The sequence below is a fragment of the Protopterus annectens genome, chromosome 6.part1, assembly GCF_019279795.1.
Source record: "Protopterus annectens isolate FY-2018-M chromosome 6.part1, PAN1.0, whole genome shotgun sequence".
Taxonomy (NCBI): Eukaryota; Metazoa; Chordata; order Ceratodontiformes; family Protopteridae; genus Protopterus; species Protopterus annectens.
In genome coordinates, this window is record NC_056738.1 from 174271213 (window position 1) to 174415391 (window position 144179).

A 144179-nucleotide genomic window follows, 5' to 3' on the forward strand; every position below is an offset into this window, starting at 1 on the left:
TCATGTACACATCAAGACACCACCTGGTGAGGAGGATAGAATCTACGTCAACCACAAGGGGTACGACTCCATTAACTGCCAGGTCATGTGCAATACCATGGGAATTATCATGAATGTGTGTGTTGGCAGCCCTGGCAGTTATCCTGACTTCCAGATCTGGCACACATAGGTTCATAGGCAGGTACTAGGCTATCTGCCTGAAGGCATTTATAAGCCTAGCTAGAATGTGTTGGCTTTTGCCGCCCCCTTAGATTAGTTCCCTGTGCCTCTGTCCAGCAGAGCCACTGAAGTGATCCCCGGGGTAAACTTTCTGTTTCCCATCCACTCGTCAAGGTTTCTCTTGAAGAGTGTTAGAGAGGAGCTGTGCCTAATGTAGATTGGAATTTTGTACCAAAGCATGGGAAGCCTCTGGGATAGGAATCTATCTCTCCAGCATGTCCTATTTATTGTTGTGGTGAGGTTTAGATCCCTAGACCATGTGGCTTGAGGGGATAAGGTTTTCTTTAGCTGGAGCATGTCCATCAATTGTGGGTTAGACATGGCCTTGTATGTCAGGCAGAGATCACCTCTGAGTAGGCGGTATGCAACTGAGTACAGCTGGAGTTTCTTCAGTTGAGCTGCATAGGGCATCTGTTTGAGGCCAGTGAGCCTCTTGGTGAGGTACTTCTGTGGTCTTTCCAGTTGTTGCAGGTGTCTTGTAAGGTACATCCCAAATGGGGCATTGTACTCTATGATTGGTCTGATGAGTGTTGAGTAGAGGGGCACAGTGACCTCTTTTGATCTGGATGTGAACGCTTTTGTAATTAGGTGGCCCACATAGAAGGATTTTCTAACCACTTTGGCAATGTGATTATCAAAGGAGAGATTACCATCTACTTTGGTCCCCAGATCCCTTATTACATTCTCTGTATTTAGGGGACTACCACCTATGTGGTAGTTTGTGGGTACTTTGTTTTTTCCAAAGGGAATGACTATGCACTTTTTGGCATTTAGCTTGAGGCCATGATTTTGACACCAGGTATCTGTCCCAGTGAGGCCCTTTTGGAGGATGCCAGTGTCAGCTGGAGAGTCAATTATAGCCCCTAGTTTGCAGTCTTCTGTGAACTTGGTCACCCATAGTCCTCCTGTGCTTGCCTGTACCTCTGAGAAGTATATGCCAAACAGGAGGGGTCCTAGGACTGAGCCCTGGGGAACACCACTTGTAACCGGTTTAGAATCGGACCTAGCTCCCACAACTCTCACCATGTGGGTTCTGTCCGTGAGCCAGTTCGCAACCCATCTTGTGACATAGGGGTTTATGTTCAGGCTGGTGAGCTTGTCTATAATACCAGAATGGGGAATGGTGTCAAAGGCCTTTGTGAGGTCTACATAAGCTGTGTGTACCACATTTCCCTTGTCTATAGCCTTGGTAACTGTCTCAATGAAGTCCACCAGGTTTAGGAGGCATGATCTTCCCTTAACAAAGCCAAACTTGGTAGGGTCCAGTATTTGGAGTTTCCCAATGTCTCTGTTAATGAGTTCCATGATGATGCGCTCCATAGCCTTGCTGACCAAGCTAGTCAGGCTTATAGGGTGATAGTTCCCTGGGTCTGTTGTGCCTCCACCTTTGTGGAGTGGAATAACCATTGCTGTGTGCCACTCTATGGATACGTAGCCTGTGGAGAGGCTGAGTTTGAACAGTGTGTTTAGGTGAGGGGTTAGTTCGTCTTTGAGCTCATTTAGGATGTAGCCTGCAGCACCATCCAGTCCCATTGATGCTGTGTTTCTGGCTTTGGAGAGGGCTGTTTTAACCTGAGTGTCTTTGATTTCAGGGGCTCTACATTTGTCTGATATGGCTATGGGCCCTTTTGGGGGTGAGGGGGGGTTGAAGTTTGCACTGAATCTGTCCGCCAGGATGTTGGAGATATCAGTCAGGTCAGTGTATTTTGTGCCATTCTGCACTAACTCTGAGCAGATCTGAGCATTGCCACTTAGATTTTTGACATAGCTAAAGAATGCCTTGTGGTTATCTTTGGAGTCCTTGGCAATTTTTCTTTCGAAGCTCGCCTTGGATGATTTTATGAGGGACTGTAGTTTCTTGCTGATACTGATCAGGGATGTCTTCCCTTCTTGGGATTTTACTCTTTTCTGTACTAGTTTCCTCCTTCTATTGTATAGCTTGTTTATGGCAGGGGTCCACCAGACTGGTTTCCTTTTTTTGGAGGAGTGAGTCTTGTTTTTGCTTGGGATAGCATGATCCATGCATTCTTATAGGTGTCTGTAGAATGCATTAGTAAAGGATTTTGCAGCTTGGACAGTGTTATCCTTTAGCATGGGGGCTTTGAAACTTTCCACCTTAGTCTTAAGTAATGTGAAGTTTGCTTTTGAAAAGTTTTTCATGGTGGTTTCCTTGTCCAGGGGTGGGGGCGGAATGTGGATATCCAAAGTGATTTGTTTATGGTCAGATCTAACCAGCGAGGGGTTGACCTCCGGTGTGGAACATCGGTCGCTCATGTTGGCGATGACCAGGTCCAATATGTTGTCATCTCTGGTGGGGGTGTTGACCAGTTGATCCAGGGTGTTTGAGTTTATAAATGCTATGAAATATTGGGCAAGGGAGTACGTGAGTAGTTCTCCCAGTTAATGTTTGGGTAATTAAAATCACCCAATATTAGGGTGTTTGGTAGGACCTTTATGTTTCCCAGTGTTTCCAGAAATATGGAATGGGGGTCCTGGGACATGGTGGGTGATCTGTAGCAAGCTACAATTTGAGTTGCCATTTTGCCCATTGTTAGTTGCACGTGGATGATCTCTGAAGCATCGTGCTGTGCCACTAACTTGAAGGTGTGGAGGATACACCCCCGCCTTTTGTATTTTGGTCTGGGTTCTGTGTCCGAAATGTATGGTATGAGTTGTAATCTGGTAGTGCTGGGTGCTCTCTGGAGCCTTAAACCAGGTTTCTGTTACTGCACATATATCAATTTTTTTCCATACTGAGGGGTGCCTCGAGTGCATGCATTTTGAGGTTTAGACTTCTGGCATTGAGTAGCATTACCCTCAGTTTTTTGTTACTTGTGTTATTTATAGCAGTGGGTTTGTCTTTTCACATCACAGATGTACCAGATGTTTGCTAGAGGGGACATCCCACATGGCCATTTACTGGATGATGCTGGCTACACACTGGAACCGTGGATAATGACACTCATCAGAAATGCACACCCACCGACCAAAGAACTCCGTAATGAGGCACATATACAAACTAGGAACATCATAGAGTATGTGCTTGGGCTGCTGAGATCACAGTTCCAGTGCCTCAATGTGTCTGGTGGAGCTCTGCTGTATTGTCCCGCCACATGTTCACACATCTTCACAGTATGTGCCATGCTATACAATATGATCCTGTGGAAACAGCTGCAGCAGGATCAGCAAAGGGAAGGGATACACAGCCCTCCACCAGTGCCTAGGTTATCACAGCCACACCCACAGGGGGACTCTGAGGAGGAAACCCCTGAGGTTTTCTCTGTAGGCAGACATAGGCATGCCCAGTATGCCCTGGCTTTGGCCAATCTGATTGACAGCCCACACAAGGTCTGTTCACAATGTTGCTCACTGTTCCCAGTTGTGCCTAACTCTGGACAGCAAGATCTGATGGTGGTGTCTCAGTCCATCAAGTATAATGTCATTCTCTGCAGTTGAGAAGAGTGTGTGTCTCTTGTGGTACATAGTTCTTGAAAGACAACAAGAGGGGAACACATTACAGGACCAGATATGGGGACTTCCACTATGTACAGATTCAGCATACTCATATTGGCCTGCACTATCCACTGTTCCCTCACACGTCATACCCCACAGTCTGGCAACACACTATGTGTGTGGTTATCACCAAAATAGTAGCAATACTGGGGTATGCCCCTGTGTGCCGTGACAGATTCAGCTGTATGTTCTTACACCCATCACTGCAGTCTACTGTGGTGTGTCCCCTATGGGCAAACTCCCACTAATATGTCATGCAGCTACTGTTGGACAAATAGCAGTATGCTATTACAACGACTATATGGGGACACAAAGCAACACCAGTGTGCCACAATACCAGAAAGTAATGCAAACCTGCTGTAGTATATGTTCCCTGTAGGCATCATACCTCTCATCTATATAGATGTTTGCAGACTGTCAAGATGTTTGCCCATAGTTATGGTCATTTTCACACAAACTTGTGGATTTCTGACAAATGATTGGCCAATCATTGATGGATTATATCAGAAAATAAAGACAGACACCTGAGTTTCACATGTCATACCCTTCAGAACACAGTTATGCTACAGTAATATCAGTTTAGTCGGGTCTATATTAGATCACCGAACACTTAGGTAAGCGAACGGTGATTAATTGACCCCATGTAAGCAAAAGCGTACAAAACTGAATTGTCAGAACAACGGAAAAAAATCTCTGTTCCAACAAAAAAAGAAAAAAACGAAAAAAAAACCATGAGATTAAGTGGGGGGCTTCACCACCCATACCCCCCGACATGGGGGGCTGTGTCCCCCACACACCCCTACTTATATATACCAACTCTGAGACCACACTACAGTGCCAAAAACAGCAAAGTACCAAAGCAGCCAAGCAAATTCTTTCCCAGGGAAAGAATTCGCTTACATGCCACTTCGATATTTTGCAGTTTTGGTTTTGTCAGTTCAACCAAGATGCATTCAAAAACATGCGTCTTCGGTCTGCTGATAGGAACCCATTTAGTCTATTCACGTTCTTACTTTGTACCAGGGTTGCCAGATTTCCGACTGGCCAGGTAGGGACTAAAAAAAAAAAAAAAAAAAAAAAAAAGGTCTTCCACGTCTTTAATGCGGAACATCAGAGTTCCACATTAAACAGTAAGTAGCTCTGTGTGTTTATTTTTTATTTGATTAGCCTGGGCCAATCAGAAATAAATAAACACAGAGCTACTTCTGTTTAATGCAAAACATCACAGTTCCGCATTAGACAGAAGTAGCTCTGTTTTGCGATGTTTTGATTGGCCCATATACCGGTATACGGGCCAATCAAAAATTGCTAAACACGGAGCTACTTCTGTTTAATGCGGAACATCGCAGTTTCGCATTAAACAGAAGTAGCTCTGTTTTGCGATGTTTTGATTGGCCTGTATACCGGCATATGGGCCAATCAAAAATCTTCCGCATTAAACACAAGAAGCTCCATGTTTAATGATTTTTGATTGGCCCATATGCCGGTATACGGGCCAATCAAAAAAAAAAAAAAAACAAAGCAGAGGCTGCCCGGGATTTAAACCAGCAGTGCGGGACTTGGGATCAAGCTGCTGATCTCGGGACAGTCCCGCCCAAATAGGGACGTCTGGCAACCCTGCTTTGTACAGGCAACACATAAACAATGTTGCTGAGTTTATGCCTTCGTCCCCCCCCCCATTAATTATGGCTTTGTCCTGAGTTCTTCTGTAGGAGGATGACAGGTATGTTAGACATAGCTCTCAACCAAACAGGGACAAATGTCAACAGAAACAGGGACTTAACCAGAGTACAATCAGAGACATTCAGGGACAGTTTTGCAATGTTAGAACTAATTATGTGAGACATGGACAGAATGACAGGAGGAAAATTACAGTACATCATTTGGCATTACAGGGGTGTACACCCTCCCTTATTGTCACTATGTACTATGTGTAATCCACTAGCTTTCCTACAACAGCTGGCCATTGTAGGTGGGACTGACAGGGACAGAGCTGAGATGTGATTGAAATCAGGGACAGTTGAGAGGCATGCCTGTAGATGTAGGACAGCAGAGTATCAATGACATGTCATTACTATAGATCTATGATAGGTTTACTGCTGCAATCACTATTCACCATACCTCCATCCTCCCATCTGCATCCTGTTATATGGAGAAATCTATTACATACCTGGTGAAGTGCAGTACTCCTTTGTTGAACTTTGCCTCCGGTAATCTTTTGATAATACACTCTCTATGTGTGTTAAGTCTCATACAGATCTGTTCTCCATAACCAGCTGCTTGCCTTTTTAAGGTACTGCTCATTAACAGGTAATTGCCTCTGCACCAGTCTGTGGCTCATAATTGCTCCAATATCCTACACCTGGTCATTAGCAACATGGGAAATCGATGCTCCACACCTATGGTCACACACTAGTTGGTCAGGTCTGATCATAAGCTAATCACCATTGACATCCAAATCCCACCCCCACCCTCCAGTAAGGAAAGCTCTGTAAAAAAACTTCTCCAAAGCCAACTTCATGCTACTCAAGTCAGAAGTGACAAACGTCATGACACCCATGCAGGTGGGAACTGAAAGTTTGACTGCTGAATCCTACACTAAGGCACTGTACGAGCACATCCACTTGTGCATGAATTGTGCCATCCCCAATGAAACCAAGACGCTCTCCTCCAAAAAAGGGAGGCCAATCTGGTGGTCCTTTGCCATAAACAAACTTTACAACAAAAGGAAGAAACTGTTGCAGTAAAGAGGAAAATCCCAAGATGCAAAAAACTCCCTTACTAGCCTCAGTAAGAAGCTGAGATCCCTCATAAAATCCTCCAAAGCTAGTTACAAAAATAAAATTGCCAAAGATTCCAAAGACAACCACAAGGCATTCTATAGCTATGTCAAGAATCTAAATAGCAATGTCAGATCTGCTCTGATCTACAACAGAATGGCGTTAAATATATTGATCCCAAGGATATGGCCAATATCCTGGCAGATCGAGTCAGTGCAAACTTCATCCCCCTCTCACCCCCTATAGAGCCCATCTCAATATCAAAAGATTGCCAAATTCCAGTAATAGCAGCCACACAAGTATAAAATGCACTCTCCAAAGCTAAGAATACAGCATCCATGGGACCAGATGACATCCCAGGCTATGTACTACATGAACTACAAAGTGAACTGGCACCTCACCTAAGTGTCATGTTTAATCATAGCCTCACCTCAGGCTTTGTGCCCACTGAGTGGGACACAGCTACAGTTATCCCACTCCACAAGGGGGGATCCACCTTGGATCCCAGGAACTACTGCCCCATAAGTCTGACGAGCCTGATCTGCAAGGCCATGGAACGTATCAATGGAACTTATAAACAAAGACATTGGCAACCTTCAAACACTGGACCCCATGCAGTTTGGGTTCGTGAAGGGCCGATCTTGTCTCCTGAACCTGATTGACTTCTTCAAATAAAGTCTAAAGAGGTGTGGACAAGGGTAAGGTGGTCCACACAGCCTATCTGCCCTCACCAAGGCCTTCGACACCATCCCCCATTCTGGAATCATAGATAAACTTACTAAGCTGGGCATTAATCCCTATGCCACTCAATGGGTTGCCAACAGGCTTACTGACAGAACCCACACTGTAAAAGTAGCCAACTCCAAATCTAGCTCCAGACAAGTGACAAGTGGAGTATCTCAGGGTTCAGTCCTGGGACCGCTCTTGTTTGGCATCTACTTCTCTGAAGTACAGGCCAACAGTAAGGGACTCTGGCTAACAAAGTTTGCAGATGACTGCAAACTGGGAGCCATTATTGAATCCCCAAATTATGTGGATATTCTACAAAAGGGCCTTACAGAAATAGATGCTTAGTGCCAGAGCCATGGGCTCAAGCTCAATGCCAACAAATGTATAGTTATCACCTTTGGGAAAAAAACATGTACCCGTGAATTACCACATAGGTGGCAGTACACTAAACACTGAAAGTGTGATAAGAGACTTAGGGAGACTGGTGGACAATGATCTCACCTTCGATAACCACATTGCCACAACAGTCAGGAAATCCTTCTATGTGGCACACTTCATCACTAAGGGCTTTTCATCCAGAAAAAAGGAAGTCATTGTCCCACTGTACTCATCTCTCTTTAGACCCATTATAGACTACAATGTCCCATTTGGTATGTACCTCTCAAGACATCTGCAACAACTGGAAAGACCACAGAAATAACTCACTAAAAGAATCACAGGCCTAAAGCAGATGCCCTATACTGACTATCTAAAAAAACTCCACCTATACTCCATCACATATAGTCTACTTAGAAGTGATCTCTGCTTAACATACAAAGCAATGTCAAACCCAGAGCTGTTGGACATGCTACACTTAAAGAAATCCCAATCCCTCAGAGACACACACTCCAGGGATCTAAACTTTGTCATCACAATGAACAAAACATGCTGGAGGGATAGGTTCCTGACCCAGAGACTCCCCAGACTCTGGAATAGACTGCCCATACATGTCAAGCAGAGTGCCTCTTTGACCCTCTTCAAAAGGAACCTTGATGATTGGATGGGAGATAGGAAATTCACCCTGGGGAAAACGTTAGTCACCCTGCTAGACAGGGGTCCAGGGAAGTAAATATTGTGGGAAGAAATAGCCAGGGAATTGTTATGGCTAGGCTTGTATAGGCCCTAGGGCTGATAGCCTAGTACCAACCTATGAACCTAATTACAGCTAAAACAGCTGTATTGCACTATCATTAGCCAATGACATGCCACCATAGTGCAATATATAAAGCTTTCATGTGAGCCTTGGCACCTTTCCTAATTTTTGAGATGGACATTACTGAGGTGTGGAGACTACAGCATCACAGATGGTAGGTACAAACACTGTCCACTGTAGAGATTTATGAAGTATATTCACAGTTTTGCCTCATATGTGTGGTTAGTGTCCCATGACAATATGGTCATCTGGCAGTGCACTGGCAATCATTGTAGGCTGAGGTCAGTAAGGGAAGAGACACATGTGTGTCACACTTTATATCCTTCAGACTATGCATGCTACTGCAATCACTTTTATTATATCAACTTACTATCTTTGTAGGGGAAAACTGTTAAACATGTTCCTATCTCTGGGCCTTTACCCCACTCCTCCATTACATATGGCTGTGTCCGGATCCCTTGTTCTAGGGGGTTGGGAGGTATGGTAGATCTGTAACAGCTACCTTTACATACAGCTGTGTATGCTACAGGCTGCAGCTACTGCTGCAGCCTGCAACACATGGGGGGTATGAACACTTTGGTGGACAGAAAACTGTAGGTGTAACTGTGTCAGTGCGTCAGGCCTATCATTATGGCAGAGCCAGCATAAGGGTATTCTATACAGTGCAATTGGGCCATGTGCATAAGGTACGTCTGTTATGCAACAGTGTGACTAACAGAATAGTAGGTGACATATAGTTAGGCTATATGGATATGTGCATTGTGTTTCTGCCTGCAGGCCTTTGTTTTGCAAAACTGGATAGCAGTTAATTAAGTAGCAGTAACCTGTAGAGAGTAAGAATGCATGACTCAGTCATTACTTGCTGTCTTCACAATAATGTAATTGAAGTGTGATACAAAACTGGATTTGAACCTCAGACTGTGTGTGGCAAAATGTACTGCATGCAAGGCATTTAACAGGCTGAGCTACTGAGACACTGCACAAACATGTGTATTTGCAAGATATATGTGCACATATATAGGCTGTGAGAAACATTTCTACATCCATGAGTATGTGCATGGCTTTATATGGTTGTATTTCTCACCAGAGTCCCAGTTGTACATGTACTTTGCAATTGCTGTCTTAGCAGGTGTCTTTCCACAAGTTGCTGATAAAAGGGCACATATACCTGCTGGCACAGGTCTCACTCACATCCATTAGTGTGTCTTCATTATTATTTATTATTGCACCAGAGTCCAGGGTACACTCCCAGTTTTCACATTAGTTTTTTTTATTTCACTTATATACATAATGACTACAAGCAGTATACTTTGCTGGAGACATCAATTTAACATAAGCCTGTGTAGCTTGGTGGGTTAATGCAGTATACTATAGTTGAGACGGGCCTGGGTTTGATAGGTGGCAGAGGTATTTATTTTCTACATGTGAGTAACAATGTAATAGACACATATAGTCATTAAAGTTCTTTAAAGCTCATTGAAGCTGAACTAAGCAAAGCGGCGTGGCATGCCACTCTGTGTAAAATTGCACAAACCCGTGCTAAAAAATATAAAGAAAATAAAATGGGGGTGATAGGAAAGTGGTGAAATGGGGGCAAGTAGGGGGAAAACAATGTGAAAAGCAGGTAGGAATGTGCAGAATGGGTGTAGGAAAGAACCATAGCTATCCATTTCTTATACAGCAATAACTGTGCATTTTGACAGGTTTTGTAGATAAATTTGGACTCTCAAACCCTAGATAGAGGGGTGAGGACCACATAAACATGTTGTCAAGCCAACTGGACCAAATTAATTGTGTCCCATAGACATGTGTGTAAAATGGAAAGCTATGTAGGGTGATATTTTTTTTTGTGGGACAGGTGCCCATTTTTTTTTTAAAAAGAGAGTGGAATGTTGGGGAAGGGACATAGGTACATGTGGGGAGCTACATTGGGTAGGAGAGGATGCAATAGCAGACAGACAAGACAGTAGACAAGGGCGGTGTGACACATGAGGGGGTAAACACCTTGGATAGGGAGGGTGTTGTGGAATCAGAGTTGCATGTTATTCTAGATGGCAGCAGCATGACTGATATCTCCACCCATGGGCAGGTGACACTGCTCTTTTACTGCCCCTAAGGTTGCTGTGCTGGAGGCTGGATGCCAGGGCCAGCCTGCTCCACCAGGTTGGCCAATGTGCCCTTAATATGGTGCAGGTGACATTCATAGGTCCATTGAATGATCCTGCATGCCATGACTGGCAGTTGCTGTTGGGTGACTGCAGCCCCTCCGCCACCACTCCCAGGGGAGGCCAAGTCCTGTCCCCTGAGGTGGTTCCACCCAACACCATAGGTGGTACAGGAGCAGCGGCAGGAGCACTACCGGCCTGGGTCCCAGACATGCTAGGACCCAGTGTCATAGCCAGTTGAGGCAAGGTAGGTGGATCACTGGGAACTGGCCTACCCTGATGTGCTGTGGTGATGCAGGTATAACAATAAGTATAGATTAGTTATGAACAAAGCATAGTTAGTAATAACAGCATGCTAGAAATAACCCAGTTACACATCACTGCATATTATGTGAAACACAACAATAAACAATAGAACAGTCAGTATGTTAACAGCATGCCAGTAACACAACATAAGGCCAACAAAACAAGTAATTCAACAAGATATGTTAATATGCAACCACTGTAATACATAATAATAATAGTGCACATGGCCCAAAACAGAGTTAATTTAACAACCTATGTTAATAGTAAACCATAACCAATGGATAACAGTAATAAATAAATGAAGACAAGGGGTGGGGAGACAGAGAAAAACAGTCAATTAGTACCATTATAAGATATTTACTTGACAACAGTACTGCTATTTACTATACAAGTCTGTCTTTTATGTGTACAAGTCCCCTGTAGCTGCTGTAACATGTACATACCTCTCAAGCTATTAGCATGGCACAGTATGGGCTAAGTAGTAACAACTATGAGTACACAACTACACAGAACACTTGCACATCAGGTGGACTTATATAACTACCAAGGTGTACTGTGGGCTGATGTAGTGATACTTTGCAATTTAGGTAATCATTCCGATGGTCATTACTAAAATGGGCGACTGTTGGTCTACACCAATAGTCATCTCCTCCCTGGTTAGATCCGACCACAAACTAATCACCTTGGAAATTCACATCCCTTGCACCCCCCCCCCCCCACAAAGGTAACCACAATGAAAAACTTCTCCAAAGCTAACTTTGGGCTCCTAAAAACAGAGGTGGCTAACTTCACAGCACCCATGCAAATGGAGGAATAATTGCATGACCACCGAATCATACACCAATGCACTGTACGGACATGTACACAAATGCATGGATCTCGCCATACCCAATAGAACCAAGATGCTCACCTACAAAAAAAAAGGAAGCCAATCTGGTATTCCCCTGTCATGAACAAACTCTACAACAGAAGGAGGAATCTGATGTGGAATAAGATAAAGTCCCAAGACTGGAAAAACTCCCTTAAAAGCCTCAACAAAAAGTTGAAATCCCTCATCAAATCCTCTAAAGCTAGCTATGAAAACAGAATTGCAGCAGATAGTAAAGACAAGCACGAGGCCTTCTATAGTTATGTAAAGAGTCTCCACAGCAATACCCAGATTTGCTCTGAGCTATTGCACAATAGTACCTCCTATATCGAACCAACAGATATTGCCAATAAACTGGCCAAAAGATTCAGTGCCAACTTTACCTCTCCCACCAAAGGACCCATCACAATACCAGTAGATTGCCATGCACCCAGTATTACTGCTGCACAGGTTAAAACAGCTCTGTCTAAGGCCAAGAATAGGTAATAGGTTCATAGGTTTATACTAGGCTATCTGCCCTAAGGCATTTATAAGCCTAGCCCAAAGTTTTGTGGCTTACACCACCCCTTATGTTAAAAAATACTGTGCCCATTAGTTTGTTGTGCCTCTGTCCAGCAGTGACAGAGAGATGATTCCCGGGGTAAACCTACAATCTCCCATCCACCGGTCAAGATTTCTCTTGAACAGAGCCAGCGAGGTGCTCTGCCTCACATGGACCAGGATTTTATTCCACAGCATAGGGAGTCTCTGGGTGACAAATCTATCCCTCCAGCATGTCCTATTTTTATCCGTGCTAAGGTTTAAGTTGCTTGCTCTAGTGGATCTGGTAGATTTGGATTTTTTGAGGTGGAGCATGTCCATTAATTCCGGGTTGGACATGGCCTTGTATGTCAGGCACAGGTCACCTCTGAGCAGATGGTATGCGACTGAATAGAGCTGGAGTTTCTTCAGTCTGGCAGCATATGACAGATTTTGGAGTCCCTTTATCCTTTTGGTGAGGAACTTTTGGAGTCTCTCCAATTGCTGTAGGTGTTGGGTGAGATACATCCCAAATGGGGCATTGTACTCGATCATTGGTCTGATAAGTGAAGAGTACAGGGGAACAATGACCTCACTTGATCTGGATGTGAATCCCTTCATGATCAGGTGGGCAATGTAGAGGGTCTTTCTAACCACTTTAGCAATGTGAGTGTCAAAAGAAAGGCCACTGTCAACCTGGGTCCCCAGGTCCCTGATAACCTCTTCTGTGCTTAGTGGATTGCCACCTATATGGTAGCTTGGGGTTACCTTGTTTTTCCCGAAGGGTATGACTATACATTTTTTGGCATTTAACGTCAGGCCATGGCTCTGGCATCAGCTATCAGTTTCCATGAGACCCCTCTGAAGGATATCTGTGTCCGATGTACTTTCCACTATGGTGCCCAGTTTGCAGTCATCTGCAAACTTTGTCAGCCATAATCCTCCTATGTTTGCCTGTACTTCTGAGAAGTAGATGCCAAACAACAGGGGACCAAGGACTGAGCCCTGTGGGACACCACTTGTGACTGGCTTGGAGTCTGACATGGCGCCAGCAACTCTAACCCTGTGGGTTCTGTCCTTTAGCCAGTTTGCAACCCATCTTGTGACATATGGGTTTACATTTAAGCTGGTAAGTTTCTCTATAATACCCGAGTGGGATATTGTGTTGAAAGTTTTTGCAAGGTCAAGGTAGGCTGTATGGACTGCTTTTCCCTCATCAATGGCCTTGGTGACTGTTTCGAAGAAGTCGACCAAGTTCAAAAGGCATGATCTGCCCTTGACAAAGCCAAACTGGGTTGGGTCCAATGTCTGCAAGTCCCCTATGTCTTTGTTTATGAGTTCCATTATGATCCTCTCCATAGCTTTGCAGACCAGGCTTGTTAAGCTTATGGGGCGGTAATTACCAGGGTCCATAGAGGCACCACCTTTGTGGAGTGGGACCACAGTTGCCGTACGCCACTCCTTGGGCACGTATCCTGTGGTAAGACTAAGATTAAACAGCTGCCTTATGTGCGGGTTTAGTTCCTCATTGAGTTCGTGTAGCACACAGCCAGGGACACCATCCAGTCCCATTGATGCTGTGTTTTTAGCTTTAGACAGAGCAGCTTTCACCTGCGCATTTGAGATGTCTGTGAGGCTACACTCCGCTGGGATAGTTATCTCTCCTTTTGGGGGGGAGAGGGAGGTGAAGTTTGCACTGAACCTGTCTGCCAGTATGTTGGCAATGTCTGTGGGTTCAGTGATTTTTGTATAATTTTGGACTAATTCTGAGCATATCTGGGAGTTTCCACCCAGGTTTCTAACATAGCTGAAGAAGGCCTTATGATTGTCTTTTGAATCTATGGCAATTTTTCTCTCAAAGTTGGCCTTGGATGATTTTATGAGTGCTCGTATTTTTTTACTAATAATGATCAAGGGTGTCTTCTCTTTTATGGATTTTGCTCTATCATGTAACAGCTTTCTCCTCTTATTGTAAAGTTTGTTTATGGCTGGGGTCCACCAGACTGGACGTTTGCCCTTGGTGGAAAGAGTCTTGGTTTTATTAGGGATTGCCTGATCCATGCAGTCCTGGAGGTGTTCGTAGAAGGCATTTGTAAGGGCTTCCGCAGCTTGGGTTGTGGTTTCCACTGGCTCGGGGGCCTTGAAGGATACCACACCAGTCTTGAGTTGTGTGAAGTTTGCTTTAGAGAAGTTCTTCACTGTGGTCTTTTTTGTTTGGGGTGGGGGCGGGATGTGGATTTACAGTGAGATTAGTTTATGATCTGATCTCACCAATGAGGGATATACTTCCGGTGTGGAACATTTTGTCCCCATATTTGTGATGATGAGATCTAGTATATTTTCTCTTCTTGTGGGAACGGTGACTAGTTGTTCCATGGCATTTGAATTTATGAACTCCAGGAACCTTTGGGCTAGAAAGTTGGGGCTTGAGTAATGTTCCCAGTCTATATTCGGGTAGTTGAAGTCACCCAATATAATGGTGTTTGGAGATACATTTATACCCTCCAGTGTCTTCAGGAAGGCTGTGTGGGGTTCCTGAGTTTGAGAGGGTGGCCTGTAGCATGCTACAAATTGTAGAGCAGTTTTGCCTATGGTTAATTGCACCTGGATGGTTTCCGATGCTTCGTGCATTGCCACCAACCTGGAGGTGTGGGTATCCTTGATGAATATGGATACACCCCCTCCTTTTGTGGCACAAAAGAATACAGCTTCTATGGGACCTGACAATATCCCTGGCTGTGTTCTACATGAACTACAGAGTGAAATGGCACCTCACCTGTGTGCCCTGTTCAATCACAGCCTCATCTCAGGCTTTGTCCCTACCAAATGGCACAATGCTACAGTCATCCCTCTCCACAAAGGAGGAGTGACTATAGACCCTGGGAACTATTGCCCCATTAGCCTGACAAGTCTATGGAATGCCTAATCATGGACCTAATAAACAAGGATACAGGGAATCTCCAAACTCTGGATCCTGCACAGTTTGGTTTTGTGAAGGGTAGATCATGCCTGCTCAATGTGGTCGACTTCTTTGAGTCAGTCACCAGAGTTGTGGATGAAGGCAAGGTGGTTCATACAGCCAACCTTGATCTGACCAAGGCCTTTGATACCATTCCCTACTCAGGAATCATAGAAAAACTCATTAAGCTAGGCATCAATCCCTATATCACTAGGTGGGTTGCAAACTGTCTCACATATAGAACCCAAAGTGTGAAAGTAGCTGACTTCAAGTCAGACTGCTGACTAGTCACAAGTGGAGTCCTACAGGGCTTGATCCTGGGTCCTCTCCTGTTTGGTATCTATTTCTCTGAAGTCCAGGCCAACACAAAGGGACTCTAGCTGACAAAGTTCACAGATGATTGCAAGTTGGGAGCTATTATCAACTCCCCAAGTGATGTTGACATCCTACAGAATGGCCTCACTGAGACCGACTGGTGTCAGAACCATGGCCTTAAGCTCAATGTCAAAAAATATGTCATCATCCCCTTTGGGAAAAACCCGGTTCCCATGAATTACCACATTGAAGGTAGCCCACTGAACATATAAGCTGTTATAAGAGATCTGGGGACACAGGTTGACAGCAACCTCTCTTTTGATCTCCACATTGCCACTGTGGTCAGAAAGTCCTTCTATGTGGCATATCTCATTACTAAGGGTTTTGCATCCAGGAAGAAAGAGGTCATTGTCTCACTGTACTCTTCCCTCATTAGGCTAATCATTGAGTACAATGCCCCATTTGGCTTGTACCTCACTAGACACCTGCAACAACTGGAGAGGCCACAAAAGTACATCACAAAGAAGATCCTAGGCCTTAAACACTTGTCTTATATGGACATACTCAAAAAACTCTCTGTCTCATATTGCCTACTTAGAGGTGATCTCTGCTTAACTTACAAAGCCATGTCTGACCCAGCTCTGCTAGAAATGCTACATCTAAAGAAATCCTAATTCCTCCACACCACATGCTCCAGAAACCTCAACCTCATTACCACAATCAACAAAATGTACTGGAGGGACAGGTTCATAACCCAGAGACTGCCCATGCTGTGGAATAGACTTCCCCATACATGTCAAGCAGAGCACCTCACTGACCCTCTTAAAGAGAAATCTTGAAAGTGGATGGGAAATAGAAAATTCACCCTGGAGATAACTCCAGTGGCTCTGTGTGACAGAGGCACTGTGATCTAAGGTCGGGTGGCACAATGCCAGGGTAATCCTATGGCTAGGCTTGTATAGGCCCCAGGGCCATCAGCCTAGTACACACTTATGAACCTATGAACCTATGGTAATCCCGTGACAGACGGATTACACACTACTAATTACATTACATGACAACGTGACACTTAAGAGGCATTTATTTGTATAGTACAGAAACTAAACAACTATCATGCCTTGCTTGGCAGGCATGGGGATAGAACCCAACAGCAGTGACTGCAGAGGGCATCTGCATGGAATCTATGAATTGGCTGGAGCAAGTTTGAACAGACACTCCAGGCATACAGCCATACCGAGATTACACATTTTATTTATTTAATTTTATTTTATTATTATCATTATATTTATTTTCTTTATGTTATGCTGTATTTTCACATTCTTGCTAATGAGTTTAACAGTCTGTGACATATAAACACACAATTATTTACTCATAATATGGGCTACCTCACCCATTTACCTGTAGTTCCTGTGGAGAGAGAATCTGTAAACATTACATGACTGATGCTGTAATATTTAATGCTACATAGCACTGGATTCGAACCCTGGCCTGTGTATGGCAAAATGTACTACATACAGAGCATTTAGCAAACTGAGCTACTGAGTCACTGCTGATTGCTGACTGACTGATATTTGTCTAGAACTCAGTTGGAACCAATATATGACCTGGTAGTAGTACTACAGTTTTATTCTAGACTGCAATGACAATAGAACACACATGCATGAAATACAAGCATAACAGTGATAATAGGTAATCTATACATTAGTATATAGAATGCAGGTGTGCACAATATATTGTTATTGGTTTGAAAACAATATCAGATCATGAAGTGGGGTACCTCACCCGTATACCTTGCTTACCTGCTGTTTGTGGATGACCGAGCATTATGTGAACAATATTAGCCTAAAAAAACCTTGAACGGTACTGTATGTGTTAAATAATGCATTTGGCAGCCATTATATTTGCATTCTACAGCTATTACAGTGTTATACTTGACTACAGCACCTTACTTTACAGCCTGAATGCCTACAGTTGTGCTGCAATGGTTAAAACAAGACAATCCTTATGTACACAATTTACCTTGGTGTTATTGGTATTGGTTCATGTCTTATTGCAAAGCAGTTAGCATTATTAATTTCTTGAAAAACAGCTCTAATTCCACACTTATTGGACTACAGACTTTATTGTATATACTTTATTGCAGTTTCTGGTATTGCTTTGAGTTTTTATTGGACAACAGTTGTTATTATTCAGATCTTGCAATACAGAGCTACTTCCACAGTTATTGCACTACAGACTTTATTATGTATACTTTAATGCAGGTAAGGGTATTGCTTTATGTTTTTATTGCACTACAGTTGGCATTATTCATTTATTGCACTACAACTCTAAGTCCACATTTATTGTAAAACAAACTTTATTGTATATACTTTATTGCAGTTAATGCTTTACTCTTTCTTGCTTATTTCACTACATTTAGCATAATACATCCGTACTCACAACACTTATGGTGTAACCTGGCCAAGCGCCTGACCTGTGCCTCAGTGTTGTGAGCAATCTCCTCTGCAGTTGCTGGGAGAGAAACACACCATTATACATACCAGTTTAGCAGACATTCAGATTAGATATTGGTTAAACAGAGGTCAAAGTACTTACATACTTGTGGGGCATTTCCTGCCCAAGCTTCTTGGACCCAGGTGTCCAAGAGATCCTCCTTTCATCTCTTCAGATCATCATGGTGATGATGTGACAGTGCTCACCTGTACAGGGGGATACCAGTAGCACTGGTGAGTTCCCTTGCCAGCCAATCCCAAGCTTCTGCCTAGCACTCTGAGCCCTGGAAACCTCCCTGCAGCAGCTGGTCTATATGTTTTTTACCATGACCTTGACTCCAGAATGCCCCAACGCTGCACCTGAAAGTGCGAACCTTCACCAACGCCTGCCATAGTATCCTTCAGAGACAGAACTCCAACAGATTATACTGTATTCCCACCTATTGGGCTTAATATAGCCTGTTTTCCCATCCTTACACGCCATTGGGCAACATTTAAAAATGAGGCTCATCGCTTAGCAACACACAAACCAGCACAGCTGAGCTGAGCAGTACAAAAACGTGAAGACCTGTATGTTTAGCAGTGCACAAACCAGCCAAGCAGAGCCGAGAAATCCATAAACATTTTCAGTCATTATTGTGTTTATGTGGTGCGTAGCAGGTCTTAGCAAAGCTTAGCCAAGCACAGTGGGCCAGAATTTAAAAATAATTGGTATAATTGGTATTTTAAAAATAAATGCTTATTTTTCCTTCCATTTATTCAAACCCTGTACCTACTGCTCATGAGGGCGTACTTCTACCCATTTAGCTATGAGGATATGTGGAATTCTGGTATACCTTTACAAATACATCTGAGCTACCTGTAAGCACTGCTGAGTACTGCACCACACCATGCAAACCCACTCAGCTATGCTTAAACTTATGCTTAATTTAAATAAATAATGAATTGCATCCGGTCTCTATTTTTTGGCACCAATTAGCATTGCTGTGCTCCACGCCGTGCAGCACAAACGTGCTTTTAAAAAGAAAAAAGAAAAAAAAAACTCTTAAAACAATAAAATAAATTGACATAATACAATTGGACAGTGCAGGGAGTGTCTTACTCATCTGCAGACACAGTTGGCACTACACTCCCTACACTGATTTAATAACCGTGTTCCACAGCTCTCCCTCGGCAATGCACCATGATTAATATGCATGGCATGCTGCTGAGGAGGAACAGTGTACCCGGACATGGTAACATTCCATGTAGGCTCTACACTGTGCCTACAAAGATTTTATTAAATCCTGGGGACTGCGAATACAGTCTCATGCATGCACATATACTTCTATATATGTATACATCTGTGTACATTATGGGCACAGTTTCTGTTAGGTTTTTACCTTTCTCCTTCTTCTTAGTACAGATACACTAGGGACTATGTTTCCTTTCCATCATTACAGACAAAAATGATGAGTTGGAACTATTCAATTCTATTTCATTTATCTAAATGATAATTATTTATTTCTATTTTAGGTAGATATCTATGGCTTAGTGAATCTGGATGGGAAAGTTTCCATCTCCTGTCTAACAAAAATTAGATAACTTCTACATTTTATTGATTGAATGACCCAATTTCTATAAAATTTAATTGATGGTTATTTGGACATGGTAGTGTATGTGATTGTTTGGTCAGTGGATTACACCTCAGTTCTGCTCTACCTTCAGTTATACTATATTGATAACTTCTATTTGTTGAAAGTGAATTGGTTTAAGTTCTTTGTATTCTATTTTGTTTATACAACATTCTAAGATTCACAATAAGTGACTAAAAATTGCTTTGCACACAAGTAAGTTGGTAAGGAGACTGTTTACATTATTTTTCTTTTTATATTTTATGTTTTTATATATTTATGTTCATATTTATTGTATACACTGTCAATATGTACATTAGCAATTATAAATCTGTTTTATATCTGTACTTCCTAGTGTTTTGCAATCTAAATAATTGTATTAGCATTCACATATTTTCTTCACTGTATATTCTTAAATTGAATGTAATTATTGTTCAATCATATCAGTAACAATTTGCTTTATATTCTTAAATTCTGTTGCTTATTTCATTACAGCAATAGTTGATTTTCCCTGTGGCTTTTACATGCTCTTTTTATGCAAATTTAGCTTATTCTTTGTGTTTGTTTATACAGTGTCTGTTTTTTGCTTAGGAAATGGGTGAAAATGTCTCTGGACCAGTCCATTCCCCTGGGGAACAAAAGTATACGCAGACATACATATAAAGATAAATGAATAATACTGGATGGCAGTCCATTGCAGGCTGCATACATGCACTCAATGACACACTGCATGCACACATTTTTCTCACATACTGTGTGAACATTGGCAATTAGTTTAGAGGATTGTCCATTTACCTAACATGTCTTCTGGATGGGAAAGTAAAACAGAGCACGTAACAAAAATCCACATGGACATAGAAATGCAGACTCCCTGAGGAAGGTCCCATGGCCTAGAGCCATGTCAGAGAAACAAGAGCTGTGAGGCAGTAATACTAACTGCTGTCTTTCCATGTTATTCAACACTAACATTGATAGCAGTAAAATACTTAAGGATCACCTCTAAATAAATTACATTAATAAAAAAAAATCTGTGGGAATCATTAACTACCCAGCTGCTAGCATGTGGCCTCCATGGGTCATAGTTAAAAATCCTGTTTCCACCTGATCCAGTATAAAAAAGGTGCTCTGTTTTAGAAATATATATACCTCAGAGCAGCAACTTTCACACATATACACTGACACATATAAGTTTTGTGCTGGTTCATATCACATTAAGCAGCTAATCCTTCAACATTTTGGTAATTTCTGTTCATTGCAACAGATAGTAATTTAATTTTTGTTACTTAAAATGACTGTAACTGTATTCTTCTTTTCAAGTCATACTCTTTCCCTTCCCTGATACCATATAATTAAAGTGTATATGAAAAAAATATTAGCAGTTCCTAAAGTCCACCTAAAATGGTAAACAAAGGTGAAGCATAATGCTTTGAATCAGTACATTGCAGAAATATAAAGGACAGATGTGCCTGGTTCCTAAATCATTGTTATAGAAATCAGCATCTAAGCTGTTGCTATAGCTGCTATGTGGATCCAGAGTAAGCTGCCTGTCAAATAAAAAGTAATGGTTAAATTATGCTTACACTTTTATTAGGTGTATCCATAAAGGTGACATTAAATGCCTGAGGCTGTTTACTTCCACATTTACTATAATGTTTGTTACCATTTTGCTGCATTAAAAGAGATATTTTCTGCACCATTTATTCTTCTGTTCTCGTGTTTTTGTGCCTTGCTTCTTTAATTAGATTAATATCATGCCTATTCAGTTGTAGATATTCTGAACTAAAGTGTGACACATATGTGATATAAAATTACATTATTCCCTTGAACAAGTAATTCTGATCTGGCCGATACATGTCTCTTTTCCTTATGTCATTTCACTAACTACCTAAGCATTCAGGTTTATCTTCCATCCTCAGAAAAAAGAGAGAGATGCTGCTTTCTGTGTTTGTTTTGTAGCATATTGCTCTGGGACGAAGAACTGAATTAAAAAAATCTTCATGTCCTGTTACATCATATTGTGTTTTTCACAGATGGTAACCAGTTACTGAACATACACAGTCTTGCTTTGGTTATACTGTGCTGTAAGTTACTGAAACTTGTTCTCTATTACTTGACCCAGTAAGTCTAGAAACATCACTGTTCTTATGTGATATAACAATAAGTGACCATTCTCCTTTATTTGTTAAAAAATAAGGCGAAGTATATCATTATCTATTCACACTCTTTGAACCCTGGTCTCATGGAGGATCTTGGCCAAGCTTATATAATCTTTATTTGTCTGTCCAACCACTTTCTACCATACCTGCCTCTTTGCAAAACAAATGCAAAAAACAAATAGATAAATAAAAGGCAGAAGGCCATCAGGGGGATTAGAATACTAACTAAATTTAGAGGCATCATTTGGTTACTTCTTTTGATAACTTAAGAAGTAGGCTAGTTTACACATGACACCTTTTACCTGGAAGTACAAGTAGTTAAAAAAGGACAAGTGATCTACACACAACAAAATTAATAAACAAGCAGACCAGTTTGAGAAGTACTTGAATGTTTGTTTTCCTTGAGTTTAGATTACTATGATGGGAACATGAGTGACAAATTGAAAAATAATGTTTGACTAGTTTGAATTTGCAGATGTAAAATATTGCATTTTGGAATTAGATTCCGTTTTTGCTTGCAGACTTTTAAGTGGAAGTATTGTGCCTTATATATTTTTTCAGAGTCAATTTACAAAATGCTTTATCTGGTTACTGCCATAAATTGGGACGCTTGTCAGTATAATTTCTGCTATGAGGCTTTAAGTAACAGCCTTGCTTTCTTCTGGAGAATACTTTGTTGAAACAGTACGCATATTTCATTGTCAAGTACATTGTTGGAATTACCTGTCTGTTTCATTCTGTCAGTATTTAACTAGAATGACTGATGCTCTCGGATTCCCAGCTACAAAAAGACTATTTATTATAGGATCATAGGCGGTTACAAGGCTAATGGTCCTGGGGCCGTTACAAGCCTAGCCAAAAGTTTATCCACAAAAAAGAAACCTCAGTCAGTCCATGTCGCCCCGTCAGTGACTGGCACAGGTAGAACCCCTGGAACAAATTTGTGGTTTCCCATCCCCTCATCAAGGTTGAGCTAGAAGAGGGTCACCGAGGTACACTGTTTGACATGTATGGGAAGTCTATTCCAGAGACGGGGCAGCCTCTTTGAGCCAAACTTGTCTCTCCAGCAGTTTTGTTGATGTCCCATATTAGATTTAGGCCTTTTGAGCGGGTAATGCGTGAGGAGTTAGACTTATGGATATGGAGCATCTCTAGTGGGGCAAGGTCCGAGATTGCCTAGTAGGCGAGACACAGATCACCTTTGAGCAATCTGTATGATACCGAGTAGAGTGATAGTGATTTCAGCCTGTCCACATAGGACAGGTGTTGGAGGCCATGAGTTCTCTTTATGAGGTATTTCTGTGACCTTTCCACTTGGTGCAGATGTTTGGAGAGGTACATCCCAAATGGGGCGTTATACTCAATTATTGGTCTAATGAGGGAGGAGTACAGAGAGGTAATAACTTCTTTTTTTCTGGATTTACTTAGGAGATGAACCAAGAAAAAGGCTTTTCTGACCACTCCCTCTACACGATGGTCAAATGCGAGATTGCTGTCAACCTGAGTACCCAGGTCTCTCACCACAGGTTGTGTGCTTAGGGTGTTGCAGTTGGTGTGGTAATCAGTAGGGACCATGTTTTTGCCAAATGGTATGATAGTACATTTTTTTTGCATTTAACTTGAGGCCATAACTTTGGCACCAGTCACTTGTTGCTTTGGGACCCTCTTGCATTATGTTAACATCATTTGGGGAGTCAACGACAGCACCCAACGTACAGTCAGCTTCAAACTTGGCCAGCCTTTTGTCTTTGCCTGGACCTCTGAGAAGTAGATGCCAAACAGTAGGGATCACAGGACAGATCCCTGGGGAACACCACTAGTGACATGTCTGCTGCTGGAGATGAAGGCACATATTTTGACCTTGTGGGTCCTATCGGTGAGCCAGTTGGGCACCCACCTGATGAGACAGGGATTTATGCCAAGTTTTGGTAGCTTTTTGATGTTGCCTGAGTGGGGGATTGTGTCAAAGGCCTTGGCCAAGTCAAGGTAAGCTGTATGTACTGACTTTCTCTCATCCAGGGCCTTGGTGACAGTCTCAAAGAAGTCAACCAGGTTCAACAGGCGAGATCTGCCCTTGACAAATCTGAACTGGGTGGAGTGAAGTGCTTGGATATTGCCTATTCCTTGTTTATGAGATCCATAATAATATGCTCCATGGCTTTACAGATCAGACTTGGCAAGCTAATGGGGCGATAGTTTCCAGGGTCAGTAGTGGCACTACCTTTGTGGAAAGGTATGACAATGGCAGTTCTCCACTCTGCTGAAATGAAGCCTGTACTTAAACTGTGGTTGAATAGGGTGCTCAATGGCAAAGCTAGCTCTTGCTGGAGATGGTGCAGAATACAGCCTGGGATACTATCAGGTCCCATGGAAGCTGTGCTCTTTGCCTTAGACAGGGCCTTTAACACTTGATCTACAGAGATGTGAGGTGTGGGACAAGTATCAGGGATGTTGACTGGACCTTTGGGGGAGACAAGGGGGGTGAGGTTTGCACTGAACCTATCTGCTAGCAGGTTGGCTAAGTCAACAGGATCAGTGTAAGTGATACTGTTAAGTACTAATTTGGAACAAACCTGGGCTTTGCCATGGAGGTTTCTGATGTAACTGAAGAAGGCTTTGTGGTTTCCCTTTGTTTTGGAGGCTAGTTTTGATTCATAATTTACTTTGGAGGTTTTCACTAGTGATGTAATTTGCTTGTTGAGGCTAAGGAGGGAGTTTTTCCAATTTAGAATTTGTTCATTTTTGCCCTTGGACAACAGTTTCTTCCTTTTGTTGTAAAGCCTGTTGATAGAGGATGTCCAGCAGACAGGTTTGTGTTTCCTTGAGGAGCAGATTTTAGTTCTGTTGGGATGGAGTCAAGTAGGTCCAGGTAGGAGGAGTGGGTGTCCTGAGTCATGGAAGGGGGGTTTGTAGTTGGCTATAACTAGTCTTGCCAACTGTCAGTTGCACCTGGAGTAGTTCCAGTGCATCATGGTAGCAAACCAGTTTGGAGGTGTGCAAGTCCTTAATGAAGATAGAGACTCCACCAGCCTTAGTCTTCCCGACCTCGTTTTGGGGTCAGAATATGTGGAATGAGGTATAGCCTGGTAAGGCAGGGGTACACTCCGCAGCCCTGAACCAAGTTTTCTTGGCCGCACAGACGTCAGCATCTTCCAGTGCGAGGAAAGCCTCCAGTGAGTGCATTTTCAGTTAAGGCTCCTAGCATTAAGCAGCATGGCCTTCAATTTATTGATAAACATACGTAGTTGGCAAGAGGAATTTCTGATTTGAGATTTTAGAAGTAACTTTCTTTTCATCCTGAATGCATTAATTTTTGACTTTCACATGAAAAATGCAGTAGAACAGAAGTACAAAGGAAGGCAACAGTATAATGTTTGGCTGGGGTTATGTCACACTATTGATGGTAATTTCATTAAAGGCAGTTTTATTGGTAGACATATACAGAATAACAATTTTAGCACACTTAGATTCTTTTAATGGTTTATGTTAAGAAATGTCATTTTATATAGTACATTTGAGGTTACTTTTGATGTTTTGGGGACTAGTGCTATAGCAGGCATCTTATTTTACTTGTTTGAACTGCACTTGCATTTTGATTTCTCTTTGTCATGGAGCACACTGTAGAATATGGGGTGCAGGCCAAATTTCCGATATATATAACAAAGGAGAATGGGGATAAGAAGCCAGTCACATAGAGGTGTGTGTGTAGGGGGGGATCAGGGCTTAATCCTGCAATGACATTTTTAGTTGTTTTTGATCACATTGTCTTTTTCATTGAGTTCCACTGATTCCATGCAAGGCTTTCAGTGATTAAGGTTTCATGGTCTGTTCACAAAAAATCTCATAATATGAATTTGTGTGATCTACATCAAAAGTCAAATTAACAAATAAATAATACAAGTGCTTAACACGTTTATACTTCTAGAAAAGACACAGATGAAGGTACATAGTAGAAATAAAGTACTTCAGGGGTACATTATTTAAAAGAAAAATGATATATAAGAGAACTAGGGGGCCACATTTTAAAAATAAAAATACAAAGTTCAAGGGAGATATGAGGAATTATTTCTCTTTGGAAATGGTAGTCTGTGATTAGCCTAGCTTTTCTTAAAGAGGTGATCACATTAAAAATAGTGGCAGTGTTCAAGAATATCTGGGGCAGGATAACTGTAAGTCTTAGGAGGAAGGAAAAAGAAATGAGACTTTTGGTTAAGTAGGCCTTGCAGCATCTCTATACAATTCTGAAATGGGTAGACTAAGGCAACAAGAAGTCATATGTTGCTGTCAGAGTATACATTTTTCTGTATGCTTTTTATCCGCTGGTGCCTGTTAACCCTTAGACCCCTAGCAATCAATTTGCTCACTTTTATATGTTTCGTAGTTTTTTTTTTCTTTAACCAGTGTTTGTGCTACAGTAATAAGAGTACATTCTCAGGAATAATTGTCTGTATTATTCTGCAGATTTTTAGTTATAGTTATTTCAGCTTATAGTTTTGAAAACTAAGTTAAAGATTATCTTGTTCAGATTAAAATCTTTAACCACTGTATTATTATTTACAATTATAATGTATTATGTACAATTATTAGCCTGAGCCTTTAAACCAAATGCTATAAATATATTGATGTAAATATTCATGACTTTCTCACTCATAATTCATTATACCGCTGCCTTAATTTATTGATAATTGACGAGTCAGAAGAGTTTTTCATATATTGATTTTCTTGTATTAAAGCATACAGTGGAGAACTGGATAATGACAAACTTTGACAGGGTGTTTTTGACATAGTTACATGATAACATTTTTGTGATTAGCTGTATGTCTTATCTTTTTATTTATTTATTTTTTTTACAAATTTTTAATAAAAGAGTTGGTGTGGGTTTGATATTTTTTCTTTAAGTCTTTAATCAAACTCCACTTTCAGACCAGATACATGTATTCTTGCCTTTTTCATGGAGAATGAAGGCCACTGCTGCCTTGATACACTAACACTGGAGAATCAAAGAAATGCTAGAGACTTTGGTCTTCTCATATATGGACATGAAGGAGGAGAGAAGGAGAGAGAAAGGGACGGGGTAAATAATATTACTTGATGAGCATGAGCTGCACAGGTGTTGCAGTACATTTTGGGAATATGGTGCCTGCTGGGCACTGCAGATGTTTATTTAGAGCTGAAGTGGCTTGTAGATTTGCAAATTCAAGGTGCAAACTGCCTTACTTTAGTTAAAACCATAAGCCAGAGTAGTAGATCAGTGTAACCACAGGCGTGAGCCTTCCAGATGAGCCCTTCATGCAGACCAGATGTGTGTGATCCTAGCCTTCTTCTGTAAAAGTCACTTTATTACTATTTTGACTTATTGATATTAGACAACTGTGGGAAGTGCTTGAGATTTTCCTTCCTCTATCTATAAGTATACTACACTGGAGGAGGAGCAAGAGAAACACAGGTAAACACAATTTTGACCAGTGTGTACATTACATGGGTAACTTCTGCATACATGTATGTGAATGTTTTCTGTACCACTTTGGCATTGCCTTATAACATATCAGGTTGAAATAAAAGGACACCTGAACTCATGGTATGCTGCCTGGTATGATGTATTAAAGAGTACAATTCTTACATATAAAGGTACCTCAACATTTGGTATACCAGGATGGCTGAAATAAATGCACAGACACACAGTGTATACTGCCAGCTTTATTTTCAGTTAAGATTGTGCCACATAACAGGAAGTCAGATCACATTATTAATGAATACATTAGACTTATAACACAACATTATAATAATCTCTGCAGTTTAATACTTCTAAATAAACTCTGTCATGTCTCAGTTATGCAAGGACATTTCAGAATTCACCTATTATTATTTTCTAGCTGTTTCAAATACAAAACCAAAATACTTTATTAGTACAGTATTGAGAAGTGCAAAGCATATTCACAATTACAGATGTTATGAGTCGCTTGTTGGCATCTTCAGTAGTGAATCGTGATTTAAATATTTTTTAGAGTCTTTGGTCTGCATGTTTAGAGCTGACACACTTGGAATGATATCAAGAACATTTCTGTCACAAAGTCTGTCAGGATGGTGTGCATTCGCTTCAGCTCCTTCTAGAAATGTCTTTCTTGACACATTCCTGGATAGCTGATGAGACACTTCTTGGCACACCTCCTTACTTTAAGCTTCTTCAATACAGTACTTGTATTCATCCCAGGCTCTTTTGCAAAATTAATTTTGACTAAATGTCCCTGGTTTCTTCTCAGCATCTTTTTTATCGTTAGTATAAACAATGGAAGATCTTGAATGCTCACAATTCTAACATCCACACCTTCTGTCTGATTTTCTGTTCAACTTTGCTTCATTCATCCTCTTTATTTCTCTTTAAATGGAGATACCTGTCTTGCCCTTTTTTCATTGGAAAACTTATGTCTTGACTGGTTTGCTTTCAGTCCCTCATGCCCTGAAATCAGGCCATAGTGAGGAACTACAGATATTTTGCCTACTTTTTAGTCTGTTACCCATCACTATTTAAGCAGGCAATAGATATACACTTCACTAGGAAGGTCATCGACATAACAATCAGTGTTGACACTCGCTATCTTCACAAGCTTTTTCAACAGTCTGAGATATCTTGACTTGACAACTGGACTGCAAATACTTTGGAGGAGAGGTCACATGTTGAAATTATGAGTACTTTGAAAACATTTTCAATTCTATTATTGTATTTTATGGACTAATATGAGAGATGCCATTTTATTTTTATTTTATTAACAGGTTGCTGAACTGGATCTCTAGGGTCCTTTTCAGTCACAACCCAGTTAAAGAAAACATAAATATGCAATCACATGGAATCAAATAATAACAGCACTGGGTATCTGGGAAAATCAGAACATACACAAAATAATGATGTACAAATATGGTTAATTGTTAAGGACACCACTGAGAACTCATACATGTGCGGACCTGCAGACTCAGGTAGCAACTGACTTCTACGTGTTAAGCAGCAGTAGTAGAAGGAAAAGCTTGAGATGATTAGAAAAGGCAGTGAGAATGTTATGAAGCCACATCTAAAGGAGACAGCAGTAGCAGCACAAGTTAAATAAAAGAGTTTTTGGGTAGCCAGTCTTCTCATATTTTAAACTTGCAGATTTAATCCTGCAAGGCCTAAACTTGTTTGTTTCTGAGTGTGTTGGGGGGAGTGTCTGTATACACACACACACACACACACACACACACACACACACACACACACACACACACACACACACACACATATATATATATATGGGTCTACTTCATAAGATCGACACACATTTGATCGACATTCATTTGGCCGACAGCTCATTTGATTGACAACTAGTATTTAAGGCACTTAACAGGGATTTGCCCACCTTCCCAATGCTGTGCAACCCTGGAGTTGGTATATATAGTTGGGGGGGCACAGCCCCCACTTATTTCTGTTTAAAACATGAAAATATAACATTTTAAAGAAAATAGGTGGGGGGATTCACACCTGCACCCCCCCAAAGTGGGGGGTTGTGCCCTCCCTAACTATATATACCAACTCCAGGGTCACACAACATTGGGGAGGGGGAAAAATCCCAAGTTTTTGCCTTGAATACTGGTTGTCGATAAAATGAGCTGTCGGCCAAATGAATGTCGATCAAATGGTCTGTCGATCTTATGAAGTAGACCCATATATATATATATATATATATATATATATATATATATATATATATATATATATATATATATATACAAATATATATGTGTGTGTGTGTGTGTGTGTGTGTGTGTATGTATACAGACACTCCCCCCAACACACTCAGAAACAAACAAGTTTAGGCCTTACATTTATTGTATATTTGGACCATGCATTTTCAGATCACAAAAGAGAGAGGGGCAGATTTAATGTATGTACAAGTAAGGGTTTCAGAATATATACAAGACTGGAATACTATAATAAGTGTAAATGAATTTTGGTGGGAGCAATGATATAAGGATACAGATGTTAGTAAAGCAGTATACTAGATTAATTAGTGTCACAGATATGTCATTAGTGAAACATGATGAAGGTTATTGTATTTTGCACTCAGTCAAGGATAGTTAAAATATTTATTACAACTGAATATGAATACGTTGTTAGGGAAGGCATACCCTATACCCATTTGCAGTGAAATTTAACAGTAATGGAGCATTATTATACATAAAAACACAAACACTTCCCAGCTGTGTACTTTTTGTTACGTTGTTTATGGTTGTGGTAGACAAGATCGAGCTGATGGGGCTACCACAGAATATTGCTGTGCTATACTGGGATAAATTAAAGGGTGACATACATTTTCCAATGACGTATTTAGCAGAAGACAATATGAAGAGAAGTTAAAGGAGCTCCAGAATAAAATGAAACTGTTAGAAATTTTGCAGAATAAAGTATCTGAAAGGGATGGGAACTTCAGAGAAGAAATTTAAAAAGTGCAGTTGGAAATTGAGGATATGACTGATAGAAAATTACAACTGATTTTTTTTTCAGCTCCGCTGAATATCAAAAAACTTTACCAATGAGACTGATGCAGCAGCACTCACAGACAGTGATTAAAAGACTAAAAAATATACATGACATGCAGCTGGTTTGGAACGCAGTACAAATAGCAGAAATATTTTGAGTATATTACCAAAAATGTTTATAAGGGTGGAGACAAAGTAGGGGCAGAATGATGACAAGATAAATGTGTATTTGGATAACTAGCATTTAAGCAAAATCTCATAGTTGCAGGCTGAGCACCTTACTTACTAGGCCTATTACGCAGGAGAAAATGCTGTAACTTATTGCTGAGTAAGCAGCTACCAGGCAGTGATGGTATTCTTATAGTGGTGTGGAAGATTCTATAAAGACAAATTTGTTCCTCACCTTTTGAGACTGTATAATAAGGTTGTGATGCCTCACCACTGGCCCAGTAATCAAGGAGCCTTAATCCTCACCACTGGCAACAGTGGGGGACATGCACTGGGAGGATGACAAGTACACACAGTATTTCCAGATGCAGCTTTCTGCATCAAGTGCAATTTCCTTTAAAAGCACACAGAGACCACAGTCCGGGGTTGGTTTCTCCCTCTTTCTTCAGATCCCCAGTAAGACTTTTACTATAGAGGGCTGAGATCGCAGCTGAGTGGCCAAGCCAAGACTTCGAGCACCCTCTCTGTCCAAATAGTGCTTTGTGTCCCTGCCCAAGTAGCTCACACATGCACACATACTTTGAGGTTTGATTTGTACACAGACACACCTGGGAAAGGCTGACACAGGTTTACTAGCTATGCCTCCTTTTGCCCAAACTATAAGGTAATTATCACTGCCACCAGCCACCTCTCTATCAGTTACTTTATGGCCTCACGGTGTCCAATCTTACTGTGTAATGTTACTATCAATACAAATGGTAGTTTGACCAAGAGCAAGGCTATTTGGGGTGGCCTACCCAGTATCACCAAATAAATATGGAAGTACTCTCAGAGCTTACGTATGTCTAGACAGACCAGCAACAATGAAATGTTTAAATATATTTAATAATAAATAATAAAAGAACAAGACAATACTAAATATACATTTACAGTAACATCAGAGTTCAAAATCACAGGAAGTATTTAAAACAACATTGCAAGACAGTCTCAAATAAATAAATAAAAAAGAACATCTAAATTAATATTTGCTATATTCCTGACTATATCTAAAAGAATTATATTGTACCCTAGTACACTTACTTAATTAGAGCAGCAAGGCATATATGTGGTGAATAGATACTTTAGCTGATGTTGTCAGGTCAAAGACAGAATAAAGAAAGCAGAGTCTTTCTCATCGAGTTCTTAAATTAATATCTCAAATATTACTGCTGGGATAGCTTGCAGAATGACATAATTTCTTGTCATCTGCCTCTATCCCAGGTAAACCCCCCACTGCTGAAAGCTAGAAGTATTTAGCATCTACCTGTGAAAATATATACACAAGGGCTTTTCCTCAAATCTTTGCAGATGGATATCATAAAACAATAAAACACTTCCAAGACAATACAGAGAACTTCTCAGCACAGACTGTGTGTCTGTTGCTGTACTGAAACATAAATATAATATCTTTTTATGGCAATTTCTGCTATTTTTCTGAATTTTTGCAAGTTAACCTTCTGTATTCCAGTTTCCATTGTTAAAATATGTTTTCTTTCACTATATTCCACCTGTTCCATTTTTCTATAACCTCAATTTTCCACAATGCTATTTTATCTTCTCACTCTCACTTTCTCTTTTTTCTTTAACCCTCCTTCCATCTGTAAGTCCTCATATCTGATATTCATCAACTTCCCAACTCCTCTTTTCTATCTTTTACAGTTTTGAGATCCCAAAGATGCACTATACCAACTGGATTTTTCTAAATTTTACCCTCAATTTTCCTTGCAGTTATGCACACTGTCTTTTTTACAGAGGATCCAGCCTTAAACCCTAAAAAGATAATTACAGTCTGCAGTAATTCTGTTTCAAATTTTCACTGGAAAAATGTACCTCTCTCATGTAACCTAGGATTTCTAATCTGAATATATATATATATATATATATATATATATATATATATATATATATATATATATAGGGTCACTACATAATCTCCAAAGTTTGAAATACCGAATTTCAAACTTTCGAGACTATAAAGCCGAAACCCCTAATTATCGAAAGACCAGTAGTGCGAATTTCAAAATCCCGATCATCAGGAGTTTGACATTTGCGCTTCTGCTGTTGTGGTATGGTGGAAGGTCAGGTAAGTATCTATGTTTAAATGTGTTGGTTAGGGGTTTAGTGTGTAAGTGTGTGTTGTGACTGTGATGTGTGTGTGTGTGAGGAGAATGTAGGTGTGTGAGGGTGTTTTGTGTGTTTGTGTATGTAGTGCGACCTTGGAGTTAAGTAGGGGGGGTGTGGGGGGCTCTGCCTCCCACATGAGGGGTGTAGGAGGGCTTTCCCCCCGCTTGTCTGTAGTTTAGGTTTGTGTGTTTGTGTTCAGGGGGAAGGTGTGTGTATGTGTGTGGTGTATGTTGAGTGTAGTTTTCGGTGGTTTGAATTTTGCAGATTTGATGTTTCGGTATTTTAGTGTTTCGGGTATTTGGTCTTGGGATTTTGGCCGTCGGTAGTTTGGGTTTTTGAGATTTAGTAGTGGCTCCATACATATATGTATGTATGTATATATATATATATATATATATATATATATATATATGTGTGTGTGTGTGTGTGTGTGTGTGTGTGTGTGTGTGTGTGTGTGTGTGTGTGTGTGTGTGTGTGTGTGTGTGTGTGTATATATATATATATATATATATATACTTTTATATATATATATATATATATATATATATATATATATATATATATATATATATATATATATATTCATAGGAAAGCACCAGGCTAGATGCCCTTGATTGCCATTTTAAGCCTAATCAATTACTCTTTAAGGGGATAATCAAACCCTGCATCCTGTGTCTGTGAGGTTAACACCTTAACCATTATAGGTTCATAGGTAGGTACTAGGCTATTTGCCCAAAGGCATTTATAAGCCTAGCCAGAATGTTTTGGCTTAAGCCACCCCCTTAAATTAGTTCCATGTGCCTCTGCCCAGCAGAGCCATTGAAGTGATCCCGGGGTATACGTTCTATTTCTCATCCACTCTTCAAGGTTTCTCTTGAAGATGGTTAGCAAGGAGCTCTGCCTAATGAGGTTGGAATCTTGTTCCAGAGCATGGGAAGTCTCTGGGACAGGAATCTATCCCTCCAGCTCATCCTATTTATTGTTGTTTATCCTATTTATTGTTGTGGTGAGGTTTAGATTCCTAGAGCGTGTGGCTCGAGGGGATATGGTTTTCTTTAGCTAGAGCATGTCCATCAATTCTGGGTTGGACATGGTCTTGAATGTCAGGCAGAGATCACCTCTAAGTAGGCGGTATGCAACTGAGTACAGCTGGAGTTTCTTCAGTCGAGGTGCATAGGGCATCTGTTTGAGGCCAGTGATCCTCTTGGTGAGGCACTTCTGTGGTCTTTCCAGCTGTTGCAGGTGTCTTGTAAGGTACATCCCAATGGGGCATTGTACTCTATGATGGGTCTGATGAGTGATGTATAGTGGGGCACAATGACCACTTTTGATCTGGATGCAAACCCTTTTGTGATTAGGTGGGCCACATAGAAGGATTTTCTAACCACTTTGGCAATGCGACTGTCAAAGGAGAGGTTACTATCTGCTTGGGTCCCCAGATCCCTTATTATGTCTTCCGTATTTAGGGGGCTACCACCTATGTGGTAGTTTATGGGTACTATGTTTTTTCCAAAGGGGATGACTATGCAGTTTTTGGAATTTAGCTTGAGGCTATGGTTTTGACACCAGGTAACTGTCTCAGTGAGACCCTTTTGGAGGATGTTGGTGTCAGCCAGAGAGTCAATTATAGCCCATAGTTTGCAGTCGTCTGTGAACTTGGCCAGCCATAGTCCTTGTGTGCTAGCCTGTACCTCTGAGAAGTATATGCTGAACAGGAGGGGTCCTAGGACTGAGCCCTGGGGAATGTCAGACCTAGCTCCCACAACGCTTACCATGTGGGTTCTGTCCGTGAGCCAGTTGGCAACCCATCTCATGATGTAGGGGTTTATGTTCAGGCTGGTGAGCTTGTCTATAATACATGAATGGGGAATGGTGTCGAAGGCCTTTGCAAGATCTAGATAGGATGTGTGGACCACCTTTCCCTCATCTATAGCCATGGTAACTGTCTCAAAAAGTCCACCAGGTTTAGGAGGCATGATCTGCCCTTAACAAAGCCGAACTGGGTAGGGTCCAGTGCTTGGAGGTTCTCAATGTCCCTGTTAATGAGATCCATGATGATGTGCTCCATAGCCTTGCAGACCAAGCTAGTCAGGCTTATAGGGCGATAGTTCGCTGGGTCTGTTGTGGCTCTACCTTTGTGGAGCGGAATAACCGTTGTTGTGTGTCACTCTATGGGCATGTAGCCTGTGGAGAGGCTGAGTTTGAACAGTGTGTTTAGGTGAGGGGTTAGTTCATCTTTGAGCTTGTGTAGGACACAGTCTGGGACACCATCCGGTCCCACTGATGCTGTGTTTTTGGCTTTGGAGAGGGCTGTTTTAACTTGAGTGTCTGTGATTTCAGGGGCACTACATTCTTCTGGTAGGGTTATGGGCCCTTTTGGGGGTGAGAGGGGGGTGAAGTTTGCACTGAACCTGCCTGTCAGGATGTTGGCGATATTGGTCGGTTCAGTGTATTTTGTGCCATTCTGTGCTAGCTTCGAGCAGATGTGAGAATTGCCACTTAAATTCTTGGCATAGCTAAAGAATGCCTTGTGGTTATCTTTGGAGTCCTTGGCAATTTTTCTTTTGAAGCTAGCCTTGGATGATTTTATGAGGGATCGTAGTTTCCTGCTAATGCTGATCAGGGATGTCTTCCCTTCTTGGGATTTTACTCTTTTTTGTACTAGTTTCCTTCTTCTATTGTATAGCTTGTTTATGGCAGGGGTCCATCAGACTGGTTTCCTTTTCTTGGAGGAGTGAGTCTTGGTTTTGCTTGGTATAGCATGATCCATGCATTCATGTAGGTGCTCGTAGAGTGCATTTGTAAAGGATTTTGCAGCTTGGACAGTGTTATCCTTTAGCATGGGGGCTTTGAAAGTTTCCACCTTGGTCTTAAATAACGTGAAGTTTGCTTTTGAAAAGTTTTTCACGGTGATTTCTTTGACCGGGCATGGGGGCAGAATGTGGATATCCAGAGTGATTAGTTTATGGTCAGATCTAACCAGCGAGAGGTTGACTTCCAGTGTGGAACACCGGTCACCCATGTTGGTGATGACCAGGTCCAATATGTTGTCACCTCTGGTGGGGGTGTTGACCAGTTGATCCAGGGCATTAGAGTTTATAAATTCTAGGAAATATTGGGCAAGGGGGTTAGTACTAGAGTAGTTCTCCCAGATAATGTCTAGGTAATTGAACTCACCCAATATAAGGGTGTTTGGTAGGACCTTTATGTTTCCCAGTGTTTCCAGAAATGCGGAATGAGGGTCCTGGGGCATGGTGGGTGATCTGTAGCAAGCTACAATTTAGATTGCAGTTTTGCCCATTGTTAGTTGCACGTGGTTGATCTCTGAGGCATCGTGCTGTGCCACTAACCTGGAGGTGTGGGTATCCTTGATAAATATGGATATGCCCCTGCCTACATTACCTGTATTTCGGTCCGGGTTTTGTGGACGAAATGTATGGTATGAGTTGCAGCCTGGAAGTGCTGGGGTGCTCTCTGGAGCCTTAAACCAGGTTTCTATTACTGCACATATATCAATTTCCTCCATAATGAGGAGTGCCTCGAGTGCGTGCATTTTGAGGTTTAGACTTCTGGCATTGAGTATCATTGCCCTCATTTTTATGTTACTTGTGCTATTTATGGCGGTGGGTTTGTCTTTTGAACATTGCCTAAAATAGGCACTATGGGGGTGGCAAGAGCCTTGGCCAGTATTCGAAAGCCTAAGTGTGACAGGTGCAAGCTGTCTCTAGCAAAGCAGCGTGGCTTGTCGAGCATGTCATCCCAGGCTGACACACAATTGATCCCCTTTGAATGACACCAGAAGCTTAGCCAATTGTTGAAATTGATAATTTTTTTTTTATACCATGGTATCATTCTTGGTGAGGGCAGAATGCTACTCAGGGTCAGGGTCATACCGGCCTGGGCTATGTGATCAGAGAGCTCCTCCATGTCTTTTTTCATGTAGTCCAGGGAGGTAAGTCTCAGGTCATTCACACCAACATGGACAATGACAGAGTTGTATTTGTACTTGTTCTGGAGTGACCTAAGTGCTTGTGTTATGTGGGGGATCCTGGCGCCTGACAGGAAGCTAACACAAACCTTCTCCTTCCTCAGCTTAGTGAGTGGGATGTCAGTGTGCCTGACTATAGAGTCACCTATTACTAGTGTGTTGGGTATGTGATTTTGCCTTAAGGGCTGTGATTGCATAGCACACTGGCTTTGTGAAGTATGTGTTTCATGGTTTGTGTTGGGGGGTGGAGGTTGCTAGGATGTCTGCTTTGGAGGTCTCTGTTGCTTTAGCAGATTTTTATTTAGAGCCTCCGAGTATGCTTTCATGTATTTATGTGTGTTTTTTGCCGAAGCTGGTTTCATAGGTCTATGTGAGACTGGTGGTGTGATGCAAGTAATTCCCTTCTCCTCTTGACAGCCTGGTCCAGTCTTGGGTTGAGAGAGCTTAGCCCCCGGTTTTGCTGTATAATTGCATCACTCGCATGTATTAGTGTTTGGTGATAGAAGGAGAGGGTTGTCTGTTTACATGAGGCAGTTGTAACATTGCCTAAAAATGCCCAGATTTACCTGTTGGACTGGAGAGTACACCTGAACCTGCCCTTTGGACATGCCTGGATAGGTACAGTGAACTGTTTTTCTGATTGGCTGGTGAGGTCGAATAGAGAGCCTTGTCCTTCTCTACAGTATAGGGGGTCTAGTTCTAAGGTTTATTAGTGCTTGCTATGAGTTTTGAGTAAGTGCCAGGCTGAGAAGTAATTGGTTTGAGTGCTTAAGTTGAAACTTTGTCTAGTTCCAAGGGAAAAATTGAAGAACACACTTTGTGGAGCCAGGAATAGTTATACCCCAGTGAACCAGTGCTGCCCAGCGTGTAATGCCATGCTAATGCGGGTTTTATAGCAGGGAAATGAAAGAGAGAGAAATTAGCCCAAAATGGCCAATAAACTACTAATTTCTGGGCTGAAGCCACTCCTCCAGGGACAGATACGCTGCTCAAAGCTCCCCTCTCTCACAGGTGAACAGAAAAACTTCCTTCTATCCAAGTAAGGTATGGGCAAACACAGAAACTCGTAACACAGCCCTGAATTCAGCATTAACCTGAAAACTGGACTATACTAGCTCAGAAAGGCGGGAAAACAAGTATTTGTTTTCAGAAAATAAAGCAGATACAATCAAAAAACACTTTAAATGCACAGAAATGGCTATCACACTTGAATGTGTAGCCTACAACAGTTAAACAGGTAATTTAAACACAAAAATGACTTTGTTAAAGTGCAGGCAGTAAAATAAGTGCAATATGTATCTGAAACAAGCTTTTTAAATGCCAGAAACTCTAAAAAAATGGTGTTTTAGGTGGAATTAGCTAAAGGCAGCAAGAAAATGCAGAAAAATGATAATCACTCCAAAGTCTCTCTTTTGTCTCTCTGCTGCTGTAGAACTCTGCAGGGCACCAGGCATACGGTTGCCACCCGTCCCGTTGTCAGCGGGACACTCACGGTTTGAGTCCTCTCATCCCGCTTCCCGCGCTCACCAAGCGTGGGACTTTAAAAGTCCAGTTTTTTCCCCTTTGCACTTCGCATTTTAAATTGCCGTGGAAAAGTCGAAAATACTTCCGGTTTTTCTACGGCAATGCGGCTACGTCACCACCCGGACCTGCAGTTAGAGAGATTCTCTGCTAGGTCCGGGTGGTAATGCAGCACAGTAATTGGCTGCAGCCATTGTAGGGGGCGGGAACTTCTTCTGAAGAGCCCCATAAAGGTCGCAGCTGTAGAGCACTAAGCTCTATAGCAGCTGCGACAAAAGATCTGATTTTTTTCTCCAGCCAGCATTGAAGCCAGCCAGCCAGCATTGAAGCTAGCCAGCATTGAAGCTAGCCAGGAAAGAAGCAGCAAGGGAGCCAGCCAGCCAGCAAAGAAGCCAGCAAGGGAGCCTGCCAGCCAGCCAGCCAGCCCAGCCAGCCAGCAAAGAAGCCAGCAAGGGAGCCTGCCAGCCAGCCAGCCCAGCCAGCCAGCAAAGAAGCCAGCAAGGGAGCCAGCCAGCCAGCCCAGCAATAACTGTGAGTGGTAAGTAGATAATTGCATTTTGTGGCTTTAGTTATTTAAAATGGGAATAGTGTGCTTTATTTAAGTTTTTAATGTTTAGAGGTAGATGGGGATGTAGTATGTAGTATTTAAATCTGTGCACTGGTTATTTTGAGACTTTTGTACTAGTTTAAAATGGGTATATATTGTGGTTTAATTTTTTTAATGTTTAAAGGTAGATGGTGGGTGTAGTATGCAATATTTAAATCTGTGTAGTGGTTAGTTTGATATTTTTGAGTAGTAGTTTTTAAAGATATAAAACCTGAATGTATATGTAATTGTTATTATTCTTGGGGGTATGATTTGGAAGCATTACTTTTAAAAGGCTGAACTGTGTATAGAAGTTGTTTGTTTCTGTTGGGGGGCAGTGAAATATAAACTTAGTGTGACACATTTCTATTGTTGTAGCTTTTTCTGGGTATTGTCTGTTTGCAGATAGGAAATGTTTGAGCATAGTTTGCACTTTTTTGTATGGAAATATGCACTATAATGCTGTTTTCAGGAAGTTACGATATACTGTTTAGGTAATTATTCCTGTTCCTGCAAGTCCATGTCTATGTGGTACAAGTCTACCTTTTGAGGGGGAATGTTAATAGTTAATGTAATTCATTTATTATTCTAGTAAGTACATGTTGCCAATTTGCCAAAGCTGTTTCAAGATCGTTTTCATTTATACTTGTAAATGTGTGCATTTAATTAATTATGCATTTTTAATAAGGTTAAAATGTACTGCTTTGCTTGTAATGTGAATATGGGTGTGTTACTTTTACTTGGGCCTGTTTATTGCATTGCTGTGCTGGATTAATTGCTATGTTTTGAGGCAAAAGGAGCCCATGGAGTAAGCTGTACATTGTAGTTTACTACTTCTCTTTCAAGAAGTATTTTTAAAAGTTAAAATGTTTGGACTTTTTTCCCGTTTATTTTTTTTTTTTGTGGATGGATGCTCAGAAGTTAATGCAATGTATTTGAGATTGTGCTAAACCATGTTGTTGTTACAGGGTAGTTTGCGTCTGTAAGTAGCAAAGTTTTTATTTTGTGTTTCAGTGATGTCTTCAACATACTTATTTACTGTTTTCATTATAATCCGATTATGACCAGTGCTGCTGTTGGGCATGTTCATTAATAGATCATTGCGCTGTGTAAATTAGTGCCATACATTTCTTAACTGCTGTGGTCAAAAGCTAAATTAGGTCTATGGTATCCACTGTGCATTCTCATTCATTTTACTGTTTTTTGGTTCAGTGAATATGGTTAACTTTTTTGTCTTGTGGGGTGAGGTGGGCATGTTCAGTGGTAAAAATAATGCATTTCATTTTCTACAAGCTGTGTTAATGTTAGTTTTCAATGGCCAAAATGCCCCCTACATTACCTCATTTACTATTTGACCTTTTTCAAACTATTTGTAAACTCTTTTTTGCTCCATTCCTCTATTTCGCATGTCAATGTTTTTTCAAGCCAGTTCTTTCACATGCCAATGTGTTTCCAGCCAGTTCTTTCGCATGCCAATGTTTCTAGCCAGTTCTTTCGCATACCAATGTTTTTTGAGGCAGTTCTTTCGCATGCCAATGTTTTTCTAGCCATTTCTTTCGCATGCCAATGTTTTTCTAGCCATTTCTTTCACATGCCAATGTTTTTCTAGCCATTTCTTTCATATGCCAATGTTTTTCTAGCCATTTCTTTCACATGTCAATGTTTTTCGAGCCAGCTCTTTCATGTGCCAATGTTTTTTGAGACAGTTCTTCATGTGGCAATGTTTTTTCAAGCCAGTTCTTCGTGTGCCAATGTTTTTTCAAGCCAGTTCTTTCGCATGCCAATGTTTTTCGAGCCAGTTCTTTCACATGCCAATGTTTTTCGAGCCAGTTCTTTTGTGTGCCAATGTTTTTTCAAGCCAGTTCTTTCACATGCCAATGTTTTTCTAGCCATTTCTTTCACATGCCAATGTTTTTTGAGCCAGTTCTTTCACATGCCAATGTTTTTTGAGCCAGTTCTTTCACATGCCAATGTTTTTTGAGCCAGTTTTTTCACATGCCAATGTTTTTCTAGCCATTTCTTTCACATGCCAATGTTTTTTGAGCCAGTTCTTTCACATGTCAATGTTTTTCTAGCCATTTCTTTCACATGCCAATGTTTTTCAAGCCAGCTCTTTCATGTGCCAATGTTTTTCAAGACAGTTCTTCGTGTGCCAATGTTTTTTCAAGACAGTTCTTCGTGTGCCAATGTTTTTTCAAGACAGTTCTTCGTGTGCCAATGTTTTTTCAAGCCAGTTCTTCGTGTGCCAATGTTTTTTCAAGCCAGTTCTTCGTGTGCCAATGTTTTTTCAAGCCAGTTCTTTCGCATGCCAATGTTTTTCGAGCCAGTTCTTTCGCATGTCAATGTTTTTCGAGCCAGTTTTTTGTGTGCCAATTAAGCCAGTTCATTTATGCTGTGCAGCAGTATGTTACTGAACCCTACTAACAGTGTTGGTCAATATGTTGCATATCAGGTAAGTACAGATTCAAGCATGAAGAGAGCAGCAGCTTCATCACAGTCAACCAGCAGCAAGATAATGTGCAAGTGGCAGGACATTTGGGAAACAGAATTTGACTGGATCGAGAGATGCACTGATGTCAAAGCATTCTGCAGGTACTGCAAGAGAGAATTTCTAGTGACCCACGGTGGAAGAAATGATGTCGCACGACATGAGGCAACTGAACAACATAAAACTGCCATTCTTCAAGCTAAATCCACTCACCTGATGACAAAATGGGCAAGGAATGCAAACCTTGAGGGACCAGAACTTAGAATCATTGCAGCAGAAGCCTCTGAGGTTTTCCATGCTGTTAAGCACAATATTTCGTATAACAGCTTGGACTGTGCAGTAAAGTTGGCCAGCCAGTTGTACAGTGACTCAGACACTGCAAAGAAAGTATCTTGTGGCAGAACCAAGGCTGAAGCCATAGTTGAAAATGTTTTGGGGCCACACTCATTGGAATGCCTCCTGCATGACCTTCAAAAAACAGGTACTTCATTTGCAATTTCATCAGATGCTTCCAACAAGGGGAACATAAAATTATTTCCCCTTGTTGTGAGGTATTTTTCTAAAGAAGAAGGGGTGGTGAATGGCCTTTTGGACTTCTATGAAGACCCTGATGAATCGGCACAGGCTATTTCACAGCAAATTTCCAACATTATGGAAAGGCATTCCTTGCCCTGGAACCATATTTCAGCTTATGGGGCTGATAATGCCAGTGTGAACTATGGGAAGAAATCTGGTGTGTATACCAGATTAAAACAAAAGTGCCCATCACTCCAGAAAGCTAACTGTGTTGCCCATATCATTCACAATGCAGCCAAAAAAGCTGCAGCACAACTACCATACGATGTGGAAGCATTTGTAATGAGACTTTTCAGCCACTTTTCCGGTTCTGCCACAAGGACCAGAGACTTGAAAGACTTCTTTGAGTTTTGTGGCATGGAATTTGAGAGTCTGTTAAGACATGTGCCAACAAGGTGGCTGTCACTACTCCCAGCCATTGAAAGAGTAGTGAAAAATCTCCCAGTGCTCCAGTCCTATTTCCTCTCTCAGGGAGAAGAGGAGACCCCCCCGGCAGATATGGCAGTACTTTTCAGGTAATGAGCATGGTGAGAATGAATTGCCTACACTGCCCCAGTACTATCTGCACTTTCTCTGTGCTGTTCTTGTTGATTTTAATGAACATATAAGTACATTAGAAAAATCAGCACTTACTGCCATGGAAACTTTTTGTGTAATGGTCTCTCTGAAGCAAAATTGCAGGCAAGAGCTGAAGGTGCTTTCTTTGGAGGGAAACTTAGGGCACTTATGAGCACATTAGACAGCACTTCTGCTAACAAACTGAAAAGAGACTTTATTGTGTTCTTGGAGACAGCAGTGAAATACCTGGAGCAGTGGTTTGATTATACTGAAAGCAACTACTTGTTTACACTATCTAAATTATCTCTAAATGAGCCCTTTGCCTTCAGTGACTTGCTTAATGTGACCACTGTCCTGAGTCTGCAGGATGTAGATGAAGATTATCTTTTTAGGGACTACTTGGCAATTAGGCCCTCTCTTGAACAGTTATGTAACACAAGCTTGACCCCAGGAGAGAAGTGGCTGAAGCTTTTCAAAGAAGGGCCTGAACTGACTACACTCTATCCGGTAATTGCTAGGGTTTTATCTATACCACCCTCAAACGCATTTGCAGAAAGAGTTTTTTCATTGGTGAAAGGTAAATGGACAGATGTGCGAAACCGATGTAGTGTGGACTTGTTAAAAGCTGAACTAATGATGAGTGTAAATTACCGGATGAAATGTTGTGACTTTTACTCAAATATTATTTCAAATCGGGCCCTTCTTCAAGCCATAAAATCAAATTCAAAATACACTTTTAAAAAAAAGTGATTTATTGTACTAGTGTGCAGTATAAAGTACTAGGGTGCAGTTCGTAATTTTGTGTTTTTCTTTGTTTAGCATTAATTTGTACTAGGGTATGTAATTTTGTGTTCTTTTCTTTAGCTTTAATTGACAAAGTCTTAATTTTATACTTGGCTTGTATGTGGTATGTAGATTTTTTTAAGTTTTCTTTCTGAATAGCAATGGATGGTTTATGAATTTTACTTTTTAAATAAACAAGTGTCTGTTTAATGAGTAGTGTGTTTTAATTCCTTTAAAGTTTATTGTTACAACTGATTAGTGTGTGTGCAGTAATAGTTCACTTCATTTAAATGGTTTGAGTTTTCAGTATGTTGTAATGTCACAATGTTGCATCCATAACTAATACTGCATCTCCTTTAACAACTCTGGTGATGTCGTGGTGGGGGTGTGGCCAGTGTCATGTTGACCACACCCTTATCCTGTTGACCACACCCCCATGTCCCACTTTGCCCTTGTTAAAAGATGGCAACCCTGACCAGGCAGGAGCTTGCTGAGCTGTATACAAGTGCAAAAACCTTGCAAATGCGGGTTTTATAGCAGGGAAATGAAAGATAAAAATTAGCCCAAAATGGCCAATAAACTACTAATTTCTGGACTGAAACCACTCCTCCAGAGATAGATAGGCTGCTCAAAGCTCCCCTCTCTCACAGGTGAACAGGGAAACTTCCTTCTATCCAAGTAAGGTATGGGCAAACACAGAAACTTGTAACACAGCCCTGAATTCAGCACTAACCTGAAAACTGGATGATAGTAGCTTAGAAAGGCAGGAAAACAAGTTTTTTTTGTTTATTTGTTTTTTTCAGAAAATAAAGCAGATACAATAAAAAAACACTTTAAATGCAGAGAAATGGCTATCACACTTGAGTGTGTAGCCTACAACAGTTAAACAGGTAATTTAAACACAAAAATGACTTTGTTAAAGTGCAGGCAGTAAAATAAGTGCAATATGTAGCTGAAACAAGTTTTTTAAATGACAGAAAGTCTAAACAATCAAAGTTTTAGGAGGAATTAGCTAAAGGCAGCAAGAAAATGCTGGAAAATGATACTTAATCACTCCAAAGTCTCTCTTTTGTCTCTCTGCTGCTGTAGAACTCTGCAGGGCACCAGGCAAGAGCTTGCTGAGCTGTATACAAGCGCAAAAACCTCACAAATACAGGTTTTATAGCAGGGAAATGAAAGAGATAGAAATTAGCCCAAACGTTCCAATAAACTACTAATTTCTGACTAAAACCACTCCTCCAGGGACAGATAGGCTGCTCAAAGCTCCCCTCTCTCACAGGTGAACAGGGAAACTTCCTTCTATCCAAGTAAGGTACGGGCAAACACAGAAACTTGCAACACAGCCCTGAATTCAACACTAACCTGAAAACTGGACTATAATAGCTTAGAAAGGTGGGAAAACAAGTATTTTTTTTTGTTTTATTGTTTTTTTTTCAGAAATGAACAAAATTGAAATACATGAAGCAAACTAAGTAGGATATGTAGTTGAAACAAGCTTTTCAAATCACAGAAACTCTAAAAATCAGTGTTTTAGGTGGAATTAGCTAAAGGCAACAGGAAAATGCAGAAAAATGATATTTAATCACTCTAAAGTCTCTCTTTTGTCTCTCTGCTGCTGTAGAACTCTGCAGGACACCAGGCAGGAGCTTGATAAGCTGTATACAAGAACAAAAACTTCACAAATGCGGGTTTTATAGCAGGGAAATGAAAGAGATAGAAATTAGCCCAACATGACCAATAAACTACTAATGTCTGGGCTGAAACCACTCCTCCATGGACAGATAGGCTGCTCAAAGTGCCCCTCTCTCACAGGTGAACAGAGAAACTTCCTTCTATCCAAGTAAAGTATGGGCAAACACAGAAACTTGTAACACAGCCCTGGATTCAGCACTAACCAGAAAACTGGACTATGCTAGCTTCGAAAGGCAGAAAAACAATTTTTTTTTTTCAGAAAATAAAGCAGATACAATCAAAAAACCACCTTAAATGCACAGAAATGGCTATCACACTTGAGTGTTTAGCTTCCAACAGTTAAACAGGTAATTTAAGGACAAAAATGACTTTGTTAAATTGCAGGCAGTAAAATAAGTACAATATGTAGCTGAAACAAGATTTTTAAATCACAGAAACTCTAAAAAAGTGGAGTTTTTAGGTGGAATTAGCTAAAGGCAGCAAGAAAATGCAGAAAAATGATACTTAATCACTCAAAAGTCTCTCTTTTGTCTCTCTCATGATGTAGAACTCTGCAGGGCACCAGCCAGGAGCTTGCTGAGCTGTATACAAGTGCAAAAACCTTGCAAATGCGGGTTTTATAGCAGGGAAATGAAAGATAAAAATTAGCCCAAAATGGCCAATAAACTACTAATTTCTGGACTGAAACCACTCCTCCAGAGACAGATAGGCTGTTCAAAGCTCCCCTCTCTCACAGGTGAACAGGGAAACTTCCTTCTATCCAAGTAAGGTATGGGCAAACACAGAAACTTGTAACACAGCCCTGAATCCAGCACTAACCTGAAAACTGGATGATAGTAGCTTAGAAAGGCAGGAAAACAAGTTTTTTTTGTTTATTTGTTTTTTTCAGAAAATAAAGCAGATACAATAAAAAAACACTTTAAATGCAAAGAAATGGCTATCACACTTGAGTGTGTAGCCTACAACAGTTAAACAGGTAATTTAAACACAAAAATGACTTTGTTAAAGTGCAGGCAGTAAAATAAGTGCAATATGTAGCTGAAACAAGTTTTTTAAATGACAGAAAGTCTAAACAATCAAAGTTTTAGGAGGAATTAGCTAAAGGCAGCAAGAAAATGCTGGAAAATGATACTTAATCACTCCAAAGTCTCTCTTTTGTCTCTCTGCTGCTGTAGAACTCTGCAGGGCACCAGGCAAGAGCTTGCTGAGCTGTATACAAGCGCAAAAACCTCACAAATACAGGTTTTATAGCAGGGAAATGAAAGAGATAGAAATTAGCCCAAACGTTCCAATAAACTACTAATTTCTGACTAAAACCACTCCTCCAGGGACAGATAGGCTGCTCAAAGCTCCCCTCTCTCACAGGTGAACAGGGAAACTTCCTTCTATCCAAGTAAGGTACGGGCAAACACAGAAACTTGCAACACAGCCCTGAATTCAACACTAACCTGAAAACTGGACTATAATAGCTTAGAAAGGTGGGAAAACAAGTATTTTTTTTTGTTTTATTGTTTTTTTTTCAGAAATGAACAAAATTGAAATACATGAAGCAAACTAAGTAGGATATGTAGTTGAAACAAGCTTTTCAAATCACAGAAACTCTAAAAATCAGTGTTTTAGGTGGAATTAGCTAAAGGCAACAGGAAAATGCAGAAAAATGATATTTAATCACTCTAAAGTCTCTCTTTTGTCTCTCTGCTGCTGTAGAACTCTGCAGGACACCAGGCAGGAGCTTGATAAGCTGTATACAAGAACAAAAACTTCACAAATGCGGGTTTTATAGCAGGGAAATGAAAGAGATAGAAATTAGCCCAACATGACCAATAAACTACTAATGTCTGGGCTGAAACCACTCCTCCATGGACAGATAGGCTGCTCAAAGTGCCCCTCTCTCACAGGTGAACAGAGAAACTTCCTTCTATCCAAGTAAAGTATGGGCAAACACAGAAACTTGTAACACAGCCCTGGATTCAGCACTAACCAGAAAACTGGACTATGCTAGCTTCGAAAGGCAGGAAAACAAGTTTTTTTTTTTTTTTTTTTTCAGAAAATAAAGCAGATACAATCAAAAAACCACCTTAAATGCACAAAAATGGCTATCACACTTGAGTGTTTAGCTTCCAACAGTTAAACAGGTAATTTAAGGACATAAATGACTTTGTTAAATTGCAGGCAGTAAAATAAGTACAATATGTAGCTGAAACAAGATTTTTAAATCACAGAAACTCTAAAGAATCAGCGTTTTAGGCAGAATTAGCTAATGGCAGCAGGAAAATGCAGAAAAATGATACTTAATCACTCCATAGTGTCTCTTTTGTCTCTCTGCTGCTGTAGAACTCTGTGGGGGACCAGGCAGGAGCTTGCTGAGCTGTATACAAGTTTAAAAACCTCGCAAATATGGGTTTTATAGCAGGAAAATGAAAGCAATAGAAATTAGCCCAAAATGGCCAATAAACTACTAATTTCTGAGATGAAACCACTCCTCCAGGTTCAGAAAGGCTGCTCAAAGCTCCCCTCTCTCACAGGTGAACAGGGAAACTTCCTTCTATCCTAGTAAGGCATGGGCAAACACAGAAACTTGTAACACAGCCCTGAATTCAGCTCTAACCTGAAAAATGGACTACACTGGCTTAGAATGGTGGGAAAACAAGTATTTTTATTTTGTTTTATTGTTTTTTTTCAGAAAATAAAGCAGATGCAATCAAAAAACACTTTAAATTCACAGAAATGGCTATCACACTTGAGTGTGTAACCTACAACAGTTAAACAGGTAATTTAAGTACATAAACAATTTTGTTAAAGTTCAGGCAGTAAAATATGTACAATATGTAGCTGAAACAAGATTTTTAAATCACAGAAACTCTAAAGAATCAGTGTTTTTGGTGGAATTAGTTAAAAGCAGCAAGAAAATGCAGAAAAATGATGCTTAATCACTCCAAAGTCTCCATTGGGTCCCTCTGCTGTTGTAGAACTCTGCAGGGCACCAGGCAGGAGCTTGCTGAGCTGTATACAAGCACAAAAGCTTGCAAATATGGGTTTTATAGCAGGGAAATGAAAGCAATATAAATTAGCTCAAAATGGCCAATAAACTACTAATTTCTGGTCTGAAACCCTCCTCCAGGGACAGATAGGCTGCTTAAAGCACCCCTCTCTCACAGGTGAATAGAGAAACTTCCTTCTATCCAGGTAAGGTATGGACAAACACAGAAACTTGTAACACAGCCCTGAATTCAGCACTAACCTAATAACATGACTACACTAGCTTGGAAAGGTGGGAAAACAAGTTTTTTTTCAGAAAATAAAGCAGAGATGCAATCAAACAAACAATTTAAATGCACAGAAATGGCCATCACACTTGAGTGTATAGCCTACAACAGTTAAACAGGTAATTTAAACACACAAATGACTTTGTTAAAGGGCAGACAGTGATATATGTACAATATGTAGCTGAAACAAGATTTGTAAATCACAGAAACTCTAAAGAATCAATGTTTTAGGCGGAATTAGCTAAAGGCAGCAAGAAAATGCAGAAAAATGATACTTAATCACTCCAAAGTCTCTCTTTTGTCTCTCTGCTGCTGTAGAACTCTGAAGGGCACCAGGCAGGGGCTTGCTGAGCTATATACAAGCACAAAGACTTGCAACTATGGGTTTTATAGCAGGGAAATGAAAGCAATAGAAATTAGCCCAAAATGGCCAATAAACTATTAATTTCTGGGCTGAAACCACTCCTCCAGGGACAGATAGGCTGCTCAAAGCTCCCCTCTCTCACAGGTGAACAGATAAACTTCCTTCTATCCAAGTAAAGTATGGGCAAACACAGAAACTTGTAACATAGCCCTGAATTCAGCACTAACCTAAAAACTGGACTACACTAGCTTAGAAAGATGGGAAAACAAGTATTTTTTTTTTTTGATTTTTTGTTTTTCAGAATATAAAGCAGATGCAATCAAAAAAACACTTTAAATGCACAGAAATGGCTATCACACTTGAGTGTATAGCCTACAACAGTTAAACAGGTAATTTAAACACAAAAATGACTTTGTTAAAGTGCAGGCAATAAAATATGTACAATATGTAGCTGAAACAAGCTTTTTAAATCACAGAAACTCTAAGAAATTGGTGTTTTTGGCTGAATTTGCTAAAGGCAGCAGGAAAATGCAGATAAATGATCGTTAATCATTCCAAAGTCTGTATTTTGTCTCTCTGTTACTGTTGAACTCTGCAGGGCACCAGGCAGGAGCTTGCTGAGCTGTATACAAGCACAAAAAACTCGCAAATGCAGGTTTTATAGTAGGGAAATGAAAGAGATAGAAATGAGCCCAAAATGGCCAATAAACTACTATTTTCTGGGTTGAAACCACTCTTCCAGGGACAGATAGGCTGATCAAAGCTCCCCTCTCTCACTTGTGAACAGGGAAACTTCCTTCTATCCAATTAAGGTATGGGCAAACACAGAAACTTGTAACACAACCCTGAATTCAGCACTAACCTGAAAACTGGACTATATTAGCTTAGAAAGGTGGGATAAACAAGTATATATTTTTTGTTTTTGTTTTTTAGAAAATAAAGCAGATACAATAAAAATACCCCTCAAAGGCACAGAAATGGCTATCAAACTTGAGTGTGTAGCCTACAACAGTTAAACAGGCAATCTAAACACAAAAACACTTTGTTAAAGTGTAGGCAGTAAGATAAGTACAATATGTAGCTGAAACAAGATTTTTAAATCACAGAAACTCTAAAAAAGTGGAGTTTTTAGGTGGAATTAGCTAAAGGCAGCAAGAAAATGCAGAAAAATGATACTTAATCACTCCAAAGTCTCTCTTTTGTCTCTCTCATGATGTAGAACTCTGCAGGGCACCAGCCAGGAGCTTGCCGAACTGTATACAAGGGCAAAATCCTTGCAAATGCAGGTTTTATAGTAGGAAAATGAAAGAGATGGAAATTAGCCCAAAATGGCCAATAAACTACTAATTTCTGGGCTGAAACCACTCCTCCAGGGACAGATAGGCTTCTCAAAGCTCCCCTCTCTCACAGCTGAACAGAGAAACTTCCTTCTATGCAAGTTAGGTATGGGCAAACATCTAAACTTGTAACACAGCCCTGAATTCAGCACTAACCTGGAAACTGGACTATACTAGCTTAGAAAGGCAGGAAAACAAGTATATTTTCTGTTTTTTTTTTCAGAAACTAAAGCAGATACAATAAAAAAACACTTTAAATGCCCTATCCAATAATCCAATGTGTGTGTGTGTGTGTGTGTGTGTGTGTGTGTGTGTTGTATATGTATATATGTATAAATATATATATATATATATATATATATATATATATATATATCACACACACACATTTTATATATATATATATATATATATATATATATATATATATACATATATATACATACATACATACATACACACACTTACATATACATATATATATAAGAACAGAAACTTCTAAGAAACTGTAAATGAATAAAAGACACCACACTGGAACATATTTTTGAGAGCGCTTTCATTCTTCTTTAATATGTACGAACTTCTTCAGAAATGAGAATCAAGCCCAAACCAGAGTTTTGGTAATCAACAACTGTGTAATAAAAGTTGTGTCCACTAATGAAAAACAATCTTCCCAGTGTCTTTACATACTAATGGAAACATTCTTCCCATTGTATTTACATACTAATGAAAAAACATGAAATAGGGTAAATTAAACAATAACCACATATTAAATAATCCATCTCAGTGCACATTTCAAATTCACACTGTCATTCAGTCCAGGAGCAGATTCCGCCCCCAACAACAACTGCCAGCATAATTCCTTCAGCTCAAGGAGCATATCATAGTGACAAAAAATAAATCCAACTGTTCTAATACCAAAAATTGGAATTTAGTAAATGAAGCAGAAACATTTTTATGTCTAGCCTATATATATATATATATATATATATATATATATATATATATATATATATATACAGAGAGAGAGAGAGAGACACACACACACACATACAGATATGTATATTTGTATTCCTGTTACCTTCCAACACTTATCTTTAACATATTTCACTTACTCATACATTTTCTCTACACATCACGTTACTATACTCTTGATTTCATTATGTGTATTTTATTACTCAACTAACTGTAATGTCCTTCCTTCTTTATACTCCACTTCTTTTCCCAAAAGAGAAAACATCTCCTCTTTTTTAACTTTTAAAAAATATTTGTTTTCTATAATAAACCCCAATTTTTTTCCTTATTCCTTTTATAAAACTGTCTTTCTAACTTTTCATATTTCAAAAACATGTTAAAATTATAAAAAGTTTTTCTTTTTTTGTTGACTATGTTTATGATGATGTTAGTGGAAATGATTTATTAAACAGTTTAGAATAGAAAAAAGCTAAATGTCAGGTTTTATTGAAATCTGATAAATCCTCTGGTTTAAATGGACAGTTAATATAAAATGTTTTTTTTTAAATTATAGAGTCAATGAAATATCAAAAATATTATACACTTGTATTTTTATTATTTTTATACTTATATTTATATATGTGTATAAAGGGGTAAGTATGATTAAAGGATTAACTAATTGTGTCACATGATTCTGTATGTACTGTAAAGTTATACAGGGAGCTGATTTATTATTTAAAGCAGTCTGATGAAGTCTAACAGATGTTGGACGAAAGCGATAATATTATAAATTGGAGTTGTTGAAGTGCATAAAACTTTGCTAATTTCTTGTTTCAGCCCAGAGTTCTGTTTTAGTGAGGTTTATACTCCACCTGAGAATCCCATTTGTTTTGAACTTTTCATATTTCTCACTAGTTTTTTTCTAACAACATTCAACCTGTTTCTCTGCCTCTAAATAAACTTTTAATATTCTCTCATATTCTCCCATGCATCTAGGACTTACAAAAATGCCTCACTGACATATACTCCTTTGACATCCCTTCTTCAACATGTGATTCCTTACTTTTAACAATATATCCTGTGTTCCTTCTTTTTAATATTTTTTTTTTTTTTTTATTTATTCAGTCTGTCCTAGCATAGCATGTATATAATATATTTGACTTTTTTTTGCTGTGTCTCCCTGAACTTCTTTCAAATCTTCTGAAAACAAAATATAACCTATTTCTGTATTTAGATCCCCCAACATATGTAAACTGGTGTTCTTTTTCCATATTAACCTTACATATCTCATGATTTCTTTCAGAATCTGTATGCCTTGTGTAATCTTTCATCTCTCCTTCTAATTACAATTAAATCTCCTAACACTGCATCTCATATTTATAATCACATGCTTTTTTATTCCTTCAAATAAAGCATTACTTTCTCCTACATTTCTATACTCATACTTGTCTTATTGCTTTTGATCTAATTCTCACATCACATCTTCCTGCTATCACTTTATGATATCCCTAACAGTTATATGCTGTGCTTTCATTAAACTTAACCTCAGACTATGGAAACACCCAAAAGTAAGCTTTATTCCAACAAAGTAAAATGCAGCAAAGCTTTCAGATTAACAAAAACCCTTCCTCAGTGCTTCAAACTATCTTAGTAGCGCTCCATTTTATAAACTTCATGCAGTCATGTGACACAGCCCAAGTCTGATTTAAAGCAACAGTATTACAATTCAACATGTTAAAACCTTAAAATAATTATGGAAAATAAATTCATGAAACCATATCATATCAAAAATATTCAGAATTATATAAAATAAAACTAAAAATATAGGAATATATATAAAAAATATGTATATTAAAAATACTGAAACTTTTAAAATATTATATCAATGTAAGCTCATCTCTTTTTTCTTAGTACAGGATTGATGCTAGCATGAGCATTCAGACCTGGTTCTACATCAGCATGTAATCATAAAATCCAATTTAGCTCACATATTTCTATCTTATTATATATTTATGTCCCCACCTCTCAAATGCGTATATATAATCTGGATGACGCTAAAGCCAAATTTATGGTCAGCCCCTTTGTTCATCATATGCTTTGTCAAATTAGTTCATATCAGTAGAAACTTTTCTATGTACTTCAGAGTGATACTCTGTGATCCAGTCTTTCAATCTATGACTACGCTTGCCAGCATAGAAGGAGGTACATTTCATATAGTTAACAAGATATACAGCATTAATTGTATTACATGTTGCCGAGCAGGAAAAAATTGTACTTCTTTCTTATTATTGGATGAACAAAAATGTTCTAATTTATTACATACTTACAGTTAAAATAATTCAGGCATGGATAAGTCCCAGATTATTATATCCTAAAACTTTTGTATTTAAAGATATATCTTTATAACACAAACGTCTTTTCAGATTTGGAAATTCCTGTTAACTAAAGGACATTTTTTTACACACTGTCTCCCTGCATGCTTTCAAATACCCTCCAGTTCTTAGTGATTATCTCTTTCACATGTTTCACATTCCTTGTATAAGTTGTCACATACCGTAATGGTTGGACTTTATTACATTTAATGGAAACTTCAGGGTCTAAAAGCTATGTGCAAAATAGGGCCTTGCAAAGTTATGACTGTCACTTATTACCTGTACCTTTATTTCTTCCAATAATCAGTAATTCCCTTTTATAACCCCTTTCCTCAAAGTCATTTAACATTTCATTCATTTGCTCTTTACATTTAATATCACTGGTGTTCAACCTACTAATGAATAGTAACTCAGTCTTAACAATGCCTTTAAAAATGTGAAGTGCATGCATGCTCTTTCTGTGAATATATCTATTTTTATGAACTTCCTTTTTATAAGTACATGTATGGATATTATTATTAATTTTACTAATTTGTATATTCAAAAAGCAACACTCCATATCAGATGAATTAGATTTAAACATGAAGAAGTTGGTGGTTCCATGCAAGTATTCAATAAACTCATGTAATTCAAGCTGACCACCATCCCACAAGAGGAAGATGTTGTCAAGAAAACATTTAAAAAACAAAACTTTAGATCTATATTTATCAGGAGCCCTGTGTACAGATACTTTTCCCCATTCATTCAAAGTAATATTAGCATACATGTTAGCAATGGGAATACCCATTGCAGCACCTGAGGTTTGATGACAATCTTGTTCCTCAAACGTAAAAATATTGTTTTCAGGGATAATTTCCAGTAACTCACAAACTGTTTCAATCTCTCTGCCACCCATATCTGTGTTATTACATAAAAAAACTGCTTATTGAGTCTACTCCAATTTCAATGGGGATTACAGTAAAGAGTGAATTAATATTCAAACACACAAACAAAAAATCAGTCTTTCTTTGATTTTCAAACCACTCACATAGCTTATTCAAAAAATCAACTGTGTCTTGGATATAACTCTCAGTCTTAGTGAGGTAACCCCCAAGTACCATCTTCAGGTATAAGGCTATAGGTTCAGTAACTCATTTCCTGCCAGACACTGTAGGTCTCATAGAGGGATGGGTTAAATCCATACGTATTTTTGGAAGACAGTATAACATAGGTGTCACAGGACAGGGACAATAAAAAAGTCAAACAAATTATTAGAAATATACTGTGCCAACAATAATTCATACAATAACTGATTAACTTTTGCAACAAAATTTGCTTAGAAGTATTAACATCATTCAAAAACTCATACATCCAATTCAAGTAGTCTACTTTGTCCATTATTACAATTGCACCCCCTTTATCTGCTTGCTTAATAACAATGTCATTATTGTTATGTAATGTGAAGATCAAATGAATGAAATGTTAAATGATTTTGAGGATAGGGGTTATAAAAGGGAATTAATGGAAGAAATAAAGGTGCAGGTAATAAGTGATAGGCATAATTCTGCAAGGCCCTATTTTGCACCATAGCATTCAGACCCTGAAGTTTCCATTAAATGTTACAAAGTCCAACCATTACGGTATGTGACAACATTTACAAGGAATGTGGAACATGTAAAAGAGATAATCACTAAGAATTGGTGGGAATTTGAAAGTATGGAACAGCTAAGGGAGATAGTGGGTGAAAAACCATCCTTTAGATATAGCAATTGTCCAAATCTGAAAAGATGTTTGTGTTATAAAGATACAAAAGTTTTAAGACATTATATGTTTGGACTTATCCATGCTTTAATTGTGTTAACTGTAAGTACATAATAAGTGAGAAATGTTTTGATTATCCAGTAACAAGAAAGAAGTACAATTTTTCCTGTTCAGCAACATGTAATACAATTAATGTTGTATATCTTGCTACCTGTATAAGATGTACCTGCTATGATGGGAGGTGTAGTCATAGACTGAAAGACCAGATCACAGAGCATCACTCTGAAGTACATAGAAAAGTTTCTACTAATGCTTTGGCAAATCATATGATGGACAAAGGGGCTGACCATGAATTTGGCTTTAGGGTCATCCAGATTATATATAAGAATTTGAGAGGTGGGGACATAAATAATAAGTTAGAAATATGTGAGCTAAATTGGATTTCATGGTTACAAGCTGATGTAGAACCAGGTTTGAATGCTCATGCTAGCATCAAACTTATATAAGAAAAAAACAGACGATCTTATACTGACATAATATTTTACAAGTTTTTCAGTATTTTTAATATATATATATTTTATATATATATATATATATATATATATATATATATATTTTGTTATTTCTTTATGTAGTTAATATTTCTGATATCATGATATGGTTCAATGTATTTATTTTTCATAATTATTTTAAGGTTTTAACATGCTTAATTGTAATACTGTTGCTTTAAATCAGACTTGGGCTGTCACATGACTATATGAAGTTTATAAAATGGAGAGCAACTATGATACTTCGAAGCACCGAGGAAGAGTTTTTGCTAACCTGAAAGCTTTGCTATATTTTATTTTGTTGGAATAAAATTTACTTTTGGGCATTTCCATAGTCCGAGGTTTGTTTTTTGTTTTTTTTTTGTTGTTATTTAAGTACTTCTTATCCACAGACTTGGTTTACTGCAGTGCTGATCCTTTTTTATAGTGCTTTCATTTAAATTGCAATGTCATTCCAATTGTCTAAAACACCTTCTTCTCTTACATAATTCTAAAACTCTCTTTTTTCTAAAAACCTTGTTACTTAACAAACATATAATGTCTGTCTCTAACTTCTTACACCATTCTTGTACTACTACCTTCAAAAATATGTTTTTGTATTGTTCACATTAACCAATGGTGTATTCACATTAAACATTCAAAAAAAATCATTTCTTTAACCTCAATATTTTACATTTCCCTTCTTTCTATTTGCTATAGTAACATTTGACAAATGTATTCTGTTTTCCATTACATTCAAAAAAGTACATACCACCCATGTCCCAGTCTGTACTTTCCTCTCATCATACACATTATTTTCATAGACTCTGTGATATTGCTGTGAGAAAGACACTTTCAGTTCTTCTTCTTTAACCACAGATATTCTAAACTGCAGTTTTCTTTTTGGCTGCATATTTAAATTTTGAAAGAAGTTATCACATCTAGGAATGCAAGCACTTTTCATATTCATTAGTACATTTCTCAACTAAAAAAACTTCTCTAAATTTACTTCACACAACATTTCGGCTCTTCGTATTGATGCCCTTGCATATTCTACTTTAAATCTTAAGGGCAAAACATGTGTGTATACAATGTCTCTCCTTTATTTATTTATTTACATTTTCTTCTTACCTCTCGTCTTCTTCTTAGTGGTAGTCCTTTATACTGTCTCTCTGCATAATTTAGGAAGCATCTCAAACCACTAGAGCATATAATATCATGTTTCTTATTTTTTTTGTCCTTACTCAGTCTCAGCAATCATATGAATATTTGTAACAAAACTGTCCACTGATCCCTTGCTTGTAACCTTTTTAGAGTGCATGACCTTAGAATTGGCTATTCCACAAACTGGGCATAGCCTGTCCTTGAATCACTATTTTCTGTGACTCCTACACCACTCTCCTCTGTAGCATCAGCTCATGACATGTCACTCTCTAACTGCTCTAGAGAGCTGAACAATTTTTTTACTGCTTCATTCCATGATAATATGATTTCATCTTCTGGTTCATCTTTGTTCACAGTTTTGACCAGTACTTCTGTGCATAGTCTGCATGTCCTCCCTGCATTTGCATGGGCTTTTTCCAGGGGCTCCACCTACATTCCAAAGACATGCATCTCGAGTGTTTCTCTCTGGACCTCCACTGAAAATGGTGTCTGTCCCAGTTGTACATTCCCGGTAAACAAATGTTAAATAAATAAACATGTTATCCAATCATCTTTATGTTATCTCTGTAATATTTATTACTTCTCTCATTGCTATTGATTCTGTAGCATTGCAGCTGCTAATCTCCACAGGCACTGTTCAGAATGCTGGTGGCTCCAGTATCACATGATATTGAAAAAAAATGTGGAATGGCTTTGGTGCCCTGCCCAATTTCTCCTTGTCAGTATGACTACCACTAAGGTTCTTCACTGAAAAGAGGATATTGGCTTAGTGGGACTAATCCAGTTAACAATGTGGAAGCAAATAAATAAATACTTAAATATTGCACCATGAGACAGCCATAATAACCGTAAGAGCCAAGGACAAGTGTGTACACAATGCAGACATTTTAGAGACTCCACAAATCAATGACTACTCCAAATTAAAAGAGGTAATTAACAGAGAAGACTGTAATTAGACTAAAACGCAGTCTGACAAGTGACAACTTTGAATTATTTTGCAGTACATTTATTTACTTCATTATGTTCTGATTCAACACAAACACTTGACAGGTTAGGAACAAACCACTGCAGTGGAACCACTAAATAACAGGCTCTACAACAAAAATGATAAAATGAAAACAACTACACCCCTGATATAAAACATTTTTCATTGATCTTAATCAAAACCTGGCTTATTCGAACAAATACACAGCTTTCAAAAATAATCCATGAAGTTAAGGATGCTCACAAACTCTGGCTCATTATAAAGAATATAAATAGCCATTAACCATTTTTACAGGTACATAAGGAGAACTGAGGGTAGTTCCCAGGACTTTAGTGTCCTAGAGGTCAATGGGGAAATGCACTCTGAACCCAATGATATTGCAAATAACATTGCAAGTAAGTGTAGCTTAAATTTTAGTAAGCCTGTGAACAAAGTATCCCTACTACAACTGTTAGATTGTAAGCATTAAGTGTCAACAAATATCAACTTGTACAGCCTTATCTAAGGTAAAAACTACCATGGGCTCAGAGTCTTTAGTAATGAATAAACTTTCATGGATCTACTGTACATTTTGCTGAACAAAAATCTCAGCAGTACCCTTATTCCTAAAACATTTCAGTGAAACACAACAGTTTCTATCCACTGGGTGGTTCCACTGTTGATACAGGAAACTACAGACCCATCAGCCTTACAATCTGCAAGGTTATTAAGAGAATACTCATAAACCGTATTTCCAAATTATTATTCTACACATGTATTTGTATTGTCTTGTTAAGGGTAGATCATACCTGCTAAACTCAATCAGTTTCTACAGAGAACTCACAGCTGACCTAGATGACACCCTGTCAGTGCATGCAGCCTACATGACTCTTGTCAAAGGATTTGACACAAGCCCAAGCACAGGCACCATACATAAAAAAGAACCCAAGTAATATATTAGGCAACCAACTGTCAAGTGCAATAGAAGTCACCACTGAGGTGGTGCAGGGACTAGTACTAAGTCCTCTAGTTTTTGACATTTTCTTGTCAGATTCCCAGGTTGACACCAACACCATATAGGTGACCACATTTGCTAATGATTGTGAATATGGTATGAGTGTCCTCTTCAGAAACAAAAGTATTTTTTTTGTCAAATTTCATTTACAGTGTATCATATTATCACAAAGTGCATAGTTTGAAACAAAGAGAGGAACTGCTTGTGGCTGAGAAATTATTGTTCTAGTTATTTTTGTGTATAAAGTGGAAGGGAGGATTGTTACCTCTACATGCATAAAAATTGTTTGAAAGAAGAACAGGAGCTATCACTCCAAAAATCTAAATCCATTATATGTTTCTGACAAAATGTTAGTGGAGTAGAAACATAGCTTCAACATATATCCCTGAAGAGGATGTATTACATGTAATATTGTGCTGGGTAGCAGCCACAGTTAGGGAGGGTGTTAAAATAACACTTAGAAGCCTCAGGGCTAGACTGCAGAATGCACAGCATATATGTTGCTGCATTTCTTTGTCCAGTAGTGCTTCGTGAGCATAGAGAACTATAGCACAAGCAGTGACCAGTTATAACCGCACAGCATAATTATGCATTTAGCATAATAAGCTAACCAGTTAAGTAGGCTGGCTCATAGACCCTTTTTAGCCATAACCCAGGTGACAAGGACAAGGGTAAATACAATATATATATGTGTGTGTGTGTGTGTGTGTGTGTGTGTGTGTGTGTGTGTGTGTGTGTGTGTGTGTGTGTGTATATGAGTGTGTGTGTGTGTGTATAATATATATTTATATATATATATATATATATATATATATATATATATATATATATATATCAGTGGCAGGTTTAGGCTTTGGCGGAGGGGCGCGCGCCTCCCCCTTTTTAAACTGATTCTGTAGCTTGGCTAGGACATCGGAAAACAGTAACATAAAGTAGCTTTTAAAAAAAAAAAAAAAAAAAGTACGTACATATTTGGTGTTGGCTCCTTTAAGGAGGACACCAGACACGCGGAAGTGAGCTCATGGTATGTCCGGCTGGCTGCGAGCGGGAAATGTGCGGAGCATTTCAAAATTGAAAGCATTTTCAAGGGGCTCTGTGTTTTTCTTCTCAGCATTGCTTCTTTCGTCGGTAAGAGACCAGCCTGCCCTGCCAATCGAAGCGTGCGTCTGTAATGCATGCAAAACAGGATTCTCTTTCAGAATGTAAGTAAAACTACTTTGCCAACAATAAAGATGTAAACTAACAACTTACGGTGTTTCCTGCAGTTGTTTTCAAGCTAGGGCACCAAAAACTGTAGGGCAAGTGTGACGAGCGGCCCCACCCCACTTTTGCACCCTAAGCAGCTCACCTTGCATAAAAAAAAAAAAAAAGATGCTGAATACCTTCTTCTTCATGCATATTCACGTCTGCGTAGTTGCTTGCTGCTGGCTTGCCCTCCTCTTGCATTGCCAGTCATGGAAAAAAAAAGACTTCCGACTTCTGACCGCAAAGTATAAACTTTGATGTCCTTCAAGAATGCAACTGCAGTCATAACATATGGGTTGTCCTGCCTCAGGCAGCCCTCGGTCGGCCGGATTCCAAAGTCTGGGTCCGACGTCGGCTGATGTCGCTTTTCTCTCCGACGTCAGAGCGGCTGGAGTACATAAGCATCAGCCGACACCATTTTCTTCAGTCTTTCTTGCCACGCGGTGCCCGAAGCAGAAGCGGTTCGCAAGTGCCGGTCGGTCAGCTCCTGTATTCTTCGATTCCGAAGTCATCAAAAAAGCTAAGTACCCCATTGGGGACCTTTTCTTGCCTCAGCCGATGTCAGAAATTACTGAAAAAGTTAACAATTGTCTTTCTTGTGGTAAACAAATACCTCATAAGGATTTCCACTCTTACTGTCTTCCTTGCCTTGGCCCAGACCACGACGTTTCGGCCTGTGTAGCCTGTGCTCGCTTCAACAAGCGCACTCTCAGGCGCTGGGCGGAGTTTGCTGAAGATTTTTTCGGCGAAAAATTTGCTTATACAATGCCGTCGGAACTTCCGACATCGCAAACTCCCAAGAAACGTAAAGACCGGGACCGACATCCTCGGCCCGCGTCTACCACCGACTCCATGCCAAAACCTACCGCGAGTGTCCCGGTTCCCTCTGAGACGTTTATTCCACCGCTCCGAACCGAAGACACCACATTACCGACGACTCCGATTCCGGATATCACTCCGACGCCAGTTATTGATTTTCCTCCGGATACCGAAACCGAGGAAATGCCCGAGACCATTGCTGTAGATAAGGTCACTCCTGCACGTGGAGCTGCCAGGCCTCCTATGGCCATGTCTATTAAGGCCTACACTAGGGCTAAGGCAGCCAGCAAGACTAAGCATCTTACTGCTAAAACCTTACCTCAGCCTACTCCAGAGACACAAATTATGACTATGGCTGCTGACTTAATTTCTATGATTAGAGGTTCACAGGCCCATCCTGAGAGAGGATCCCAGCCTCCTTCTGATAAAAGGCCCCGGGTTGAACCCTCTGACCCTATCCCTTCAGATGTAGATTCTGAGGACTCTGTCCACTCTGATGGCCAGGAAGAGCTCTTCCAGACCTATGAGGACTCGGATGCAGAGGATTCCATCCCCTCGGCCTCCCCTCCTGAGGATATTTCTTTTGGGAAAGTTCTGCATACCATGAGGGAACACTTCAAGTGGCAAGGCCAGGAATATTCTGATTCCAGAAAGCGCCTTCGAACTTTCCTTAAAAAGCCCCAGCACAGGCCCCTAGCTATTCCCCCTGTGCTTGATGTTTTGGATGATTTATATTCTGACTCTAGTGTTACCCCTGATTCGCTTCCTCCTGCTCCAGCTAAGCCAGACAGGTATTACAGGGTCCCAGAAACACATTCCCACTTATTCAGGGCCCATTCTGCTGATTTGGAAACTATTTCTCATGGACCTAAAGGTGTTTCAGCTTCCACCTCTAAAAATCCTTTGCCCTCCAACAGGGAAGCTAGGTCATTAGAGAGATGGGGTAAAAAGGTTTACACTTCCACTACCTTATCTATGAGAGCTTTGAATTGCCTTTTTCATATGTTACAATATCAGGATTTCCTGTTAGAAGATTTACAGAAAACATTGGCCTCTCCAGATCCTTTAGACAGGAAGTCTTTGCAGGAAGCTGTACATAACTCTCAGCAAGTAAGCAATCACTTCCTGCAGTGTGGGTATGATGCACTGGAAGCTTCATGTAGGGCAGCTATGACAGGGGCAGTCATTCGTAGACATGCATGGTTAAAAGATCAACCTCTACCAGATCATGTAAAGGCAAAACTTTTGGATGCACCTTTGGAAAAGAACAAGCTTTTTGGTGCTAATGCTAAGGATGTCCATTGAAGAAAAAGCAAAATCAGTTCAGATGGTGAAAGATTTCCTCCAGGTTCAACCCCCCCAGATTCAGTAGGAATTGGCCTTCCAAAAACTGGTCCTTTCCTAATCCTGAAAAATTTCAAAGGGGTAGAAACAGACGTGGCCGAGGAAGAGGACAATACAGAGGTCCTTACAGGGGACAACAATGGCAGCCAGCAAACCAAAGAAGTGACACAGGGGTTTCACCTGCCCCACAGCCACAGTCTCAATGACTTTCCTCTACTTCCGCCTACCAGGGAACAAATAGAAGCTCCCTTGGGTGGGAAATTATCTCTGTTTGCAGACAATTGGCACAGATTGACAAAGGACAAATGGATTTTGGACATTATAGACTGAGGTTACAGGTTCCATTTTCATACCTTACCAAGAAAACAAGGCATGCCAAACCTACCACAAAACCAGAGGGCAGAGGCTATCAAGCAAATCTCTTCGCTGACTCTGATGAAAGCAATAGAAAGAGTTCCACAACAAGAACAAGGCCAGGGGTTTTACTCAAGACTGTTCCTTGTTCCAAGAAAAGAATCTCAATGGAGACCAATACTGGATTTGTCCACATTAAACACCTTTCTCATAGTACCAAAGTTCAAAATGCTGACTCTACAGCAACTCCTTCCCATGCTGGGCAAGGGGTCTTGGCTGATTACTCTGGACCTCAAGGAGGCATATCTGCATGTCCCTATCAGACACAGCTGCAGAAGATACCTCAGATTTCTTGCAAGGCCAGAGCATTATCAATTCTCAGCATTGCCATTTGGCTTATCTACTGTGCCCAGAGTATTCACAAAATGCCTGGCTTCAGTAATTGCTCATTGCAGGCTCCAGGGGATCCAAATTTACCCGTACCTGGATGACTGTCTCATACAAGCGGACGACAAATTGATGTTGACAAAAAACTTGGACTATGTCATATGATTACTTCAAGCTCTGGGATACACAGTCAACTTCCAAAAGTCAAGACTTCAGCCATCCCAGCAAATAATCTTCTTAGGAGCCAAATTAGACACAGCCTCTCAAATGGCTTACCTAACAGAAGACAAGCAAAAGAAGTTAACTCATTATTTCAAGGATTTGGCAAAACCTACCCAGATGACTGCAAGGAGATTCCTACAGGCCCTGGGTTACATGGCATCCTGCATTCTCCTGGTTCCATTAGCAAGACTACACATGAGAAAGCTTCAATGGTACCTAAAAAGCCTATGGTCTCAGCACAGCAACAACTTAGAGACAACCATACCGCTCATTCCATGCCTACAAAAGGAATTCCTATGGTGGGCCTCGGTAAGCCAGGCAAACACAGGTATGTAATTCAAAAAACCACAGATAACACAGACCATGACCACAGATGCCTCAGACCTTGGATGGGGGGGCGCACATGGAAGGCAGGTGTATACAAGGGCAATGGTCTCCACAGGAAACACATCTGCATATAAACCAAAAGGAAATGCTGGCAGTAATGCATGCCATCGAGGCCTTTCAACACCAACTTCAGCAAGGCCATCTACTGATACGAACAGACAACACCACTGTGATGTGGTATATAAACAAGCAAGGGGGCACCCATTCTTACCCCCTTTGCAGACTGACAATGCAACTTTGGGAAAAATCACTGAGCCTAAACATTCAGTTACAATCCCAGTTTGTTCCAGGCAAAGACAATGTGCTGGCGGACAGCCTAAGCAGGAATTTCACAGATCCACACGAATGGAGGTTACATCCGAAGATCTTCACACAGCTCACTTCGACATGGGGCAGGCCAGAAGTAGACCTTTTTGCCTCTCACCTCAACCATCACCTACAAAAATTCTGCTCAAGGACATACCATCCACAAGCTTGGAAAACAGATGCTCTCTCGTTCAATTGGAACTTCCTAAAAATCTATGCATTCCCACCTCTGCCACTGATGACCTCAGTATTACTAAAGATCAAAGCAGAGAGACCCAAGGGGATCCTAATAGCTCCGGACTGGCCAAGGCAGCACTGGTATCCACTACTACGGAGCATATGTCACACCAAGAAGTGGGCCCTTCCACAATGGCCTCTACTTTTGACTCAACACAACTTCAAAACAGTGCATCCAAACCTTCAGACACTGCAGCTAACAGCCTGGGAGATCCCATGAATAACCTCAACCTAACTCTCTCCAAGGAGGTTCAGCGGATACTAACAGAGGCTCGAAGACCATCCACCAGAAAGGTTTACTTAGCAAAATGGAAGAGATTCAGCATTTGGAATACCAGCAAGGGACATGATGCATCATTATTGAACATCCCACTCATCCTGGAATATTTGGCAGATATGCTAAAGAATGGACTCTCATATTCTTCCATAAAGATACATGCATCAGCTATTTCAGCTAGATATAACACTGATCCGCCTGTCTTTTCACATCCTTTCCTAAGGCAATTCCTCAGGGGAATCAAGAACATTAAGCCACCAAGAAAGGCTCCAGTACCAGCTTGGGACCTCAATTTTGTCCTAGAAAAACTGACTCTACCTCCATTTGAGCCAGCAGCTACAGTTGATTTGCAATTTCTCTCATGGAAGACAGCTTTCCTGTTGGCAATTACCTCAGCAAGAAGGGTTTCGGAACTGCAGGCCCTAATGGCAATACCACCGTTCATAATTTTCCACAAAGACAGGGTTTCATTAAGGACCAACCCTACTTTTATGCCAAAGATGGTATCTAGGGTTTCTTTAAATCAAGCTATTCATCTGCCTGCATTCTTCCCCAATCCTGAGAATAAGGGGGAATGACTGTTACATACCTTGGACATTCACAGACAACTTCGATACTACCTGGACAGAACCAAGACCAGTAGGAAGTCTGAACAACTTTTTGTAGCTTATGCCCCTGCAGTCCAAGGAAAAGCAATTTCAAAACAGACTATTTCAAAATGGATTGGACATTGCATCAGATTCTGTTATTCCTTTCATGGAAGGACTGTTCCAGCCAATGTCAGACCACATTCCACCAGAGCTACAGCTACCTCTACAGCGTTCTTGAGAGGGGTGCCTACTAAGGACATTCTAGAAGCTGCTACATGGAGCTCCGTGCATACATTCTCCAAACACTACAATCTCCCTCTATACTCCAGATCCAGAGCAGGCTTTGCTTCGGCAGTCCTGCAGGGTTTGATTGCCACACCATCTTTTTCCTAGAGCATTCCTCCTCCCCCAGCTAAGCTATGGTATTCTACCCATATGTTATGACTGCAGTTGCATTCTTGAAGGACATAGTACAGTTTTGTACCTACCATAAATGTAGATGTCCGATAGACATGCAACTGTAGTCGGATTTTCCCTCCCTCCATACCCCTCTATGCCTAGGGTCCACTCCTATCCCTGTTTCTCTTAGCTGGGGATATCTGTTATGGTGTATCTGTTTATTGCTCATTTATTTGTCTGGAATCCTGTTTTTGTCTTCCAATTTGATTACAGCCTTCCTTGGAGGGCACCTGGCATCTGGGGCAAGAAACACTGAAGAAAATGGCGTCGGCTGATGCTTATGTACTCCAGCCGCTCTGACGTCGGAGAGAAAAGCGACATCAGCCGACGTCAGACCCAGACTTTGGAATCCGGCCGACCGAGGGCTGCCTGAGGCAGGACAACCCATATGTTATGACTGCAGTTGCATATCTATCGGACATCTACATTTATGGTAGGTACAAAACTGTACTTTTCTGCAGTTGTTTGCCCTTTCCCATGCTGGTTGGTGACCTGGCCTGCTTACCTGGCTCTTCACTGCTCTCTGACTAACTGGAAATAAGATACTTCTATAATAAACCATCCACCACACCTCTTGCATTGGAAAGTAAGTCGTCATAATGACGTTACTTAGTTAAATGTTGGTTCTTTGCTGTTTTATTTTTCCTTAGGTATGTCGAGGGAGTAGTTTGGTTCAATACTTGGGAACTTACACATCAATGGCAGGCAGTAGCCTGATTTTAGGGTTTTGTAAGGGAGCTTAAGGAGGCAACCCAGAAGTGAGTCACACTACTGGGGATAGGTAGGTAGCTATTTGCATTTCTTGTAAGAGTAAGACATGGCAATGATGTGATTGCTGATCAGATTTTTCTTTTTTAAGAGTCTGAAGTTTGTGTGTTGTATGCAGAATGGAGTCAAAGGATTGGGAGGCCATATTCAAGTTTGGGAATAAAACATTCTTAGGAATACCAGCTCTTGAGGAAGGAGTTACAAGGTATGAGATCCTGTAATAAACTTTGAGTTGAGTCAGCACTTTATTAATGAGTAAACCTGTGTATGTGTTAAAATTTATGGCTGAATGAAGGGTTAGGCCTATATATTTCTGTATGGTAACATTGGGGATGCAGTTATTGTTGTCTTTCATAGTGCTGCTGAATGCTTTACAAAACCCATGCTCTAATCACAGAACTATTAATGTTTTTAAGGAGTTTTTCAAAGATTTTAGTAATGGGGCAGATATTTGAGATAGCAGGGATATGTTTAGGTATTGGAGTAGAGAATGCTGCTATATTTGCAATATAGAATTTCATAGTCTTGAATGTCAATATGCTAATCTCTGCTTTCATTTAGTGTTGTGAAATGTGTGAAAGCATCAATGTTGAACTTCTGAGGTGATACAGTACTACGTTGTGAAGTCCATTAGTGCCAACAGTATAATCCAACCTGTTGTAATAAGTGGAGTACCTGATGTTCATCGTGTTTCACTGTTGCAGTCATCACTGTTGGGTTCTCCTGCTGGCAGGCAGGCCTCAGTCAACCAGAATCCCAAAGTCTGGGTCCGGTGTCGGCTGAAGTCACTTCTTCCCTGACGTCAGTGCGCCAAGGGTATAAAGGCTCCAGCTGATGCCATTTTCTTCAGTCTTTCTTGCCGCACGGTGCCCGAAGCAAAAGCAGTTCACAAGTGCTGGTCGGCCAACTCCTGTGAATTTTTTGTGATTTCAAAACCGAAGACTTCTTCATAAAGCTAAGTACCCCGCTGGGGAAACTTTTTTTTTTCTTGCTCCAGACCGATGTCAGAAAAAGTTAATAATTGTATTTCTTGTGAGAAGCAAATACCTCATAAGGATTTTCATTCTTACTGTATTCCTTGCCTAGGCCCTGACCACGATGTAGCTAGTTGTCGGTTTTGTGTTAGATTTAACCAACGCACTATAAAGCGTCGGTACGATTTTGCCTTTCATTATTTTGGGGGAAGATTTAACTATAAAATGTTGTCGGATTCGTATCCAACTACCGGAGTTTATAAAAAACGCAAGGATAAAGACAGGCCTCTGAGGTCCAAAACGGATGATGATACTCAGATATAGCCAGTTGCTGGTTTGTCGGCAATCAGTGAGGTGCTTTCGCAGCCCCTGATGTTTGCCACTTCAGAACCGCTTGCCGATACCGACTCCCACAAGGAGCCGATGAGGCCTTCAGAATCTCAAGGGACTGGACCTTCGGATAATGCTCCCTGAGATGGGTCCGGAGCCGCTGTGCAAGTACCGGCTTCTGAGGGAGTTTTCAGGCCTACACAACTTCATGTAAAGATGGCTTCAGTTTTAAAGACAAAGGCTAAGACTCCTACAAAGACAAAGAAACAATCACAGGCCTCTTCTGATCTGGGGCCTAGACCACAGAAACAAATGCTCAAAATGGCTGAAGACCTGTTGATTATGATCAGGGGTTCCCATCCCCCTCCAGACAAAAGGCCTAGGCAAGAGCCAGATTATGAATCATCTGATCAGGTTTCTATTTCCTCTGTCTCTTCCTCTGAACAGGGTTATACTTTCCCTCCTTATGAGGATTCTGATGCTGAAGATTCCATTCATTCAGCTTCCCCTCCTGAAGATTATTCCTTTGGGGAAACCTTGCCTGAAATGAGAGAGCATTTTCACTGGGAGGGTCAGGAATATTCTGGATCCAAGAGAAGGCTCAGGGATTTTCTTCTTCTGCCACAGCATAGGCCCCTGGCTATCCCCCCAGTATTAGAGATAGTGGATGATGTTTTTAAAGACTCTACCCTAACTCCTGATTCTTTCCCTCCTGCTCCTGTGAAACCAGACAGATATTACAGGGTCCCAGACTCTCACAAATTTATTTTTAAAACTCCTTCAGCTGATCCAGAAACTATTTCTCAGGGTCCTAAGGGTGTTAAGGCAGCCACTGCAAAGAACCCTATCCCCTCTGATAGGGAGTCCAGAGCATTGGAAAGATGGGGCAAAAAGGTTTATACTTCTGCGCGCCTCTCCCTTTTTAAACTGATTCTGTAGCTTGGCTAGGACATCGGAAAGCAGTAACATAAAGTAGCTTTTTTTAAAAAAAAAAAAGTACGTACATATTTGGTGTTGGCTCCTTTAAGGAGGACACCAGACACATGGAAGTGAGCTCATGGTATGTCCGGCTGGCTGCGAGCGGGAAATGTGCAGAGCGAGCGAGTGGAAAAAAACGACAGTCGCAAATCATATGGATTATCGCTGCGAGTGGGAATTCCGAAATGTAGTTGGACTTGAATCACTTGATCAGGTAAGAGAGTGTGTGGATTATGCTTTGTGACATGAAATCTCTAAATTCTGTAAGTCTATTTAATTGCTGGTAACAACTGAAGAAATTTTTCTGCAGCTCAATTCTGAGTTTAAGGATTACTGTGTTTTAATGAGTGAAACAGTGAGGTGAAGAGAGACAGGACTCTGAAAATGTGACTGTTCAATGGACTGTGCTTAGCTTATACACGTTGAGTTGCTGTTTGACGAATGTCTGACGACTGTCTACAAGGTTTTTCCATTATTGCAAGTGAATAACAGTTATAATTTAAATATCTAAACTCAAATGATGATTATGTCTTGCACATATTGAATGGTGTTACAGATGATTGATGAAATAAACTCGCAGTGACTATCTTAACAGTTTTCTTGTGCTTTTAATTATCCACTTGAAGATTGTTAGATGTATGGGTCATTTTGTTAAGAGATTTAGTGGAGAAAATCAATCCATTGTTATAATACAAAGTTTGGTAAAGTTGTCAGAAGCTTTTATGATTTAATTGCTTTATGGGAACTTTAGATTTAGCATGTGATGCACTTTTGCCGCATCTCTCCAGCACCTTGGCAATAATGTAAATGATTGCCTGACGTGCTTGCATGCCTCTCAGCTGTCCCTGATTATATTATGTCTCTCTTAACATTTTTGGTTTTCCGGCAAATCAGTGACAATTACAGTCAGTCAGTAATGCTAGACGTTTGAGTGTTTTATTTCTCAGTCAGTAAATGCACGTTGATGCAACGCCTGTTCTTTTTAAGTGAATTAAAATAATACAGTTTGTTGCTGATTTTTGAGCCTTTGTTCCCTTCACGTCTAATTTTTTGGTTTGTCAAAGAATTTGAGAGATGTGCCCCATGGTGCTGCGCACTAATGTGCGTCATCCCATAAGGGCTCATTTCTCGTTATTTTACATGGTATTATAACTATATCTGCAAGTTGTATGTTCCATTAATATGATTTGAAAATGGCACCTACATAACCCCTCTCCTCTTAGACTTGGAGTTAGGGGTTCCAACCCACTTACAAATGTTATTACTGGAAAGTACAATTATTGCTCCCTCCTCCACCTCAAAAAGAGCTTGTATAGTCGGTGTCTTTGAGCATAGATAAGTTGTCTAACTTTGGATTTGCTGCTGTTGTGCTTTGATAGCTTTCATGTCAACTAAACAGAAGTGGTATTTATTATTTTTTCTTCCTGTTTTGTTTGTCAGGAGCATTACACTGATGTCAATAAGTGCCCTACTTACTAAGCACTTGCATGTGCCAAAATTCCTGCCTTTTTTGAAGATCAGGTCAGATCAAATTGCCATCACTATACTCCATCCTTTTAAGGAATAATAGCTTCCTTCCGCTGTTTCTGGCTGGGCTATTTGTAGCATAACATTGTTCCAGAACCCTGATCTCTGAACTCCCAGATGGAAATCTAAACTCCCAGATGGAAATCTAAACTCCCAGATGGAAATCTAGCTTTTCTACTACTAGGCAAATAAATTCCTGTACATTTTATGACTTGTGTGTTAGTATAACAGAAAGTTTGAGAGTCTGCAACTTTCCTTATAAGGATTTATAATGAACTTTGGGTTTTCTATGTATAGAGAATAAACTGTTCTGTAACTGGGTAGATGCTCTGTCTTCACCTCGGAGCCTCACAAATATAATGAAAAATCAAACAGACCACAGCTGAAGGGTATATAGTTGAAACCAATGTTTAATACACAAAGTAAGCGCTTTCACGGATGCCTTTTTTTTTTTTTTTTTTTTTTTTTTTAGCCGCAGCTTTGGCAAGAAATGTCCCTGATGGTACTTCATCCAGAATTTAGTGCAGAATGCACTTTAGATATTAAAGTATGACTTGTTCATAATTGTAGAGTGATGAGGACATCAGGAGTAAGTAGTGGAGGTTTGTGATGATATTATATTAATCTAGTGTTAGTAGGTATTTACCTGGTCTGAGATGGGAAACACACAAAAGGGCTAAGTGTAGTCCTTTTATTGGCCAGAGGGCTCAGTAGTCAGTTTTCTGTATTTCCAGTATTAGTATAAATATGGCACATTTGCACAGAGCTGCTCACTGTGCCAGTGTCTTGTACTGACACAAACCTCTGGAAACATTGCTTAATTTCATTATGCTATGGAAGTTACTGTGTTATTTCCTTTATTATTGCACCTAGGACCATTGCTACTCTGACAGCATCTGGTTTGGCACTGGGCAGCATCGTTGGTTAGGTGAGCTGCAGATTACACCAAATAAGCGCCTTTCCCTCATCCTGTAACAAACCTCCTCCACTTATATCCTTTCAAGTACACATTATGACCTGCAACCATGGATGGGCACTTTCCTGCTATCTCTGCATCCAGTTTGGAGGACATGGGCATCCTGAGGCAATGTAACAATTGCCTTATGTACACTGACAGCCACTTAATTCATGAGCAGACAAATATAGTAAGCAAGAGATGTAGTTATACATTGACATCAGAGGGTAGACTGTCACATAAAGACCTAAAAGGCAACAAACAAGTTGTCAATGACTCGCACACAACACTTGCATCACAAAAAAACACACACACAGACCCACACATGCAGAGGTACTTGCATGTAACTTACCCAAACTTCAAAGACCTCCTGGGCGCAATTCTCTGTTTTCTCATACTTATGCTATGAGCATCCTAGATGAGGCTGTTAGTAAATGTTTGCCTCTTGCTCCATATTGTCACATTATGTTCTATATTTTGGAGATGAGGGGTTGAGAGCTATGGGAGGCAGTCAGTGGAAGAAAGCAAATGGCAGACTTTAGTCTGTGTAGGACATATTGTTTAGCCCTAGTATCCTTTTAGTAAGGCTTCTTTGTGGGCATTCCAGTTGCATGTGTCTGGACAGATACAGGCCAAAGGGGCATTATGCTCAATGACTGGCCTAAGGAGTGCTGAGTAAAGGAGGGCAGTGACATCCTAGATCTAGACATAACCCATTTCTTTAAGCTGTTTAATATAGAAGCACTTTCTTACATAAGTAGACATACTGGTCAAAATTTAGGTCACTGTCCAGATAAGTTCAGAAAACCCAAACAAGTCTATTCTTAAGGTCTTATTGTCATCATAGTTGTTTTCCTGAGGTAGATGACTTCCAAAGGATACAATAATGCATTTACTGGCATTTCATTTTGGTCCATGATTGTGGCACCAGTTGTTTGGGACAAACCGTCCAGTAGGATGGCTGTGTAATTTGGGGTTCAGTGACTGCTCCTAACTTGTAGTCATGTGCAAACTTAGTCATTCAGAGCCCTTTGGTATTGGCTTTTACGTCAGAAAAGTAGATGTTAAACAGGAGAGGCCCCAGCACAGAACCCTTGGGACTCCACCAGTAGCTCATCTCTTTCTGGAGATAACTTTGTCAATTTTGCTTTACTGCATCTCATCTGTGAGCCATGTGGCAATCCAGTAGGTGACCATAGTTTATTCCTAGTTTATTTAGCTGTTCTACAATGCCTGAGTGGGGGATTGTGTCAAAAGCTTTAGCTAGGTCAAGGTATGCAATGTGTACCATTTTGCTTTCCTATATTGCATTGGTGACCTTTGCAAAAAAGTACATTACATTTGGTAAGCATGACCTGCCCTTGACAAATCCAAACTAAAATGGAAACAGTATTCGGAGGGTTGCTGTTTCCTAATAAGGCTTTCCATGGCTTTGCATATTAGGCTGGCCAGACAAAGTAGATTTGTATTACTGTCCTTTGGGAAATGCTACAGTACTTAAATTTGGTTTTATACATTGCATATAATTTAACTGACTGTTTTTAGGAATTTTCTCATAAAATATGTATTTCCTTAACATGCAATGTTCTTTAACTAACTGAACTTCACTTGCACACACAAAATTATTTACATAAATTAACTTTGCTGGTTTCACATAAATCATTGTTTACTTAAATTACTTACATTTGCTATGGGTCTTGCGGTGATATCACCTTCACTGGGATTCTTTGCTATGTTATCATAATGCTCATGTCAGGTATGCCATATAAAAGAACTACTTCATATGGGCAACCAAACATATATCCTCTAGGTATGTCTTGAAACAACTGGTAATGTTTGTTAATATGCTGTGTGCTGTATAGGAGTTATGTACCTCCACTAACACAACCACACCAGGTTCACTGGATCATACGAGAATATTAGGCTAACTGTCATGAATGGTAATTATAAGGCTAGCTAATAAGCTGAGATCAGAATCAAACCCAATACTTTGTGTCTAAGGTGAAAACCTTAACCGTTGTGCTCACTCGACCCACCACCCCCAATGTTTTGCAAATGACTGTATGTTGCTGTGTTTTCACACATGCTGATACAATATCTTAAGGTGATCCTTCCACATCCCCTTCCCCAGTGTTTTGCTTTCCTGCCTCCCCACCTCACTTGTCGACTTTCTAGACTGCGCCCCCCCCCCTTTGTAAAACTCTGGATCCCCCACTGTATATATATATATATATATATATATATATATATATATATATATATATATATATATATATATAGACAATATGGAGCACCCAATCAACTAATATGTTTCTGGAACATGAATTATTTATATTAACCTTTATAAATCATACAAATAAAAAATTAATATATAAACTTATTTACTATCTCCACACTAAAGTTGACACATACACACATTGTTCATCTGCATTTATATATTTACTATAGTTTTTAATTCCTTAACTTTGGTAAGATTAATCTACAAATATAATGGTGATAATTAAAATGAAATTGTATAGCATTTAGGGTTTATTTCTGTTCTTTATAGTAATCCAGTACTACATACAAGATTTTTATTTATTTGTGAGTATACTTATTTGTAGCTATAGTTCAGAATAAGATGAAGTCTAAAATAAAATACAATTTTGGCTTTATCTGGCAGATTTAAGGTTAGAAGAATACAAAAGATATAAAAATGAAACAAATTGTACATGAAATAAAAATAAATGAAAAGCTGCATTTTTTTAGACATGCCATTATTTTAGTAGGGTCCCTTAGAACTGTATAAAGTACCTCTATATTTGTCTGGCTGTAACCCCCCCGTGCTGTGCTTTCCTCCCATCTCCAAAAATATTCTGGTTGAATAGCTATACTACATTGTCCATGTATTTGTATATTTCATCTTCCCTTACCATTTTCATCAGCGTCATATCTGAAAATGGTCTCTGGACAAGCCCACTTGACTAGTTAGCACATGATAAATAAAACTTAAACTAAAATAGACCTTTGTCTCCAACTACACTGCTGCTCTAAGGATAACCTAGCCATTAGAATATAGATAAGCATAACTGCAATCCTAAACCTGGCCCAGCCATAAATCTGAAGGCTAGGGATAAGCTATTAAGGATGCACCTGAAATGAACTAGGCTATTAAGGATGCACCTGAAATGAACTTGCATGTTCATTCACACTGCTTCAGTAAGAATTTCCCAGCCATTCGAGTTCAGATAAATCTGACTCCAGTTCATACTCTAGCCCTAATTTAACTTTGTGGGATACAGATATGCAGCTGATGAAGTATATGCCTTAAAGAAGCCAAACTATTCAGCTACACTGCCTCTTTGCAGCTAGCAATACCATTGGAATCCAGATAGGCTCTACCCTAGCCTTAAAATAAACCAAACTATAATACTGATCACTAGAGTAAAACTGCTAATTACGGATAAGCTCGAAACATCTTCACACATACTTTGTTACATAAATGCAGCTCAGACCCCACTATCCGTGCATCATTAATGACAGCCCCAACTGTAATTCTGACTACTAGTATTAAGCTATTGATTAGAGATATGCCTGAAATAAGTAGGCATTTCACCCATTTTGTTGCCATAAAAGAAACCATATTCCTGCATTCAGAAAACAGTAACCTCTGAACTAATGGTAACTATAACTTTATGGACTACGTTATAGGTTGTTGCTTGAGGATTTATCTAAAATAAATCTGAATCTTCCCCTCACATTGCCTGTCTAATGGTAACCCAGCCCCCAGAGCCCAAATAATCATAAACACAGCTTGAACACTAAATTTTGAAAGCTAGAGACAGGCTGCTTGTTATGGGTATGCATAAAAGAAATCTGTATCTTAATGACATTTTCTGTATAATTTTAACATGGCTCTGAGTCCAGAAATCTTTAATTATAACAAATGCGGAGGGCTTGTGTTAGGCTGTTGATTACAGATGTGCCTGAAATAAATCTACATCTCAAGTCACATTGTTTGTTTAATGACTAGCCATGCCATAAGAGTAAATGACAATGGTTTCTCCAGTGCTTTTCTAAACCCTAGCCATGTGGCTTTGAGAGCTACTGTTAGGCTAGACATTTAGACACACAGATGAAAAGCACAGATAGGGGTGTGAGACAATTATACTCATAAACAGTGTCAGAGCATCACTATGGGTAACTACACATTTCCAGTTGGACGTCTCTCAATTTTCTTTGACAATGTGTGGAGTTTAGCATTAAGGTTAATGTCAATGCTCTGTCATTTCCCATTTGATCCAATAAACTTGTTTCAATCAGTTTTCACTAGATCAACTTTTCAAACATTGTAGAATGTTGAAGTTCTTGATGTTCAACTCAATTTGTTTGTTAGCATAATGAACTCCAGAAAGTTCTAAAGTCTCAATGCTTATTTGTTTGGCATTATTATATATATGTGTGTTTTTTTCTGCGCGCACTTGTGTATACATATATTAAGAAATATGTACTCATACATTTAATAGTGTGGAGAACTGCATACATTCTACAAGCTCTTTAAAAATGCCAAGTGGCAAGGGACCAGCATTCTTTATCATACCTCTCAACTGTCCAGATTTTCACAGAATGCCCATATTTTTGCTTTGTATTTTCGGTCTGTTTCTCATAAAATGTTGTTTTTTCTGGCCAATCTTTGCCAAATTGGTGAGGATTAAAGTCAGAAAATATTGACAGACATTTGAGTTTCAGACTTCATACCCTTCAGAAAATTAATTCTAATGCAAAACATGTTAGTCTATCAACTTTCTACAATTGTAAGAGCAATATTTAAAAATTGTCCCTATTTTCGTATCTTTATCCCCCATTATTTATGGCTTTGTCCAGATTTCTTGTGCTGAGAGGATAAGAGGTATGTTCATTATCCATCCTCATAGATCAATGCTTCACTAGGTTTCAGTATCTCTGTTTTTCAGAGTTAGTAATTGCCTGAAATTTAAACTGTTAAGAACAGATACTACACTTGATCTTATCCAAAAGTCTAAGTTAGATAACTGGAGAAATGAGACTACTAGTTAATTGTGGTACTACTCCCACTTTTATTTATCCAGAAAATTATATCTACCAGAGTAAAACAGCAGATTATTAGAAACGATTCTTAGAAGGACAGATAATGGCTGGCTGCAGAGCAGTACTGCTTACGGATTATCCACTGATCCATTTTTATCTCATGAAAATTAATGGTAATCAGTATGGAAGGTAATTAACTCACCTGTAAATTTATAACTTCCACTTTTCTATCACCACTGCTGAGTATTATTCCTTCTGATCTGCCACAGGATCCCATAATTTTGGTTACTATCTTACCATCCAACAGTAAGCATGCTGAGATTTGTAGAGTGGAGGTAATAGGTGTGATCTGACATATGAATGAGTAAAGCCCTGATTGTTTTCCAGTGAATTTTCTTATAAACATCTTCTTAATGTGTTTACTAATATGCTGAAGGAGTGTTGCACCATTTATTGCAGGAGCAATAGTGATAGCTTTGCAGAAGGGGAAAAAAGGATGCAGCGAATCCCTCAAAGTTTTGATCGGTATCACCACATCTGATAGTTAGTGCAGAAGGCTAAGGTTATGTCCTATAAAAGAACCGTGTCCTGTAGTCCAGGGATTGATTCTCTCAGCCTTGATTTGCCTACTATGTGATTCTGAGCAGGTCCCTTAACCAAACAGTGCTCTGGAGAAATTGGATTAGATTCTGCAGTGGTCACCTTGAGTCTGCATGACTAATAACTCTGAATGTGACACCAATGTAAAAATGTATGACAAGGCATTAACAACATGCATTTAAAAGGTACTGCTGGGTACCTTTAATGTAACCCACGCAGGATTTGTGACCAGCTCATTTTCTATGGATCACTGGATATTGTTATTAGAGTTTTTGAGTTCAGGGGGCAGGATGACAGAGGAACAGCAGGGGTTGTGTTTTTTGATATTTAAAAGCTGTTTGGTATGGTTATTTGGAAATTTTCCAGTCTAACACAGGTATTAACGGCTGAAGAACTGTTGAAGGATATATAGTATTTTACAAGCTACAGTGTGTGCAGTTTGCAATAAATAAGTGGATTTCTGACTCTGCTAGAGAGAGGCGAAAGTCAGTGGTATCTTTTGTGTTCTTCTTGTTCCTAACAGAACTGGAGAAGTTGCCTCAAAGACTTGGATAAAAGTTGACTGTATCTGTTAACTAGTGACTGTATTTTGATTTTGGCAGCTGTTCTAGGTATTCTACAAGCAGTAGTAAATATCTTTACAGCATTTGAGAAGGCATCAGGCTTAAGTTCCATCTGCAGACATCACTGACTGTAGGTGACAGGGAGAAAAATCACATGATGCTTCTGAAGTCAATGGATGGGAGAACTACCCTAATATCAATGTTTATCAAATGGTTAAAGCCAAAGGGATAAGAACTGAGGAAAGCTATTACAAAAGATTAAGGCATTATTAGATAGCAGGAGTTGTAGAAAGGGATTGTTAAGGGCCTAATGTAAGTGGTTCAAGTAATGACAGTTCCTTTGGTGTTGAACATGCTAAAGCATATAGGGATATCACCAGCTGACTGTTTTAAAAGGAATTCAGAAGGTATAAAATTGATCTGTTTGAAGAGGTAGAACGGTTAGAACTGGAAAATTAAGGTTTAGGATGGAAAAGGGAATTTGGGCTGAGGGATGTCCAATTTTTTAAAGTGTATAATGACTGTGAAACTGAATCAATTGATACGGGTGGGGGGAAAGAAATTTTAAGTGGGTGAAGTGGGAAGCAGGAAATAAGAAGGTGGAAGAAGCCACTTAGGTCTGTTGAGACAGGTAAGAAAACAAAAGATAAGGAAATGATTGTGAAGGCAACTTGTGTTTAGAAGAATCATAAACTTTAGTGGATATTGTAGCAGAGGGACAATTTAATTCAGACATCAGATCTAGAGGTAGAGAGACAAAGGACTGACTGAGATCAGTTTAATGGAAGTGACGGAGCATTTTGATTTAGGCTGGAGGACTAAAGTACGAACATCATAAGAGCATCTTAATGTCACAAAGTGGGTGTGAGGCGTGGAATGGAGTGTGAATGATAGTGCTAGTAACAAGATCATGAAAAATGTACAGACTGACAAGTGGAAAGGAAGGACTGGAACATATATCAGGATTAGTGGGTAAAGGAATGTCAAGACGGGGAGGACTAGATTAAGGAGAACTGTGTAGGTAAAGTAAGGCTTAGAGAAGAATTGTGTATGGGAGGCAATCTGAAGGGTTTGTAGGACTCTAAGGGTCAAAGATCTGATAGATGACCTGCATAAAAAGTTGAACCAGCAGGTTACTTTATAGGTGTACAGAACTTCAGTTAGACTGAAGTAAGAGTGCTGAAAAAATAATTATTAAGGTGTTTATCTCACAGACAAGTAGTACAGGGCCTGATTGTCATGAAGGGGAACTGGATAGATGTAAAATTCTCCACAGGGGCAGCTAACCTAGCACTTACCTATGAACCCAATTAATAACTCATTATGATTCACAACCCAGTTAATAAAAATGTTTTTCTTGTTAGTTCATGTGTGATTGCTAAGGGTACTTTAGTAGTATGGACAAAATATTGTTTGAACCCCTTAAGTGTTGTATGATAAGTTAGGGAGCTGTTGTTAGCATGTGATAAGATAGTTTCAGCTGTTAGATGCCCAGTTTGAAAGAAACACTCATGGGAAATGTATGTATTATGTGTTTTTAAATGTATATTAATTCTGTTTAGTAAAAAAATAATTCAGCAATCTATTGAATGTTTCTGCCTGCATTTATTTAAAATAGTCCTCTTTTCCCTCTTAGCCTTCTACCACTATACCTATTTTAATTTCCATGCATCAGATGTATGTGGTAATCTATGAACAGTTCACTAGCTCAGCTTATATGAAGCAGAAACATGCTGGTTAAATTGACCATCCATATTGCATTTATCCTTATCTTTTTGTTTTGTTACTTTTTCAATTAACAAATCTTTATTAAATAGGTTGGGGAATATACACTGTAGTTACTCTTTTATTTTGTGTGAACCATGCATCTTTTGACATTTTTAAACACCTTTATAAAATTATCACTTAAGACATAGGCAAACATGCACTAACAGAAAAGAAACAAACCATTTTAATATTTTCTATTTAAATACAATCGACATCACATATTTTTTGTTGCTACTATCAGCAGTCTCAGGCTGCAATTGGGTAACTGCCACCATTTCGACTGCTCTTGAAAAATATCTTAGGCCTGTAGTGGATTCGGTTCCAACTCTGTTAAGAGATACCTATGATTTATTAAGCAGCCTTAAGAATGTAACACTGAATACTGGGACAGATGAGTATATGCTGATAACATTAGATGTAAAAAATCTTTTTACGTCCATTCCCAATGATTTGGGTTTGGAAGCAATTAGAGAATTACTTGTAAGAGATACCAACTTCTCCTCTGATAAAATTATACTAATTTGTCAGCTCTTGGATCTAGTGCTTAACAATAACATCTTCATGTTTGATAGCATGACGTATTTGCAGACATGGGGTGTAGCTATGGGCACCCCATGCGCAAATACGTATGCGAATTTAGTGGTCCTGAATTGGGAAAAAGAACATTTGTTTACCAATCCTGCTTTTAACAAAATTAAGTTCTACAAACGCTTTGTAGACTATGTTCTCCTAATTTGGCAAGGTACCCTAGAGGAATTTGCATGTTTCTTACATCATCTAGAAACCACTACTAATTATCTGAAATTCACAGTGGAAGCATCCATGAAGCAAGTTGAATTTCTGGATGTTACCTTGACACTTACTGAGCAAGGAAAAATCACGTCCTCTATTTTCAGGAAACCTACCTGGACTAATACACTACTTCATTTCAACAGCATGCATCCTAGGCATATGTTCCCAGGAATAGTTAAAAGCCAGTTCACTAGGTTGACTAGACTTTGCCAGGAAAGTACTGTTTTAGAAAAAGAATCTGACCTATTAGAACAATTATTTTTAGATAGAGGTTATAATTTTAAGCTTGTCAACTCCATTAAAAACAATACTATACATTCCACAGAATTTACACCACTCACTGTTAAGAAATATATTTCTTTTAAACATAAAAATAGCAATGACAATATAAAAATACCATACATTTTAAAATATACTAGTGATGTAAAATGTTTGGAGACTGTTATACGGAACAACTGGAACATATTACAGACAGATTATTTAGTAACCAATTTGGTGGGTAACTTTCCTTCCTTCTTGTACAAAAACTGTTCCAACTTGAAGCAAATTCTATGTAAAGATTTTGTACTAAATACTAAGAAATCTACCCAAGTAATAGGAACAGTTTCTTGTGGTTCTTGTACCAGGTGTAAAATGATTTGTCTAGATTCAACCTTTACTCATTCCACTCTAGGTTTTACCTACCATATCAATGTTGCAGCTACTTGTCAGACAAAAAACCTGGTTTATTTAGCAACTTGTACAAAATGCACAGCATTCTACATTGGATTGACTAAAAGAAGGTTAACTGATCGCATCTATGATCATTTGTACGAAATAAAGAAAGAAATAGACACTAATGCATTAGCACAACATATAATAGAACATAAAGAACATACTTTTCTATTCAGGGTACTTGAAAAAATAAACTTAAATCCCAGGGGCGGAGATAATATAAATAATCTAGCCCTGGCAGAATTAAAGTGGATTTTAAAATTTAATGCTCATAGTTACCCAGGACTGAATACCTCAGTTTCTATTAAACCCATTTTAAATAACAGGAAACGCTAAAATTTATGTACAATTATTATATATTTTTTAGATGTACGTTTTTCATTTTTAAATGTCTTTAAAATTATGGTATAAGTTATATAATCTAATATATTTTTATAATAATATTGGTTCAAAACTAGGCATTTTTTACTTGTCATTTTTATTTATGTTTTTTAAATTTATTATTTTTTATATTTCATATGTCTTGTACCTTATGGGCAACTAGTATATTTAGCTAAGCTTAAATTTAATACTTATATGCTTATACTTTAATATATAGTTATATTCCTGGGTCTATGTTATATTAAATTAAATTAAACTATTTTTACTAAAATAGATTTTGTTTATTAGCTTTAAGGTAAAGGAAGTATTCTGATATATAAACCCTAACAATTGATTAATTTTTAATATGGATTTGTTTATTTATGTATTCTTATCTGTCTGGCTTCATTTTTCTCAGCATTGCTATATATTTTTCAACCTTATTGTTATTTGCGCCCAACTGGATACGTTCATGCTTCAAGTCACTAGTACATTTCAATAGACTTCGCTTCGGGTTCTACTTGGTCTGTGATACACACTTTTTAAAAGTTATATGTCACTTGGTCTGAGTTCCGAATTGTATTTTTTGATGTTTTAATAATGTTTTTATAGCAAGACTTAATCAAGTATGTAAAACTATTTAAATGATTTTATTTGTTTTTAAAAGATATCGATAGAACTCACAATAACTATGTATCTATAATGGTGTTTTAAGTGCAATAACCTTAGAAAAGCTTTAATAGAAATCTGGTGAACATTTCTAAATAATTCATGTCAAATGAATGTAAGCTCCGGTTACGATGGTAACCGCATAAAAGTTCACCCAGTATTATATCTACTAGCATTCTGATGCGCAAGGTTCTTATTGCCTTTTGTCTAAACATGGACTTACTGTTGAACTGCACTAAGTTCTTTAAATGTCTACTTGTTTGTTTCTTTAGTTGCATTGGCAACCGTAAACAAGTCTTTCTAGGGCTATACCTGCTAGCATTCAGTTGCGCAGTGTTCTTATTGCTTTTACTTATTCCATTTAAGCACAGAGTTATAGCTGAATTACATCAAGTTCTATAATTGTTTGTTTGTCTAACTTATTATATATATATATATATTTACACTTTTAATTTACAAATTGCAACATGAGTTATGTTTAAGACTTATTATTTTAGAATCTGTAAGCACTATTAATGAAAGCATTGCTTCTGACAGTTTGCCAGTTGATCTTGGAAGCTAAGCATTACTGCTTTAAATATTTAATGAAGTACCTAATTACATAGGGCTTGGTTTTAATCTATGTAATTTATGTAGTATATAAGCACTTAACTGCAGAATTTTCATTTGTCTGATGAAGCGTGGCTGTGACCACGCGAAAGCGCTTACCTTTCAATTATATTCATAATAAAGAAGAGTTTTACTTTTGCTACGGCTGCCGACAATTTCTTTGAACTGTGCATTTGGGAAGTGTATTTTAAACAACAACCGCTCATTACTTCAACTACATTGCGGTGAGATCAGGTTTCTGCTTTTCGCATTTGAAAGAAACACTCATGGGAAATGTATGTATTATGGGTTTTTAAATGTATATTAATTCTGTTTAGTAAAAAAATAATTCAGCAATCTATTGAATGTTTCTGCCTGCATTTATTTAAAATAGTCCTCTTTTCCCTCTTAGCCTTCTACCACTATACTTCTTTTAATTTCCATGCATCAGAGGTATGTGGTAATCTATGAACAGTTCACTAGCTCAGCTTATATGAAGCAGAAACATGCTGGTTAAATTGACCATCCATATTGCATTTATCCTTATCTTTTTGTTTTGTTACTTTTTCAATTAACAAATCTTTATTAAATAGGTTGGGGAATATACACTGTAGTTACTCTTTTATTTTGTGTGAACCATGCATCTTTTGACATTTTTAAACACCTTTATAAAATTATCACTTAAGACATAGGCAAACATGCACTAACAGAAAAGAAACAAACCATTTTAATATTTTCTATTTAAATACAATCGACATCACATATTTTTTGTTGCTACTATCAGCAGTCCAACATTGTAAAAATTGCTGAGTGCCTGCCTTCACTTAAACCTCACTCCTCCTCATGATAACATTATTCTGCATGGATTGTTCACACAATTTCCATTTACTTCTATGTAATTTGCTGCTTCACTTTTCTAAAGATCCTTCTTCTGGTTCTTTTATCTCTTTAATAATATTCAACACCACAAATGCAGTTGGTGTAGACTTTGATTTCCATTTTCTAGTAATTACTTTTTTAGCAGCCAAGACAATTAAACTTAATAAGGCCTTACTATGTCTAGCAATTTAGATCCTCTATCCAAGCTCAAAAGAATAATTTCCTTACTTACAGCTATTTGCTCACCGAATACTTCTGTTAAAGTACTCTGTAGGGAATTTTTAAAGTCTGCCAGCTCATTAGACTCCCAAAACATATGTTCTCAATTACCTTTTTCTTCTTCATCACACTTCTAATATTTGCTATCTACCTGAGGAAAAACTGTTTGAAGTCTACTTGGGGTATAAAAATACCCATGCAAACACTTTCAAGCAAAGATTCTAGACCTTCTGGACTTGGTTGTATACTTGGGAGTCACACACACGTCTTCCCATTGTTTTCTTGTAAATTACTTTTCCAGTCTGTTCCCAATCTTTTCTAACCTCCTCTGGTTGATTCTTATAGATATCATGCAATATTTTATAAATCATACTAATTATCCCTTTTTTAACAGCTGCTTCTTCTCTAGATTCAACAAAAACTTCATCAGAGCAGGTCTTTCACTTATAATTCCCCTATCCCTTTCTTTTTGCCTGTACTCTAAGATCAAGCCCTGGTAGGGAAGGCAGTTTCAAGTCTGCAATCCAAATCCCTTTTTGGCCTCATCTCATTCTGTTATCTTTCCTGTTTGAGTTATTTGCTCCCGATATCTTGGTTCCTTTGCCAGGTTTCTACGGTAAATTCTAGCTTCCCTCTTGCCTATTTTCTTGCAGTCATAAAAGAGTTTCGAGTTTCTCAATTTTTGTATTATCTTTTGTTGAATCTCTTCCCACATATCCTTAGCTGCGATAACAGAAGCCTTTTTAATCCATACTCACAGATATTTCATCTTATCATGTCCCCATAAATATGGGTATTGCTGAACCAATTTATGTATGGGTATATAATTTACAGTTATAGCCTTTTTTATCTTCATTAATTTTATATCTTAAAACACTTGAAATTGTCTCAAAATGTTCGGCAACATTGAGATGTTGTTTTCCAGTTTATCAGGCACAAATTATTATCATCTTCAAATAAAGCCAACTTTTCTTGATTACCATACCAATTATATCCTTGGATTTCTCAGTCCCTTATTTTCTTTGTCAGTGGCTCTAAATATAAAGCAAATACCAAAGGGAAAAGAGGACACCCTTGCCTGGTTCCTCTGTTTAAAGACAGCTTATCTGAGAAGAACCCTTCCACTTTAATTCTTGCTTCCAATCTTTCATCTATTTTTCTAATTAACCTTATTATTGTATCAGGGAATGTAAATGCTTCTGATGCCCTACTCATAAAATCCCAGCTTGGTCTGTCAAATGCTTTTTCTGCATCAAGACACACCAACATCAGAGGCTTTTCTTACATTTTGCTTCCCTCTGGATCATCATTGTTCTATTAATGTTGTCAAATGTTTGCCTGCCTACCACAAAATCACACTAATACATATTTATCAATTTTGACAACACCTTTGCCATTCTTTTAGCTAATATAGACATAGACACTTTATAATCATGGTTTAAAATTTAAATCAGTCTATATGAAGCTGGGTCTGAAGGGTCTTTGCCATCTTTAGGTATTACAGCCACTACAGCTTTCCTCTAAAATGTCGGTGCTTCCCCTCCTTTTAAAATTCTGTTAAACAACAGCTTCCAGATCTTTATCACTTTTTTCCCTCCTAATTTCCAAACTTCCACAGCAATACCATCTGTTCTTAGAAACTTCCCTGAAGATTGATTATACATCACTGTTTTTATCTCATTACCTCTTGTCTCATCTACTTCTAACCTGGACATAAGTAAGTCTTCCATAAATATTTCCATTTGTACTATTTATTGATTTCCACATTTCTCTGCTTTATACAAATTTTCATAAAATTTTCAGAATAGCTCTAAAAGCTTTATAGGATCTCTGGTGATTTTTCTTATTATAGTTCCCTAAGTTTGGTGACAATCTTTTCAATGTTCTGTTGGCAAAGTTGTTCTGCTAAAAGTTTTTGTGTTCTGGAGTTGATATCAAAAAATAGTTGCAATCTTTCTAAACTCATGCATATTATCCAACTGTTTAGCTCTCTGAATTTGCTCCTTTTCTTGCTCTGTGATATCCCCCTTACTCTGCAATACTTTAAACTTTGTCAGCCACTCTAAGTAATTTCTTTTACTTCTTAACCATATCTTTCTCTTTTATTTCAGCCTTATTTTTAAACTTGATTTTTGTTTTATCCCAGTCACTAACTATAACTTCCAAAGATATTTCTATCTTCCCTAATAACTCAAGAATAATTTCTACTACTCATTCATCTTTTGAAAATTTGATCTACACATTTGACTTAGGAGACTTAATTTCATTTTCACTTTTTTTAAAGGATAAAGGGATATGCTGAAGCCATTATTTAAAAAAAATGCTATTATATAGCATGATAGATGCTGGATAATTAACAGACCTCTTTAATGTAATGTAGGCTGAGCCATTTGATACTTTGTAATGACTCTGAAGTTTCTGCTAAACCATTATTAATAGCTTATATTTTCCTTTCAGGAATGATAATGTTTTGTCATACCTCATTAAATAATTCTTCAGTACCTTTTTAATTGCATTTACTGTTCACAAGATATTTACATTTGTTTTCCTTATGCTTTTAACTTGTGGGCTTCAAAATGTGCGACGACCAACAGATCAGAGGTGAAATGAATGAAATAATTGCTCAATATTATCCAGCGTTCCTCACAGATCAGTCTGTGTTGTACTTAAAATATTTTATATAGCATCATTTTTATTTATTTAGGCACCAAAAGGCACTACCACAGATGTAAATTATCTACCTCCTAAATATATATCCCAAATCCTGATTATTCCTCTGTCTTTTCAATGTACTAGGTGGTACTTCATAGATTAATGTAACCTCTTCCCGGGTCATGGAGTCCCCACTGGCACAGATTCATAAACAAGTGAGCTGGCAACATTCACTTGATATTGTCTTCCTTAAATTTATTTCATTTTGTTAACCAGGTTAGTCCAACTGAACCAAAAGCTGTTTTAAAGGTGAGATCCACAGAGCAAATATTTTTAGTTCAGTCATATGGACACTTTATTTTAAACAGTCATCCAACAGAAACAGTGTGTGTGTTTGTATGTGTGTGTGTGTGTGTGTGTGTGTGTGTGTGTGTGTGCGTGCGTGCGTGCGTGCGTGTGTGTGTGTGTGTGTGTGTGTGTGTGTGTGTGTGTGTGTGTGTGTTATTCAGATGTTGGCTGGATGTGGGTGGGGAGTAAAGGATCATTTGGGAAGAACTCAGCTCAGGAAGAACATCTTGATACAGAGACTGAACTCTAGGACCGAGAAGCATCAACATTAGCCTTTGTTTCAACAGTGCCCAGAATTGTTGGTGTCTGAATGAAACTTCATTAATGAGTTGATATTCAGACCAGTATAGTAGTTCAGCAAACAGCTTGTCAGGTACTCAGGTAGTAAACAGCAAGGATGCCACTAGGTTAGTCTGAATTCAGCACGCAGCAAAGACCCACAGACTGACTCTCTTGGTACTGAAGAGAATACACTAATCAGGGAGTCCATCGGCATGTAAATCTCCATTTCATCTTCTATCAGACATATAAGCACATGCTGCTGTCAGTCAGATAGTATGCTAAAGTTTGGTTTCACTAGCTGAGCTACAGTAATTTAAGTGAGTATTAAACATCCATTGATATTTATTTAAAATGGGAAGGAAGAATTTTTCCTGTGATTTGAACATATTTCTTGCAGTTTGCGTAAGTACCACTTTAGGTCACAACTTGATGCCTAGAGGGACAAATCCAGTCAACAAAAAGTAAATAAATAAAACATATGACTCTTGGAAGTTTTTATTTTTACAGATGTAAACAGTAAAATAAGTTACAAATGAAAGGAAGTTTGTTCTTTCTTGTTGGAAGGTGCACAAAGCTAGAGCTGGCACTCAGCACATTGAATGAATGCTACTGCCATACCTCTCAGTTGTCCAGATTTTTTCAGTTTTTTTGGTCTTCTCCTCCTAAAATTTGTAGTTTTCTAGCAACTCAATGAGAAATGAAGTCACTAAATAATGACATGCATTTGAGTTTCACAGTTAATATCCTTCAGAAAGTGCATGCTAACACAAATCCTGATATTTTAACAACTTTTTAAGTTTATAAGAGCAAAATCATATACTCGACAAGCCGCATTGCTTCGCAAGAGACAGTTTGCACCTGTCACCCCTTGGCTTTCGAATACTGGCCAAGGCTCATGCTGCCCCCATAGTGCCTTTTTTAGGCAAGGCTCAAAATTCAAACCCACCACCGTAAACAGCACAAGTAAAAAAATTAGGGTTATGCTACTCAACGCCAGGAGTTTAAATCTCAAAATGCAAGCGCTTGAAGCACTCCTAAGTATGGAGAATGTCGACATCTGTGCAGTAACTGAAACCTGGTTCAAGGCTCCAGAGAGCATGCCAGCACTACTGGGCTACAACTCATACCACCCATTTTGGCCACAGAGCACGGACCGAAACACAAAAGGAGGGGGTGTATCCATATTCATCAAGGATACTCAAACCTCCAGGTTAGTGGCGCAGCATGATACCTCTGAGATCATCCATGTGCAACTAACCATCAGGCAAATCTGCAATGCAAACTGTGGCCTGCTACAAATCACCCTCTATGACCCAGGACCACCACTTCACCTTTTTGGAGACACTGGAAAACATGAAGGTCCTACCGAACACCCTGATATTGGGCGATTTCAATTACCCTACCATTAACTGAGAAAACTACTTGAGTACAAACTCCCAGGATCAGCGTTTCCTGGAACTTATCAACTCAAATGCCCTGGATCAGCTGGTAAACTCCCCTACCAGAGGCCACAACATATTGGACCTGGTCATGACCAACATGGGTGACAGATGTTCTGTACTGGAGGTCAACCTGTCACTGGTTAGATCAGACCATAAACTAATCACCCTGGATGTCCACAGCCCACCACCACCCCCAACCAAGGAAAATACAGTGAAACACTTTTCTAAAGCAAACTTCACCTTACTTAAGGCAGAGGTGGTAAGTTTCACAGTCCCCACGCTAAAGGATAACACTGCCCAAGATGCAGAATCCTTTACAATTGCACTCTATGAGCACCTACAAGGATGCATGGATCATGCCATCCCTAGCAAGACCAAGACTCACTCCCCTAAGAGAAGTAAACCAGTCTGGTGGACCCCTGCCATAAACAGGTTATACAACAGAATGAGGAAACTAGTTCAGAAAAAAAGCAAATCCCAAGAAGGAAAGACATCCCTGATCAGTACCAGTAAGAAACTAAGGTCCCTCATAAAATCATCCAAGGCTAACTTCGAAAGAAAAATCGCCAAGGACTCGAAAGATAACCACAAAGCCTTCTTTAGCTATGTCAAGAATCTAAGTGGCAACTTGCAGATATGCTCTGAGTTAGTGCAAAATAGTACAAAATATACTGAACCTACTGATATTGCCAACATCCTGGCAGATAGATTCAGTGCAAACTTCACCTCCCTCTCACCTTCAAAAGGGCCCACAACAATACTGGAAAAGTGTAGTGTCCCGGAAATCACAGAAGTACAAGTGAAAACAGCCCTTTCAAAAGCCAAAAACACAGCATCAATGTGGCCAGATGGTGTCCCAAGCTGCGTCTTGCACGAACTACAGAACGAACTAACCCCCCCACCTAAACACGATGTTCAGCCTCAGCCTCTCCACAGGCTACATGCCCATAGAATGGCGCACAGCAACAGTTATTCCGTTGCACAAAGGAGGGGCCACAACTGACCCTGGTAACTATCGCCCCATAAGCCTGACTAGCCTGGTCTGCAAAGCTATGGAGCACGTCATCATGGAACTCATTAACAAAGACATTGGGAACCTCCAAACACTTGACCCGACCCAGTTCGGCTTTGTTAAGGGCAGATCATGCCTACTAAACCTGGTTGACTTCTTCGAGACAGTCACCAAGGCCATAGATGAGGGAAAGGTGGTTCACACAGCCTATCTTGATCTCAGCAAGGTGTTTGACACCATTCCTCACTCGGGTATTATAGAAAAACTCACCGGCCTGAATATATACTCCTACGTCACAAGATGGGTTCCAACTGGCTTACAGATAGAACTCACACGGTAAGAATAGCGGGCTCCAGGTCCAACTCTAAACCAGTCACAAGTGGTGTCCCGCAAGGCTCGGTTCTGGGTCCCCTACTGTTCGGCATATATTTCTCAGAAGTACAGGCACACACAGGAGGACTATGGCTAACCAAGTTCACTGATGACTGCAAACTGGGAGCCATAATTGACTCTCCGGCTGACATGGACATCCTTCAAAAAGGCCTTACTGAGACAGACACCTGGTGTCAAAGTCATGGCCTCAAGCTAAATGCCAAAAAATGCATAATCATCCCGTTTGGGAAAAGCAAAACAACCACAAATGACCACATAGGTGGCAGCCCCCTTAATACAGAAGAGGTAATAAGAGATCTGGGTCCCAGGTAGATAGTAATCTCTCCTTTGACAATCATATTGCCAAAGTAGTTAGGAAATCCTTCTATGTGGCCCATCTAATTACTAAGGGGTTTGCATCTAGAAATAAAGAGGTTATAGTGCCCCTCTACTCGTCACTCATCAGACCCATCATAGAGTACAATTCCCCATTTGGGATGTACCTCACAAGACACTTCCAACAGCTGGAAAGACCACAAAAGCACCTCACCAAGAGGCTTACTGGCCTCAGACATATGTCCTATGCAGCCCGACTGAAAAAACTCCTACTGTACTCAGTGGCATATCGTTTACTCAGAGGTGATCTCTGCCTGACTTACACAGCCATGTCCAACTCAGAATTGATGGACAAGCTCCACCTAAAGAAATCCAAGTCATTGCGAGTCACGTGCTCTAGTGAGCTAAACCTCGCCACAACAATAAATAGAACATGCTGGAGGGATAGATTCCTGTCACAGAGACTCCCCATGCTTTGGAACAAAATTCCTAACTACATTAGGCAGAGCCCCTCACTTACACTCTTCAAGAGAAGCCTTGACGAGTGGATGGGTAACAGAAAATACACCCCTGGGATCACTTCATTGGCTCTGCTTGACAGAGGCTCAGTTAATTAATCAATGGGGCGACGAAAGCCGACACACTCTGGCTAGGCTTAAAAATGCCCTCAGGCAGATAGCCTAATACCTACCTATGAACCTATATTTAAAATATGTCCCCATTTTTGAGCCTTTGTCCCCCCATTATTTTAGGCTCTGGCTAGATTTTTTGCTCTAAGCGATTGGCTGAACATATATCTAAATAATTCTGGACTGGCTATTACAAACAAATCATCATCTCAGGCAACATTCTGTCTGTAACAGTGAATATTTTACATTTCTACAATGTTTTGGTCTAACTGTGGTCTAGAAGTAAACATATTAATAGTTTGTGGCTTGTTTCCTCACTTGCTGTGAATTGTTTTATTTTATCATATACTAGATATATTAATTTTGAGTACTTGCCTAAGGATAAACTTGTTTACATTGTTGTATGTTGCCTCCTCATTAAACAGTGTGCCAAATGATATTTGAAAACATACTGAATAAAGAAAAAAGAAAAATATTCCTCTTGGTCATATTTAGCTATAACTGGACTCTTGCACATTCCAGAACAAACCTTGTCTAACTAACAATTCTGTTTTGCTCTGTATTGCTTCAACAGTAAACAGTGCACAAAATGTTTTTAGATAGATAAAGCAAAACTAATCAATATAAAGAGCATCACCAAACATATTTGAAGAGAAATACAGGCAAAGACATCCAGACATGGAACATTTTACAATATTAAAAATAAGAAAACAGAGGAGAAGTAGAAAAAATAAAAAAAGATGATTAATAATGGAGACATTAAAGAACTATTAACTGAGGATATGAATTACCTGTGAAGTGAAGGATTTATTGTAGAAAATCTAACCCTGATAACATCACAGCAGGCTAGAGCAATGGATCCCCCAATTAAAGAGAAACCAGTGGAGTGGGAAACATCTGATCAGTTGCCACATGAAGATACTTTGGAGCCTTCTAAAGGAAACCCGTACATTCAGTTGGAGTTGTACAGCAAGGGAAGGAACAGGAAACTGCGGCGGTTCTGACATAGTCAATGTTGTGGAGTGATAGGCCAGTAAGTTCCCATATGAAAGAGCAATGGATAACACAGGATGAAACCGAAGACAATGTGGCACAGGAAGATACACTGGAACTTTCTTCAGAATGCCCACAGGAAATGGAAAACAAAGAATGTTCTCTTAGTTTAGAAGAAAATGATCTAAGAGAAGAATTGTTTGATTTAATAGAGATGGACAGACATTTTAAGATCAATGAAAGAAATAAGCTACAGAAAGTCAATAAAATCCAAAAAGTTAGAAGTTTGATAAAACAAATGGACATAGTAATTAGGACATACAAATTCATGTGATATAGCAGAAGTAAATAGGATATATTACTGTGCAGCTAAATTAATACTGGATAAAGTCTTACCACAAAAACACAGGGTAGTAAGGGAAAGGGAGGGGGGAAACTGAATGGCATCATGAAAGTATTGAATATAGAAAACTATAAAACAATTAAGACAAGAAGTGTCACTTTTAGAAGAGTATAGACGTGGGAACAGATCAACAAAAATACTTAGAAAGATAGACGTGATAAAAGCAATGCACAATATCAAATGAGATCAGGAGCTATTGTGCACTTTCGCAAATAATAAATTAAAAATCTCAGCACAGGCAGAAAAACTTAGAAGATATGCAGATAAATATAAATGAAAAGTACAAAATAAGCAATTTATTGATGACCCAAAAAAGTTTTATAGGGAATTGGGAAACAAGGCAAAAGGAATTGAAACACTACCACAAAAGAAGAAATAGATACATTTTGGAAAAATATCTATGAGGATCCTGTGGAACATAACACAGATGCTTAATGGATAGAAGAAGTAAAAGAAAGAATAAGAAGTTAAAATGTACAGGATATGAAATGGGATGAAGTAATGGCCAGAGAGATTGAACAAAGTTAAGAAAAGCTCCTAATTGGAAAACCCCAGGCCCAGATGCAGTACCTAACTTCTGGCTAAAAGTATTAGCATCCTTACATGAAGATGAGCGATGAGTAAGAACTATTTATATGCGCACCCCAAACAGATATTAGCTTGGTTAAGAACAGGAAAAATAATACTCCTACTTAAGAGCGAACCTGCAAGCTATCCTAAAATTATAAACCAATAACTTACCTTCCACCGATGTAAAAACTATTCACTGGAATTGAAGCAGACAGAGTTTATAGTCATTTAGAAGAAAACTCAATCATGGCAATAGAATAAAAGGATAATAAAAGAAAGTCATATGGAACAAAGAACCATTTGTTTTTAAATAAAGTCATAGTGGAAAACTGTAAAATGGGAAAGAATCTAAGTATGGCATGGAGAGACTACAAAAAAGCATTTGACAGTATCCCACATTCATGGATAAAAGCGAGAGTGCTTAAAAATGTGTAAGATACATCCCACACTGATCGATTGCATTACAGCGGCCAAGAAACAGTGGCAAACCATTTTGCAGTTAAGCCATGATAAAAGACAAATTATATTCTAAGAATAAAAATTCAAAGGGGGATATTCCACTGTGACTCTCTGTTACCGCTGCTCTTTTGTCTTGCTCTTAACCCATTTAGCTGTCTACTTAACAGATTAAGTCATGGCTACACTTTGGCTCCCGGAAAACAACAAAGTGTAATGACTTCTCATCTTTTTGTAGATGATTTAAAACTGTATAGCTCATCAGATGAGAAACTGAAAGCACAATTGCGAGTAGTCAAACCTTTTCAGATGATATAAGAATGTCATTTTGTCTTGATAAAAGTGCAAAAGCAACTTTTAAAGCAGGAAAGCTGCAGCACCAAGAAAACATCAGTTTGGGACATGAATGTGATATAAAAGCTTGAGCAAGGGGGAGTGTATAAACATTTGGGAACTGATGAAGGAACAGCAATAAAACATGAACAAATGCAAATAAAACTTAATAAGGTATATTTTGGAAGACTTAAATTAATACTGAAAACAGTGTTGACATCTAGGAACAAACTCCAAGCTATAAACCAATTTGCTCTTCCTCTTCTAACTTACAGTTTTGAAGTGATTGACTGGCCCCAAAAAGAGTTGGATGGGTTGGACAGGAAAACAAGAAGGATACTTCATGCTCATCAAATGACTTATAAAAATCAATGTGTGTACCAAAACTATATATTCCCTGTTCTGAAGGAGATATGGGCCTCCTCAAAACTGATTACATATATAGATCTGCAGTCATGGGACTGCATACATATCTGCTAATCTCACAATCCCCAAAGATAGTGAAAGTTTTGAAACATAGGATCATAGGAGGTTACTAGGCTAATGGTCCTGAGAGCCTTACAAGCGTAGCCAAGAGTTTATCATCAAAAAAGATGAGGAGAATACGTCTAAGACAACTTTTCTGCTTAGTTTAGCAGAAGCATATTGGCATCAAGTGGGAATGGAAATCAAACCAGAAGTAGATAAAAATCAGACAGCAACTGAATATGCAAAACAAAACATATATATATATATATATATATATATATATAAGGTCAAGGATCAGATGAGAAGACAAGAAATGTAGAAAAGGCATAAATATAGTTGCAAATATAGAAAACTCTTGGAACAACTTCATGTTGATCAGGCCAGAACATAAGAATGGTTAAGGAGAGGTGAATTTAAACCAAACGACAAAAGGTTAATTTTGGCAGCATACAATAGTGGACTACGTACATGTTGGTTTACACAGTCCATTGAACATGTGGGGGAAAGACAAATGTAGGTTTTGTAAAACAGAATTGGAAACACTCACACATCCTATTGCTGGTTGTGATATAATAATGGCAGAATGACTGTATACTAAAATGCATAATAATGTGGCAAGACTGTTGCACTGGGGATTGTGCAAACATTATAATACTGAAGTAGCTGAAAAACATTGGAAACATGAGCCACAAAGCATCATAGAAAATTATGAAGTTTATATCGTGTGGGATCAACCGTTACCAATAGTTCAAAAAACAGATGTGAGAGAACCAGATATAGTAGTCCATGAAAAGAAGACAAAAGTAATATTAGGATTGAAATTGCTACATCCAGTTACTACAGTGTCTTACATATAGAAAGGTACAAAGTCATAAAATACCAGGATTTGCAGCAGAAACAAGAGAATTGTGAAAGAAGGATACTCAGACAGTTCCAATAGTAGTAGGAGCAACAGGTGTTATAAAAAAGAATTTACAATCATACTTAGATATGTTACCAATACATGTAACTCTGTATGAATTGCAGAAGGAGTCATTACTGGGCACACTGTGGGTGCTGCGAAGAGCACTTTTGGCTAACATCAAAGACTGAAACAATAGCAATTTCATGAACTTTAATCATACTTTAACTTAGGAATGGGGTCCATTCTCATCATGGTATTAGAAACTCGCATTAGTGGTGTGTGTGTGTGTGTGTGTGTGTGTGTGTGTGTGTGTGTGTGTGTGTGTGTGTGTGTGTGTGTAAGCCTAGTGGCTGAAAGCATAGGTGTGCATGTATAGGTGCATGTGTAACAGTTTGAGTTCAGTCAGTCAGTCTGTATGTATGTCAGTGTGAGATCAGTGGACAGTTTGCTTTAAGAAATTCCTGTGTTTCTTCACTGTAGTGCAATATCAGACTTATATTAAATTGCAGCAGTGGAGAGTCCAGAGGGGAGTTTTCCTCTGTAAAAACACTTATATTCTTTAACTTGATATCAGAACTCAACAGACTTTGCCTTTGATAACTGGAGTTTAATTATTAGCTCTGACTAAAGTTTCTTCTATGAAAATAACATAAATGAATGCATCTGTGTGTGTGTGTGTGTGTGTGTGTGTGTGTGTGTGTGTGTGTGTGTGTGTGTGTGTGTGTGTGTGTGTGTGTGTGTGTTTAAAGGCATTATAAACCACTGAATAAAATATTAAATGACTGTTTTTAATATTTTTCCGGCTAGGTATTTGTATACCATGGTCCAGTGGTTGTTATACAAGTGGGAAGGGCACAGTTATTCTTTTAGCACTGACTCTAACAAATCTGTTTTGGCAAACTGCGATTTAATTTATTTGGCAAATTCATGTCACAGAGTTAAGTGTTGTGTGACCAGCACCAAAGTAATTATTCACTGGAACCCACTTCCAAAGTGACTGCACCAGTTTGTTCCCATGTCAGCTTTGTTCCCTTCATATTTACCTTAGAACTACATGCACAATCATAATACAGACTTTTCTTTGTCAGTTAACTCTGGTGCTGGTAGGAAAATATTATATAATATTATGCACCAGAGATATTACTTAGCTTTGACTTAGTAACTGTAGCAAAATTAGTATTTGAACTGCTTTCCTTTTCCATGTTTGCACATTTGTCATTGGGATGAGTTGTGTAGATATTTCTTGGATTGAGACAGGAAACCTTCTGGCATGATATTCAGTAGCAGTAGGATGACTGGCTCTTCTAGTTTTCATGCATGTTAAGTTAAACCAGATTAAGCCTTTTATGACATGGTTACTTTAATCTCAAATTTCACTTTTTATTGGAAGTGAATGGAAACAGAGGGTATGGAGCCAAGGCTTGTAAACGAGATGATTGGCTGACTACTCATTTGACGCACATTTGTAAGAAAATGCACACCATCTTTGCTTACTGTAATATCATTTCAGTTAACTGGACTATATTCAGTCTTTTGTGCACATGCAGCCTAATGACAGTGGATAGGAGGCAACGCATAACAACGACTGCCTTGCTACTTGTACAATTAACTTTGAGCCATTTCATGGACCACTGATTTCTAAAAGCTTCATCTGATAAAAATACAACTGCTTTACATGTTGGAAGAGCAGTAATTTTACATTGTTTTGATCTTTGCTTTTAGTTATGTTGATAAATCTAACATGATTGTGTCACTTCAGTTAGCTAATGTAGGTCTCCAGGCAGTGGTCAAGTGGGTAATTGGCCTGAATTCTTGCTTGGGTATGGACTGACATCACTTCTTTTATCGGAGCTCTCATCTTCTCAGCTAGCAATCACACAGCATCACAAAGGTCACAAAAAAGTAGTGCAGTCCATCTGCCAAATTGTACAACCATGAATACATTCTGCAGCACAAAACAGTGACGATAAAAGAGTTGCAGTAGGCCACAGACACACAAGGTTATGAGATGATCCTAGTACTGTAAGATAGTAGCCTATTAAAATTCAGATATGAGAAGCAGAGGAAGACTGAAATGAGTACACGGAGGTATCTAGCATAGCAAGTCAAAAGTCAAAAGTAACTTTATTGTCATTTAGATCTACACAAGTGTAGATTAAATGAGATTCAGTGCAATCAGCTCATCATGGGACAGACAAAAAATAAATCACATACATAGAAAGATATAATTTTAATACAACATATACTAATACTACTACCATCTTATAAATCAACTCTACACTTAAGTAAATGGCTACATATATTCCTAGAAACACACAATTGTTAAGATAATAAAAACACACATCTAGCAGCAAAGTTCAAGTAATAGTATTGCACATGAACCATGTACCACATTATGGGTGAACAAGCACATAGGAGTAGCAGCTGAAGAAAAAAATATTGCACCTGGGTTAGTAGTATAAAATATAATGGTTGGCTGGGCTTAATAAATAATAGATAAAATAATATTTCACAGTGAATGGGAAGTCCCAACTTCCTGACTTGTCAGTAATAAGACCTAATGATGATCACCCTTAGATAAAACCTGTCTTTGAATCTAGTTGTCCTGCATCGAATACTGCGGTATCTTTTACCCAATGACAGGCTCATAAACAGACTGTTTGCAGGATGAGTTGCATCATTTAGTATTTTGGTGGCTGTCTTTAGGCTCCTCAATGTATAAAGCTCCTGGATTGTGGGCAGACTAGTGCCAGTTATCCTCTCGGCAGCTCTCACCATTCTCTGCAGGGATTTCTTATCTGCGACTGAACAGCTCCCATACCATACCAAAAAACTGGATGTTAGGATGCTTTCAATTGCTGCTCTGTAGAAGATGGAAAGTGATGACAATGGTAGTTTATCCTTTCTGAGTCTTCTCAAAAAGTGGAGACATTGGTGTGCTTTTTTCACTATGTGGCAGGTGTTCCCAGACCACGACAGATCATCAAAGATATGAACTCCAATGACTTTGGTACTGCTTACCCTTTCCACCACCTCTCCATTGATCAGGAGCGGTGTATGGGGTTTTTGCCTCTTCCTGTGGTCCACAATGATCTCTTTTGTTTTACTTACATTTAGGTCAAGGTTGTTTCTTGCACACCATGCAACCAGTGTGTTGACCTCTTCTCTGTATGCACTCTTGTCCTCTCTCCTGATGAGAACCACGACAGTGGTGTCATCAACAAACTTGTTGATATGATTTGTACTGACGTTTGCTGTGCAGTCCTGGGTAAGGATAGTAAACAATTGGGGGATGAGACTGCAACCCTGAGGAACACCTGTGTTGAGTGTTTCACTCCTAGAGGAATTCTTGCCCACACAAATCTTCTGTGGCCTGTTAATCAAAAAGTCCAAGATCCAATTCCAGCAGTGTTTGCTGATGCCTGGATGTACTAGCTTATTGATCAATTGCACAGGGACAACTGTGTTAAATGCTAAAGTTGATGAATAGCATCCCCACATAGCTGTTCCTGCTCTCCAGATGCTCAAGAGCAAGATGTAATGTGACCTCTATTGCATCATCTGTGGATCTGCTTTATCTGTAGGCAAACTGCAGTGGATCAAAAGTTGATGGTAGTTCTGCAGACAGGTGTTTCTTGACTAGTATATCAAAACATTTCATAACTGTGGATGTTAGTGCAACAGGCCTGAAGTTGTTCAAGCTGGAGGGAGAGGCTTTTTTAGGTAGAAGGATGATATTCGATACTTTGCAACATGAGGAGACCTTTGCTAGGCCAAGTGAGGTGTTAAGTATATTTGGGAGTACTGAACATAGATGGTCTGCACAGCTCTTTAACACCTTACCCAAGATATTATCGGGACCAGCCACCTTTCTGTGACTGACCTCCTGTAGCACTGTTTCTATTTCCATCAGGCTAAGGCTGAGTACTGCATCATACTACTCTGTGTGTAAGCTTTGCACAGTTGTGGTGTTCCTCTTCTCAAATCTTACAAAAAAGTTATTCAGCCTGTCTAGGAAGTCAGTGTTATCATCACATTGTGCAGCCCTCATTTTATACTCCATAATTTGTTGTATACCCTGCCATAACCATCTGGTATCCCTCATGTCTTCAAAGTGGTTTTGTACCTTCCTCCCATATTCCCTGTTAGCTTCTTTTTATGCCTTTCTTCAGGTTTGCCCTTGCCACACTTAAGGCTTCCCTGTCATTTGTCCTGAATGCCGAGTTTCATGCCCTCAAGATCATAGACCTTACTTGTAAGCCATGGCTTTTAGTTAGCTCTTGTGATGATGCTTCTGACATCATCAACGCACTTTATGATGTAAGCCATCACTGCTTCAGTGTATTCATCTAAGTCAATGGGCTGGTCTGTTGTGGCTGCTTCTTTGAAAATGCTCCAGTTAGTACACTCAAAACAATCTTGGAGGGCTGATAATGCTCCCTCAGCCCAAATCCTGATCTGTTTTCTTGTGGTTTCTCCCTGACCAGAGCAGGTTTATAAGTAGGCATCAGCATAATAGAAATATGATCCAAGCCACTGAGGTGTGGATGCCGCACTGCTTTGTAGGCTTGCTTTATATTGGTGTACACTTTATCCAAGGTACTCCTACCCCTTGTTGAAAAGTTTACTTGTTGATAGTAATGAGGGAGTACTGACTTTAGATCAGCCTGATTAAAATCACCAGCTATCACATGAGCAAACTCAGGGTGTTTATTTTGGATGTCACAGGTAGACTGACACAATTTTGTGAGTGCCTCATTTGTGTTAGCAGTAGCTGGGGTATACACCACTGTTATGCAAATTCCATATAGCTCTCTAGGAATGTAAAAAGGTCTACATTTTATAGTCTTGTTAATGAGTTACATAAGCCATTTGTGAGTCAATTTACAATAAATAAATACAACTTACCTCTGGAAAGATGACTCAAGTGAGGATAGTGAGCAGAACAAACATGCTGGATGGATACTTAAGCCACCATAAACATTGCAATATTCTTGTGGAAGGAAGAAGTGAGGATATTAATCAGGAATCGACATAGATCAGAATATTAATAATGCTGCTGGTAACCAGGTTATTTACATTCCAGTACCTAAGCAGCTAGTGCAGAAAATTTAAAGATATGACCTGTTAATAAGATGTTTCCTGTAGTCGAGGGTTTGATATCCTCAGGCCCCATGTGCCTACTGTGTGACTCTGAGCAAGTCACTTTACCAAACAGTGTTCATCGGTCACCCTGAAACTGCTTGTGTTCAATGGACTTAACTGGTTATAAAAAAAAAAAAAACAAACAATATGATACTCAAGGATACTGTTACTTTTGACAGATTTTATTGCTTATTTATTCTGACTAGTCACTCATTGTTTTAAAGGATACATTACTTAAATGTGACTCCCTCAAAACAAGTATAATTGAATCTAGCATAATATTCATGTGTCAGCATCAAATACAGTTTGAAAAAGTTACTTTTTTTTCTTGACACTGTCTGAAACTGTATGAATTTATGTATTGCCAGTTTTGTGACTTAATTTGCTATGATTAATTTTGTGCCCAGCACAGTGATGAACACCAATAAACAAATAACATTCATACTGTATTTTTTATTCATAGTTAAGTATGTTCTTTTGAAAATGACATTCTGATAGCTTATCTGTATACATGTGTGTGCTGCAAGAGTTATTGCTGCATGGTTTTTATTGTGTGGTAAAACAGTGGTGTTTTCCATCGCTGGTACAGTTTGTCAAATTAAGTAATGATAGATGTTCATATAAAGACCATTATATAATTCAAGGATTTTTTGCACTTTTTTTGAGTTTGTATGATCAGGAGTTTGTATATTTAATTTCTGGGGATGTGGGGGTGAAACTTTTTTTTGCTTTAGTTATCATAATCACAAATGTAACCTATTGGTTTACATTTGTGATTACTTTTTTTGCAATGATTTTAGTGGCAATTAATGGTAATCATCAGTGAGTTTGTTACATAGGTTCATAGGTGTGTACTAGGCTAATGGCCCTGGAGCCTTTACAAGCCTAGCCCATAGGATTACCATGGCATTGTGCCACCCAACCTTATTTCCTAGTGCCTCTATCGAGTAGAGCCACTGGAGTGATCCCCGGTGTGAATTTTCTATTTCCCATCCACTCATCAAGATTTCTCTTGAAGAGGGCCAATGAGGTGCCCTGCTTGACATGTATGGGAAGTCTATTCCAAAGCATGGGCAGTCTCTGGATTATGAACCTGTCCCTCCAGCATGTTCTGTTGATTGTGGTAATGAGGTTGAGGTCTCTGGAGTGTGTGGTGGGGAGGGATTGGGATTTCTTTAGATGTAGCATTTCTAACAGAGCTGAGTCAGACATGGCTTTGTAAGAGAATAGTTGGAGTTTTTTGAGTCTGTACGTATAGGACAAGTGTTTAAGGCCTAGGATCCTCTTTGTGAGGTACTTTTGTGGCCTCTCCAGTTGTTGCAAGTGTATAGTGAGGTACATGCCAAATGGGGCATTGTACTCGATGATTGGCCTAATGAAGAAAGAGTAGAGGGAGACAATGACCTCTTTCTTCCTGGATGCAAAACCCTTAGTAATGAGATGTGCCACATAGAAGGGCTTTCTGACCACAGTGGCAATGTGGTGGTCAAAAGAGAGGTTGCTGTCAACCTGTGTTCCCAGATCTCTTATAACACCTTCACTGGACTACCATTGATGTGGTAATTCAAGGGAATTGGGTTTTTCCCAAAGGGGATGAAGACACATTCATTTGGCATTGAGCTTAAGGCCATGGTTCTGACACCAGTCGCTGGTCTAATTGAGGCCTTTCTGTAGGATGTTAACATCATTTGGGGAGTTAATAATAGCTCCAAACTTGCAGTCATCTGCGATCTTTTGTCAGCCAGAGTTCTTTCATGTTGGCCTGGACTTTAGAGAAGTAGATACCAAATAGGAGAGGACCCATGACCGAACACTGTGGGACTCCACTTGTGACTGTTCGGCAGTCTGACTTGGAGTCAGCTACTTTCACACTGTGGTTTCTACCTGTGAGCGAGTTTGCAACCCACCTAGTGATATAGGGGTTGATGCCTATCTTAGTGAGTTTTTCTATGATTCCTGAGTGGTGAATGGTATCAAAGGCCTTGGCCAGATCAAGGTAGGCTGTATGAACCACCTTGTCTTCATCCACAGCTCTGGTGACTGACTCAAAGAAGTTGACCAAGTTGAGCAGGCATGATCTACCCTTCACGAAACCAAACTGTGTGGGATCCAGAGTTTGGAGAGTCCCTATATCCTTGTTTATTAGGACCATGATGATGTGTTCCATAGCTTTGCATATCAGACTCATCAGGCTAATGGGGCGATAGTTCCCAGTGTTTGTAGTCGCTCCTCCTTTGTGGAGAGGGATGACTGTAGTAGTGCGCCATTCGATAGGGAAAAAGCCTGAGGTGAGGCTGTGATTGAACAGGGCACACAGGTGAGGTGCCAGTTCACTCTGTAGTTCATGTAGAACACAGCCAGGGATATTGTCAGGTCCAATAGAAGCTGTATTCTTGGCCTTGGACAGTGCTATATACTGGCAATATCTGTTGGCTTGGTATAGGAGGTATCATTGTGCAGTAGCTCACAGCAAATCTGGGTATTGTCATGGAGATTCTTTACATAACTATAGAAGTCCTTGTGGTTATCTTTACTATCTGCTGCAAGTCTGTTTCATAGCTAGCTTTAGAGGCTTTGATGAGGGATCTCAACTTTTTGTTGAGGCTGATAAGGGAGTTTTTTCCAGTCTTGGGACTTCACCTTAGTCTGCATCAGTTTCGTCCTTCTGTTGTAGAGTTTATTTATGGCAGTGGACCACTAGATTGGTTTCCTTTTTTTGGAGGAGAGTGTCTTGGTTCTGTTGGGTATTGCAAAATCCATGCATTTGTGTATGTGTTCATACAGTGCATTGGTGTATGATTTGGCGGTCAGGCAACTGATCTCCATTTGCATGGGTGTCGTGAAGTTAGCCACCTCAGTTATTAGGAGCCCAAAGTTAGCTTTGGAGAAGATTTTCATGGTGGTTACCTTTGCAGGGGGGGGGGGGGATGTGGATTTCCAGGGTGATTAGTTTGTGGTCGGATCTAACCAGGGAGGAGTTGACTATTGGTGTAGAGCAATGGTCATCCATGTTAGTAATGACCAGGTCAAGGATGTTGCTATCTCTAGTGGGAGTAAGAATGAGCTGGTCCAGGGCATTAGAATTAATGAATTACAGGAAACATTGGGCAAGTGTATTAGTACATGAGTAGTTTTCCCAGTTAATGGAGGGGTAGTTGAAGTCGCCCAGTATAAGAGTGTTAGGTTGGACCCTAATATTCTCCAGGGTGTTTAGGAACTTGGAGTGTGAGTCTTGGGACATGGTTGGGGACCTATAGCAGGCTATGACCTGAACTGCTATCTTACCCAATGTTAGCTGCACCTGAAGTATCTCAGATGTGTTATGTTGGGCTACTAGTTTGGAGGTGTGCACATACTTTATGAATATGGAAACACCACCACCTTTGGTGCTTCGTTCCAAGTTCTTGGGGCCGAAAGGTGTGGAATAAGTTATAACCTGGTAGTGCAGGGGTGCTTTCTGCTGCCATGAGCTAGGTCTCTGTTACAGCACCCCCACATGTACAATGACAGATTCATACTTGTACTTGTTGTTGGAGGACCTGAGGGCATGCATTATGTGGCAGATCCTGGCACCAGACAAGCAGCTGACTGTTACTTTCCCCTTATTCAACCTAGTGAGTAGGACATCAATGTGTCTCACTATCAAGTCACCTATGACTAGTGTGTTGGGCATGCTGTTTTGCCTTAGGAGCTTTGGTTGAGTGATACACTGTTTAGGAGAGTTATGTGTCTCGTAATTAGTGTTGTGTTGTAGTGGTCGAGTGCATTTTTGCCTTGGAGGTCTCTGCTGTTTGGGTAGATTTTTACTGAGAGCCTCCGCAAAGGTGGGTGTACTTGTGTTTGTGTTTTTATGTGAAGGCAGTGCTGCTGTGTGTTCTGGGGGGCTATGTGTTCCATGTGGTGTGGTGCAAGTGTTGACCTTCTCCTCTTAACCAGCTATTTCAGTCTTGGCTGGAGAGTGCGTGGCTTCAAATTTGGATATATAAGTGCATCTCTCGCAAGTCTGTGTGTTGGGAGGTAAGAGGAAAGGGTTGTCAGTGTACATGAGACAGTTCCTACATTGCCTCAGGATGCTCAAGTTCACCAGGTTAATAGGAGAAAGCACAAATGCACACGGAACTGACCTTTAGATATGCCTAAAGGGGTGGGCATTAATAATAAGTACTGAAGCTGTTTCCTTGTAGAATGTTTAGTGCTGGTAGCTACAAGAAGTCTGGTAAAGTGCCAGACAAATAAGCTTGTAAAAGTGCAGGAGAGGAGAGAACTAGTAGATCTAAGGGAAAAATTGAAGAGCAGGCTTTGGCACCACTCAGAAGCTTACAAACAGTCCTGGATACAGGAAATCTGTATCTGGACTAGACAGAAAAGGTGGGAAACAAGTGCAAATGTGGGCTTTTAAACCAGAAAGGTGAAAGAGATGGAAAAACTGCTCAAACGGCCAATAAACTACAATTTCTGGGCTGGAAACCACTCCTCTTGTGGTAGATAGGCTACCTAGTGCTTACCACTCCCACTGATAAGCTAGAAGGCTTCCCTCCAACACAGAACTCAAAACATCAAGATTTTGGTATCTCAAAACTTAAAAGTGGACAAAAAAAAATTAACTAAAATAAAGTGAAATAAAAAGAACCACTGGCTGCAAAATAATCCACAGAAGGAATTTATTCCACAAAAGGAATTTATTGAACTCCCAAAGCAATAAAGTTAGCGCTTTTGTCTTATTTCATTGAATAAAACTTCCTCAGACAAAATGTTACAAAAATCCATTGCCTTAAATACACAAATTAATCGTTAGTCACATGGTTAAGTCAATTAAACATTAAAGGCAAAACACCTAATATTACAATGTGCTGAAACAAAAAATGTTAAAATACCATTTAAAAAAATCATTCAAATACTTATAAAGATATAATGAATGATGAATGATAATCAACAGTGAATGACTCAAAAAAGACCCAGAAAGAATGTGCATCCTGTAAAAGAGACCTAAAAAGCAACCAGGTGCAGCTTAAAAGTTAAAAACTATATTTATATATTAAAAGTTATATTATATATATGTAGAAATCTAAATAAGTCTTCACTAAAACAAATCTAAACTTATGTTCGGTGTACTTAATTAACCTATACTGATAAAGAATGTTAATAAATCAGTTTTATGTACATGACATGTACCGATGTTGTTTACCTCTGGAGACTCCTGAGCTTCAGTACACAGGCCAATGAACTCATATCGTTCAGGCCTGGTGGACTGTAAGCATTCAATCTTATTTGCCACAGAAGTTCCTGTATTTCTAGCAATAGGGAGAAATGTCCACCCCTAGGGTTAAACTCAATCTGATCAATAATCTGGAAGCAAAAACTGTGTTTGGGATATTCCTGGACATGTTTTGCCAGGGAATTCTCCACTTTGGATTTCCTAATACTGTACAAATGTTTGTAAACTCTGTCCCTGAGTCTACGATCCGTCTTACCGACGTAGAAACAAGGACAGAGTCTACAAGTTGCCAAATAGACTACACTTTTGGAGAGGCAGTTATATCTTTTGTTGATGGAATATTTTCTGCCCCTTACAGTAAACATCTTACCCACCTCCATGTGTCTACAATAAGGGCAGTTTTCCCACTTGTACATACCAGTAGTTCTAGACAAGGGGATATTCACTCTCTCCAATAGGTTTTTAAGGTTGGGTCCTCTTCTATAAGTGATCCTAGGTGACGAGTCAATAACAGAGGCCAAGTCAACATCTGATACTAGTACATTCCAATTTTTAAAGACTATCTGTCTTACAACACAAGCATCAAGACTATAAGACGTAATAAAAGTGAGCTTAAATGAGTCCGATTTATCTGGATGTTCAGTACTAGTAGTCGGGGGGGGGGGGGTTGGATCATAAAATAGGTTTAAATTGGTTATTGAACCTTTTTACTGTACTTCTAAAATCAAGTCATCCAGTAATTGTATAGGGTAACCCCATTTTAATAACATGCCATATAACAGTTGACATTCGGCTCTAAAATCATCCTCATCTTACGCCATCTGTGCCGCTCTCACCAGTTGTCCCTTCACCACAGATCTCTTCTGCTGATATGGGTGACAACTGGTGAAATGGAGGAATGAATTAGAATATGTTGGTTTCCTATGTACCCTAGCTTTAAATGAGTTTGCATTTCTGTCTTTAAATAGTTCAACATCTGAATAAGTTATGCTCTCCACTCCCATGCTGTGGGTAAATCTCAGAAACTGAGTGGACTCATTCAGGTAAGTCACGAAATTCAAAATGTCAACATTAGTACCTTCAAACATAATAAAAACATCATCTGGGTATTTAGTATAATAATAGATGTTCTTCCTAAATATGTTGTTATTGTTAAAGACATGGTGCTGCTCCCAATGGGCCATTACAAGATTTGCAAAACTTGCCCCACATGGAGAGCCCATCGCAACTCCTGCCTTTTGCAAATAATAACATCCGTTAAACATAAAGAAATTATTGTTTAAAATTAGTTCCAATAATTCCTCTAAAAGTTCATTCTCCCTTTCAGAACACCCCCTCATTCTAATCAAGTTAGTTACCCACTCAATACCTATGTCAATGTGTATAACTGTATAAAGATCTTTAACAACAATGGTCAAAAGCAAAATGTTATACTTATACTCCAGACCATTGATGCTTTTCAAAAATGACCAAGAGTCTCTACAAATGTAGTCAAACATACCAACAAATTTCTTTAATGCTGTATCTACGTACTTTGCTAATGGGTACGTAATAGAATTTCTCCCATTGACTATAAGACATAGTGGTGGGTCATCAAGAACTTTATGGACCTTCGGGATGCCAAAGATCACCGGGGTGAGAGGAGCTAAACTAGATAAATAATTATAGAGATCCAAGGAAATTCTGGATTCTATAAACAAATCATTAAGGAAAACTTTTATCTTCTGCTGGGCTCGGTTCATTTCATTCAAAGAAGCAGGAGAGTAGTGATCTGATTCAAGTAGTTTTAGCATATGTCTAGTATAGTCATCATTATCAAAAAACACAAGCCCTCCACCTTTATCAGGCTTAACCACTCTAACATTCTGAAAACTCAAATACTTCAAACTCATCCTTTCATGTTTTGTAAAGTTACTGGGAGTACCCAAAGTTCTATGCGTATTATGCTCAAGTTTCTCACACAAGTCCAGTTCGCAAATTTGTTAAAAAAAACAATAAACCAGGGGGCGAAGGTGGATTAAATGTACTCAACACTTTACATTCATTAGTTGCTCTAGGTTGATCTTTAAAAAAAAGTTGCAAATTTATTTTATGTAGAAATAACTTTAAGTCAATCATTGTTCTTGCAACACTGGCCCTCAAGTCAGGAACAAAAGTCAGACCCTTAGCCAATAAATCCACCAAGGAAATGTCTACCTCTAAACTGGAATAATTAAAAATCTTAAAATCCTGGTCACTGTTGAAGACAATTCGAAGGTTCTTAGTGGAGGTACCATTGTCCAAACTATAAACCCCAGCTAGAAGGTCCCTAGTTGGATCGTTGGTTACTTCGGCATCACCAGATTCGGGCCGAAGTTCTTCCCTTGGGGGAATCTCCCATTGTGGGTCGAATCCATGTACTGTTGGCCCTTCCTGTGAAAATTTAGGGAATTACTACTAGTACCAGGCTCTTGGTTATCAAAGACTTTATTACAGTTAGTAGAATTATTCGAATTTCGACTATCAGAGTCGTTGGTGCTATAATTATTCATATTTCTCCTATTATTATTCCTTAGCCGCCCTTTCCAATTGGAGTTATAATTACTCGGATTCTGTCCCCCTGGAGTGGAAACTGCCTCTGCATAACTGTGCCCAGAGGAAGCTTGCTCTGAGGTTTCCATAATCTGTCTATTAGGGGGCTAGTTGCCCAAATTGTTGTCATTAGGATGAGGGTGGTTTAAAGGATTAAGCCATTCTTGTGTTGGTGTTGGCTTAGGGTAAGCAGTTCCTTTAATATAGTCATTGTCATGAGAAAGCTTTTTGTTTTTAGTAGATTTCATTTTAATGATTTGGCCATTGATACTTGTAAAAATGCGCTCATACTCATACTTGTAACGAGTAAAGTCAGCATCCTTAGTTATATTACTGTCCAACAAACCAATTTCAACATTCAACTCATCTATAATCGTAGAATAATGTTTAATGAATAACTCAATTAACTCAAGACCTTGCCTGTCGAATAAAATTAGTAAATCTTGGTGAAACAAAGAGTCACAAATTAAACCAGTCGGAAAACGTCAAGATCTTAAACTCTTTGGTACCTGGCATCTTGACAGGCATTCCTTGAAATATGCTACTTCAAGTTGTAGCTTTTTAACCTTAAAGGATTTAATGTCAAGCAATTTTAAGTTCTCTGTTATGCTAAATCTGTTGGTATCATTATCAGCTGCCAAACTATCAGCAGCTATAGAGCCCTCGTTTAAGAGAACCGGCTGGTCAAGCCACTGCTTCAAGTAAGGAATGTTAGCACTTATTTCAGTTACATTAGATGAATTAACATTCATGTCAACAGACATGGTTGTAGTAGCAATACCTGGTTGTGCAGTGTTCCCATTCATCACAATTGGCCTAATAACCCGTGTTTCACTCTGGGCTAACAGCTGCAGGAGGGCAGGTTGTAAATTCTGTGTGCCATGGCCGATGTAAATGTTGTTAACAGCTTGAGATTCCACTGTAGAGCTCCCATTTGGGTCAGACTCAATGGCTAGATGTACGGTAGATCCGTTTCTTTGTGCCGCTGCACAATGAGTATTGAGTTCAGTTACAGGAACTGTTTTAGAAAGAGTATTGATGGTTGCTGATAGGTCGTCGACTTTCCTGGTCAGTGTTAGAACTACATTGACCAGTTGTTGGATATTCAAATTATTAAGCTCATTTTCATTTATGCATTCGTTCTCCTGTGAGAACAGTAATCCTTGTGTGGAAGAGGATTCTTCTGCCATGCAGGTCAATAACAGAAACCACAAAACAAACTGATGAAAGTAAGAAACTGAAGTGAAATAAAAAGAACCACTGGCTGCAAAATAATCCACCGAAGGAATTTATTCCACAAACGGAATTTATTGAACTCCCAAAGCAACAAAGTTAGCATTTTCATCTTATTTCATTGAATAAAACTTCCTCAGACAAAATGTTACAAAAATCCATTGCCTTAAATACACAATTTAATTGTTAGTCACATGGTAAAGTCAATTAAACATTAAAGGCAAAACACCTAATATTACAATTTGCTGAAACAAAAAATGTTAAAAGACCTTTTAAAAATCATTCAAGTACTGATAAAGATATAAGGAATGATGAATGATAACCAACAGTGAATGACTCAAAAAATGACTCAGAAAGAATGTGTACCCTGTAAATGACCTAAATAAGCAACCTTCTGCAGCTTAAAAGTTAAAAACTTTATTCATGTGTTAAAAGTTATATTTTATATATATATATATATATATATATATATATATATATATATATATATATATATATATATAGAAATCTAAATAAGTCTTCACTAAAACAAATCTAAACTTATGTTCAGTGTACTTAATTAACCTATACTGATCTTCTTCTTTCGGCTTTTCCCAGTTAAGGGTCGCTACAGTCATCACCTCTCTGCTCATGATTGGCAGTAGAGTTTTTACAGTGTCAAGTTGCCAGCCCAGCACCCAACCTTCCACGGAAGGCACACACACACACGCACTCATGCCTAAGGCCAATTTAGAGTGTCCAAACCACCTTTGGGATGTGAGAGGAAATTGGAGCACCCGGAGGAAACACATGCAACCACACAGAAGACATGCAGACTCCGCACAGAAGGCACCCCAGCTGAGGATCGAACCAGCAAACCTCTTGCTGTGAGGCAGCAACACTAACCGCTGCACCACCGTGGCTGCCCAATTAACCTATACTGATAAAGAACGTTAATAAATCAGTTTCATATACATAACATGTACCAATGTTGTTTACCTCTGGAGACTCCTGAGCTTCAGTACACAGGCCAATGAACTCATATCATTCAGGCCTGTTGGACTGTAAGCATTCAAGCTTATTTGCCACAGAAACTCCTGTATTTCTGGCAATAGGGAGAAAGGTCCACCACTAGGGTTAAACTCAAGCTGATCAATAATCCGAAAGCAAAAACTGTGTTGAGGATATTCCTGGACATGTTTTGCCAGGGCATTCTCCACTTTGGATTTCCTAATACTGTACAAATGTTCATAAACTCTATCCCTGAGTCTACGATCCATCTTACCAACATAGAAACAAGGACAGAGTCTACAAGTTGCCAAATAGACTACACTTTTGGAGAGGCAGTTATATCCTTTGTTGATGGAATATTTTCTGCCTCTTACAGTAAATATCTTACCCTCCTCCAGGTATCTACAATAAAGGCAGTTTTCACACTTGTACATACCAGTAGTTCTAGACAAAGGGATATTCTCTCTCTCCAATAGGTTTTTAAGGTTGGGTCCTCTTCTATAAGTGATCCTATAAGTGGCAGTGGGAGGTAGCTTGATCTCTCTCCAAACTGGGAATCACTCTGGTTAGCCTTTAGTGCAATTTGGTGATTGGTCTGAGGGTCAATTTGTTTATTTTAGCAGTTTTCTGAGATGCTATCAAGTTGGCATATCTACACCATTCTGAGTTCATTTTTACAGTGCTTGCAACACTCCAAGAGGGTCCTGATTTAGTTCTACACCATCACTGGCAGATAACAGATCTGACTGTTTTGCACCTTTTTAAACTATATTAGAGTGCTACTGCTTTATTTGTTGATTTTTACATGTAGTGCACCCGCAGGTGTAGCTGAAGTAGATATGGCTTTCTTCCTACCTGACTCTGGTGACACACCTATAGGCCCAACACACCAAGGTGGCAAGAATGACAGATTTTATCCTAGGTGACACATCTAGATTAAAAGGCAATAGCACAACCACAAACAAATTATTTCAACAGTGCACCCGTTAGCAATAAGGCAAGGTGAGATATGCATGCAATGAAAAACATACATTCACCATCTTCCCTAGAACTCAACAGAAAACATGCACAAAGAAGGCAATATCAATGAGCAGTAAAGTTTTATAATGCAGCAATATAAACATGGGAAAAATGCAATGCCATTAACCAATAAAAGAGTTATAATACAACAATACAGATATGAAAAAATGCAATGTTATTGAGCAGCAAAATCCTTGAAGGCAGAAGTCCTAACATGAGCAAAAATGTAATGTCATTAAACAATAAAAGAGTTATAATACAACCATACAGATATGAGAAAATGCAATGTCATTGAGCAGTACTAGCATCCTCAACCCCCTTGATCAATTTTAAACAGACCAACTATAAAACACTCTGTTATACCCTGTTCACTGGCCAGTGACTACTTATAGTCTTGCTGCCAGCATGATGGGGCCCAAGTTGGAGCTTATATGGATCCCAGTTATTTGTAATCCACAAAACATTTGGGGGGACCACAATCTTATAAAAAGGTAAAAAGATGGCCAGAGCCTCTCACCACTCCATCGAGATTGTCCTAATGACCAGCATCCTGGTTCCTCTGATGAGAGAAGTAGAAAAATCACTGCCAGAACTCTGGTAATCATCTATGGCTTCTCTGCACTAGGCCCAAAGAAACTCCTTTTCTTGCTGAATCATATGCAGGCATGGAACCCCTGGTTTCAGACTTATCTCCTGACTCCACAAAACACTGTCTTCCAGGATTTCAGCAGCAAACATACACAAATTTGCTATTTCACTTCCCTGTCCCAAAACACTAAAAAGAAATCCCAGTCATGATATAAGGCCCCTTTTCCCTTCAGCTCCCAGTTACAGTCTTCCCTCCTTCAGCTAGTCAGCTCAGTCCTCTCTTTCACTTTCGAAATTGTCTTTTATGTCCCTGAAAGGAGCTCCACCTTGTGGTGTACTGGAAATCTACAGTCTATTACTTCTACAAAGAAGTTCAGCTGTATGGCAGTCAGCATGTGGTTGAGGTACCACCGGCTGACCTCACCATTTCAATGGATAAGACTCTTTCTTAGTAATGTTTTGCAGTCTCAGATGCTGAGATTTTGGATGAGATGGCTTTCCAATTTGGTTGTTCACCTCAGATGAGCTATAAGTGTGCATTATAGGTAGTTTCTCTTCCCTATCACAAGGGTTTGTGTGGAAAAGGACATCCAGGATGCTGTCTCTTGATGTTAGATTTTATGGAGCTCTTTGTAATTGGACACTCAGCTGACTCCTTCACTGAGGCCATTTGAAGTTTCCCTGAATTGCACTAGCCAATAATAGTTCATTCACTTTTTTCAAGTTCTGTGCATTAGAGCACTGTAGCTTTATATGCCATGCATTCCCACAAAACAAAATCCAGTAGGGACTCTGAACATCAACTGATTCGGTTCTTCCCTGAGTCCTTTCCTAGGGGTTCTAGCTGATGCATTCCTTCTTTCAGCTAAAGTTACCACGGCTTTCTGCAAATCTGCAACTGGCTTGGTGACTTGAGCTATGGCGTCAGTCAGGGAAGACACCTGCATCTGCAACTGTGACACTTCTACATTATGACACTCTGGGCCATGACTCCTGTTTGGGTAGTGAGCATGGCTATAGGCTCCTGCTGGTGTTCACTCACTGTTTTAGTTACTGTTGAACACTGAGCTTTGGCTTCCAACAGGGCTTCCTCTTCCCTCACCTCTTTAACCAACTGAGAATAAGTTAGAGTCTCTTCCCTATTTCTTATCCTCATTTTCCAAACAATGGGGTCCATAGCTTGAGCTCCCTGTAAAATTTGTCCGATCTGTACTTGGTCAGCTACTTTTAGATCCACCTCCTTCTTTAGGATGATCTGGTGGAGCATTTTATCTAATCGCTTAATGTAATCAGATAGTTTCTCACCAACTTCTTGGTATGTATGTTCAAACTGATACAGTAGGTCAGCAGCCCTCTCGGTCCTTCCAAACACATCCTGCAGTACTCCTAAATAGTCCTTGGCCATGCAATCTTGCTTACCCATCCTTAGGTTGCATATGGTATCCACAGCTAATCCCTTTAGACTTTCAGCTATCCGCTGCTTCTTTTGAGATTCTGGGATATCTCACTCCTCCAGGGCTTGTGAAGCCTGATCCATCCAGTATTCAAAATCTTCCTCTCCCTGAGGTGTGGGTTGTTTGCCAGAAAAGAAATGCAATTTACTGTAGCCAAACCCAGTGAATGGCTGTGTAGGCTTTAAGCATTTTTCTACAATACTTCCCAACGCATTCAAAACTTCAGGCCCTATAGTAGTTATGGACAGTGAAGCTTCATCTTCTGGTGTAAGGTTCTGTCCTACTTGGATAGCTTCCACAGGTATTTTTTCTGTTGCTGAGGTAGTGCACTTCTCAGGGATTACCACACAGACTCTCACCTGAAATTTGTACACTCGAAGGTATGTGCTCATACACTAAAGTACTTTTCTATTCTAATAAGGCCAATGTGCTCTGCTTGGTAGAGTCCATAGTCCTGTCTAATAAAAATCCACGCGCTACAACTGGTAAGGATCCTGTGACTTGATATATTTGCATATCAGTCCATGTGACCCCTGGCAATACCAGAACTAAGCAATGCTCTGACTGAGCATTGTGCTGTTTGCACCACTTAGCGGCTACTTCTGGGTTCATGTTTCTGCTGGATTTGCTTTCCACACGTACAGCGGATTAGGGTGGAGTCCAAGGCAGTGTAGGCGATCCTGGATGAGCCCCCAAATGTAACGCACCCGTAGCTGAAGTAGGTATGAGTTCCTTCCTACCTGACTCTGGTGACACCCCTATAGGCCCAACACACCAAGGTGGCAAGAATGACAGATTTTATCCTAGGTGACACATCTAGATTAAAAGGCAATAGCACAACCACAAACAAATTATTTCAACAGTGCACCCATTAGCAATAAGGCAAGGTGAGATATGCATGCAATGCAAAACATACATTACATTCACCCTCTTCCCTAAAACTCAACAGAAAAAGATCTTGACATTAAAACATGCACAAAGAAGGCAATATTAATGAGCAGTAAAGTTTTATAATGCAGCAATATAAACACAGGAAAAATGCAATGTCATTAAGCAATAAAAGAGTTATAACACAGCAATACAGATATGAGAAAATGCAATGTCATTGAGCAGCAAAATTCTTGAAGGCAGCAGTCCTAACACGAGCAAAAATGCAATGTCATTAAACAATAAAAGAGTTATAATACAACCATACTGATATGAGAAAATGCAATGTCATTGAGCAGTACTAACACCCTCAACCCCCTTGATCAATTTTAAACAGATCAGCTATGAAACACTCTATTATTCCCTGTTCACTGGCCAGTGACTGCTTACAGTCTTGCTGCTGGCATGATGGGGCCCAAGTTGGAGCTCATATGGATCCCAGTTATTTGTAATCCACAAAGCATTTAGGGGGGAGGGAACCACAGTCTTATAAAAAGGTAAAAAGACAGCCAGAGCCTCTCACCACTCCTTGAGATTATACTAATGACCAGCACCATGGTTCCTCTGACGAGAGAAGTAGAAAAAACACCTGCCAGAACTCTGGTAATCATCTATGTACTAGGCCCAAAGAAACTCCTTTTCTTGCTGAATCATATGCAGGTGTGGAACCTCTGGTTTCAGACTTATCTCCTGATTCCACAAAACACCATCATCCAGGATTTCAGCAGCAAACAGACACAAATATGCTACTTCACTTCCCTGTCCCAAAACACTAAAAAGAAAATCCAGTCATGCTGCAAGGCCCCTTTTCCCTTCAGCTCTCAGTTTCAGTCTTCCCTCCTTCAGCTAGTCAGCTTAGTCCTCTCTTTCACTTTCAAAATTGTCTTTTATAGCCCTGAAAAGGAGCTCCATCTTGTGGTGTAATGGAAAACTACAGTCTATTACTTCTACAAGGAAATACAGTGGGAGCTGTTTCTCTGAATCCAACGAAGACATGTACAACAGTAATCCTCAACATCTTGCTTCATGCATGGCCAGTAGAACCTGTCTCGTACCAGACCCATAGTTCTGTCATAACCAAGATGACCATGTTCATCATGCAATGAACAGATTACTACTTCTCTATACTTTTGAGGAAGCAACAATTGCCATTTTTCACTGCCTAGTGCACTTGGAGATCTCCTATACACTAGTCCATTCTGTATCTGGAGTCTGTCCCATTCCTTGGCTAAAAGTCTTGCCAGGGGATGAATAGCCATGCGAAGTATATTAACTTGTTTCTTCTCTAAAGCAGCTACCACCAGCTGACCTAAGGTGTCTTCTCTTTGATCTCTTCTGAGGTCACTGTTACTCAAAGCTGGTAGCGATGAAGCCTGTAAAGTGACCAGATTACAGTAAGCTTGGGATATGCTTGCTGCAGACAGACCCAACTTCTGGGCCCAACACTCAGTGTGTTGATAGCAGGTTGCAATCTGACACATAGCTCTCACCCCTGGCGCTGGAATTTCCACCCATTCATTGTCAGGGTGTAAATCTCCCTGAGGTCTTCTGGACAGACCATCAGCATCTCCATTTTCATGCCCTGGGTGATATTTCAAACTGAAATTACAGTTGCATAGAGCTGCAATCCATCTGTGGCTAGTAGCATCTAGCTTTGCAGTGGTCTGGATGTATGTCAGAGGATTGTTGTCAGTCTGCACTTCAAATTCAGCCACATAGAGATAGTCATGCAGCTTGTCCACTACCGCCCACTTTAAGGCAAGGAATTCCAACTTGTGTGCAGGGTAGTTTCTTTCTGTGGGGGATAAACTCTGACAGATAAAAGCCACAGGTCTCAGCTTCTTGTCATACTCCTGGTACTAAGCCATCCCTGCTAGCATCCACATGTAAAGTGTATGGCTTTGTTGAGTCAGCATATGCCAGCACAGGCGCATGTGTGGGGCAATACTTAAGCTGTTCAAATGACTCTTCACACTCAGGAGTCCCTTAGGTTTTGGATATCTTCATCTGTTTCATCTGCTTTTTCATCATTTCGGAGCAACTGGTTTAGAGGTCTTGCTATCTTTGAAAATCCTTCCACAAACTTTCTATAGCAACTGCAGAACCCCAGGAAAGATCTCAGCTCTGTGATAGTTTAGGAACTGGGCCAAGATATCACCGCTTCAACTTTGCTGGGATCTCTGGATATTCTATTTGCAGACACTACATGTCCCACATAGGTCACTGAAGGTTGGAAGAACTTGCATTTGTCCAAGGACAACTTCAGACCTTCCATTTTAATCTGGTCCAATACCTTCATCAGTCTTTCTTCGTGCTCCTCTAGGGTTCTTCCAGAACAATGTCGTCCAGGTAGACTAATACTTCCAGGAGATCCATGTCCCCAACTGTTCTTCCAATGATTCTCTGGAAAGTTGCCGGTGCATTTGATAGACCTTGAGGTAGGTGATCAAACTCAAAAAAATTCCAAAGGGGTGATGAAGGCAGTCTTCTCTTTATCTTCTGGGTGCATAGGGATTTGACAGCATCCACTCCTTAAGTCTAGCACACCAAACGACATACTGCCCACCAGGCAATTTAGAGCATCTTCAATCCAGGGAGTTGTATACTGATCTGGAATGGTTCACTGATTCAGAGTATGATAGTCAACACACATGTGAATTGACCCATTCTTTTTCCTGACAACGACAATGGGAGAGGCATATGGACTTCTTAACTCTCGAATTATCCCTGTGGCTTTTAGTTCTTCCAAATGTTTCCTTAAGTCCTCCAGGTCTCTTGGAGCTACTCTTCTAGAATGTTCTCTGAAAGGCTGGTCCTCTTTTACTGTTATTTGGTGTTTTTGGTGTTCTGCACTTTTTGCACAGCCCACATCTAGTTCACTAGTAGAAAAACAATTTTTCTTTTTCATTAGTAGCTCTTTAACTCTGGTTAGCCACTCAGGGGCAAGAGCTTCCCTCCTATATCAATATCTTCCAGCTTTAACTCATTGGCCCCACTCTCATTCATTGTCAACACAGAAGCAGGTAAGGGAGTGGCAGCATAAACATTTCCCAAATGCACTTGTGAATGCAGCACAATGGCAGTACTCCCATTATTCTTTAACCCCACAGGCAAAATGTCATAAGGATGCTTTAACTTATCTGCAGGCCAAACGTCTGGGACTAGTTCCATCCCCAGTGGAAAGTCACTTTCTGGATCCATTTCTGTCATGAGATGAGTGGAAACTGTTTGTCCACACATCCTCACTTTGGCTCTCAAGCAGGTGACCTGACCAGGATGAATTATATGCTCTTTCCCAGACAGGGTCCACACATGACCAATTTCATCTTTCTTACTATCCTTCTCCCTTTGAAGGTCACAGAAAACTGGTCTCAGGAGAGGATTTAGTGTTGGGTGTTCCTGGGTCAACTGAGGCATTAGCATTCTTCTGACGAGATCAGTATTCGTCCCCACTAAAATAGATGCTGAATCCTTTCCTTTTGGCCTTGGGCACACAACAGCAAGTGTTTCAAAAACTTCTGTTGACCAAACAACTGAAGTGGAAAATTCTAACTTGAGTGAGACATACCCATCATAAGAGAACTTCATGTCCCTTAGCCCCCAGATCTCCAAATCTTCTAACTTTTCAAGTGGCAAATGTTTTAAGTATTTTTGGTAGATGTCTCTGTACAGAATGGTGATTTGTGCACCAGTATCCAACAGTGCTTTACTATACACTCCTTCTATTTTTACTGACATGACAAGGGACGGTCCCAGTAGGCCATCGGGTAGTTTCTGTTTCCGGTGCTGTTCAGCTGTATGGCAGTCAGCATGTGGTTGAGGTACCACCGGTTGACCTCACCATTTCAATGGATAAGACTCTTTCTTAGTAATGTTTTGCAGTCTCAGATGCTGAGATTTTGGATGAGATGGCTTTCCAATTTGGTTGTTCACCTCATATGAGCTATAAGTGTGCATTATAGGTAGTTTCTCTTACCTATCACAAGGGTTTGTGTGGAAAGGACATCCAGGATGCTGTCTCTTGATGTTAGATTTTATGGAGCTCTTTGTAATTGGACACTCAGCTGGCTCCTTCACTGAGGCCATTTGAAGTTTCCCTGAATTGCACTAGCCAATAATAGTTCGTTCACTTTTTTCAAGTTCTGTGCATTAGAGCACTGTAGCTTTATATGCCATGCATTCCCACAAAACAAAATCCAGTAGGGACTCTGAACATCAACTGATTCGGTTCTTCCCTGAGTCCTTTCCTAGGGGTTCTAGCTGATGCATTCCTTCTTTCAGCTAAAGTTACCACGGCTTTCTGCAAATCTGCAACTGGCTTGGTGACTTGAGCTATGGCGTCAGTCAGGGAAGACACCTGCATCTGCAACTGTGACACTTCTACATTGCGGACACTCTGGGCCATGACTCCTGTTTGGGTAGTGAGCATGGCTATAGGCTCCTGCTGGTGTTCACTCACTGTTTTAGTTACTGTTGAACACTGAGCTTTGGCTTCCAACAGGGCTTCCTCTTCCCTCACCTCTTTAACCAACTGAGAATAAGTTAGAGTCTCTTCCCTATTTCTTATCCTCATTTTCCAAACAATGGGGTCCATAGCTTGAGCTCCCTGTAAAATTTGTCCGATCTGTACTTGGTCAGCTACTTTTAGATCCACCTCCTTCTTTAGGATGATCTGGTGGAGCATTTTATCTAATCGCTTAATGTAATCAGATAGTTTCTCACCAACTTCTTGGTATGTATGTTCAAACTGATACAGTAGGTCAGCAGCCCTCTCGGTCCTTCCAAACACATCCTGCAGTACTCCTAAATAGTCCTTGGCCATGCAATCTTGCTTACCCATCCTTAGGTTGCATATGGTATCCACAGCTAATCCCTTTAGACTTTCAGCTATCCGCTGCTTCTTTTGAGATTCTGGGATATCTCACTCCTCCAGGGCTTGTGAAGCCTGATCCATCCAGTATTCAAAATCTTCCTCTCCCTGAGGTGTGGGTTGTTTGCCAGAAAAGAAATGCAATTTACTGTAGCCAAACCCAGTGAATGGCTGTGTAGGCTTTAAGCATTTTTCTACAATACTTCCCAACGCATTCAAAACTTCAGGCCCTATAGTAGTTATGGACAGTGAAGCTTCATCTTCTGGTGTAAGGTTCTGTCCTACTTGGATAGCTTCCACAGGTATTTTTTCTGTTGCTGAGGTAGTGCACTTCTCAGGGATTACCACACGGACTGCCCTCTCACCTGAAATTTGTACACTCGAAGGTATGTGCTCATACACTAAAGTACTTTTCTATTCTAATAAGGCCAATGTGCTCTGCTTGGTAGACTCCATAGTGCTGTCTAATAAAAATCCACGTGCTACAACTGGTAAGGATCCTGTGACTTGATATATTTGCATATCAGTCCATGTGACCCCTGGCAATACCAGAACTAAGCAATGCTCTGACTGAGCATTGTGCTGTTTGCACCACTTAGCGGCTACTTCTGGGTTCATGTTTCTGCTGGATTTGCTTTCCACACGTACAGCGGATTAGGGTGGAGTCCAAGGCAGTGTAGGCGATCCTGGACAAGCCCCCAAATGTAACGCACCCGTAGCTGAAGTAGGTATGAGTTCCTTCCTACCTGACTCTGGTGACACCCCTATAGGCCCAACACACCAAGGTGGCAAGAATGACAGATTTTATCCTAGGTGACACATCTAGATTAAAAGGCAATAGCACAACCACAAACAAATTATTTCAACAGTGCACCTGTTAGCAATAAGGCAAGGTGAGATATGCATGCAATGCAAAACATACATTCACCCTCTTCCCTAAAACTGAACAGAAAAAGATCTTGACATTCAAACATGCACAAAGAAGGCAATATTAATGAGCAGTAAAGTTTTATAATGCAGCAATATAAACACAGGAAAAATGCAATGTCATTAAGCAATAAAAGAGTTATAACACAGCAATACAGATATGAGAAAATGCAATGTCATTGAGCAGCAAAATTCTTGAAGGCAGCAGTCCTAACACGAGCAAAAATGCAATGTCATTAAACAATAAAAGAGTTATAATACAACCATACTGATATGAGAAAATGCAATGTCATTGAGCAGTACTAACACCCTCAACCCCCTTGATCAATTTTAAACAGATCAGCTATAAAACACTCTATTATTCCCTGTTCACTGGCCAGTGACTGCTTACAGTCTTGCTGCTGGCATGATGGGGCCCAAGTTGGAGCTCATATGGATCCCAGTTATTTGTAATCCACAAAGCATTTAGGGGGGAGGGAACCACAGTCTTATAAAAAGGTAAAATACGGCCAGAACCTCTCACCACTCCTTCGAGATTATCCTAATGACCAGCACCGTGGTTCCTCTGATGAGAGAAGTAGAAAAACACCTGCCAGAACTCTGGTAATCATCTATGTACTAGGCCCAAAGAAACTCCTTTTCTTGCTGAATCATATGCAGGTGTGGAACCTCTGGTTTCAGACTTATCTCCTGATTCCACAAAACACCATCATCCAGGATTTCAGCAGCAAACAGACACAAATATGCTACTTCACTTCCCTGTCCCAAAACACTAAAAAGAAAATCCAGTCATGCTGCAAGGCCCCTTTTCCCTTCAGCTCCTAGTTTCAGTCTTCCCTCCTTCAGCTAGTCAGCTCAGTCCTCTCTTTCACTTTCAAAATTGTCTTTTATATCCCTGAAAGGAGCTCCACCTTGTGGTGTAATGGAAAACTACAGTCTATTACTTCTACAAGGAAATATAGTGGGAGCTGCATACACTTAAATAATTTTAAAGTGCCCTAATATTGTACTGTTTGCTGCTTGCTGAGAATGAGGTCTGCATTATTGAGAAACGTTCCAAGCAGTGTTACTGTGTAATTTGCTACATTGTATTTGTTGATGGTACTTAATTGTCACATGTGTGCACTTCTGGCTCTGCTAAAGGGATTTTACATTAAGAGGCATTAGGTCTGCATTCCATTGGAGAGGGACATTTTTTAGTGTTAGCAGTTTTCTGTGCTACTATAAAGTCAGTATGATTGCTCAACTCTGCTCATTGCACAGCGGCACCTTACACTGCCCTGTATAGTCACAATTTATGAATTAAAGATTTATAACACTATAGGTTCTTACTATCTCTGCTTCCAGCTTGATAGATTTGGACATCCTGAGTCAATGTAGCTTTTGTCTCATGCTTACTGACAACCAAATAATTCTAAGGCAAACTGATACAATATGTAAAAGATGTAGTTACACAATGTCACTGGAGGTAAGTCTCTCACAAACAAAACACACATACACACGCACACACACACACACACACACACACACACACACACACACACACACACACACACACACACACACACACACACACACACACACGCACACACTACACTCGTTACACATAATACAGACCCAACACATAGACCAACATATGCAGAGTCTCTTAAATGTAATCTTCCAAAATCTCAAAGGCCTCCCAGACATCACACAAAACAAGTATCCTCAGCAACTTCTAGAGCACTTTGCTAAGACAACACTCACCAAGACTCATGCATCGTCATCACAAGGTGCCTCACACTCAAAGCTCATAAAGGAAATTGCCACACAACACAATATTTTAGTCATTGGACACTCTATTGTGAGACACAGATGTTCCCCTCAGTCAGCTGAACAAGGAGAGAGCTACAGTCAGCTACCTGTCAAGAGCTAGGATCTGCCAGCATAGCCGGCCTTAATCATAGGCCAACTAGGCAGCCGCCTAGGGTGCCACTCTTTCAGGGGCGTCTTTCCAGTAATCTGCATGGTGTAGGTAGATCAGGATGGGGGCACCAAGCGGTGTGTGGGGGGTGCTGTGGAGCCCTTTTGCCTAAGGAACCAGTTGACCAAAAGTTGGCCCTATCTGCCAGATCACACATGCAATCAAGTAATTGCACAACAAGTACCAGCATGACTCTGTCATAGTCCATGTGGGAGTAAATAACCTGAGACATACCTCCCTGGACTATGTAAAGAGAGACATGATAGAGTTGTCAGACTATGTTTCCTAGGCTGGTATGAGCCTAGCATTGTGCAGCGTTTTACCTTCTTCAAGGGTGATGCCACAGTACCAACAGAAAATAATTGACTTTAATAACTGGCTTAGTTTTTTGTGTCACTCCAAGAGAGTACAATATTTATCTGCCTGACAGAATATGGCATACAGACCCCATTGCTTTGTCAGGGATGGTCTGGACCTGTCCCCACCTAATTTCTGAATATTACCTAAAACCTTGTTTACCCCATGATGTCTTTTTTAGTTAGTGCCAACTGGATAAACTTACCAACATAACTAAATAGACTCAAAATAATCTTAAGCTGTTACTGCTCAATGCCAGAACTCTAAACAGGAAACTCCACTCCTTACAAGTTCTCCTCATCCTACAGAATGTAAACATCTCAGCAGTTACCAGGACTTGTGTGATGTGAATATCCCACCACTGCCCACCAAATATGATGACCCCCCACTGGACCAGTAATCAAGGATCCTCAATCCTTACCACAGGCAACAGTGGGGGATGTTCACTGGTTCACTGGGAGGGTGACAAGTACACACACAGTATTTCCAGATGCAGCTTGCTGCATCAAATGCAATTTCCCATAAGAGCACACAGAGACTACAGTCAGTTTGGGGCTGGTTCCTCTACCTTTCTCCAGATCCCCAATAAGACTCCCCACTGGCACAGCTACAGAGTTGATTCCTTAGCCAGGGTTCCAAGCCAAGTTCTCCAACACTCTGTCTGTCTAACCAGTACTTCATGTCCCTGCCCAAGTTTCTGGCACACACACACACACACACACACACACACACACCTGGGAAAGGCTGGCACAGGTTTACCAGGTATGCCCCCTTTTGCCCAGATTATGAGGTAGTTTTCTCTGCCACCAGAACCCCTTATCAGCTACTTTAAGGCCCTTAACAAAAGGGTGTCCAATCTTACTGTGTAATATTAATATTAACACAAATGGTAGTTTGACCAATAGCAAGGCTGTTAGGAGTGTCCCACAGAGTGTCACCAAATAAATATGCAAGTACTCTCAAAACTTAAATATCTCTACACAGATCAGTCACATTGAAAGGTTTAAATATATTTAATAATAAATAACAAAAGAACAAGACAATGCTAAATATATATTCACAGTGACATCAGAGTTCAAACCACAGGAAATATTTAAAAATATATTGCAGTACAGTCTCAAATAAATAAATAAGAATAATATCTAAACTAAGCTTGGTGCAGCGGTTAGCATTTTCGCCTCACAGCAAGAGGATCTCTGGTTCGATTCTTGGCTGCAGCACCTTCTCTGCAGAGTCTGCATGTCCTCCCTGTGGATGAATGAACTTTAAAGACATGCAGGTAGGTGTGTGCATGAGTGGGTGTACCTTCTTTGAAGTTTGGGTGCCGGGTATGCAACTTGACACTGTAAAGATTCACTGCCAGTCATAAGCAGACCGGTGATCTGCTGTGGTGACCCCTAACCGGTAAAAGCCGAAAGACATTACTTATGTCTAAACTAAGCTTTGCTATATTCCTGACTGTATCTAAGAGAATTACTGTACTCTAGTAACGTACTAATAGAGCAAGGCAGATGTGTGGTGAATGGGTCTTCTTGTCAGGTCCAAGACCTAATGCAGAATGCTCTGTCTCACTAAGAGATTTCTCAAATTAATATCTAAAATATTACTGCTGGGATAGCTTGCAGAACTGCATCATTTCTGGTCATCTAACTCCTAGTTCCCAGGCCAAAACCTCCATTGCTAGATGCTGGTAGCATTTAGCCCCTACCTGTAAAAATATACAGACAAGGGCTTTTGCTCAGATCTTTGGCAGAAGCTGGAAGTCATAAAATAATTGTATTCCTTCATGCTTCAAAAGTAGCAATTAGTTCACTCCAAGGGCAATACATAAACTTTCCTAGCACAGGCTCTGTGTCTCTAACCACATTGAAAACTTGAGAGGTAGTCTCTTTATTGCATCCTATAAAGTAATTTCATTTCAGATATTTTTCTAAAGTTTACTATACTGAGGTTAACCCCCTGTATTCAGTTTTCACTGTTAAAATATATACATTTAAACAGTTATAATAGTGCATGTGCATGTCTGTTCTCATCCAGTAGGGAACACTGTAGTTACACTTCAAACAGCACTTTGCAAATACCTTTTCAACACAGATGTATGTACAAGCAGTTTGATATACACATGACATACAGTTCTAATACATTTGTAACCCAAGCATCTTGTATAAATAATTCCGATCTTCACCACTGACATATAATTATTTACAAAATTCCAGCTAGCTGTGCTATGAATATCTCTTTTTGTCACAACTTGGTTTAAAGCCACAGATGAACCTCTGTAGTGTAACACACTATAATACCTTACACACATTTAGACCATCTACTGCAAAGGTATGGTCTAAACTAAAGGTTGAGGAGTCTTAATGTATGTCAATCATGAACACACCTAAAACATGGTCTGACAGTATGACACACTTGAGCTTCTCTAAATCCAACTAACCACATGTAAAGTTCCATACCATAGCTTTGCGAGCTATAGGTCTTCCTTCATAACCCAGGAAGCCCATACCGTGTACTTGAACATACTAGAGACACTCCCCATTCAACCCAACCTGTATTCATGGGTGACTTTAACTACCCCAACATTAAGTGGGAATCTTACATGGCCACAAATATGCAGGCCCAGAGATTCCTGGACTTTGTTACACAAACACATTTGAACAGCCATCAGGGGTGCAAATGTACTTGGCCCGGTCCTCACAAACGTGGGGGAATGATACACTGTCCCTAGTGTAAAGTCTTCATTGGCCAGGTTAGACCACAAATCTGTATCTTTTGAAATAAACATTAAGCGTAGGACCCCAGCTATTCACAGGATATCAAACTAGCAACAGGCTAGCAAAATTCCAAGGCCCCCCAAACCCAATTGAACACCCTATATAGTCATGCAAATAACTGCACAGAGAAAGCTGTACCTACCCAAAATAAATATATGAAAAACTCCAAAAACTAGGCATGCTGGTGGAATCCCAATATAAATAGACTGTGTAACAAAAGAAAGAAAATCATGTCCAAAAACAGGAGGGGTGTTGCTCAACAAGGTAAGAACTCCCTCATCAATCTGAACAAGCAACTCAGCAGACTAATCAAGTCCACCATATCCATATTTGAGATAAAATAGTCTCTCAAGCTAAGAACAACCATGAGGCTCTATTCAGTTATATCCGCAACCTTAAAGGCAACATCCAACAATGTGCTTAACTAATGGTGAATTCAACCACCTATACAGACCCAAGGGATATATCAAGCTGATATACCCTTTTCTTGTTTATAATCAGTCTTCCAAGCGCATTATTACATCTCAACCCACCTGTCAACCTTTTCAGACTTATCTACTTGTCTCCCCAAAAATCCTTGGGGCAGTCATCTCTTTTGAAAAGTTCTCCCCTCTTTTCATCTCATCTTACACTCACCTGCTGCTCTTGTCTTACTTTTCCACCCACAGCAGTAAGGATTCCTCCCCTACTGAGTGGAAATATACCTTTCATACATCTGTTAAAATTTTTATTTCTCAAAAGATCCATTTTCATTCAACTTCTCTATTCATGTACCTATGTATGTACATCTTCCCAACTCTATCCCTCCCTTACATACTTTTCATTGCATGTCACATCAACTCTGACTTATTTACACTATCAACCCATCCCTTTCGAAATATTCCCTTAAGCTACCCAGATTCCTGTATAAATTCACTGCTATAATATTCCTCCTGTTCATATGCCGCAATATTGAACCTAACCCTGAACCATCTCTTTCATCATGTATTTTACTTAATACCCATAGTATCAGGAATACAATGGACCAACTAAACAGCTTTTTTTCACCCTCCACCACCCTGACTTTATAGCTATAACAGAATCTTGGCTTAACTCTACTGATTCTTCCATCCTCCACTTATTCCTTGGCTACAGCTATTATCTTGATGGGTGACCTTTTTCTAGACCTGGTGGTGTAACACTATTGCTGCTGTTTAACCCTAATTTAAATGTCCAGCTCTTAGCTCAAAACAATACTACCTCATTTCTTCCTAAATGGCTACTTCTCTGTGTTCCCTTCCCTAACAATTTTGTTATTCATCTTGCTGTTGATTACCTTCCCCCTCTTGACTCCTTAGTCCAGTTCAAAACCCTTCTGCTTGAAATTACCTCCTCGATAAAAAATCTCAAAAACTTCATTCTATGGTAATTTCAATTTTAACTTTCATGGCCATAATCAAACAATATCTTAGAAATCATTAATGACTTCAAACTCACACAACTGATTACTGAACCCACAAGACCAAACCCTAACTCTTCTCATCCCTCACTTCTTGATCTTATTATTTCTAATAATCCTTACATTATTTTTCAAGTTCTCATTCATCCCCCTTCCTTCAGTGACCATTGTCAAATCAACTTTAATATCTCTCACCACATAAACAAAATACCTCCCTCATATTGTTCAAGAGCAAATCCCAATCCAACATTCTCCAACTAAAAACAATTCCAGGCTTATTAGACTGGTTTCCTGTTCTCTCTTCTACTGACTCTAACCACTGTAGCATTCTCCTCACACAAATGTTTACTAACCTCCAGGACTCACTCTTTCCTAAAATCACATGGATCTATAAACCCCCAAAAAACAGCTGTCTCACGTAATAACTAAAATGCCTCCTTAGTCTCAGGGACAATGCCTGGCATACTTGAAAAACAACTCATTCTCGACCTGTAGGTAACACTATACTAAGCTAAGAAATCTACCTAAATAGACAATTAAACATCATAAAAGTCACATTGTAAAAAAGCATCAGTCATTGCTTCACAACTTGCCTGAAAACATTCTGGGCAGAAGTCAATTGTCTGATAGGCCATACTCATCCAGCTAACTCCCACTCCTTCTCATCTCACCTCACAGCGACCGATTTCAATCGCCACTTCAGTACACTTCTCATCCCCAGTTCCATTAATTGCACCTTGTCTTCATCTTCTTCCTTTGCCTCTCTCTTCTTTCCTCTCCCTCTGTATTTCCACTTTCTGTTTCAAAGCAATTAAAGCTACAAACATATTACAACTACTTGAAGAACTTAAATGTGAGCCACCTGCTAGTCCTGACTATCTTCTCCCGTGGTTGTTATTGCTATGTAAAGATGTCATAGTGTCTTCCCTTTTTCACATTGATAATCTCTGCCTTACTCAAAACACCATGTCTGATATCTGGAAAGCAGGCATTGTTAAACCCTTCCCCCAGAAAACTAACCTGTCCCACACCACTGACTGCTGTCCAATCTCCATTCTACCCATACTTGGTAAAATCCTGAAAAGATTAGTTTATAATCAACTCAGTCATTCTGTCTCATAGTACCATCTACTGCTCTACTGCACTCTGTACACTAACTGATAACATCTTCCTGACTTTGGACAAAGGCCTCTTCACTGGAGCCACCTTTATTGACCTCACCAGAACTTTCTGTCTGGTTGATCATAATGTTCTTTTTGTCACCTAACTGAAACTGGAATTAGACCAGATATAGCTCCCTGGTTGAAAAATTATCTTTCCAATTGGTACTTCTTTGTGCAGTTTCAGAACACCCTCTCTGCTTCCACTCTTCTCCTTAAGTGAGTCTTGGAAGACTCCATTCTGGCTTTCTCCTTTTTTTCCATTTTCATTAATAAACTATCACTTGACTTCCCCTCACATCTTTCTCTCTCTCTTACTTTATGCTGATGGCATGGTCTTATTTCACTCAAACCTGGCCTTCTCTGCCATACACCAACAACTACAAACTGACTTCCATTCTCTTATCAAATGGAATTATAAAAAAAATCTAATTCTAAATACTTCTAAAACTTAACCAATGCTGTGTGGTACCTCCCTTAAATATGTTCATAGGTATATACTAGGCTAACAACCACCAGGGCCTTTATAAGCCTTGCTATGCAACTCAACCCTTCCATATTGGTGAGCACTAGGTCCAATACATGTGAACCTTTGGTTGGAACACGCACTTTTTGGTCAAGTGTATTTGTGTTATTGAAGTCCATGAAATGCTGTGCCTGTGAGATGGAGGCAGTGTTATGTTTCCCAGTCTATAGAAGGGTAATTAAAGTCTCCCATTAACAGGGTATTTGGTTGAATGGAAAGTGCCTCCAGTAGGTCTAGGTATGAGTTTTGGGATTCTTGCGGTATAGATGGTATCTTATAGCTTGCTAGAATATAGCAAGGGCCTTTATTTATGGTGATTTCAACATGGATGAACTCCAGGGCATCATCCTATTTAACCAGCTTAGAGGTATATTTGTTGTTAATGTAGATCAAGACACTGCCACCTTTAGTCACTGTCTGTGCAGCTGATGGTCTAAATGTGTGGAAGGCACTAAAGCTTTGCACTGCCAGAGTAGTTTTTTGGGCTTTAAACCATGTCTCAGTAATCATACAGATATCTATATTTACCAGAGTGAGGAGAACTTGTAGGGTATGGAGTTTCTTGTTAAGATTCCTAGCACTGAGCAGTAATAACTTTAGATTCCTTTGGGTTTTATTTGCTGTCAGTAGGTTTGTCATTTTGGCATTGCCTAAAAGAGGCTCTTAGGGGGTGGATATTATTTTAGCCAATATCCAGAAGCCTAGGGGGGGTAGGGGCAGACTATCCTTGGCAAAGCAAGGTGGTCTGTTACCCACATCCTCCCATACTGACAAATACTGAATCCCTCTGCAATGACACCAGAAACTAAGGTGGTAGTTAAATGCTGCTCAATACAAGGCACATATCTTTCTGTGACACATATTTAGAGAAAGATCCTTAATGTATTTATTCATATAATCCAGTGAGGTAAGTCTCAGGTTCTTTACACCCATTGGACTTTGATACAATAATATTGATACCTGTAGTGTAATGACTTGAGTACTTGTGTAACCTGGAGGATCCCAGCTCCAAATAAGCAACTAACTGTTATCTTCTCCTTGTCCAGTCTGGTGAGTGAGGCATGTGTGTGTAATACAATGGAGTCCCCTATGACATGAGTCCTGGGTAGTGTCTGCTTGCCTTATAGGCTTTATTGCTAGGGGTCCATTGGGTGTAGGTGTATGTGTGGTGTTTGGTTTACTTTTGCTGTGTGCTTTAGAGATTGCTGAGGATAGGCATTGCTGTTTGTAGGTTTAGGAGGTCTTTGAGTTTAGGGAAAAGTTGTTTTCTAGTGCCCCAGCATAAGATGGTCTATGGTGGATAGTATGTGTGATGTAGTGTGTGTTCTTGACAACCTTATTTATAAGTGAGATTTTTGCCTCCAAAGACATTGTGTATGTACATTTTTCATATACATTGTTAGTTTCTTTAAGAATGAAATGGTTGACTGCGAACATTAGACAACTGCAACATTGTCTCAGGATGCCCATATCTACCAAGACAGTTACTGAGACATTTGGAAACTGCATATCTATGTTGTCCAGATCAGTATTAAGGTGAGCTATTATGGTATAAAGACTAGGATTTACAGAGGTCATCTGGGTGATTTCTAGAGTTAGGGGAAAGATGTTGGATAGTGCTAAGAAATGATATTAGTGTTGTTAGACACACAAGCTAGATGCTCTGCGCTTAAGTCCATGCAATACCTCTACGCTACAGGTTGCAGTTCTAATACTACTCTTATAGGTAAATTTTACTTTCCAAGCATTTGAGTCTGTACAGGGCACTGCCAACTGCTGCTATGCAGTGAGAAGCTCCATGCAAATGAGTCAAATTTATAGCAACAGAAAAGAAGCTGAAATCTAACTCCTGAGCTCTCTGACCAATAAACAAATGCACTTTGAGTTCTTCTGGAGTGCTTCCCAACTCAGAAGACTAGGCAAACACCTTCTGCCACAAGATGGATGATCCTGGACCCCCCCCCCCTCAGTGCAGTGCAACAACAAAACTAATTCCCTAGGTAGATCACTGTTCGGAAAGGCAATTACAAAATCAAACTGCTCAGGAGCAGCACTTAGAGTATGGAGGCATTTTTTAAAAGTAGATTGTGTTTTCAAATTCAGTAAGTTCAGTAGCAAACACTTAAATAATGAAGTGCAAGTGCAATAAAGCAATTTCAGTAACTTATCTTTGCTTGGATGGCACTGGATAAAAGTGTAAACACTTCTCAATCTCTGGGGAGGATACCAAGTTTTCCTGAGCTCTGTACAAATGAGCACAGAGCCAAGGAAACAAGCCTAATTTAGAGCTACAAAGAAGAAGCTGAAATGTAATTCCTGAGCCCTCTGGCCAATAAACAACTTCACTTTGAGCTCTTCTGAACTGCTTCCTAACTCACAAAGACCAGGCGAACACGACAGATGATCCTGGACTTCTTAATGTCAAACACACAGCAGAATAACTCTTATTCATTTCTTATCCATGACCATCTTAGCAATCCCAATGATCAGATCATCTCTTTCAAATACCTTGGTATGTGCCTTTATCCTGCACTGAACTTTCACCTTCACCTAGAACAAATATGGAAGAAAATAAATTCCCTCCTATTTTTGTCCTATAAAATTTCTCCCTTTCTCAGCAGATAAACCTGAAATGTCATAGGTGAAGGCATTCTTCTAGCACAGATTGAATATGGACTTCCACTGATTGCAGCAGCATCCAAGAAAAAAAAACCTCCACCATCCAGACCACAAGAATCTCTATATGCCATTTCATTAACTTTGCCCGTAGAAATGATCATCATTGTATCACGCTTAATAAAGCCAGCCGATCACCTATCCAACAGCATGCCAACCTGCTTCTTAGAACCCAACTCTACATGCTCCTCAAAGAACAATCCCATCTTTCCCTTACGTCCAACCTATTCAGGTGATCCACCAGTTACAGTCTAAGAAGTCTTAACACTCTGGTCCACTTCTTCAATGTCCTAGAACCAGACTTCATTGCACAAATGATACCTTCTCCATCCTAGGCCCCAAAGTCAGGGAACCCTCCTTGCTAATCTTAAAGACCGCACCTCATACCTCTCATTCCTTGCTCAGCTAAAGATCATCTCAGGTCTGAATCAGTTTGCAAATGCTTGCCCTCTGGACACATCACTTAATCCGCCACTCTCCCCTTCACCAGTCAGGCACCTTTATCTTTCTCATACTATTTTCCTTACACTAATATGTTACATCTTTTCCACATTGAATATATTTTGTATAGTTAAATTCTGTCTGCCCTTACCTTACGTTTGCTATCTTTTACATATTGTGCTCTATTCCTTCACTATTTCACTTTCTCCTCCTATTTCACTTTCTCCTCCTTCCCTCTTTGTTCTAACCATGCTTTCCTATTGTCCTTTATATTGTGTAGTTTCTTATTATTATTACTGTTACTTATTCATTGCTATCTTCACACAACATCTTGTTTGTATTCATAATACTTGTTATTAACTTATTTGTCTACTGTCATTTATATTTGTCTGAGATGAGATAGGTCCATTTGGATTAGTGGTCTACCCTGGTTACCAAACTGAATAAATAAAATAAATAAATATTTAGTTCACAATTTCTCTACCAATCATCACTAGGGAGCAGGTCCTCACTACAATCTCTAAGGTCAAGAACACTGCTTTGATAGGCCCTGATAATATCCAACAATGTCTTCTGAATAGCATGAATCATGACCTACCAGACTCTCTAGAATCTCTGTTTAACGATAACCTTTAGAAGGCTTTGTGCAAAATGAATGGGGATTACAATGGTTATCCTTCTACACAAGCCAGGCCTTCCACAGATCTGTGGAACTACAGACCCATAAGTCTGACTAGTCTCATATGCAAGGTCATGGAAAGAATTATCATGGATATGATAAACATTGACATAGGAAACGTACAGACATTGGACACTACCCAGTTCAGTTTTATCAAAACAGATCATTCTTACTTAACCTGGTGGACTTCTTCTTCACGAAGGTCACTAAAGCTATGGACAAGGGCAAACAGTGCTCATTGCCTACCTTGACCTGGCCAAGACATTTAGTAAAATATTCACTCGAGTATTGTTGACAATCTTGCAGAATTAAACTTAAACCCATATGTCACCTAATCATACCACTCAACCATACCAAATTTCTCGGTATCTATTGGTTTTGAGGTCAAAATAATGGGGTGCCAAGAATTCCCGAGTGGCCCCTTTAATTTCCAAATTTTTTTTTCTTACAACTTTATGGCTGACGTCACTATATATTGCCGGTGTACAGGGGCGTGCTTGATGACGTCACCTTTGTGAGGGATACTGCTTTTCAAAGTGAAAGTGAAACTGGAATTGAAAGTTTAAAATTCCAACAGCCAGCGGCCAGTCAGCAGTAGTGAGTGGAGTGGATGGATTGTAAATAAGAAACCAAAACCACAAATGACTCGATTGTGTATGTATATAAACATCTTTTCCTCTGTTATTTAATAGTGCAGTACTTTTTTGCCTTCTTACTGGATAAGTTTTACATTAACATCTTCTCCACAGCCTGCAGCAGACATAGATGTCTAAGAATGTTCTGTGAGAAGGTAAGGGGAGCGTGCGATAGCTTTCTGATGTTTATTGGTTTGGGGGTGGGGTTGTAAAGTTCTTTTCTTGTTCACGAGACACATTCATATCATGTTTTTATATAACAGGATTCATAGTAGGTGACTAAACATTCCTTTATGAACTGAAGTTAGGTAATGTAAAGAATAGCTTGTGTGACATCTATATAATGCAAGTGTATAAGTGAAAAAAGAAAGTACAGCCCTAGTGGCATCCTGATAAAACTGTTTTTAAGTATGAGATGGAAAGATCATGCTTCATGTCCTGAAGCTTGGTATTAGAAATAATAACAGGTATGTATATGTTATTTGCTGACTGACAAGGTCTTCAAAGAAGTGAACTATTGCTAGCTTAATAGGATTTCCAGTGGTTCTTGTTTACAATGAAACTTCTGATTCAGGTGTGTGTGTCTATGAGAAAATTATGCATTTTATTTAACATTTGTTTACTGGGGAAGTCCAACGTGGAATGAGCCAATTTTCAGCAGAGGCCCAGGGAGAAATGCTCCAGATGTATGACTTTGTAACATGGGAGGAAACCATAGCACCCAGAGGAAACCCACACAAACACGGGGAGGACATGCAGTCTCTGCATAGAAGGCGCCCCAGCTGAGAATCGAACTAGAGAACCTCTTGCTGTGAGGCGACAGCACAAACTGCTGCATCAATGTGCCATCCAGTGAGAAATACTCATAAAATTTAGAATGAAATATACCTTGCATTTTTTTTGTCAACATTTAAGTGTTACAGAAAATTGTTGTACTGTACTTGAAACAGTAAGTGTTGACTTCTGCAGCAGTTAGTCTTCTTGTGTTAGTAAAGCGAATGCAAGTCCTTTTCATTGGCTGAAGGTGTTTGTACCTCAGCAGGTTCATAGGTTCATAGGTGTGTACTAGACTAATGGCCCTGGAGCCTTTACAAACCTAGCCCCCCAAAAAATTGCCCAGGCACAGTGCCACCCAATGTTAGTTCACAGTGCCTATATCCAGATGTGCAATTGGAATGATCCCTGGAGTGAACTTTCTGTTACCCATCCACTCATCAAGATTTCTGTTGAAGAGGGCCAGTTAGGTACTCTGCTTGACATGAATGGGAAGCTTATTCTAGAGTATGGGCAGTCCTTGGGAGATGAACCTGTCCCTCCAGCATGTTCTGTTAATTGTGGTAATGAGGGTGTGATCTCTGGAGCATGTGGGGATTGGGATTTCTTTAGGTATAGCATTTCAAGTAGGGCTCAGTTGGACATGGCTTTGTAAGTCAAGCAGAGATCACCTCTAAGTAGACGATAAGAGACTGAGAACAGCTGAGGTTTCTTGAGTCTGTCCATGTAGGACATGTGTTTAAGGCCTAGGATTCTTTTTGTAAGGTACTTTTGTGGCCTCTCCAGCTGTTGTAGGTGTCTGGTCAGGTACATGCCAAACGGGGAGTTATATTCAATGATTGGTCTAATGACGGATGAGTAGAGAGGGATGATAACCTCTTTCTTCCTGGATGCAAAACCTTTGGTTATAAAATTCCCACATAGAAGGACTTTCTGACCACAGTGGCAATGTGGTAGTCGAAGGTGAGGTGGCTGTCGACCAGGTGCCCAGGTTTCTTATGGCCCCTTCAGTGGGCTCCCATCAACTTGGTAATTTGTGGGAACTGATTTTCTTCCAAAGGGGATGATAACGCATTTTTGGCGTTAAGCTTCAGGCCATGGTTTCGACACCAGTCATTGGTCTCAGAAAGGCCCTTTTGTAGGATGGCTGCATCACTTGGGGAGTTGATAATGACTCCTAGCTTGCAGTCATCAGTGAACTTGGTCAGCCAGAGTCCTTCTGTGTTTGCCTGGACTTCTGAGAAGTAGATGCCAAACAGGAGAGGGCCCAGGACCGAGCCCTGTGGAACTCCACTCATGACTGATCGACAGTCTGACTTGGAATCCACAACTTTCACTCTGTCAGTCCTGTCTGTGAGCCAAATGGCAACCCACCTAGTGATGTAAGGATTGATGCCTAGTTTGGTGAGTTTATCAATGATACCTGAGTGGAGAATGGTATCAAAGGCCTTGGCCAGGTTGAGGTAGCCTGTATGCACTGCCTTACCCTCATCCACAGCTTTGGTGACTGCCTTGAAGAAGTCAACCTGTATCAGCAGGCAGGATCTCCCCCCTTGACAAAGCCAAGCTCTATTTCTTATTATTTTTTTTTTTTGCCACTTACCAGTAAAACATCATGCCCTGTTCATCAACTTGTTGGCCCATATGCTCTGTAGTCTTGCTGCCTTTACACACTCACCAGTCATCTCCATGTGTTGTTTCTCACTGCAGTGGTGTTTACTTCAGAAGGGTCTTCATCTTTTTCAAACTTAGGAGTGGAGGAAAGATTTCATAGGTTTGTTGATTCTTAGAAAGCTTATAACCAAAAAGGTCATTATAAAGGTCAGCCATAATCACCTATTGTTGGGAAGTTAATAACATCTCCATTATATACATTTTCTTCACATATTTCAGGTGAAATTTTCCGTCAGGCATCCAGACTGGTTGTAAGGGTTGTCAGGAAAGTACTTTGGTTAATATGTAAGGGGAACACATTCCAAAATTGTGGCTACATTGATTAGTTAAATGCCAGCAGCTATTGTTATTATGACGGTATATGTTTAGATCTATAGAACAGGTATTTACTGTACTTCACTGTGTAGATGAAGTAGTACCACACCAAACCCAATGCAAAAGTTCGGTGGAGTGCCAAATAAGGGCCAGAGTCCAAATAAAGACAAACAGTTTTATTTCCACTATACAAGCGATAAAAACAAAAGAACAAGTTGCATTTACGCTGCCACTTCAAAATACGTTTTCGTACACCTTCCTCAGATGCAAAAACTCTCTGTTAAAAATCAGTGGTTTTATATAAACCTGTTACTGCTAAAACCAATCATCTGTTATATCATTATCCAATAATAATATTCCCTTTGTAACCTGTGCAAAATCAAATGCTTGTAAAATTCCTTACAGGTCTGTGTGCTGTCGTGTATAAAAAACATATTACCTTATAGAGCACAATAATACTTCATATACTGGATCACGATAAATAACAATAAATAATTAATACATAATACATTCCCTTAAAAAATGTTAAAATTGTATAAAAAAGTATACAACAAAAACTGTGGAATATAAAATGTAAACCATCCATTATAAACTTTACCCACTTGGTAAAAAAATTGTATGTATGAGGCTGCAATCTGGTAGAAAATCACAATTTTGCAGCCCTTAACTTAAGAACTGGAAGAATGGATAACGTCATTCAAGCCTGGGATTTTGGTAGCTTCCAAAGAAATCTGCCAGAATAACTCTCGATATTCTAATTTGGCTTCCCACATACCCCCCTCTAATTTACTTGGGTATGACCTCTAAAACAAAAAAAGTAAAGGAAGCCTGTTCACATATTTGTTTGTGTCGGAATAAAGCATTATTAACATTTTGTTTTTTAATTTCATAATAATGCTCATAAATTCTCAGTTTTAATTTCCTTTCCATCTTCCCTACACAAAATGAGTTACAAATCTGGCAGGTTGCTAAGTAAACAATTCCATTTGTGTTACAGTTGGAATAACTTGTAATTTTCCTATTTCTACTTGGTACTTCTATAAAGGATTTATTGTGTATATATGAGCACTGTGAACAAGTCCCACATTTAAAAGTTCCCATTTTACCTGTTCTACCTTTTTGATTCGAGCTATTCCCAAACTCAAATAAATTCTTAATATTCATGTCCTTTCTATATGTAAATTTTAAAGGTTGTTTGTATACAATATCCAAATCCAAAAATTGTCTGAATCTGTCCCATTTCCTAGTTATAACCTGCTTAATAACTCCAGAATCACCAGTGTAGTCCATAATATAAGCTTCTTCCCAGTTGGCCCTGAAGTTACTCTTTATAGCTGTAACTGTAGATTCATCGTTCATTCATAATGAAACTTGTTCTTTTGTTTTTATCGCTTGTATAGTGGAAATAAAACTGTTTGCCTTTATTTGGACTCAGGCCCTAGTTTGACACTCCAGCGAACTTTTGCATTGGTTTTGGTGTGGTTCTAGTTTGCTTTTCATCTCATTTTGCCTTGTAGTTTGAGGTTTCATGGAGATGGTGGATTTTCCAGGGTTGGAGACCGAAGAAGATTTCAGAGCTGGCGAAAGAGGAGAATTAATGAAGGTGAATGGCCAGCTATCGTCACGCTGGCCTCCGGTGTGGCTGGCAACCAGGAAATCAGCCAGAGGCATCAAAAAACGATTCCTGGTGGTTCTTCTGGCAAGGTACTTTCCCAACACAATGCAGACAACATCCTGGATACTAGTGGTAATGATTTATCTGGTTTTCCTAATAGTTTGCTCTCCAATCGGGAGGGTACACGCAATAAGGATAAGGGGCCTTCAGGAACCAAAACGAACAATGCCCCCAACACAAGGAAAGGTGACTCTGCTATATATAGCAATGTTTTTGATTACAAAGCCCTTTTAGCGAGGAACTATTCATTAAATTCCAAAAAGTCCCTCAGCAGTACGGAAACAACAACTCGTACCTATAAAGACAATTTGGATTTAATGTTTTATTCTATGGACAAATTCAAATGCATTGAATGTGATTTAGTGTATTTAAAGGAATGCTTAAAAAGGAACATTGTTCCTAAAGGCCTATGGGTTGTTAAATATCCTAATGGGGTGAAGGAAGGTTCTGAGTTTCATACTGACCTTATACACAGTTTGGATAAATGTGGTTTAGATATAGTCAGAGCAATTATAGCAGAGAATGAGAGGGAAAAAAAACTATTGTTAAAGGAAATGGAGTCAATTAATCAGTGCATTATTAATGACCTTTTGTTTACTGTGGAATCAGAAAATGCCTTGTATCACAATATATTTATTCAAATTGGCAAAAATTGTATGAACAACATGAAAAGGAAGGAAGGGAAACTAGAGAGGGACATCAGGGAATATAAGGAGTCGGTGGCATACCCTATACCTAGGCTTTTTACTAATCATACGGAAACACGAAAGGGTGTCACAAACAACAGGTCCAATATTGACCATTATGGCTATGAGGATGATTTGATTGGTGCGCACCACAAATCCAAGCAGGATGTCCCTTTAGATTATCCCCCCCTTCGGAGATCAGACTGGATAAGGAATCAAAATCAGAATCCTGTGTATTACAATCATCAGAATTACAGAGGGAATGTCAGGAGGTAAATAAGGAAAAGTGAAAGTAAATAATAGGAAAGATTACAATAAGAATATCATTCAACAAGACAACATTTTTGAGTTCAATAACTATAAGATATTTAATTACAGTAGTTTAGATATTAATTTTGAATATTTCAATTTATTCTCCAAAGGTTTCAAATTCATTCCAACCAGGAAAGTTAATATACATAGGGCTATTGTGGACTTAAAACTTTTTCTTAGGAAAAATAATTTAGCATTATGGTTTGGAAATGAAACCCATGACAGGAATCCAACTACATTGTTTAGGAAGAAAAGTACATTTAATCCTCCCCTTCACCCTCAACTTAACAATTTAGAAAATATTCTGGAAAGGGAAATCAGGAAGGAAGTGAATGGGCACAGAGTGTGTCCTAATCTTTCCAAGGAAGAGAGGCGTCTTTTGGATGGCTTGAAAAACAACAGAGCTGTGAGAATTATGCAACCAGACAAAGGGGGAGGTACAGTACTGATGGATGCTATTATTTATGAATCTAAAATGAAGGAATTGTTGAATGATAACATTAAATATTCTAGGGCCTCTATCAATGAGATAAATATAGCTAATTCCAAAATCAATGTTTTACTCAATGACCTATTATTGGAGGGTTCGATTAACATTGACACATATAACTTTTTGTCTATCAAGAACCCTAGGGTACCCTCAGTCTTCGGGATTCCAAAGGTCCACAAGGATGGATCCTCCATTACGACTTATAGTATCCTCAGAAGGTTCAGTCACCATACCTCTTGCTAAATATGTGGATGTTAAGTTAAAGGACTTATCCAATGGGGGTCCATCAGTATTGAGAGATTCTTGGGACCTACTGAGGCAGGTAAAATCTAATATTTTCCGTACAGATATTCTTTTTGTAACTTTAGATATTGTGGATTTATTTGGTTCTATTCCACATGATATAGGGCTATTCTGGCTTGAGGAGTGCATGATGGATAATGGTTGCTTTACTTAATATGATTTTCCTAATTGTTTATTATTAATGGAAGTAGTTCTCCAAAACAATTTCATGTTTTATGAGGGTGAGTTTTTTCGACAGAGAAAAGGGGTTGCCATGGGGGCAAAATGTGCACCAACATATGCAAATGTCATTTTGACATGGTGGGAAACAAAATTTATATTTAATAGTGAATTTGCTAGTTGTTGATGCCTATACAAATGATTTTTGGATGACATATGTATATTTTGGATAGATAGCATGGATAGATTTTTGGAATTCTTGTCCTATTTGAAAGGAACAACTAACTTTTTGGATTTTACTTACAATGTTAACAGTCATGAATTGATATATTTGGATATTTCACTCCACAAGTTGGATAATGAATTTTCTTCTAAAGTACATAGGAAAAACACTTTCTCTAATTCTTATCTCCATTTCACCAGTGGTCATCCATTTTTTTCAAAAGAAAAATTTATTAAAAGGCTAGTTGATAAGGATTAGTCGGATGACATCACAGAATTGTGATTTTAAAACAGAATGTGATTTTGTATGTGATATGTTCAGAGAAAGGGGTTACCCAACCAATTTAATTCATGATGTTACTGTAGAGGTGGTTGAAGGAAGAAAAGGGAGGTTTGCCCCTATTATGGGAAAAGATGAACTTACAGTTACAGCTATAGAGAGTAACTTTGGGGCCAACTGGGAAGAAGCTTATATTATGGACTACACTGGTGATTCTGGAGTTATTAAGCAGGTTATAACTAGGGAATGGGACAGATTCAGAAAATTTTCAGATTTGGATATTGTATACAAACAACCTTTAAAATTTACATATAGAAAGGACATGAATATTAAGAATTTATTTGAGTTTGGGAATAGCTTGAATCAAAAAGGTAAAATGGGAACTTTTAAATGTGGGACTTGTTCACAGTGCCCATATATACAAAATAAATCCTTTACAGAAGTACCAAGTAGAAATAGGAAAATTACAAGTACAAGTTATTCCAGCTGTAACACAAATGAAATTGTTTACCTAGCAACCTGCCAGATTTGTAACTCATTTTATGTAGGGAAGACGGAAAGGAAATTACAACCAATAATTTATGTGCATTATTATGAAATTAAAAAACAAAATGTTAATAATGCTTTATTCCATCACAAACAAATATGTGAACAGACTTCCTTTACTTTTTTTTGTTTTAGAGGTCATACCCAAGGAAATTAGAGGGGGTATGTGGGAAGCCAAATTAGAATATCGAGAGTTATTCTGGCAGATTTCTTTGGAAGCTACCAAAATCCCAGGCTTGAATGACATGTTATCCATTCTTCCAGTTCCTAAGTTAACAGCTGCAAAATTGTGATTTTCTACCAGATGGTAGCCTCATACATACAACTTTTTTACCAAGTGGGTAAAGATTATAATGGATGGTTTAGATTTTATATTCAACAGATTTTATTGTATACTTTTTTATACAATTTTAACATTTTTAAGGGAATGTATTATGTATTAATTATTTATTGTTATTTATTGTGATCCAATATATGAAGTATTATTGTGCTCTATAAATTAATATGTTTTTTATACATGACAGCACACAGACCTGTAAAGAATTTTACAAGCATTTGATTTTGCACAGGTTACAAAGGGAATATTCTTATTGGATAATGATATAACAGATGATTGGTTGTAGCAGTAACAAGTTTATATAAAAAACACTGATTTTTAACAGAGGGTTTTTGCATTTGAGGAAGGTGTACGAAAACGTATTTTGAAGTGGCAGCGTTAATGCAACTTGTTCTTTTGTTTTTATCGGTTGTATAGTGGAAATAAAACTGTTTGCCTTTATTTGACTCAGGCCCTTATTTGGCACTCCAGCGAACCTTTGCATTGGTTTTAGATGAAGAAGTCCAAGGAGTTTGGAATTGGTCATGGCATGGGAAACAAAGCAAAGATCCTCCCTCCCAGGAGCCTGTATGAGACTGAGTTGAGGGGTAGGGCTTTTTGTCTATCAGAGTAGCTAAGTACAAGAGAGACCTGGTGGTCAAAGGAGAGTTTGCTATTAACACGGTACCCAAGTCTTGGTGATTGGATCATAATTAAATGGAACGTTATCTGTATATTATGCAGTGGTGCCACTAGAGTTTCCAAAGGAAACTATGCTAACTTTCTTGACATGTATGATATAAACCCATTATTAACACACCATGCACTTGGCTGGTCCAGCTCTTCCAGAATAATTTGAGTATCAAAGTGGGATATGTGTATATGTGTATGTATATAACTCTATCTGTTTGCTTTGTGATGTGATCAGTACAGTAACTGCTACCTGGACTGGACTGCTTTAAATGAAAGTGAACTAAACAATAAGGTATTTAAAGTGTCTATTTATCTTCATATATTGCCTGCTAAAATCATTGCATTTGGTGTTAAATTCTATTAATATTTTTGCATTTAGCTGCTTGTTGTGTTACTTGTGTACATGCATTGTCGTACATTATTGCTCATTATTAGAGCAGTTAACTTCAGAACGGGGTCATGGATAATCTTGGTGGAGACAAATGTAGTTTGTTTGTTTGTTTGTAGATGATCTGTTGCTGTATTTGCTGAGTTTTGTGTTATGTAATATTAGTGTAGAAGCAAGCAGTTTTACACAAGTTCAAAGTCTGATGTAAGTTTAAATGTTAATATAAATATTACATTATTGTTCTGGCTTGATTTTGTGTTTATGTTGTCTGTTTTTCAGTTTGTGTTTAATAGATGGTCTCCCTCAATTCCATTGGACCTGGTGGGGGTTACATATTTATGTATGCAAATTTTATGTTGCTCAGGGTGCAGATTTATGGCCAGTTGTAGTGTACCTACTTTTCATGGGCCTTTGTCCAGATTTATGATGATTCCAGGTTGAGAGGATAGCCGTCTGTCTCACTGATAGGACACAAGAAGTTAGGATAGGGGATTCCACCTCCACAAAGAGGCCAGTCACTAGCAGAGGCCCACAGGATCTGTGCTGATGCCTCTCTTTTTTGGCATCTATTTCTCAGAAGTCAAAGCAAATATCAAGGGCCTCTGGCTGACCAAGCTTGCAGATGACTGCAAAGTAAGCATGGTCATTAAATGTCCTAGAGACACAGATACCCTTCAAGAAGGTCTAACATAGACAAACAACTGGTGCCAGAGCCATGGGCTAAAGACTCAATGTAAAAAATGCATAATATACTTTGGGAAGATGACCACCTCTGGAAATTACCACATTGATAACATACCCCTAAAAGTAGACCCAGTGGTCAGGGATCTGGAAACAAATATTGACAGCAACCTGACCTTTGAATACCATCTATCTACTGTAGTGAAAAAAATAATTCGATGTTGCACAACTTACAAGTAAGAGCAAGGCATTCAGGTCCAAGGAGGTCATTGCTCTGCTGCACTCATCTTTCATCAGACCAGTCATCAAGTACAACACACTCTTCAGCATTAACTCACCAGGCACTTGCAACAGCTTAAGAGGCCATGGAGGTTCCTCACAAAAAAAAAAAAAAAAAAATACAGGGAGTAAACAAGAAGTCCTAGCAAGCCATCTCTAAGCCCTATCCCTGTACTTAGTTTCCTACAGGCAGTTGCATGGCGATCTATGCCTAGTCTGCAAGGCATCATCTGATCCCACACTGATGGATCTGTTGCACATCCAGAAAACAAACAGTATCAGAAATATCTGATCTAAGGACCTAAACCTTATTTGAGACATAAACTGGATAAGTTGGAAGAACAGGTATTTGTCTCAAAGATTAACTCTTCTCTGGAACAGGCTTCCCATCCATGTGAAGCAAAGCTCACCCCTAACCCTATTCAAATCTAACTTGACCAGTTGATGTTACCAATATTTTGATAACGTTTGGGTTAGCTTGGCTTGGCTTGGCTAAAAATGCCTTTTGGGGTGATAGCCTAGTAACTGCCTATGAACCTATACTGAGTATATATACTACTTTTAAGGTTAGTGTATCTCAGAGCAGGGGAAATACTTTGTGGTACAGCAAACTTCGCATATACCACCCACATTCATATTATCAGACTCGTAATTCTGGGGTTGCAATTATGGTCCTCAGAATGACAGTAGAGACACCCTAAACCACACAGTGCTCTGCTGTCAGTGCACCCTCTACTGTAATGCCATCTTCTGCAAACTCACAGAATAAAAGAGATGATACAGCAATGATAGGATAGTACAGTTACCAATTTTTTCAGCATAAACATTCCAGCAACTTTGGGTAGTATTAGGAAATAGACAATCCAGGACAATGAAACTTTTTACCTATGATGCCTACCTTTGAAATGCCTCTGAACAGTCTAGAACTGTTGAACGCTGCCCACTTCATTGGATGTTATACGAGATCATTTGCAATGTCTGTTCTGCACTGTATTTGCTGTGGGATTGTCAATCACTAAATTTAGAGGGGTATTCAGGCTCAGGCTGTTTGGAATGAAAGGAAAATGCATTTTTAACACTTTCTCCTTTCATGTCAGTTTGTGTAACTTTGGAGGCAGTATCTTTAGAAAATGGAATGTTACTGCAACGTGCCTACACTGAGGGTACGATGCATTTTAGGTTTGTGTGATGCTGCTTCAGCCACCTTTCTTGACTTATGAAGTTTTGTGTTTTAGTTGTTTAATGTACTTTATTCTGAGTCCTGATTTAAATGGGTTTGATATTTTATTCTTAACCCCATCAATGATATTGCCAGTATATTACATTAGTTGATCATATGCCAAACTTCCATAGAACTCAAGTACAAATTGTGTCAAAGGAGTGTCAAGTCAAGCTGCTATCACCTAATTTAATTAGCACTGTTTGTGCTGATTTCTTGGTGTTATTCTCATATTTATTGCCTCATTCTCTTCAGTCACAGAATCTGGTCAAATGTGTTCAGGATGACCATTGTATTGTTGCCTAAACAACGACTCTAGTGTCCATCAGAAGCTACTGTTGTTAGATCTGTATCTTACAACTTGATCCTTGCTGATAAGTGTGTGTGTGTGTTGCTCTTATTTATTTGCATTTCTGTGTGCTATTTTTATTCATTTGTGTGAGCATGTAGGGGGACTAGACCACAAGCAACCTTTGTCAGCCACAAGATAGCTAAAGATAATTTAATAGAACAAGCTGTAATGAAATGAGTCAGATGCGAAATCGAAAGCTACATTTTCGGATGACAAATGATTGAACAAAAATGTTTTAACATTAGCAGATTGAAAATTAAATAAAACAAAATGAAAACATGTTTTTTGCAGGAGGGCAGGCCCCCTTACACCCCCACACCCACTGCGAATGTTATACACCAAATCCGAGATCGCAATACAGAGGGAGTAGGGGAAAGTCCCTGATGACCACTGCACTGTGAGCTTGCACTAAGTAATGCCAGCATTCTTCTGTCAAATGCCTCTTCGAGTGATTGTGCCAGCAAGGCAAATGTTTGGCCAACTGTCTGCTTCCCATTCCCAGTGAAATATACAGTCACAGACAACTAATGAACTAAGTACCAGACCATCGAGTAATTTATAAAGAATATAACTAGATGTTTTCTTGAAAACAGCAGTAAAACATTAATAATGACTGTCTGTTTGATAGGTTACTAGTTATGACAATCAGTGCAACAGAAGCTGAAATGTACTAGACATGAATTCCAATCTTATGACTTAAGAGTTGTTAGCTCATGACAAGGGTGAGGTGACTAAAAAATTATTGAGGCATACTGGTAAGCTTTGCGGTTCACAATTTTCAATGCTGAGTGTTTTGAACCTTTTAGTTTTTGACCTAAAGCCATAGATCTAGAGATTACAGTTTATTTGTCAAATGTTTTCCGTCAATTTGCCAGTGTTGTGCTTAGCTTTTCAAACGCCATCTTTGGGTTGTCACATCATGAGTAGTATCAATGTCATGATACCATTTAGTCCTAAAAGGTGATATTACATAGCAATTATGAAATTATCCTTCAGAAATGGAACTACACAATTAGAACTTCACAGTTTATGATACGAGGTCAGAAGACAGATAAATGGCAAACTGAGGACAACATATTTACTATTGCCCTAGCACTGAGCTTAAAC